This window comes from Cottoperca gobio, chromosome 22, assembly GCF_900634415.1.
Source record: "Cottoperca gobio chromosome 22, fCotGob3.1, whole genome shotgun sequence".
Classification (NCBI taxonomy): Eukaryota; Metazoa; Chordata; class Actinopteri; order Perciformes; family Bovichtidae; genus Cottoperca; species Cottoperca gobio.
Window position 1 is genome coordinate 9,416,643 of NC_041376.1, and position 114,815 is coordinate 9,531,457.

At 40.5% G+C, this 114,815-nt stretch overlaps 7 protein-coding genes across 13 annotated transcripts; 3 read left to right on the plus strand and 4 right to left on the minus strand.

Moving 5' to 3' along the window:
* The first annotated feature begins 10,058 nt into the window (after positions 1–10,058).
* On the plus strand, positions 10,059–62,507 carry asap2a (ArfGAP with SH3 domain, ankyrin repeat and PH domain 2a). Of its 2 annotated transcripts, XR_003834373.1 has the most exons (29): positions 10,059–10,651; positions 28,826–28,898; positions 35,611–35,756; positions 36,611–36,685; positions 42,524–42,573; positions 45,344–45,473; positions 45,805–45,890; positions 46,085–46,160; positions 46,294–46,380; positions 47,561–47,664; positions 48,180–48,249; positions 48,608–48,695; positions 49,243–49,291; positions 49,816–49,982; positions 51,043–51,176; positions 51,779–51,873; positions 52,539–52,728; positions 52,905–52,990; positions 53,238–53,353; positions 54,081–54,148; positions 54,288–54,395; positions 55,267–55,501; positions 56,699–56,851; positions 57,184–57,286; positions 58,359–58,414; positions 58,557–58,636; positions 59,255–59,374; positions 59,443–59,974; positions 60,645–62,507. XR_003834373.1 is itself a non-coding variant. In XM_029460510.1 (28 exons), exons 1-28 carry the CDS (start codon positions 10,526–10,528, stop codon positions 60,717–60,719), a joined length of 2,946 nt encoding a protein of 981 aa, XP_029316370.1. In that variant the 5' UTR covers positions 10,059–10,525; the 3' UTR covers positions 60,720–62,006. The 2 variants fall into 2 exon arrangements, 1 of the variants encoding a protein (XP_029316370.1); XM_029460510.1 differs by lacking the exon at positions 59,443–59,974 and having other exon boundaries at positions 60,645–62,006.
* A 377-nt stretch (positions 62,508–62,884) lies between these two features.
* Positions 62,885–67,548, minus strand: itgb1bp1 (integrin beta 1 binding protein 1). Of its 3 annotated transcripts, none has more exons than XM_029460480.1 (7): positions 67,264–67,548; positions 65,897–66,013; positions 65,701–65,779; positions 64,962–65,092; positions 64,776–64,868; positions 63,883–64,032; positions 62,885–63,792 (listed from the first exon to the last, which is right to left on the minus strand). In XM_029460480.1, exons 2-7 carry the CDS (start codon positions 65,966–65,968, stop codon positions 63,727–63,729), a joined length of 591 nt encoding a protein of 196 aa, XP_029316340.1. In that variant the 5' UTR covers positions 65,969–66,013; positions 67,264–67,548; the 3' UTR covers positions 62,885–63,726. The 3 variants fall into 3 exon arrangements, with proteins under 3 accessions (XP_029316340.1, XP_029316337.1, XP_029316339.1); XM_029460477.1 differs by having other exon boundaries at positions 62,885–63,798; positions 67,264–67,547; XM_029460479.1 differs by lacking the exon at positions 67,264–67,548 and adding an exon at positions 67,100–67,231 and having other exon boundaries at positions 62,885–63,798.
* Positions 67,477–74,568, plus strand: cpsf3 (cleavage and polyadenylation specific factor 3). Its single transcript, XM_029460475.1, has 18 exons — positions 67,477–67,754; positions 67,870–67,933; positions 68,415–68,512; positions 68,683–68,811; positions 68,891–69,068; positions 69,164–69,253; positions 69,346–69,496; positions 69,918–70,093; positions 70,172–70,330; positions 71,055–71,201; positions 71,654–71,806; positions 72,003–72,111; positions 72,387–72,485; positions 72,628–72,722; positions 72,842–72,929; positions 73,441–73,507; positions 73,628–73,724; positions 73,803–74,568. The coding sequence occupies exons 1-18, from the start codon at positions 67,684–67,686 to the stop codon at positions 73,902–73,904; spliced, it is 2,073 nt and encodes a 690-aa protein (XP_029316335.1). The 5' UTR covers positions 67,477–67,683; the 3' UTR covers positions 73,905–74,568.
* Positions 74,569–74,662: 94 nt separating this feature from the next.
* On the minus strand, positions 74,663–76,635 carry LOC115027262 (dnaJ homolog subfamily C member 18-like). The gene has a single exon (XM_029460476.1). It carries the CDS (start codon positions 76,604–76,606, stop codon positions 75,578–75,580), a length of 1,029 nt encoding a protein of 342 aa, XP_029316336.1. The 5' UTR covers positions 76,607–76,635; the 3' UTR covers positions 74,663–75,577.
* Positions 76,636–77,352: 717 nt separating this feature from the next.
* Positions 77,353–81,014, plus strand: iah1 (isoamyl acetate hydrolyzing esterase 1 (putative)). Its single transcript, XM_029461006.1, has 6 exons — positions 77,353–77,482; positions 77,639–77,691; positions 77,895–78,046; positions 79,087–79,248; positions 79,342–79,463; positions 80,615–81,014. Exons 1-6 carry the CDS (start codon positions 77,420–77,422, stop codon positions 80,789–80,791), a joined length of 729 nt encoding a protein of 242 aa, XP_029316866.1. The 5' UTR covers positions 77,353–77,419; the 3' UTR covers positions 80,792–81,014.
* On the minus strand, positions 80,981–96,091 carry adam17a (ADAM metallopeptidase domain 17a). 3 transcript variants are annotated; one of them, XM_029461000.1, is made up of 20 exons: positions 95,883–96,091; positions 95,441–95,573; positions 94,779–94,912; positions 94,361–94,449; positions 93,168–93,351; positions 91,247–91,377; positions 90,639–90,725; positions 89,688–89,810; positions 89,101–89,245; positions 88,651–88,742; positions 88,098–88,250; positions 87,163–87,362; positions 86,917–87,020; positions 86,647–86,781; positions 85,979–86,109; positions 85,700–85,778; positions 85,440–85,528; positions 85,238–85,297; positions 84,219–84,255; positions 80,981–83,254 (listed from the first exon to the last, which is right to left on the minus strand). In XM_029461000.1, the coding sequence occupies exons 1-20, from the start codon at positions 95,986–95,988 to the stop codon at positions 82,854–82,856; spliced, it is 2,613 nt and encodes an 870-aa protein (XP_029316860.1). In that variant the 5' UTR covers positions 95,989–96,091; the 3' UTR covers positions 80,981–82,853. The 3 variants fall into 3 exon arrangements, with proteins under 3 accessions (XP_029316860.1, XP_029316861.1, XP_029316862.1); XM_029461001.1 differs by lacking the exon at positions 84,219–84,255; XM_029461002.1 differs by lacking the exons at positions 80,981–83,254; positions 84,219–84,255 and adding an exon at positions 84,575–84,822.
* A 1,267-nt stretch (positions 96,092–97,358) lies between these two features.
* LOC115027587 (14-3-3 protein beta/alpha-A-like) lies at positions 97,359–105,119 on the minus strand. 2 transcript variants are annotated; one of them, XM_029461004.1, is made up of 6 exons: positions 104,965–105,119; positions 103,941–104,361; positions 100,431–100,554; positions 99,710–99,873; positions 99,525–99,620; positions 97,359–98,430 (listed from the first exon to the last, which is right to left on the minus strand). In XM_029461004.1, exons 2-6 carry the CDS (start codon positions 104,232–104,234, stop codon positions 98,356–98,358), a joined length of 753 nt encoding a protein of 250 aa, XP_029316864.1. In that variant the 5' UTR covers positions 104,235–104,361; positions 104,965–105,119; the 3' UTR covers positions 97,359–98,355. The 2 variants fall into 2 exon arrangements, with proteins under 2 accessions (XP_029316864.1, XP_029316865.1); XM_029461005.1 differs by lacking the exon at positions 104,965–105,119 and adding an exon at positions 104,592–104,880.
* Positions 105,120–114,815: the final 9,696 nt, after the last annotated feature.

Genomic DNA, 114,815 nt, shown 5'->3' on the forward strand with positions numbered 1-114,815 from the left:
GGTTTTCTCAGCCTGCACATCATATTAACTGCAAAAGGATCCGTTTAAAATGTTAAAGAAAAGCTGGCTGAGCTAATTCACACTGTTGGCCAAAGTAACCAATAAGATTACATTAGAGAGCAGAGAACAAACATGCAGTTAGTACAATTACAGATGATCTTTTAACAATAATGAATTGTCAAGTCATACATTTGAGACTGATGTGAAGGGCTTTTATTATTTCAGGTTATTTATTTATGCCTTCTCTCTTCCTCAATGGACTACATCACTACTCTGAAACACTCACCATGCGCCTCATGTACTACAGCTCTTACATAGTCACCATTAATCATTCATAACTACACAAAGAGAGAAAGAGTAGGATATTAAGTCAGCTGTGGACACAGAGCTCCATTGCATTCATGTCACTCCACGCAGTGTTTTTGTTCTTCATCAACAATTTCCAATTAAACCCACGATCACGGAGAGAGACACAGTTCGTTAAGTTGGCATTGCCATGGCAACCCCATCCCCTTCCTCACCGCCTCTCTCACAGACTGATACTCCACCTATAAAGAGGTCGGTTTGAGAGGAGAGCAAAGAGACGATGAGAAAGAACACGGTGAGACAAAAGCCTCCGCTAATCTATTTAAAAGGCTGTAGCAGCATGTGAATGAGTGGATGAGTTACTGAAGGTTCCCACTCATTCATAATGAAGGCCGGGCAGCTCTCCTGTGTGATTACTTTGCATTTCTCCTCCACAAATACTTCCCATGATGGCGTTACTAACATTTGTTTATAAGCTAAGCTGTATGGCTGATCTGTATTGTGGTGACAAAGTCCATAAGCTCCTTATATAGTCAATAGTTCATGTTTTGCACTCAGGCTCGCTCCTCCAGGGACATGCAGTGTTTCTCTTTACAGATCAGACAGGAAGTGTCTTTGTGTTTGGAGGTCAGGCCAGATTCCCCCCCAGTGGACGAGGCTTCTTGAAATAGAGCGTCCATAGAGATGAACAAACGCTGTTTTATTTACCACAACAATCCTCTGTGCATAAAAATCATCTTATGACTCTTGCAGTTTTCTCTCCTCACCCTCTTGTCCTTTCTTAGAAATGCCTGCAGACACAGAAAGCTTACTTGGCAAGCAGACTGTTGACTGTTTTAATGGTTGTGCGATCCCATTGGGATTTCTCCGGGAGCACATTATCATCATCATTCAAACTCCAGCAGTACAACCTGAGGGAGATGTTGCTTAAGACCAGGGAAATCATTTTTAATCAATAAGCAGTGTTACCCAATCAATATGCTCTTTTTCACTGACACATCCCAGCTTTGGGATGCTGAAGATCAGTGTGAACACGTCCTGGATGTTTAAGTTAAAACATCCTGTGAATGAGTGTAGGTTAACATCATCAAAAATCAAGAAATATACTCATATTACTCTACATTAATAATACATGAGGCAGCGAAGGTCCCTTGACATTATTGCTGGCCCCTTTTTTGTTACACCATTGTGCAGCATAGAGAGGAGAATTGCAGGAGAAACACCACCCAAGTTAGTTACTTGCTAGCTAGATTGCTGAGTGCAGAAACACACGCACGCCCGTCCTTTTCTCATGTCAACAATACATTTGGAAAGTGTGGAGTCAAATCCGTAACCACAGTCTATTTCAGAATCATGAGCTCTCTCAGCTTATTCTTTTATTTTCTGCCCACAGTTAGCTGAAGGGCGTGGCATTCATTTCCCCTCACTTACAATTAGACCTTATTTGTCCTATTGCCTTTTTCTTTTCTTCTATTTCAGTTTCTCTGATTTATTCTGTCTTTTGCCACCATTCTCATTTGAATAGAAACAGCATCGTTGCCCCTTTCACGGTGCTTTAAGAAAAAAATATCGTCTAAGATCAAAAAGGTTTGTATTCCCGGACAGGGAGGACAAGCAGATATGGATTCAAAGCTTGATTTCCATGTAAACACTTGCCTTTCATCTGTATATTTGCACAAACAGATGCACAAAATCGATGATTGTTTTTATTCAAAGACAATTTCAGACAATAATTTTCTTCTTTTTCTCAGATCCGGATTAGATGATAGTCACTCCACGGCCAGGGCACCAACGTTTGCCAGCACTGCACAAACCAAAGCAGCATGCAAAGTGGACACACAATGGAGGCTGCAGGGGAGTAAAGTAACGGGAGGGAGCAGAATTTAAGGAGTCTTGTTAAGTTTTACACTTGACACAAATTAATTTAGTGCCACGAGAAACAGTCTACTTATACCATACAGCATTAAGATAAGTGATTTGTTTTCATCTTAAATTAAAGGAACCGTTATGGAGGTTGTGTCCGTGTAATTCCCAAAACTATTTCCCAAAATGTCAAACAATTCCATTAAATCTCTTTGAAAACTGGGGGAAAAAAGAACAGCTCTGGTTTCCATTGTTGCTTTATTCCAATAAGGTTAATGGATTATTAATGGCGGATAAACAGCTTCTGTTCAAGGTGACTTTTAGCTATAAAATCAATAGGCCAATAAGGCAATGACTTATCATAGAGATTCAGCTGATGTCCGTCCGTATATTTTTGTTATGTTAGACGTAAAATATGTATTGATCTGATACAAAAAAAGATAGCAAGCTTCCATTTCCACCTTATATGTATGAAGTACTTTCTGTGTGTTCCCTTGCTGCTGTATCCTGCAGAACTGATTCACCGTGATTATCTGTTCCATTTGGTTACATTTCTATCCATCCAGGAAGATTGATGAAAAAGAAGGATGTGAAGGCACACAATCTGTCTGAACTGCTCACTCTGGGAGGAACAGACACTCTCATTGAGTTACATGGACTGAACTCACTGCCCCTCCATTAGCATTCCCAAGAGGATACTGACAGATTCACTCCCCACACGGTGCTGGTTATTCTTTCCTGTGTCAAACCATACTGTAGCGTCGACTGGTCAGTCTCTTTGAAGTCACCGGACACTTTCAATGATATGAGAACAGGGATACGAGATTGTGAAGTTAATTGTCTAATTGAAGCAAAACAGAGCAGAATCCAAATGCCCTTGAGGTACACTTTCATCCTCTACTATCTCTCACCATGATCCCATCACTCTTGATCTTTAACACAGCTACTTCAAATGCCTGAGAGGCTTTCAACTCTCCTGTCGTGGCATCAGAAGAGATGCAACACAGCCAGGGAACTTGCACCGTGACAGTAGTTTCTCGGGGAGTTCGCAGGACTGTCAATGAGGCTGATTTGGATTCATGGTGCTGCAAATCTGGTTAAATGTTTGCCCCTGGGTTGAATACATTTTCTGTGGATGAGTTGATGAGAAACAGCTCGAGAGCAGAGGTACTGAGTACAGGAATGTATATTTTCTACGTAACCTGACTCAGGAAAGACCAAGAGTGTCACACTATTGTTATCTTCCATTGATCCCTACATACATTGATTCAGAAGAGCCACTATACCTGCACTGTGTTATGTGTGGCTGTTAATCTGACATGAAGATGAGGAATTAATATTTAATTGTGAACATTAAAAAAAAAAAAAGACGATGCTGGGATAAAGGAGATGTTGTGCATGGTCAGCGTACTTTCGAGCCGAGATCCTAGCTAGCAATGTACAGCTTACTGTGCAGTGGATTTCTTTTGCATATTCACTTTTATTTGGCAGGCTCCATTTTTAAATCACATTTAGCTCTTGTTGTTATTGAGTAGGGCTGCAATGATCAGTCGATTCATTGATCGACAGAAAACTGATTTTGATAATCAATAAATTGTTAATATTTCATGCAAATATGCAGATTTCCTGCTTTTTTCTGTTTTGTATCATATTAAACTGAATATACTGGTTTTGGACTGACACAACAAGACATTTAAAGACATCACCTTGGACTTTGAGGAACTGGAATGGACATTGTTCACTATTTTCTGACATTTTTAAAGACTAAACAAATAATCGATTAAACGTAATAAAATAGCAGATTAATCAATAATGAAAACAATCGTTAGTTTCATCCCTATTATTGTGTTTGAATGCACTTATTGTTAGTTGCTTGGGACAAAATCCTCTGCCAAATAAATGTAATATACTTTTAAATCTGAGGTACATAAGGAGTTAACCTGCTTAATGCAATATTTTTGACCAGCTGTATATTTCCAGCACAGGGAATAATTTGCAGAGAAAAACCAAGATCATACACATGTGTGTGTGTGTGTGTGTGTGTGTGTGTGTGTGTGTGTGTGTGTGTGTGTGTGTGTGTGTGTGTGTGTGTGTGTGTGTGTTTGTGTTTTTTTCCTGTGGTTGAACAAATAATATCCTGTGGTTTACATTGCTTAGGGACCAGAGGAGATGGTCAGCAATATACACAGAAGGAGAATTGAAAGCCACTCACCTTTTTATTAGGAGCCAGCGAAAGCTCACTAGAGGTCTCCTTATCCGCATTCTGTCTAGGGGACAGTGAATAAAATGGGATTCTCTGTGACAGTCTGCAATGAAAAAAACATTGGAACTATTTTTGCTGCAGTATTCAAGACAAAATGTACTTTCCTGACATTTTTAAGGGTGTGAAGTGGAATTGAAATGCATGATTACGCATCTGGAGTTATGGTAAAGACGAAACCAAGAGAAGATGGGGCAGGATTATATGCTGCCTGTCAGGGTATAATGAAGTTCGGGGACACTCGACATGCTCTGGCTCAAACTGCCATATTCCTAAGAGGAGCAATAATTACTGTAAAAGCCACTTGCTCTTAATGGTGACAGCTGCAGACCCCCCAGCTCTTTGCAACCATCACTCAGATGGGTGTGTGTGTGTCACGAGGGCTGGAAGAAAATGTCATTATTTCACAGAACGATATTTCTTGGTTGTCCTTCAGGGAGGCAAGGTTCAATGAAAGTCACGAGCCAAAGCATTCCTTTGATTTGCTCAGATTTGGATTTTATTAATGGAAAACATGATGCTTTGTCACATTTACCAGAGCTGGAGGAGGAGTGTAACAACTGTACATCATTGCTGATAGTTTTAACCAGAATGTAATGACCAAATGTCCTTCTTTTGTGTGGTATTCAGTAAAAAATGAAGAGAATCAATTACATATTGCAGTGTACAAGTCGTATATTATAGTCAGCCTCATAGCACAGGAGAATTTTTCATCTCCACCAGCTAATTGATTTCCATTGTTGATTGAATGTTGTGTAATTGCATCTGGCGCTGACCTTTGACCCTATCGACGTTTTCACTGGCTTGAAAATAATGTCTTTGAGTGATTGACTTAAAATGTATCACAACTGCTGAGTTATTACTGTATGTTACTGCATGGGGAAATCTTTTCTTTTTTTGATGCCACACAGTGAAAACTAAAAGGTTTTTTCACTTGCGTCCAGCAGCTCTATAATTCTGTATTCGGTCGGTCACAAAGATTTCCTTGGCCTTTGACGGATACAGTTTGAAAATAAATTTGGCATGGAGGTCAAGTGTTAGTGAGGTTGTGAGTGAATACAATGCATGGATGCATGCGTGTACATGCCTGCAGCTATTGTAAATTCACACTTGTTTTTATGCAACCTGTAATCCTACAACATAATGTGGTGTGAAATGCTGCTGGGTTACCACTGAAAGTAGTATTCAAAGTTTAGTGGAGCCAACGGACAATTTGAAAACTTCTATCTCATCCCAGGAAGTTCAAATGTTACATTTGTCTCGGAAGACCCAGGTCTGGACTTCTTAATATACAGTATATGGTCACACAAATCATACTCCGAAACATATCGGCGATACGTGTCAGAGTTTGTTTTACGTTTCACTTTACTAAGCCATTACAATAAAGGCATGTTAAAGGTTTAAAAAGAGACTGCCTTTGAGTTTTCCATACAGTACATGGTATTCAGTTGTTGTGTATGTGGCAGTACGTACCAGTGCAGTATGAATCGCTCGCTTATATAAGTATCAGTAGTAAATAATTGTTCTTCCCTTTTTGGCCATAAGAACAGTGGTTGGTATATGTCATCATGCAGGAATGAATACTGCAGGGAGACCCATCACTTGGGGATGATAAAATGTCGTCTAACATCTGCAGCTAATCAGATACCACAGTTCAGACAATAGCTTGGTCTTTTTTTCTATTCCAATTGTGTAAACACACAGTGCATTTGCCTGCAGCAACAGAAAATAGCTCCATGCTGTGGTAAACTGAATTATGTATCTTAAGCTGTTACAAGTTTAGCCTTCATCTTATTTTATCTTATACCGAGCATGCATTCAAATAAAGATCCTAACAGTTTTACCTGAACTCCTTATTGAGCTTTCTCTCTGAGAGTTTGTGAGAAAAGACTAAGCTTGTCACAGTTCACTGCTCTCCTCTCCCACCGTTCTTGTTCCTTTGCCTTACTCTTCATCCCTCTCCCATTAGGAGTCCCATACTGTGCAGCGACCGCTCAGGTTCGCCAGGCACTGATTGTTCAGTTCATGCCTATGTGCAGCCACCTCCTTTGTGTAACAAACCTACATCTCTAGGTAGTATTTAGTTAATAATGTGGTCTATGATCTATGAGAAGCTGAGATAAGCTCCCCATGTGAGAATGATTGAGTAGTGGACCTGAACCTGGCCCCAGAATATGCCATTTAATTCGCTTGTGTGTTGGAAAGTTTCAGCTGCAGGATGGTTAGCATTAGTTGCTAATTATTATGAACAACGAAGTCATTCATTCCACTTATTTGAAACATAAGAAGCTGGGTTGTGAGGTTATCCCACCTGTTATACAATCATGATGTCATGGCAGTGCAATTAGGAAAAAGTGACTCCCACTCAAACTCCAGTCCCCTTTATTGCTATGACATGCTGCCTGTTCCTGCTAACATCCATATGCCAAAACTGTATATTGGATGCTTATGCACTGACACACCCTGTGCTCTGTTCTGGGGAAGTTCACAATACAAATTACAAGCATCTTTTCCAAGTGGGTCTCTGTATACAGTATGACATCTGCTTGGGCTATTGTTCTGTCTGCAGCTGCCTGGTTGCATTTTGTTTTCCTTTTTCATTACTACAGCAGCTTTGATTTTTAGTGGAAACAGCACATTGTGCACCAAAGCAGTGAATAAGTGGACATTTTCAGTTTGGTGTTTCACTAAATCACTAATCAGCCTGGACCACATCACATCCAACAACTACTACTCCGACTTGTTAGTCTAGTCTTTAAATTGTTTGCATGCAAACAAAGTCTACATTGAGGAAGGACACTGCTGGTGAATGAGGCTTATGTTCTGTTTAACAAATAAGCTGACGCCTTCTGCCTTTTTTTTTTTTTTTTTTTGGTGGGCTGTTGCGAATACAGCTTAGTTGTCAGATTTAAAAATCTAAACTTTATGAGGCTTTGATGAAGTAGAGTATGGATTATTCATGCGAAGGTTACATATTGCATTTTAACAGTGTTTCCTGGAGCTGCATTTTTATGATCCCTCATTGATATGCCTGGTTGTGCTTTTCCAGGTCCAATAAAATATTAAACAATGTGCTATTCATATTATGTTCCCAACCTGGACCTGATGGATGACCCTATTCACCTTGGTTTCCAGTGATGTTCTTCAGCAACATAAAGTGGAAAATGCAGCACTGATATTTTTAGTCTGGCTTGGTCTTGATTTAAAGGATAAAACCTGAATTTAGAAAGGCAGATGTTACTAAAAAAGTGTAAAGCCATGTCAGTGGTGACGAGGAAGGCTGGTGTTGTTTGATCCTGCTGACCTCACTGACTGAGCCGCTCTGTCTCTGGATAGCAGATGTTCGCCGGGAGTGTGTGTATTCATTTCATAAGGGAGTAGAGGCCTGAGTAGCCAGCCAGGGTCAGCCTGGGTCTCAGGCTCTTCATTTAGCAGCTTGCCAGGAGACGCTGCAGAGCTGAAAGAATGTGTGAACACTGCCCAGTTTGTGATTTAAGGGCTGCCCAGGGTTTTGCCTCGGCCGCTGTGATACTATTTATACCGGTAGCTGTCCTGCCGGGGCTGAATGAGCTAGGAGACATCAGCAGATTTTTCATCCCAAAGCCCAGGAAGCAGAGGCTGCAGTTTTTTGCAAAAATCCAAGCACGGGAGAGAGTCTTCACAAGTTTCAGGCAGTGCCTAATGATTATATGTGTTCTTTCCCCTTTTCCCAACAGAATTTTGGGAGAAACAAATGTCTTTCTTACATCACATTTAATCTTGGCTGTGGTCCGCAAAAACAACTAACATATTCTCACATAATGCAGCAGCTACTTTCATGTATCTGATTCATTGTGATGACACACTTTCGGGGCTCATTACCAGCATCAGTGCTGATCCTGTTGAGGATTAGCACATACTGTAAATCTGGATCCTTTTCATTTTTATCAGAAGTGTAACAAAAATGATCTACAGTCAGCTGTTTAGATAAATGTCTTTTGACACATGTAAAAAAATCAAATAGAAGCTAACAGTATTTACAGTATTGTGCAGCAGTTTATGCATCATAACGAGGCAGTAGTTTGTGTTGTTGTGGTCTCTGTATTGATAGATGTTATTTCCATTTAGTCAATAAAAAATCCATTAAATGCAGAGAATTAACTCTTTGAACAGTTGACTTTGTGGGGTACAGACCAATGTGCCTTTCCCAATTAGCATAACAGAAAAACATTCATTACAGACATTTCCTCGGAAACAAACACTGCATCATTTTCACATAGCACTGTTTCTCATAAATCCACTTTAAGAAATAAACTACTGGTGGTGCTGTAATCAAGATGTTGCATTTAAGTGCCGTTGGAAATATTTCGATTACCTTCAGCCTATACTGTAATGGATTAATAAAGTGCCCACATGAGTGGAAAATAGATTTGAATGAGTATGGACTGATGAAAAATAAATAAACTAAACATCAGTTTCATTTCATCAATTGTCTTTGTCCCAACACTACAGTAGAAAATTAGTCTGTGCTGATTGATTTTGGAATTAGGCTCCTGCAACAATATCAACCCTCAAGTAACCATTAACAGAGGCTCTGTTTCTTTTCAAAAAGTGCTTTGAATACACATAGTAATGGGAACTTTTACACCATTAATGATGTCTACAGACATACATAGTAACCTACTGCTTCCAACAAGCTCAATTAATCAAAACACCTGATGGCCATAACTGCATAACCATAATGAGTCACTAAACACAGACCTAAAAGTGTTTTCCCCACTCTGAATCAGACTTAGAATTATTATCTATTTACATGGACACAAGAAACCAATGAGAAAAGAGGGTAGTTAAGAAAATGTACAAACTTGTTTATATGTACTGCAATGATTTGATATTATAAAACCGCAGTTTACATGCAGTTGGTCAGTACTGTAAAACATAAACACAACCACTTTTAGATTGGGGGTTGACTAAGCCTACACCTAAACTTAAATACTGTAAACACTTAATGAGAAGAGGTACAATTTATTTTATTTTTAAATTAAGAAATGATTTACTGCAATTTTTATAATGAAACAGGGACAGGTATGCTTCTTTATAATTGTTTTATTCTTTATATTGAGTGCCATACTTTTGTTGTCTCCAAATATCCCTCACTAGTAGCAGTGTTTGTAATCTAATAACTTTATATTATGATTTTATTTCTCTCATTTGTTTTTGTATTGTTTTCTTTTGTCTATATTGAACTATGTTTTATGTTATTTTACAAAAAATGCATTGTCAGAAATATGTTTTTCAATAATAATTCAAAAAAAGTACAAGTGTTATTGAGATAATTCAAAGTATTTAGCAGTAGTGTGTTATGTGTTATGTTTTCTAAATTTAGGTCTGCATAACTTTACACATAACAGTTTAAGTCCCTTTTCATAAGATGTATAAATTATTTTCTTATTAATTACTTTTGATTGGTAAGAGAGTTGTGGGTTTAAATGTCAAACATTGCTAAAATGACTTGGTTTACGAGGAGCACTTGAAGGCAGCATGAATCCACGCCTACCATGAATTCTGATTGGCTGCCAATTACCAGCTGGTGTTCCTCATTGGCTGCTGAGCGTCCATTGAATCCCCTCCTCTACGTTTGTGAGTTTCTTGCGCTCCCGTTGAAACGCCTGGTTGTTGTTTCCCCGGGCAAGAAGGAAGAAGTTGTTCACCCCGCGTTTGGGAACACCGAGAGAGAATAACAGCTTCTACCAAAAAAAAACGTAACTTTATTTTGTGACCGGAGGAAGACCCGTGAACCTGAATGGAAAGAGAGTAGTGGGCTGAAAGCCAGCAGGGATATAACCTACCCATCACCTTGTAGCAAAGCGCAGGTGTGTGAGCGGCACGGTGCAACTCCTCGAGCCAGCGTGCAACACCGCTGCACTGGATTGTGTTGGGAGCAAACAAGGGAATGACATAAACATACTCAGAGATGGTTTACTTCCCGCGGGGACCTTCAGAGCCACTACTACTACTACTACAGCTGTGAACTTTTCTGTCCTAAAACCATACAGACGAGAAGGGGGATTACAACAAAAGTGCTTATTTGTATTATTACCAGCAAAGGGATTAATCATGCCGGACCAAATCACAGTTTCAGAGTTTGTGGCAGAGACGAATGAAGATTATAAATCGCCGACTGCCTCTAACTTCACCACCAGGATGTCCCACTGCAGGAATACAGTGGCTGCCCTGGAGGAGGTGAGTGACTTTGGTGGGACTGGGAGTGTATTCCCCATAAACACTAATCTGAGCAACATAAGAACTATTTACCCTCTTAGGTTGTCCTTACATGATAATTACATAATGTTTGGTCAATTTTCATTTAAAAATATATATGTTGTAGCTGACCTTAATGCAATTGGAAGAAGAAATTGTCCTCCACTGCACCTCTACCCATCCCACATGCTCCATATTCATAGTCTCACAAGATCAGCCATTGTGCATCAGGATTTTTATTTCTGTACTGGATCTTTGGTGTGCCATTATACATTAGTTTTCATCATGAAGTTTAGTTATTTCTGTATAAGGTATAGTCAAGTCAAGTCAGTTACATACACAGCTCAGAATCGTACATTTCAAATGTGCCTCAAAGGGCTTTAGAATCTCCCCAACACATACAACCCCATCTATCTGTAGACCCTCACAAGGAAAAACTCACAAAAAATACCCTTTTTAATGGGGGGGAAAGGAAGAGTAACAGAAGAGGGATCCCTCTTCCAGGACAGACAGACATGCAGTACATCTCCTTTGCACAGTGTAGAGAAACAGAATGAAAATATAAGCTGAATAGACTGTACACATAGGATGAGAAAACAGTGTTTTATACTTTATATTTTGTCTACATATTAATTCCCACAGTGATAGAGGAAGAAATGTTACTCCCCAGTTCACAGCAGCCGCATCGCACTGTATGTGCACAGAGAACACTTTGTGTTGCAGGTCATCAGGAGGAAGGACACTTCCGCTTTGTTCCCTGACAGCCCTCCACCGCCTCCCTCCCTCCCTTGTTATAGTTTCCCTACTTTGTGTGCTGTATGGTAGAGCCTCGCCCTGCTGGACGGTAAAAATAGAATTTCCCACATGAGCAGCTCGGTGTTTTATGTGTGTTAGTGTGTCTCTGCGCTGTCGATGTAAGGTGTGAAAATGGAGAGTTTCCTCCTGACAATTGTGTGTTCTACCTTTTTTTTATTGTAAAAACGGACTCCCAAATGAATGATTTGTGCAGAAACGAGGAGTCGTTGGCGTCTTAAGTCAGCTTTACTCCCACTTAATTTTTAACCTGTGTTTGTGGAGGACTGAGTCAGAGACATACACCTGCTCAGGCTGACAGGTGCTTCACTCAGGCATCAGACGCCTTGATACGCACTGTTTTATTCAAACCTCTGCTGGTTTAAAAAAAGGCAATTAATCTGCTTTTGGGAAGGATTTCAGCCCTGCTTAAAGTGGAATGTGCTTGATGTGTTGAAGTAAGCAAATAAGTGTGTGGATTTGACTCTTTTAGAATAGTAGCCCAGCAGTAATTGCCGGGTTGAGCATAAAATCCGGCAACTTTGCGGTCAAAACTGCTGAATTGCTGCAGAGATGTCGGAAGTAGCGTGTTGTTGTTTCACATTGCTCCCCCCCCCCCCCCCCACGTTCAGGCTGAGGGAACAAAAGGCCTTATTGTTGGGACAACATGACCTTGCTCACTTTGGTCTGTCTGACCAATTAAACACTGCAGTGGAAGGGGAACACTTCCACTTATTGTCTGCCGGCCTGCCTGGAATCTCAAACACACACACACGCAAACCAAAAACATTTACATATGTACACATACACAGGCGTCCACAAGTAGCCGGTATTTTAAGAAGTTTAAAATAATCTACTTTTTTACATTTCCTGAACATTTTGACTGACCATCAACAGGATGACTCTTTCACCCTTGAGTAGAAGTTGCATCCATATTCTGTATATTCATGAAGACTAAATGGAAATAAAAGTATCATATTATGCTGTTTTCAGCATTGTGCTGAGTTTCAAACTTTCTGCTGATTCCGACTTTCTCTAGAATAGCTGTTTGTTATACAAGCGCTCACTTCTCAGCTTTTTACCCTTGAACCGACGGTTGAGGACGGCGCCGATTTGAAGCATTCTGTGATGCTCCAGTGGGCTGATGTTTCATTTCAGAAGATGCCTCTTCTTTTTGTGAATTGGCGCCTTTGAGTTTTAATGTTTGTGTTGTTGCTGACTTCAATATTTCTACACACAATCTTCTGATTCCCTATTGTTTTTTTTGGCACACATATTCTGGATATGATAATGCTAGTATGAATTGAGAAAAGTTTTTCTCACGTGCATATATTCACTTTCAAATATGCATCTTCTCTCTTTTTTTATTTTCAACAATGAACAATAATTGTTAATTATTGCATTCTTTAAAGAACTACTCCTACTCTCAGCTTTGTGTCACGATGGACAGTTTAAAATAATCAAAAGCCATGCGGCAGAACCAGACGTATAGTCTTCTTTATTCCTTGCATTCCTCTTCCTTGTTAAAAAAACCTTGTGCCTATATTATCCACAATGCAACTCAACTGCCAACAGTTTGGTCTGAGATATAGGTGTGTTATGCTAGTAGTGGCTAATCTAGCTGCCAGCCTCAAGCAGAGATGAGGAGCAGCCTACAGTTTGGTTGACTCCCTTCTTTCTAGCGCCACACCCCGAATGTTTATTTCAAACTTATTGTCTTCCATACCAAATAGACAAATGTATTAGACCTCACACAGCTTCCTCTGGACCCACAAAAGGCTCTACACAACCTTTTGAGCAGTAAACAGACTCCAATGTGTAAAATCAGAGGAGTTCACATTTAGGCAAAGCCTTGAATGCACCTGTTCTGAAACAAGTTTACTTTGTGTGTTAGTGTAAGTTGTTGTCAAGGGAGACTAATTGGTTAGTAGACTGGTGTGATTAATGTGTAAGTCATCTGTGCCTGTTTCTATTTGGTACAAATTACATACAAATTCTGCTCAATCCTGTTACCAATAAAACATAACAGGAATATAAACCCTTTACATACCTGTGTACTGTACAGAGATCATAAAAACAATAAGAGTATTAAGATATTAACACAATAGTAGACATAAACACAAATCCAAATAAAGCAAGTTTTGTTGATTTAGTCTACAGTGCACTTTTAATCTGTCAATAATTTATGGCACAAATGAACGGTTCTGAACTAGTTGGCCGATATGCAGTGCTTTCTTTGTTGAATCTTACGCTTTTCTTGTTTTCTCTTAAGCAATACTTGTCCCTCCCTGTTTATCAGACCATCTCACGCCAAATGTACGAAATAGATGTGCTCTGTATTTCCAGTTGCACTTGTTTAATATAGCTGATGCACTTACTGCCTCACCTCCTTTTTAAAGACCTTTAAACTGAACACTGGGTCTGGTTGTTTGCTGGGAGCATTTAAACACATTAACAGGAGACTAAAGTGCTCAAAGGTTTTACGTAAACGGGGTGCACAAATGTTGCGTAATTACTTTTATCTAGACCTAATTGCATCTGACACAAGCTTAATTAGGCTAGTAGTTTTAAACTGCTGGCTATTAAGAGGCCATTCAGAAAGCTTGTGTCTGTGTGTGTGTGTCTGTGTGTGTATGTATGTGGTAAAACTAACGCAATAAAAACCTGTTTATCCCGTAAGAGGATGTCGGGCTTTGTGTCATGCCCCCCCCCCCCTCTGTGCTCCTGTGAAACATGGCTCTTCTTCCTCCACACTTGTTTTGACTCTCCTCTGGCAAGTCCAGACTATTCAGAAATAAGAGCTCTAAGATCCGGTTTTCCCCTCCCAAAGTTTCATTCAAAATGATCTGAATGGCAAGTAGTGACTACTTCAGCACACTGGGAATATAACGATCCAATCCTAAATCTCTAAATGTTGACCTGTTGTCATGGTACGTTATTACTTTGTGGAGATTTTCTGATTGCTCTTACTTAATGAATCTTTACATGACATGTATGACACATAAAAAAAATGAGTCATTTTTCAGTGTGACATTGAAATGCAGAAAACACATTGTGGAATTTCAGACTACACAAAATCATTCTCCATATTTGAAATGTTAACGAGGTGAGTGACGTACATTTTTCTTTTCAGTTGTCTAACTTTTGATTTAGGATAAACAAAGCCACTTGTGTACTCGGCTTTCCGTGTTAAAAACCAGACTTCAAGAGGTTCATTTGAAGGAGACATCTCCCCGAGGGCGGAGCTGACCTCCTGTGTTAAGTATTGATTTTGATGAAAATGCCTCCGTGCTTTTGTCTCGCCCAACGAAAACTCATGGGGATGTCTCCAGGATGTCTGTCTGTCTGCCAGAAACTGGCACACATTGTATTCATCTTTGGTCTATTTTTGCATGTGTGACTGTTGTTATGCCCCAGTTACTGAATCCTGCCCCGGCAGAGAGAGACTCCTAAAATGATGCAATCAATAGAGTTGTCTCCTTGAACAAATCTCAAGTGCATTCACTTCTAGCTCACGTATAAATACAAGGACATTTGTGTTGCAACTATGGCTTACTGAGCAGTTGTGGCAGGCGTTAAAAGCTTTGATGATGTATTAATTCTCTGGCAGAGTGGATCACTTAGCCCTCAAACTGAATACAGTGAGTATAATATGGATCTGACTCATACGACTGACTGCAGAAGATTGCTGAGTATTAGTGCTTGTGGCTGCAAAACAACCATCACGACTTGACGTTCAAGACAAGCTTTTGTGTTGGCAGCAGTGTAGCCCTTTGATCAGTCTGTCAGCTGCATATAGTTGTCAGACAGAGACACAATATGTTTCATGACAATACAGCTGCTTTGTTATTTACAGTTGCTTGACAGGCAGAGTGCATGCTTGTAATGCAGCATTGGAAATATGTAATTGATGCATGAATACAAATATCCCCAATTTGTTTCGGACCCTCTTGGCTCCTAATGTAAGCAAAGTTCTTCACTTAATGTCCTCGACATGCTTATCTCTTCAGCCCTGTATATTTACTTAATGGTTATTTTTACAGGGACAAGTACATAATATCAACCAACAGGCTACCACATACCACAACATTCATAAACTTTGCTACACTCACCCCTAGATGGGCCTTTGTAAACATACACACCGCTCAATAGAAAAACATACAAAACTAAACGGTAATGCAATACAAAAACCATTTAAAATATTCATGAACGGCAACTTATCATCCTTTCCTTTGCGAGATCCTTTCAAACGGAGAAGGACATCTCTCCAAAGGGTGTTTTGGAGAGATGACGAGTATTGTAGAAGCAGTAGAAGCAGGATCGTGTGCCTTGCATGAACCCAAATAAGTAGCAACAAAAGTGCACTTATCTTAGAACTGTATCCCTCGAGAGAAAACAGAGCTGTTGCATGGTCTATAGCCTCCCTTATATAGTGCCAGAAACCCACCCATCCAGTGGGCCTCCCTCCGTCCCATGTCCTTTTTCCCAGTTTATTCATTTTTCGTCCATGAATAACGGTTATTTATAGCCCGGTCAGGTTTTCATGGGTCATTACTGGGTGACTCAGTCCTGAAGCATCATTAGTCTTCCATCTGGCTATTATTTCATCCAACAGTGGTCCTTCACACTGGTATGCCAGCTATGCACTCTTATGGCATGCTGCCTTGCTTCTTGATTTTTGTTCAGAGTTTATTAAGGAGTACCTCTGGGAATGGCGGCGGTATTCACAGCATCCACAGGCAACTGTTGGTACTTGCTGTGCAGGCCACACCAGCCCGCAGTTTGGCTCTCACAGACTGTTTCAAACTTTTCTGATGGTAATGGGGCTTGTAAAATAGTAAGCAGATTCTTAATGAACTTGAGTGCCTGCTGTGAGCGTCTTTTAGTCTCATCTCTTTATAGCACCTCTAAGCTTAATCTCAGGACAACGGTTGTTTTGAATACGTCCTTTAACTTGACACAAACACAAATCTTCTGTTAACACAAGATTATATCAATGTCCAGCTGCCTCAGTGGCTCCACTGCTTGTTCTTTGCATAACAGGTTGTAGCAGAACAAAACACATGTTCTATACAACTGCTTTGTGCCAAAACATCTCATTTAAATTCCAACGATTTATGGCTAATGTGTTTTATAAATTGAAGGCAAGTGTGCTCCACCTGAGTCTTCTCCATGTGTCAGTCTGCCAGTTTATGTTGAGTCTGGAGTAGTTCCTGAGCCAAGAGAAGGCCTGGACTTCTCCTGCCCTGATTCATCCCCCAATTTTAGGCAAGAATGGCTGCGGCCTGGTTGGGGACAACAGCTGCCCCCCTGCAACAGGTGGTCCGGAGGAAAGTTTTAACAAGGCTCCAGACAGTAGGATTATCGATGCTGGGACAATCCAGATTTAATAGCTTTAGGGACACACTGATGGATCTACAAGCTCTAACGCACACATGGTCTTAATGTGCAATCTGGCCCAAGTGAGCAGTCCCCCAGCCACTCTGGCCAGTCTTCAGTATACCACCTAAGAAGCTTAATGCTTCCCACAATTGAAATAGGATTTTTGGCAGGATCACTGCAATTTTGTCTCCTCCCTTCCAACACCCTCACTCTACATGTACTCTCTCCTCTGTCCCTTGACTTTGCCTTACTGTAGTTGATGCACCAGAGTAGGCCAAGTACATCGAAGTGAAGCCAACTACACACATTCTTCCAAATCCTGAGCGGGAACTCTTGGTTTTAAGAATTGTCATGAGTTTTCTTGTTTAGCTGTTCCCGACGCATTTGTACTAAAGAATAATAAGGAAGTCAGTGTCATTGTTTGGTCTTGGATAGAGGTGCACCAGGACTTTATAGTCGGGGCCCTGGCACAGTTAGCATATACTTTAATGCTTGTGTTCTAGAGTATATGCTAGCTATATGAGCTGACTGAGCTAACTTGGCTTGCTGGATTTAGTTAACGGGGGGGGGGGGGTGATATGGCCTGAGTGAAGATTATAATTTTATCTTTACATTACCAAATAGTATTCGCTCAAAAAAGATGTGACGGTTAACAACTTGATTTAATTGTGGCTTCTGGTACTTCTGGTTGCCTTTTTATTTATTTATGTTTAGCACATGCTAAGAGGTGAACAATAATTGGGCTAGATTAGATTAATAAGACTGCATTTATTTTGTACAGAGGGACAATTGAACAGGAACGTATTGTGTACTTAACTCCTCTTTTATACCAAACAGTTCACCACAATGCCTCTAATCTGGGATTCTATCTTTCAGAGTCAGTGGTCGATCCCCCTTATTTTGGTTAAAGTAAAGCCCTTTTTCATACTCTGTGGGACCTCAGTGTTTCCAATGGGATCTTTGTTTGAAATGAGAGGTGTCTCTTCAGCCTCCAGGGTAATCAGGGTCTGTGTTATCACCGAAAGGCAGGCCCTGACCTGGCCCTCCATTATGATGCAGCAGCTCTCCCCATGGATCTACCAGGGGCGAAGGTCATGGTCCTGTCCCAATCGATTCAAAGCCATGATCCCTCTTATCCCCTGATGGGCTTTGGCTGTTTTGATGCGATATGATTTTACTCCCTCTTGTACACCATCTATCCACATTCAGTATGGTGAATATCTAACAGATTGGCCCATTGGTCATTGTCAGTCCTGGTAGGTCGGTTTTGTCTGGAGGAGGGTGTAGGGGATGGAGGTGAAAGGCGAGGCTGGCAGCTCTCTGTCCGACACAGAGGTTAGGGGGTTGGACACTAGGGGCATTGGGAGTAAATGGGAACGTAAAGCTCATCTCATCCATCAGAGTGTCCTGGCCCAGATTGTCTGAGACGGCTCCTGTTGAGGGCTATTGTTCCCTGACAGGCCCTGCCTCTTCATTAATGAACTCCTCTATTGATTTGTAGTCCTGGCCACTCGGCTCTGCTTGAGGCCCGGGTGCGGTGGGAGGGGTGAATCCTCACAGTTGTGTTGTCCTGTTGTCACTTTCACTCAGCGAACAGACCCAGACTTCTTCTTCTCTGTTGGGGAAATGTTTTGAACTCCTTGGAGGCTCTCAAGAGATTCGCTTTTGACTTAATGAGTTGTATGTAGGGCTGTACTGAATGTAATGTTTTTTTTATATTTGAAGCTTCTATTGAGTTTTCTTTTCCGAAAGTCTATTTTGTTGGATAAATCATGTTGTGAATTTTGGAGTTGACAATATCCATCTGTTTTCAATATTTTTTTACTTTTGGACTTGCTCGGCAAATATTGGAAATGTTTGGATCAAGTTAGAAACGATCCTACCACCACTGGAATCTAATTCTACAAATAATATAGTCTTAGTGTAGCTTAATCTTTATCTGCAACTGGGTAGAAATACCAGCTTTAAACACAATGAATAGACATGCAAAATATTTTTGTTTTTTATAACTTCTAGCTTCAAGTGAATAAAGAAAAATGCGATCGTAGTTGACTGTAATTTGCTATTTAAACATAGCAGGATGTCTTGTGATGCACTGGTGAGGAGTCTCTCTGGCCAGTGCAGTGTTTTTTTAATATTAGAACCTCAAACGAGGTGGTACTAAAAACAAAAGTACCAGGTACTATCCACAACCTTTCCTAATGGAAAACCAAAAAAGAGCGAGTTGAGTACAGCCGTGCCAACATGTAGTGGAAGCACAGCATCAGATCCCTCAGATTGTCTTGGTTTCACTGAAGGTCTTTGTGAAGGGAAACTCTTTTCACGCTGTAAATTCCCAACGGAGTTCAAAAGCATTTATTTGAAATGAAGTCTTCTTTTTGTGCGACTGAAGTGAGATCTCAAACCCACAATAACCCACACACACATGCTCTCTGTAGTGTTTTACTGCACTGTTATCTAGGTGAAAGCAGGTCAGTTCCCCTCTGTATCTATCAGGCATCATCACACTGAACAGAACTGTGGGGTAACTGTTAGGCCTCTGGTGTTACTGCTTTGACACGTACGTCTATGTGAAAAGAGCCAAAGAGAGACTCCAAAGTGAAGTCAGAGGAGTATTTCCCCCTCAAAGCAGAGCACATTTGGTCCTTATTTCGCAGCCCCTCCTTCCAACTTGGTTTTTATCAGTCTCCTGCTAGTTTACAAACTTCATTAAAGACTCCCCTCAAAGTCGGGCAGACTATTTTAAGAGGTTTTAAACTTTGCGCCATCAGGTCTCCACTGGGACTTTTATCCTTTGTGTTTCAGGGCACATGTGTAACCCTCTATTCTTTCTTTTTTTTTTAAGGATGGTTGAAGAAATGCAGGCAGTGAGAAAATGCTAATCATCAAATGAGAACAGTTACAAATGCTAAATTAAAATGTTAAACTTTGTTAGTAACAGGTTGTGCATCTGACAAGTCATCGTGTTGAGACCGGATACAAAAATAAACCCTGACACCAGCCGAATGAGAAAACTAAACGTAAACACAAGTTCTGCTCTGGTCTATCGCCTTGTAAAACGTCCTGAACAACGCCTCAGCAGTTAACATGAAAGATTGTTTTCTCTAACACTTATAGCACTGCAGTTGATGTTGTCATCCCAGTGTGACTTCTGACAGCTGGCGGTCAAGGCTTTGGTCCAACAGTGCTCTTTGTAGTGCTCACTGAAGAGCTGTAAAGCCCCAAGTATCCCAGTGCTAAAATACCAGAAGGTAGATGAGATGTTTGGATAACTTGAAGCCAGGCAGAAACCAAATCAAATAAGGTGTGTGTGTGTGTGTGTGTGTGTGTGTGTGTGTGTGTGTGTGTGTGTGTGTGTTAATGAGCTCGTGTCAGACAGTTTTATGACATACTGTAGTAAAAAGCACCCCCTCTTCCTTTTTCTCTCTGACTCTCACTGAACTTGCATGCTGGGGTTTTCCATGCCGCCCCCGGGGCAGGCGGACTGCACACATCTCAGCTGTCTGACAGAACAGAGAAACCCTGAAACCATGGCCTGTGAGCGGTCAGCTCGATGGAACCTACTTCTATCCCAATATTGACTTTACTCACTCAGCATGGAGAAAAGTTGTGAATGAAACACTTGAAAGGGTGTTTTTTTTTTTTTCTTCCAGTAGATTTGTAGTTCTTGAACTGATGTCGAGAGTTGGTCTAACAAGACGGTGAGTTTAAAGTTAGACGATTCTAAAAAATGTAGAAGGAAAAGTTGCCGTGAACAGCTTAAGTGTTTTTAACGTATGATATGAGTCACAGCTTTTTCTCTGTGGATGTTCAGAGAGAGAGAGGGTGTCCCTTCCTGTGTTTACCCTTACTGTGCCACATGTGGAGCGCTCTGTCTGGCTTAGAGCTGTCCAGCAGTATAAATACAGCACCAGATGACCACTCTAATGCCACACCTGCCGAAAAGCTGACGTGTCTCATCCTGTAATGTAGTGGACGAGACTGCCTAATGATATGGTGTTTTTGAAACTCTCCATAGATTGCTTTCAGGTGACTTAAATTACTACTGGCAGCCATACAGGAGAACAGAGTTGTGGTGTATTACATCAACATTATGTGTTCTCCACATTAATACCCAACAGTGATGTGCTGCTGCTGTGTTGCAGGAAGGAGGGGGCAGGGGTTAGTGGGAAACTATCTTATCATAATTTAAAATTATATATTTTTTATATAGTATTTATTTAAACCAGTGTTGCAAAGTGCTTAGCAACAAACGCATCGAACGCAACAATAAAATGCACAATGTTTGAATAACCAGACGAGCATGAGGATCAAACGTAAAAAACAATGAATGATTACACTGCACTTTATTCTCATCGTCAAGAACGAAGCAGTGATGATAATAATAGTTAATTGTGGCAATTTAAAAAAAAATTAAAGGAGAATTTATAAGAAAGCTTTTTGATATCGATAGATAGATATATATACACACACTACTGGTGGTCCGACCTCTTAACCTCTTTTACTCAGATGTCATTTGGCTCTTTGAAAATATCTGTAATATTTAGGAGGGGTGATTAATGTCAGGAGAACGGATATTGAAAATGTGCCACCGTCAACGGCACTTATTGATCTGAAAAAGGATTAGAACCGTCTCATTGAGAGATCCAGTTTCACTCCACCACATAGTGTAGGCTGACCTCATCGCTGTGGTGAAATAAATATGATTTAACATGGTGTCAAGTCTTGCCCATGATTTTCTCATCAAAACCAGAGTTTTTTTATTCATGTTCCTACTGGGTGAGTTTGTGTTTGAGTTATACAAGAGCTTGCCCTTTTAACACACTCTCTTAGATGTTTTTAGTAGTTTTCTTTGATGAGTGAAGTTTGTTTGGGTTTGAAGTTTGATCGTTTAACATCTGGCACCTTCATAAAACCACGATTACAATCCATCACAGCCATAACAGATACTCTAACCACACATGCACCAAAAAAGAATAATTGCATCAAAGGCGGCAGCCGTCTTATTCCCTGATTTCCACATTAATGTTGCCTCGCATGACTGTCGCGGGGAGGGCTTAAAGGGTCATTGAAGGTTAGTAGACAAGTTATAAAGAGACACCAGACACAACGTGTGTGCGTGTGTGAGAGCTTTGAAAAAGTGTGTAGTGATGACGATGGTAATACTACAGACGGTGAGGATTGCTTAGATTGTGTTTTGTTGAAATTGAACAGTGTGTGTGTGTGTGTGTGCTGTATGGTGAGGGGGGCCTCTGAAAAGCGGGGCAGCGTCTTGCTGAGCAGACATGCTGTCATCAGCAGATAGTTAGTCTGCAGGAACAATGGGGCTGGCTCTCTGTCTTGTCTGTCAGTCACTCCAGCATGCAATCATCCAGGAATGTCTTTCTTCTTCAGACAGCGGAGTGAGAGGTGGAGAGCACTACGATAAAACAGGCCTGTTGGTTAGCTGGACTCAATTTCTTTGTCGTCAGCGGTGTCTTCCACGTTCCCTCTGTTTACACGTGAAGTCAGCTTTTTATTCACAGAAGCTTGCATATTAATGTTGGGATACTTTTAAAGTGGCCTATTGCCATTAAGGAGACCAGATTGTTATTTTATTTAAGGGATCAATTAAATATAATTCATGCTATGAACATGCTTATCTATCATCTAACACACACCAACCCTGTTTGATTATTTGATTAACTGATTCATTTGAAAAATAATAATCAACCATTTTGTTTGATTAACTAAATATATTTGTGTTTAGAAGTGTTGTTCACACAAAATAAGCATTTTGAGAACTTTTTATGTATATTTTTCATTATTTTCTGATTTTTCCTCGACACAAAAAACATCTAATTAATTTATAAACGAAGGATTCAGCAGATTAATCAATAATGAAAATAATTGTAAGCTGCAGTGCAGTTTTTTTTTATTAGGGAAACCCATCTGAAACAAATGTCCCCACCTTGTTTAGTATCCAGAATTAGCTTTGCATTCTTCTTGACTTGTAGTCGTATAAAGGGACATTCAATGTTTCATGTGAACAACTCGGATAGTGGACAATGGCTGCACTATGTGGAGACTTGGTGACCCTCTATTGCTAATTTCCCCTTCTTGTTTTGGTTCTGAAGTCCTTAGCAAATGCTGGGCCAAGCACATTGAATTAATTCGCTCTGGTTTGGGTCCTGGTAGATGAACTGTGCTTACCCAGCTGAACTTTGCCTTGTGAGTCAAAAAAATGCAATTTATTGCAGAAATGAGTCGCCTATTTTGGGCTCTTGTCTGCTTACACAGTTTCTTTTTATTCCAAAGGTGGTTGTGGTAACTGCGGGGCCAACAGGAGGTGGTTATGAGGCCTGTGAGAGGAAAACCTCTTCAGGATTAACTTCATTTCTTTTTTTGATTCACATTTTTATTCATCTCAGTACTCAAATCATATTCAAAATAGTTGTCCTGTCTAGGGGTATAAGAACATATCTTTACACTTTGTAATACTCAATTCTCAAAGCACTTGTTTACACAATTCTGAATGAATTAAGATTCATTGCAGTGACTCAGATCGCAGAAAACAGTATTTCAATACATCTCATTATATTGAAACGTAACCTCTGTATCATGATATTGTATCGCCTGATTCTTGCCAATACACAGTTCTATTCTCAGGATGGGAAGATCGCCCGCTTGCCTCTGAGCGTAATGTCACACTGTAATGTATCTGAGCATCCTCAACATTGATTAGGTTTACAGTATCTTCTTTCCATCTCTATCTGCACATACACACACATTCTATATTACCTCTCTGTACTGTAACCTTCAGAGAGCAGTAACCTGACACGTGTAACTCTGCTGTTTCGGCAAATGAATGACCATAAGTGAATGGTGACGACCCCAAGACCCAGCAGTGTCGTGATGGCCTCTGTAGATTGGCTGGCAGCAGCTGGCAGCCTGATTGTGATGATGGCGAGGATGATGTAATGCATTGAGATGAGGATTAGTTCAATTCCGTCTGGGGTTCCAGGAAGGGAGGGAAAGAGCCACTCTGGTTAGTTTACTCTAAGCGGCTATCGGGAGAGAAGAAAATGCTGACATCGCAGTAACATCATGTGAAGTGTGCTTGTGAAGCAGCTCCAGGCTCAGAGGCTGCCTCTATTGTGTGAGGATTCAGCTCTGATCCCGCGCTGTTGAAACGCAACACGCTATAGTGGAATTCCCCTCTCGCTGTGGATAGTTTATTTTTTTTGGGGTTAAAAGTGTCTCATTTTAGAGTGCTAGAAACAAGAGGGCCGGTTCATAGGGAGCCTGGTGCTCGGGAGGAGAGTCACTTTGCTCAACCCTGTAGAGCACATCAGAGTGGAAATGTGTGAAAGTGATCGCTGTGTGTGTGCATGTGAGAGTGTGAAATATTTAGAGTGTGTTCGTTGTGTTCAGCTGCGATTAGTTTATTACCTCGCCTGTCTGTCCCCCACTTGTCTCGCCCCTTTCCCCCCCACCCCCACTCTGTGCATATTGAAAGGGTCTGCTGGAGCGTGATACTGGCTGATTATGTGAGTGTGTGTTTTGTGTGAGAGCGAGGAAGACCTTGGGTTGCTGGGAGCTGGGATGTCAATGTGCATGTAAGGCTTCAATGTCAATGTGCGATGCAGTCACTATAACAAAGTGTTGATATCTTCACCATCTTTACACCGGCGGGAAATTACGCAGAACGTGCGCAAACGGATGTCAGTCAAACTGTTACTTTGAAAAGCCTCTGCCAAGTAAACAAAAACAACGCAAAGTATATGATACGGTTTTTATTTTCAAAGATCAGCTGGGAGCACCACCACCTGCTTTTGTGTATTTTACAGCTGTTAGTAGCTCCTCCTATATCCTTTGTGCATTGCATTGTGGGACACCCCAAAATCCAGCAGATGTAGTGCTTAAAAGAGAAAGAAAAGGTCCACGACACCCTTCTGGAATAAAGTTACAAAGCCTTTTAAATCAGATGTTTACAACCCGTGCGCAGGACCAGAAGAAGGCAGTGTGTGCCACTACGCAAGGGTGGTAAAGCAGCTCAATCTTAACATGTACAAACATGTCTATGTATTTAGACTTTCACCATACATTTAGCCATCTGATTAAAGGCTTTTTAACCTTAAGCCAGAAGAGTGCTTTGGACCTTTTCTTCTTCTGTGTTCCCTACCACAAAGAGCACTTTCATTACACTTTACAGTTCATTACACAGATTAGTGCATACTGACTTTTCTGAGTGTACTTCATTTCTGTCCTTTTTTGTGTGAGAACACAACAAACTCCAGACCTGCTTAGAAGTAGCATGTCGAATGGAATTGGGATACAGCAAAGGTTTGACTCTTAAAGTTGCAAAACTTTACATCTTATCCGGTGTTAATGCGATTTTTGTACACGCGTATAGCATTTAGACATGCTCTGTTTTTAACACAAGCCTGCTTCATAATAACAAAGTTCAACACACTCATAACCGGGAGATTTCCCAGAATAACAATTTCGAAACCTGTTAGGGGAAAGTTACACGTTGGGTCACAAGGCAGCTCATGATTATGACATTATGAGGTGATATTGAGGTTATCTGAACGTAAATCAACCAATGAACACGGGTTGAACCGTTGCAGTGTACAGCATGTATCTGACAAAGAACTTCTAATACCAAAGCAGTTGCATGATACTGCCAACTGACTGTTCATGCAGCATATGCACCAAAAGCTTCAGTCAGTGAACAGATTGCTATAAATCTCTCTTCCATTTGGCTCGTTTTCCTCCACATAAACATCAATCCTGCTGCCAGGGAGCCCAGCTGAGTTGGTCAGAGTGCTGAGTTACTGTTTGCCTCTTTTGTCATATGTTTGTCATTTTTTGTACATCGTGAAGAAGTTATTGAACTCAACACTGATGCCATGCTTGACTACAATAATATTTGACTTGCATTCAACCAATATTTAAGCCCAGACGGTTATTAGCAAGACATCACATTACAGTCGATGTATTGGATCAAACATGTCTCGACACAGTTTTGTAGTTCTTTTATGAAATTATGAATGAAACACACACGTTCCAATGTCTATTGATTCTTTGCACCACTCAGCTGGTTGCATGTTTCGACTTCAGGAGCTCACCCTGGTTTGACCTCACATCCTCCTCACCAAACACAATCACACCTTCAAATAAATCAATCAGTTTGAAGTAAGTTTTACGGGCTCATTTTAAAACTTCCTTACTGAAATAAAGGACTGATGCAGTTCTGTGAAAGACATCTTTTAAGATTTACGTATGCATATCGTATGGTCAAACTTAAATTCTGTTTTTTATTTTAAATCCTACTCTCCATGTCTGATGTGATACGCAGATCCACTATCAAGCCTTCTAACATAAGCTCAGCTACCAGCAGAAGTGCTCTCAAGGCGTTCGCTCTGAGTACTGGGTGTAGATTTAACACCGAGAGCAGAGTGTGGTATCAGCTCTGCTATGAAAACACTCTGGCTGTCTCCAGTTACCCTTTAAAAGTCTGCATGTGGTTGGATTGGCTTGGCGGTGTAGACAAAGATAGTTCTCTACAGCTGTATTTTTCTCACTCTTTGTCTCTGCGCCTGTTTAGAACATACCTGTTTAACAGTATGGCTGTGTGGGGTCTGACCTACAGTTGCAGAGTCTGTCTGAGGCAGACAGAGCTAATGGGATAATGGCACATCCAACAGATGAGTCATTTCACAGGAGATGAAGGAACTAAAACCACAGCCTTGTAAGTCTTACTTTGACTCGGAGGAACAAGTGGCTTCTGGTCTGCTTCTTTTAATTTGCACAGATCACATCAGACATTGGATTTTATTTTTAGCATGTGTTACTTTTACTACTCTACTGCTGTCTGGAAGTTTATTTGTGTAAACACATTTGTTGAAAAAAGCTGCCTGCACTGTTTTTTTTGTCATTTGAATTATAGTTTAGTTCTGAGGTGTTTTTTCTTTTTTTGTTTCAGCTTGAGGTCCAGTGTGAATGAGGCTGTCATTTATGTTACTTAATAAACAACTACTCAACTATATTTTGCGATCACTTCCCAGATCCTTGAGCTGTGAAAGCCACATACAGCTGCAAAAACGTAATAGGTACACACAGGTCTGGTGCTCCCATCTCTCTTTTTTTTTTTTGCTCATAGCCCAACATAGATGAGGAGGGCAACTGTTGGCTAAACACATCAAGGTTTTCCCTGAGGAAATGGGTTGTAATCACAGCCACTGATGAACTAACCTGACAAAGGCTCTAAAGCCTTTTTCACAGCGGACATTTTGACAGGAAAAGCCCAGGTGTTAATAATAACATTAACAATGGCTCGGTTGTATTCAAGTGTCCCAGTGAAAGTCGTGACTGTGTGACAGTGGACCGGCATGCAGGACCAGGAAACTGAAGCGACTGAATGGAAATCAGTTGTTATCCATTACACCTGAGGTTTTTCCTTACTGTTACATGTCAAAATGTATTTGTGTAAAATGTGCGTCCAGCAGCCGGTGATTATCAAAGTAGCGTCAGCCTGGTGTGTGACTTGCAGTGCAGCCTTGAGGTTTTTTCTCTCACACATTAGCACCTGCATTTGTGTCCAATGAGGCTGTTTGTCTCTACTTTTCCCAAACTCCACAGACAGACAGATTACACAGTACATGTAGATACTACACGGCTGTTTAAACATTTGCCTCAGCCATTAAATACAAGGCCTTTCGTGGAAGCTTAACAAGCCTTATATTTAATAAAAATGGCGATCCATCTGCAATGTGTCGGAGCAAATTATCAATGTTTTTGTCTTTTCTTTGAGCTTTGTGCTTTTATATTCTGCCCGTCCCTCTACCAGTGGCAATAAATGTGTCTGTCATTTCCCCTTTTAAGTTATGTCTTTCTCTCTCTCTCTCTTTTTTCTTTTGTATGTCTTTGCAAGTGTGTGTGAAATATGACCCCGGGGAAAACTAAGTGCGGAGCAGTTCTTTCAGTTTGCAATAGCAAAGAGCTCACAGCTTGGAAATGATTACAGCACCGATTTATGGTTTTAATACATTTTGTCATCACATGTAGTGGTGTTGCAGGACAGTGTGAGTGTTTACAGTATTTAGTGTGTGAATGGGGGGCCATTATGCGTTTTTGTTTTTAGAGGGTCTGGGATCTGATATGTTTCAGTCAGTTGGGGCGCATGGCAGGGGAAAGTGGCGCCGGCTTTGGCCCGCTTGGGCGGACGTACTTAATAGAGTCCCGAAAAACTAATTTCCCAAAATCCCCCTGATCCCGGGAGACTTCCTCACTCATCACTGGTACAGTACTGCATTGTCTCAGCTGGACTCCAAGTGTTTGTTCTGGTTTGTGTGCGAGTCTGAGCTCAATGCATGTGAAAGGGTGTGTGACTATGTTTATTCATAGGCTGGAGTGTGTGTGCTTGCGTTTACACTTCTCGGGGAAATTGTCCTTAATGTAAGAGGCTGCATATGCTTATAGCTCTTGCCTTAATACGCACACGCACACACACGCACAATAACTGATGTTGGAGCTGATGTCTATTCTTAGCTTTACCTTGAATAATTCATTACTTCCAGCCAGAGTGGAGATGGCATAGAAACACACACACACACACCCCACATGAAGGCATGCATTAGGGGGTGAGTACAAAAAAAGCAGGAGCACCAAACAATATAACTGAGGACAACAACAACACAAACTATCTACAACACTAACCTGTTTCTAAAGGTGGGATTAAAAAGTGGGGACGTCATCCTCATATGTGGCTAGTTAGCTACCTAGCAACGTTCATTAGAAATATTGGCGACGAGCGTTGTTTACATTGAAGTTGTTTTAAAGTCAATTTACAGAAATAACGACTCTAAAATTGACACATTTCTTTAATCCACTTGAAATATGCAAAATACTTTAAAGTCATTCATGAAAGTAATAAATCTACACTAACTTGAGAGGTGACATCTCAACGTCTGCCTCTTTGTGTGTCTGTCTGTGCAGGCTCTGGATGTGGACCGCAGTGTTCTGTACAAGATGAAGAAGTCTGTGAAGGCCATCTACACGTCTGGTCTGGGTGAGTGCTCCTGTCTGGGTTTTCATTTTCTTATCTTATCTCTCACTTTAGCCAGAAACCTTTTTTGTTTTTAAACCAAATCTTAAGAACAGCCCTTTTTTAGTGTTGAAAGGATCAGTCCATCAGTTATTCATCATATATCTTTTATATTTTTAATAATTCATTTTTCTCTTTGATATTAATACATTTAACAATTGTTGCTGCTTGAGCGAACGAGCACATTGAACTGTGTGTGTTTTATTCTCTTTGTGGTTTTTTACTCAGTTTAATTTATTTATTTACAAAAGTGTGCAATAGATTAAAAAATGATTATTAATTCATCTCAAATGTATTTTTTCCACCGCCTTTGAGGCAGACGTACAAAGGACAGTTTTTTTTGTGTTATTACCATGCTCATTGTGGCTGGTTGTGCCAGTGTTGGGTGTTTCCAGTGTCTTTTGTTTGGCGTGCCTGACAGAACCCCACTGAGAGAGGGGAAAAAGAGAGAGATAAAGAGAGGGAGAAAGAAAGAGAGAGGGAGAGAGAGACCTCTGAACAATGTGCTGAGCATGTCTTTTTTAGAACAGTGTGAGGCTCTGTTCAGACCAGAGGGGCAGCTGTCTGATCCAGACCCCCAAAGGAACAGCTGGGGAGGGGCACACGCTGTGTTTGTGTGTGGCCACTGAGGCATGGACACACCTCACTGTGCATTTACATACATTAAGTGCCTTTTTGTGGCTGCTACACTCTCTATTTGTTATCCCATGACATGAAAGGCTGATATTGTGAGTGATTTATGTGTGTGCAGGTGTACAATAGGAAGATGAGCCTCTACAGTTTTCTCACTCTGTTTAGCGGCCAGAATAAATTCCCCCTGTTGTTAATATTAAATTACCTTCATTTGAATGTGTGTGGTTAGAGCAGCAGGGAACATGTTTGACAATTTCAGGTGTTTCCGGCAGATTATCTGCTGTAAAATAAGGGTGATCTAGTGGTACGCCTTCTAAACAAAACACTAGAAGGTCAGGAGTTCAATACCAGGTTGCCACCATTGTACCCTGAGCAAGGTACTTAACCCTGAGCTGCTCCAGGGAGACTGTCCCTGTACTTAGTTCAATGTAAGTCGCTCTGGATAAGAGCGTCTGCTAAATGACCTGTAATGTAATGTAAAAGATAGTGTGAAGCTTGTCCAGATCAGTGTTTACAATGGAAACATGTATCTGTGGAAATGCAACTGGGAATCCTGTCGCATTACCTGAGGTCACCTTTAGTTATCAACAATCAGGAGAAGCTGCCCAGACTCTGATCTGTTTAGAATGCAAACAAGACGACTCTATGAAGCCTTCTGTTTTATTCCTGTGTTTTATTCCACCCTGTATCTCTAGAACATGAGACGGGGATAGAAAAACTATATTGATTATATACTATTGATATACTGTATGTTCCAAATATAGAGTCTGCTGTTTAAGCCCATTTACTACAGATACTGTATACTTACAGCTGCACTAATCAATATTTTTACATTAACAATGGATCAAATAACTGTAATTTGAAAAGGGGTCGCTGTTTCTGATTTCTTACTAAAAATAGTTTTTATCCGACTCTGCGATTCTCCTAAGCTCTACAGAGCGTTTCAGCGTCTTTCAGCGCATTGTTTTTTTTTTTTACTGTTTTAGTTCCCTCCTATAACGTTGTTTCTGGCCGCAGCAGGCAGCTATTTTAATTGTAAAAGCTCCAATAAACCCAATGTCCACTACCTGCTCTTTACCAAACGCCCACCAGATCCAGTTTGTGACTAGCAGGTGAACATAGTGGAACATTTAGCAGCTAAAGAGACACATATTTACCTCGGGTGTTGGTAAAGAATGAGGGTGTATATTGGACTTACATTTGTCAGCTCACCAGACACAAGTTTGCCATCGCAACTTTAAAAGACGATAATATGTCAGTGTAGTCGTTGCAGGTTGTTGCACTTCCTCCAACTTGAATATAAATCAAATAATGCTGAATAATAATAATAATGATGAACGTAACTATCAACTCTTTTACAAACTAATCCAAACAAAACCGATTTTGAAGTATATTCTTTTCTGGGACTACTCTGATTTTGTAAATATACACCAGTGTAGTCTTGAGTGATGTAGTAAGTAACATAATACATATGAGTTTATTCAGTTTTGACTTTTTAAAGCTATCAATAGTGTAACTACATATAAAGAAATAAGATCATCAATGAAAAACAAACACGCAGGTTAGATTTTATACTGACTTGGATTGCAGACAAATACATTAAAACCTACCCTAACAGCAGCCGTGTTACACTATCTAAAGCAAATCTTAGAAAAGAGTGAAAGCACAGAGTCTTTATTAATGTTCTTCAGAGGATGCTGCGATAAATCATGAATAATGAGACGCCTCCATACTCAGAGAATGAACTCTTAGCTGTCGAGCCCAAACCCTAGAAGCTATGACATGAGGAATAGTAATGATGATGAGGAGGAGGTGAGGGGAAGAATGTGGTTTAGTGAAAATGGTTAGAAGCGGAGAGGCTGAGCCAGCAATGTCAACTTGTACCAGAGAGTGAGAAAAATATGGGGAATGAGAGTGAAAGAAAAAAAAAATCCTGTATAGATGAGCGAGAGAGACCCCGTGTTGCTGCAGGGGCCTGTCAGGTTGTAGATTTTGATGAATAAACCAGCGGCAGTATCTCAAACCCCTGAAGAACCTGGAGCTGATCGAGCAGAGCTGCTCGGACAGACGTGCCAAAGCTGCTGAACAGATAACGACTCGAGGCAGACGAGTGAACGGTGTGTTCCAGCTGCTGTACCTATAGCTGGGCAGGATGGAGTTGCTGAATAATGCAGCACTCGACAATGTTGCATCAGGAAAACAGTCAATCTGATGGTGCCTGGGCTGGCCTTGTCCTTTTGGTCACTGCTACACACACACACACACACACACACACACACACACACACACACACACACACACACACACACACTCTCTTACTCTCACTCTCACACGATACACTGACTACTTTTATGTGCCCAAAATATTCCGATTTTTGCTCTTTTGTTTTTCTGAAAAAGACAATATTCCTACTAAGCGGTTTACTTGGCTCATGAAAAATTACATTTTTTCAAAGTTATTCACCATTGGCAGACTTGTTCGACCGTGCAAACACAGCCTCCATCTTTCATTCCTTCAAACACCTTCTGGAAAAGGTCGGCGTTACAATATTTGCCCATATTCAAAAACCTGTTGGTATCCAATGTCCAAAGAACAATCCTAAAACCTGAATGATATCATGTATTAATTGGAACATATTGCATTTGGAAAAAGGCCTGAATGGGAATATATAGTCACTGAAATAAAGGAAGATGTCTCTTTAGTCTTCTGTGGGTAACAGTTAGGCTAACTCTACTCCCGTCTCTGTGGCCATATTGTTGATGGATAAGGGTTTCTTATAGAGTTTGTAGAGAGATATAGATTTGATCTGAGGTAGCCCGACGGAGCGGCAAAAACAAGCCGCGTGTGTGTTCTGTCCGCTTCATGGTCTCTGTCCTCCAGCCAACACAAGGTTATCGTTTCCTGAGGTCAAGCAACAGGAATCCTTTTTTTGTATCTGTCACCCACTACATAGCACTCACTGCCACACACACACACACACACACACACACACCCACACATAGCACTCACTGCCACACACACACACACACACACACACACACACACACACACACACACACACACACACACACACACACACACACACACATAGCACTCACTGCCACACACACACACACAGCACTCACTGCCACACACACACACACACAGCACTCACTGCCACACACACACACACACACACACACACACACACACACACACACATAGCACTCACTGCCACACACACACACAGCACTCACTGCCACACACACACACACACAGCACTCACTGCCACACACACACAGCACTCACTGCCACACTACTCTTATTCAAGCATTTCTCTAAAACCTTTTACTTTATTTTGTTTTTTAATCTGTAAAACCGCACACACACACACAAAGTTCTGTTTCAAGAGAAAATATATAAATGTTTAATGAAAGTAGCCAGATGGTGTATAACCATATGCTACTACAAGTAAAGTTCATTGTTACAAAAGTCAGAAATTACAATTAAGTTCTCTCAGAAGCCCTCGTACGCTAATATATAACTCTTCAGTCATTTCCAGAAAAGACCAAACGAATCAAACCAAAACATTGACTGTGCTCAATTACATTTGTAAAATAAGTAGAATGTTTTATGCTAACGGTGCGTTAGCAGTTCCCAACCTGGGGGTCGGAATCCCAACAAAGGTCCGCAAGATACATTTGAGGGGTCACAAGAAGGTTAACGGGAGGAAAGCAATAATAACATTTCTGCTACACATAGTTATGCTTCTTTTGAAAGACTTTCCTTAATCTAAGGACATGTCTCATGACAAGTAGAAATTGCATTATTTTAAGCGGTCATAAGCTAAAAAGATCTGGAACCACTGATCTAGGTCATTTCAGCATCATAATGCTACAACATTGGATGTTCAGTGTTAATTAATTGCATGTAACATTAACAAAAAGTTACAGAAGAGAGGGAATCTCTTGTAACCATGAAAAGCACATGCTTTAAGAAAGCCCCAGAACACCAGGTTAACGTATTAGAAATGTTTAGGCAACATGTAGAACCGCACTGAACTAGAAAAGGCTTTCTCTGTCCTCTGTCTCGTGTCTTTTGGTTCCCTTCTCTACCATGTAACTTATGAACTTTCTTGGCGCGTGTCATGCAGTCATTTGAGGTTCAAAGCTTCTCTGTAAACTGCGTTTGTGATGTGTTGGGTCATGTTACAACAAATACACATGTACAGGGTGTTTGGGTAGTTTGTCGGATCCCATGTACCGCTTCTAAAAACAGCAGCGGGCCAGCGCCTCGTCGGCCCAGAGCCGCCACAGCCCAACAGCTGGAGCTGATGTGTGTAAACGGGCTGCGTGTGTTGATCTTCGGCGTCTAAATACATGACAAAAGTTTATTGCATTTCTATACGACACATTTCAATTCTCAAAGAAGCAACTTTGTGTACCTTTTCTCCGGTACTCTTATACTGGATTGTACCAGTTGTGCACTGCGTCTCGTAGGAGCTTTATCATCCAGCTCAGCATGGTTTAAATTAGATTTGTCTGATGTGAGGAGGTCAGCAGGTAGTGACTCAGAGGCTTTTAGCTTTCCCCTTTTAATAACATGATGGATATCTCTTCAGCAGAGACATGAGCTTAACCAGCTTCATCTATAAACCTGGCGCACGCGTGTGCGTGATGAAAAGTCATGATGTGGCAGCAGGTGTCTTTTAGTGTACATCTCTTCCCCCCCCTTAAGTACCCTCCGTCATGCCGCCCCACCACCCTCAAATCCCCCTCTGTCTCTTAGTGAGTGTTGTCATAGCAACAGTCCCCAGTGCCCCATCCGTCGCTCCACCGCTGTCCCAATGGCATTAGCTGTTATCAGCTGCCTGCTCTGGCGTGAAGTGAATTAAGTGGAATCATCTAGGCCTAACCCCGTGGAAGATTAGGTAGACTTTAGACACGCTGGGAGACTTCGATCTCGGCTGGTTTTATGGGTTTCCCCCTGACTGGTAACTTACTGGGGGTTTGTTCCTATTGGGGGCCAACTTAGTGGGTTTTTTTCTTATCTTCGTCCCATCCGTCTTCGGCTTAACATTTCCTTTGCCGTCTCTTGATGTCTTTTGTCCAGCCTGTTTTAGCTCTCCGTCGATCTATGAGTGTCGTTTTCATCTGTCTCAGTACGATCGTTAATAAAGCAACAAAGCAAGGATGAAACTATAAATGCAGGTGAGGGGGGAGAAGGTAATGGAAGGAGAGATTTCCAGATCAGAGCAATCACAACTTTGTATATATTGTAAATGTAAAAACTACAACCCCCCCCTCACTTACCTCCTTCACTTCCACATTTCTCTGTTCTTTTCTTTTTTTATTGTCATAAGTAGGGTGACGACTAACTTATTTTCATCAGCAATTATTTATTGTAAATGGTTTAGTTTGTAAAATGGTAACCTCCTTTTGTTCAACTAACAGCCCAAAGGTATTCAATGTGTGATGATGTAAAACAGAAAAGCAGGCATTCTTCATACTGGAGAAGTTATAAGTCAATCATCAAAATTGTTGTCAAATCATTTTCTGTTGGCTCCAAAGCAGAAAGGTGACAGGATCCCTGCCTCTCTCATGAGTTCTCATCTCTAATGATGTTGGCTTTTGTTTTGTTCATCAGTTAGTTTGCACATTGTTGATTTACAGTAAACAATATGCAACGCTGCAGCGTTTCCCACAGTGTTTTAAACTGCGCTTCGTTACGTCTCACAGCAAAGACCATGTATGTAATGAGGTGACCTATTAAACACAATAACTAACAAGATGATCGGTCTGATTCAACTATGTACGCGTTGCACTCGCTTATCAGAGCAACATGTTGGAGGTAAAACGTTGGGGAAGATAAACAGACCGGTGGTCAGCAGGAAAAGCTTGAACTGTAATGGGAAAATCAACCAGCCGGAAAATGTTTGTTCACTGAAAGACTACCATACATTATTAATGCCCAGTGATTGATTTTTGACTTGTAACAATCGGAGAGCGTGAAAGCCCTTTAGGTTGACAACCTGTCTTAGCTGAGCTCTGTGTGTGTTTTGCAGCCCATGTAGAGAACGAGGAGCAGTACACTCAGGCCCTGGAGAAGTTTGGAGAAAACTGTGTGTACAGAGATGATCCTGATCTGGGCTCAGCTTTCCTCAAGTTCTCCGTCTTCACCAAGGAGCTCACTGCGCTCTTCAAAAACCTGGTGAGTCTACACCGTATAGTGTGGTACGTGGTAACGTGTTCCTTTGTGGGTCGGAGGAGTGGGTTACAATGTTCTGGGACAAAGAAAGATTTCCATCCTCTCCCTAATTGTCTCTATCCCCTTGAGTCACTGTGTGTGTTCTCTAACTAACACACTCATCGAGCACATACAGAGTCCAGCTGGAATTGAAATCCCTCGGGGAGGTAGCTCTAGTTTTCCATGGAGACGGCCAAACAGCCACTGCAACACCAAATATCTTCTGGATCTATTACAACCTGATCCGTTAAAGCCAAAGCTTTATTAGACAAACCTGACACCATCATGTGAGGTCCGTCACTTCCCCCTGGACACTGTATCGACTCACACAGAGACCAGGAGCTTGAGATTTTATATTGGTGTTATCTCAACACCTTTATATTAAAGAAATATGAGCTGCCCGCCTGACCTGGATGTGAAGATGTAATCTCTCAAAGCTTTAGCAGCATTTCACACACAGTTACTTGTCTCATAATGGATTTCTTTTCATGATGTGAACATTTCAATTTCTTGGTTGAAATGGTGCTGAGGCAAAGTATAATCAACCAAATGTCCCCCCTAGCTTTAGTCATTTGTATTTCCTAGTAATGTTGTACCTAATTCAGCCTCTTATCATCATTTACTGAATAAAAAGAGAAGAAAACTTGTGAGTGCCTCCCTTTTGTAATTTAGCTCTTTCCTGTTTGACACATAGACTAATTACACTAAAAGGATTACATTTCTGTGGCGTCGGCGCCCCTGACTTTGTCTCCCGCAGGTTTAAATCCTCTGATGTAACCCTTCAACTCTTATCTGTCTCTCTCCTCACCCTCCTCCAGTTCCAAAACATGAACAACATCATCACCTTTCCTCTGGACAGCCTGCTGAAAGGAGACCTGAAGGGAGTCAAAGGGGTAAGGCAACAAAACATCACGGTCTTGTGTTACTCTACTACTGAGCAGGAAGTGTTATAAGAGTAGATGAATAGAGTTTAGCCCTGTGCTGATTTATCAGTGACCACAACCAGTTTAATGGCTCGTTTCTTCATGTGGTGAAGTTTAAGCTGCAGGTTCAAAGTGGTTTGACAATTAGAGCCAACCATGACGTCCTGCGGTTTCACTTACAAGGTTATTAACAACTGCTTTCTTCTACCTCATGCCACTTTCCCCCGTTACATAAAAAAATCTAATTTGAGTACCGACAAGATAGTTGATGAAATAGTTATTTAATACAAACTTCACCCATAATTAACCGACTTGGGTTAAAGTATTAGCGTGACGCAACATGAGGGAAGTTGAGCGAAACTGTCAGCGTGAAGGTCACGATCGCTCCATGAAATGTCTAAAATCAGTCAACATAATGTATGCTTCAGTGCGAGCCTGCGATCACTCAACTGAACACATGGGGAAAAAAATCTGCATCACATCATTTCGCGTGGAGCAACAGGGTGAACAATCTCCCAGTGACACATGGAGGATTTTGGAGTTTATGACCCAATCAATGAATTTGTTGGCCAACAGTCATTTCTGACTCTCAAAACTTGTTTTGTTGGCTCTTGAAAAAGTAAAATAAAAGTCAAACTTATTGTTTGAAGTTGACCAACAGGCCAGTTACCCAATACTAACCCTAACCCATATCTGAATGATCTTAGAAAGACTTGCCCCTCTTGAGTAGATATGAGTGTATATAATATAATGTAATATATACATGCTTTTCTCTAAAATCCATTTATTTTCTTTTAACAAAACAAATCTCAAACTACAAACCAAACCACGTTTATCAAAACACAAGCAGGCGTACAAGAACTTTGCCCTTTGATCAACGCATAAGATATCCCATAACACCTTTTTAGAGAGCTCACAGAAGGGAGATCCCAGGAAACGAGGGAGAAGGGGAATGCATGCTACAGCACTCCTCGCCCAGGTTTGCAGCACATGGTACCTTAAACCCAAAGGCCACCAGGGTGGCCAAACGCTTGTTGACTTGTTGTTCTGATGAGAAAATAAAGTAAATGAAATCTGACCAGACATTTATTGCCTGCTTTTAGTATTTGGTAGTTTTTGATACTTGGTGCTACAAACCAAAAAGGTATTGCGGTTCAATACAAAGCAGTTAGTCAGCCAGTGAGTCATGTGCGTCCACCGGCCGGACTAAACCCAGACAGACTCTCGTTAACAGTCGCTGCTGCTCTGTAATGCAATCAGCACTCGTTACTGTCCGCGGCGTCTGTGACCTTTCATTCTGCAGGCACATGATTGGCTCCAAGTTTTCACCGATGTATGATGCGATTAAGCCAGGTCATTACTGAGGCTGGTTGCCATGGAAACGGCGGTTGTCCCCGTGACCCTATGTCGCTTGGCGCCGTCTCGACCTCTGAACTGTTTGTCCTATTGCTCTTCTGTGCGTATCTAAGGTGCAATGTTTTGTTTTTCGGCCTCTATCTGCTTTCCTCTCTGTCTCTCTCTCAACTCCACTTCTGTTACTCCCCCAATTTCTTCACCCCTCGTCTCCTTCACTACGTCCCGCTGCCCACCTCCTCACTCCAGCTGTGGCAGCCAGTCTCATCTGCAATGCTTACCCACTTATTGCTCATTAGCCCTCTGATTCTCATTACCCCAAATTACATGGGGCTAATGAGCTGCTGGTTATTTCAAACCTCAGGACATGCACACACTTGCTTAAATGTCACCACTGTTGCCGTGTCAATAAACCTCAGGAATTAAGCCTTCAGTGTCAGAGTTTAACAATTAAGAGGCTGTTTAGACGGCAGGGAGGTGTGTGTGTGTGTGTGTGTGTGTGTGTGTTTAATTTAACTCAGGACTTAATGGCTTTTTGGTGGCCGTTGTTCTCTCTGAGCTTGTTAATATTCTGCCGGTGCTGTCTCTGTCAATGACTGCCATGAATTTACCCCGAGGGAGGCAGCCGCTAATGGCTCTGTGATTAGAGGGCTACAACCTAAAAACCCGTCACTGATGTTACTCAGCTAAAAAAAATTCACTATTTTCCACCTCATCTACCTCCATGGCCATTTGACCACACAACGTGTTCTGTAAAAGGCCTCTTTTTGACAGAAATATTTACCTAAAGTAGTTTATACTCAGGATACGGCTCAGTTAGTGCAGCACAAGCGTAAAAGTCTGGGGCGGGGTCCCTGGAAGACCCAGTAGTGTTTTTACTGAAGATAAACGCACACTCCATCAGTGGAAAATGGAAAAGTGCCGAGTCCACGAGATGTTTCTGCTAACAGCGGACTTTCAGAGTGGACGCCGGCATGATGTCATGCCTGCAGCTGACCCGCTGCTCATTGACCAGTCTGTATTTCTAACCCACCATGAGTCATGCCAGCTTATCACTATTCAGTTACAGTGTCTGGATAGTTGCTGCAGAGTCTGCTGTGTTTGTGTAAGTAAGGAGTGTGAGGAGGGGGTTCAGTGGGTCGTGAACACTGAAACACCCACGCATTCTCGATGTTTGAGATTTTATATGAGCGGAGACTACTAACTGAGGCTTTTCCCCATTAGTTTGCACAATCTGCTATCAACTACATCAGCAGCATCAGTAGTTTGTTAAAGTTACTGAACCATGGATTTACCATCAACAGAAGCAGTATATTAAAGGGTCAGTTCAACCAAATTATAACAAAATTTTAAGAGGTCTGTCTCTTAGTTTTCTGCCTCCACTCCTAATACGACTGCAGCTTTGTGGCATGAAAAAGGATATTTAAAAAAATCTTTAAAGGTAATGTGATTTTGCAGAAGCGCTGTAGTGTCTTGGTTGCTTAACGCTGTCTACACAGAAGCTCTCCCTGTGGTCTGTGGGTTATCCAGAGTAATAGCCAGTCAAATAATTGTTGATAGTTTATTGACAGAAAATGTAATATTCAAGAATTTTAATTATTGTTCAACAGAAATTACAACAATTATTTGGTTCCAGCTTATTTTTTGTTTTTTAAGTAAATTGAACTTATTTGGCTTTTGGTCAAGCAATTTAAATGTCAAATTGAAAACCAACTAGCACCTAAACCAGGGGTCTGCAACCTGCGGCTCAGGAGCCACATGCGGCTCTTTGACCCCTCTGAAGTGGCTCCCTGTAGCTTTGACAAAAGAAATGTGTTGCACAGTGGACAATCTTTCAAAGGGAACACCTCTTATCTTGGAGTTCGAGGTGATATTGTGACACTGAAATAAAATATATTCTTTAATATTTCGTCAACTAACAAATGCGTCACATTCTCCTGTGTCTAACGGCGCGGTGCCTTCCCCTGCTGGTGGCTTATCTTGAGTTGCAGACCCCCCGCCTAACTCGGTATGCTAACCATGGATAAAACCAAAAAAAGATAAGTTTCGGAGGAAAGTTGTTTAATTCTGTGCGGACAGATACATTTTCTTTCCCTGACAACAATGCTGGCTGACCTGTGTGCTTGATATGTGGCGAGAAATGAGCAAACAACAGACAATGTGATGTTGAAAGACATTTTGTGGGACATTTGTGAGGCTGGTGTCTGTTTAAAATCCAAAGAAATGATCACCACCTCCATGTGGATGAAAACACACTGAAACGCACATAATTAAATACAAACTGGCCTCTTTAAAAGTTTACTCTTTTTAAGATATTAGGCTGCAGCTGTACGTTTTTTAAAACTTTTTTTATTCATTTAATTTTTTATTGTTTTGTGCATTTTTATATTCTATTCATTTTATTTTATTCAACACATATGGGGAGGACTCAAATAGTCTGCATAGTTCTGTGTTTAATTTATTTCAAAGTAGGCCTGAACATGCCACTGTATTTGTTCCTTCTCTTCAAAAGAGTTTGGTGTTTTCCTTTGTTGAAACAGGTTAAAATAGCAAGTTTCTTTTATTGTCATTCTATAATTTCATAAATGCAACAAATATAGTATAACTATATATTAAATCTATAAGCTGTGTTATCAAATATGTTTTGCGGCTCCAGACAAATCTTATTTGGTGGAAGAGGGGCCGAATGGCTCTTTAGATAGTAAAGGTTGCCGACCCCTGACCTAAACTATCTGAATGACCAGACACCCCCAGAGTTTAGTGAGAGATTTATGCGGTTTTGTGTCATTTCGGTGAACTGACTCTTAAGTTTTTGCATCCAAAAGTGCAAACTAAAATCATTACTGCGGTGGGTAAAGGTGTGAGGAATGTGAAACAGGAACTGCTATTCCTGGACATGTGTGGTCGTAGGTAGGAAGAGGTGAGAATGGAGGCCCTTGTCAAGGGCGTGACATTCCTCCTCCGTCCTTAGGATTCAGCCAGACAGAGAATCAGGGCGCTAAGAGCTCGCTGCTCTCTCGGGGAGTGATTTGCCCCGTGCCGTGGCCTATTCTGTTTAGCCATTCCCAAGGAAATGCCTGATTCTGGTATTTTTAGCCATTGTTACCATTTCTCTCCTCTCTGTCTGGCTCTGACATTTCCTTCCGCTCACCCTCTCTTTTCTTTGTGGCTCTCTCTTGACCTACAGTACATGCTATTAGCGGCTTCCTCTTCTGCTTTAGCTTTTTTCTTTACAGGCTTGTTCTTTCACTTTGGTTTTTGGTTTTATAGTCTTATATGCTCTCTTTCCTCTGGTGGTTTCTGCCCTTGAGCTGGTTGAATGAATGGCTGAGTGCTCCTTGGCTTGGCGCAGTGAACCGGACCGTGATCCTGTGGGCTAACAGGTTGAGCCTGCCACTCCTCTGCTGTTGAAGTGGAGGTCAACAGCGGGATCGCAGTCCTCTCTGGAGCTCTAACAATGCACTAAAGCCATTAGCTTATACCATTCATGGACATAAATGCACAGCAAGCCATATATGAGAGCTGCTTAAGGTTTAGTTGTTGGTCTAAACAGCTCACTTCAATGCCAGGATTCAGCAGGTGCTTACTGTAGTTTCTGCTATTTAATCACAAAGAGAACATTTGAGTTAATTGTGGCAAAATTCCCTTGATTATTTGTTGTTGTTGTTGCACGCTGTGGGGCAGATTTTCCTGGCGTTCTGGCCCTGGTATCAGGCAACAATACATGTCATTGTATTGTATTTTTCACAGCCAATTGCATCCAGTAATGTCTGCTTTTGTTTGTCATAATCGCTGTTTAATCAGCGCCGCAGTGTAATGGGTGTTGTTTAATCAAGCGCGTTGCTCAAGCAGACCCATGACGATGAGAATTCAGTGTCGCCCGCTGTCTGTGTGACCAGAAGGGATGGTGTTACGAATGCCAAAAAACAATTTCACCGCCTTCCCAAAAACCCTCCACAGTCACCTTGCCCGGCTCTCCGCTGAGACAGCTGTGGGCTGCTCTGCATCTGTGAGGAGGATGATTCATCTTACTGATTCACATCGTGATGAAACACACACCTGCAAACACACACACACACACACACACACACAGACCGTCGCTTTGCTCATAAGTGGTTGAGAAGGGAAGGCATTTTTCTTTAATATGTGACAGTTAGTAAGCAGTGACGGTAATGATGGTGACACCTTGGTGATTCCTGGTTGCTGTAATGGTGTTTGTGTGTTTTACTTTCCTGCGTAAAGCCTTATGGCGGACGTATTCTTATAGCACCACAAGGTCCATTTAGTTAGCACGTTGTTCTGTTTGCTGTCCCTATTTCTTAAACTTTAGATGTAAAGTACATAAACGTGGTCAAGAGGATTAAGAATTGGCAACCTGGTCGAGCCCCGACTTTACTCCCGCACGTTATTCCTGACTATTGTTTACAATTGAAACTTTCTGCTTGTTTTCCACAGGATCTGAAAAAGCCATTTGACAAAGCCTGGAAGGACTACGAAACAAAAGTGTAAGAAACCTTATATGTATACTCCACAGCTTTTCATTTATTTTCTATAAATGGAACCAGTTTGTGTGCACCATGCTGATCCAATACTTAAAACCTTGTGATTACACTGCCATCTTTACTTTGAACGTATCAGTTCAGCCGTTCAAACTGGTTTTAACTTGCCGAGTTTAAAGCCACGTGTGTCCGTTAGTTCGCAAAATGAAATGTGCAGTTTGTATCTCGTCTCTGTCTGACTTGTCTGGACTAACCGCTCTCCCCCTCTAACCTCCCCTCTGTGATTACCTGTCAACACAGCCTTGATAATGTGAATAACCGGCCCCCAGCATCCCCTTTCCATCTCCACACCTCAACACCATTGTGATTGTGCATGCCAAGAATAAATGACATTTTATAGCACTTTCATATATTTTACAAGCGGCAAAGGACATTCTTTACTGAAAGGGTAATACATCTTCTCTCCAGACCGTGTCAATCAGACACTGCGGGCTTTGTACTGACGTCGAGAGTTTATCCGGATGCTATGTGACTGTTTCTGACCGTCCTGACTTATTATTATGATTTCACTCTATTGATGGCGAACACAGGCCATCAATAGAGTCCAGTTTTTCTGCCCGAACGTATCTTGCCTCTCTTCTTTATTAATGACCCTCTGGTCTGCTGTGATCTCGCTGCTGTCTGCTGTTTTTGTACTTTTTAGATACATAGAGATCAATTATTTGATCTCAACGCAGCTTTGATTTCTGAGTCCCTAATTTGGTTTGAAAGCTCTTTGCATCCGACACCTTACCGGGTTTGGATTTTATTTTCAGTCTCCAGGTCGGGAGTTGTCTCACTTTGACTGCTGTTGATTCAGGAAGAGTGTTTTGTAATTACTTAAATCAGTCCAACCTTTACTAAATTTGAAAGTATCTTTAAAAACTCCAATGTCTTCTGTCTTTATTTCCCAATTGGTGAATCACTTCCTGAACTGACGGCACTGAAAGTGACTGGGTTCTCAGCCCGATTATCAGTTGACTGGCGGCCAAACAGCCTGGCTAACATAGTTTCTCTATTAGTCGCAGCCTCGACGATGCTGTAACGCGGTCAGGCCTGAAGATTCATGTGCTGACAAAGGCCAGCTGTATGCTCATAATGAAATGAAATTTGGCTTCTTCACACTGGCTACATTTACAACCAAAACTAATGACTTACTTTACTATTTGTGTTTGATTCTCTCCAGTTTTCCAACCATGTCTAAGACAATTACTTTGGTAACCGAAACTGCTTTATTTTTCTGGAATAGCAAAAAAAAGAAAAGACACCGACAACTGTCTCCTCCCACCACGACTCAGTTTGTCAAGTCAGAGTTGTTTATATCACCATATCACACGGCCTTAGTGCAAGTGACACATGACACTAGATGTTGTGCAACAATAATAATACAGAGTTTTGATTTGCACCTTTTTTAAAGGTGGTGCAACAGTGGTGAGTCATGATGTAAAAGGAGCAGTTGAGAAGAGATACTTTGCACTTATCTGCCTTCTGGCTGAAAAGTTAGATGAGGAAATTCTGTAACAAAATCCACCTACCAGCACAGCTAAAGCTAAAGCTGACAATTTATGATTCTCATCCAACTCACGAAAGCAATTGCGTGTATTTCCCAAAACATTTAAAAAACCTTCCTTTTAACACTAATTAGTAGTTTTTAATTCTTACAATATGTATTAATATATGACTTGTGCAGTCCCACCACTTTAAGTTTCACTCTTTAAAGTTGTGGAAGTAAGTTTTTGTATGTATTTGTTTTAGTCCTTTATTGTACTGAGCTTCGCTGCAGGTCAAACTGATAACACAGTTGAACACGAAGGAGTATAGTCTGTCTTGATGCACATGAACGGCTTGCGGACACTGACGCACTTGTCCCGTCTCTCCGAGAGGGAACACACTGCTGCATCCTTTGTAGGGTATATGTTGTCAGAAAAACAGCATATGGAAAAGAATGCCCTGTTGCATGGTCTGGTGCCTCCCCTCCCGTGTGTGTGTGTGTGTGTGTGTGTGTGTGTGTGTGTGTGTGTGTGTTTTCTGGATTGCCTGTAAGAGATAGCCTACTGTATGCAGAGTTTATGGTGTTTGTGAAAAATCAGCCCTGAATGCTGACTGTCAGGTAACCTGGTGTGCAAAAAGGTTTCACCCAAAACAAGAATGCAACAAGAATGCAACAGTCATTCAAATCTTAAGCTACTGTATCCATCTGCTCATGCCCTAAACACTAACCTTAACCTCAGTGCAGCTTAAGTGTAATTAGTCAGATGTGAAATGCAATACTATAAAATAGGTCATCTAAATGACATTTTTAGGGGAGACATTAAATAGGGTAAAACTAATAGATAATTAACTAATATATATCACCATAACACTTCCCCAGTTGATTTCTGACATTAAGACAATTATCTTTTGTATCACAAGTTTTCTGAAATTTAAATATCCAAATGAGGCATTATCTAATGCTAACTTTTGGTGAATTTATGAGAAATCTACAGATGCAAATGGACAAAAATTAAGTAAAATATTCTGAAGGAAGACTAGTGAAAGTAGCCATAACTCTCAAAACTGTACAGTGCATAAAAAAACATTTAATGAGTAGAAGCCGTACACTTCTCAGGCAGCCAGCTCCCCCAACAAGAACAGCAACAGGGCTGATGTTACACAATACGACACTTTCTTTCTCCATGATGCTAACATGCATGTCGTGCTGTGCGCTTTTTGACCCCTGTGATGTCACTTCATGCAGCACCAAGATAGAGAAGGAGAAGAAGGAGCACGCCAGGCAGCACGGGATGATCAGGACGGAAATCAGCGGCGCGGAAATCGCTGAGGAGATGGAGAAGGAGAGGAGATTCTTCCAGCTGCAGATGTGTGAGGTGAGTCTGACTCATGACTCAGAGTTGGGTCCTGCAAAGGTCTGTCAAAGTTAGGGTTAGGGTTGTATATTTCAGAAAGGGTGTATAGCATTTTATAATAGAACATATTGGATTGCACTCAGTATGTTTGTGTGGTCTTAACCTCTGTGATGTTTTACTTTAATGATGCTTTAATAATAATACGTTAGATTTGTATAGCGCTTTTCTAGAAACTCAAATACTTGAAAGACGTTCACTTTGAAGCTTCTGAATATGAGATGAAAGGGATGTATATGTTTTGAAATGGAGCCCGTGTTGCCTCAGCCTGAATCAGTATTCAATATGTTTACAGTATCTCCTCAAAGTCAATGAGATCAAAATCAAGAAGGGAGTGGACCTGCTGCAGAACCTCATCAAGTACTTCCACGCACAGTGCAAGTAAGACAAAATAAATCCTGTAGCGAAATGTGTTCAGGGCAGTGTTGTTACTTTTCATTTGTGATCATCCGATGTTGTTATTGGACCTGAAAAGTGTCACTTTATACAATTAAAGCCATTTGCATGTAAATATAAACCCATTTTGTGGTAGTTCTGTGTTGCTAGTGTGTTGAATTCACGTGCTTCTTGTTCAGTTTCTTTCAGGATGGTTTGAAAGCTGTGGACAACCTGAAGCCTTCCATAGAAAAACTTGCCACAGATCTGCACACGGTGAGAAAACCTCCTACTCTGGCATCTTCTTTCCTTCACTCGACTCTTGAGCTTTTTATTTAATCATATACGCTAAATCCTTCTTTGTTCTTTTCTCTCCTCCTGTTTTCTCGATCTCTTTTCTTTACGACAGATAAAGCAGGTGCAGGATGAGGAGAGGAAACAGCTGACTCAGTTACGAGACGTCCTCAAGACGGCGCTGCAGGTGGAGCAGAAAGAGGTAAAATCACACACACAGCGCCGACGGTCCTTTTTTTAATGTCTGGTCAAATATCTCCTTTTAATCTTCTTAAATCAGATTAGATTTGATATAGACAATCCTCAAACTATTTAACCTTCAGCTCTTTCCACACTGGTGGCCTCTTTGGAAATTCAATTGTATGAAAAGGCGTTTCCCACTTGTTCCAAACATGCATTGCTGTTATCCATTTTCTCCACCACCTGAATGAGTGGACGTGATTTTTAACTGACCCCCGCCCTGTGTTTAGCAAACCGTTTAATATGCTGCAGACTACAGCAGCTCCTGGTCTCACCTGAAGGTTGTTTTCTCCTTTCCTTCGCTGCCTTTCGTCTTTTGTGAAACAAGTCTAGGAGAGTAAGTGGATTTCTTGGAACAAACATTTCTGTGGTTGTTTGCATCCCGTTTTCATTGTGGTGTTGCTTCAGTCGTTGTGCTAGATTAATAGATTATTTTATGTTCATTTACAGCAGCAATCGTTGTTTTTTTCAAATATGTCAGTGCCATGTTTCAGTGCTTTTGATTTTAAATGACTTTTCAAAGAGAAAAGAGAAAAGCTGCATTCCTGCTCCTCTCAGATTATCCTGTTGACTGTGTGTGTGTCTGCTGATAACAGCACACACCAGTAAAGTCATTATAACCCCATCAACGCCTGCCTTCACAAGTCGTCCTCTCTGTTTCCCGTAGTGTTTCCAGACAGGAAATTACATCACTCGTACAAAAATCTGGCCTTTGTTTAGTCCCTTTTTTTTTTTTGTTAGTTGTTGTTGTTACATTGCAGTCAAAGTTGAATATAAAGTTAAATTAAATGTAGTTAAGATTGAATCTGTTTAAACTGCATCCAGGTTTACAATCTAAACGTGATTCATCTTTTGATCCGGGCAGGTTCTGATTCAGAGGTATAAAAGCTCCCTGTGTACAAAACCATTCGGGCTCACGGCAGCAATCTTCTATTGTTGTTCATACTTGCTTAACAAATTCTAAGAGGAGCCGTAAACTCAGAATCAGAGATTAAATCTGAGCCATTTAACACTTCAGCGGCTCCCACTTGACGGCAATTTGAATTTGCAAATCCCACGTGCAGCACCTGCTTTTTCTTTTTCTTTTATTTGATTAAAGGCTCTGATTTCTTGTCTCTATTTGTTTGTGTGTGTTTTCCCAGGATTCACAGGTGCGGCAGAGCACCACCTACAGCCTGCACCAGCCACAGGGGAACAAGGAGCACGGCACAGAGCGCAGCGGCTACCTTTACAAGAAAAGTGACGGGTGAGATTTTGAAATAAGTTCCAAAGATCAGTTGTGGTTAAACTAGTTTACTTTGCATAATAGTTGTAGGAGTAAGTTTTTCTTCTTTATATAATATATTAAAATAAGAATGTTTTCATACATACAAGAAGGTGAAACAAAGATTTTAACCTGCAAAGTCTATAAAATGTCACAAAATGGCAAAAAGCGTTCCTCATAATTTTGTATTAACTGTCCAACCCACCAATTCCAAAAAAATATCAGTTTACAATGATATTAAACATAAAAGTTGGAGACTTCTTGTTGGAGACGCTGGTGTTTTTGATTGGAAACAGCTTACTGTAGCAGATTAATGTTCTGTGGATCAATTAATCATCTAATGTTTCAGCTGTAGAACAAATGGTACACTGCTAATGCATCTGTTCTGTATTATGACATGTGATCACAGTAAATATTTTATCACAATTATCTGCTCCTGTGAGTTTAAAGTTCATGGTGCATGTGACTTACTAACCACTGTCTCCTGTGTGTCACAGGTTGAGGAAAGTGTGGCAGAAGAGAAAGTGCACGGCGAAGAACGGATACCTCACCATCTCGCACGGCACAGTAAGTAACGCACGGACAACACAGGATCCATGCGTTTTGTTCTGATTCATACTAATGCACACATATGTGAACAGACTTCCACTTCCACTATTTATTTAGTTACACACACACACTGCAGTTGCAGTTTCGAGTTCACATTCTTCCCACATCGCTGCACCGGCTTTTTGTTTGTTCCCATATAAAGATTTAGTTCTGGTCAGACTGACGCAGCTCATCTCACACGGAGCAGCTTATCAGATGTTTCATTTGGCTGCAGCAGCAGTCAGATATGGTTAAACACAACACTCTCACTCAGTTATGTTGTTTTCATTACCCTCCCTCCCTCCCTCCCTCCCTGTTCATCATCTCTCTCTCGCAGGCTAACCGGCCGCCAGCTAAACTCAACCTGCTCACCTGTCAGGTGAAACACAACCCTGAAGAGAAGAGAAGCTTCGACCTCATATCCCGTAAGTTCAGCCGTCTCTCTTTGCCTTCTCATTTTATATGTTGCCTTCCTCACCTTTTTGTCTGCGCTCACTGTTTCCCTAATCTGTATACTTTGCACTTAAATGCCTCCATTTTAATTAGCTCCATTCATCCAGATGGCAGCAGTCCAAGACTTGTTGTGCATCCGTTTGGATTTCAATTTTCTTTCTATTTAGCGAGCAGCAACAAGCCAAAGATAAGCTCATTCTTAAAAATAAAGGGGGGATAGGGGATGTCATGCGACAAACATTCCGGTTCTTGTTTCTTTAAAGATTTTGACAGTTTTCTTTCCTGCTTTGCAGAGGTGGAAAAAGAGTTGTCGCTGGTTATTAGTGAGTGATTCCGATCTGAAGACAGAAATAAGAGATAAAATAGTTATTTGTTGTTGTCTGTTCAGCAGGGTACTTTAATGCCCTCTGCAGGGAGTTGCTCCGGGCTTTTGCCTCCATCTCCACTTCTCTTTGATTAATGTTATTCCCTCTCACACGTTTCTCTTCTGCTGTGTCATCCATTTCCTTTTTGTTTCAGACGACAGAACTTATCACTTTCAAGCCGAGGACGACCAGGACTGTCAGATGTAAGTGCCTGTTCCTTGTGTGTGTGTGTGTGTGTGTGTCAGTGTCTCTGTGTGTATCTGTGTGTATCTGTGTCTATGTGTCTATATGTGTCTATCTGTGTGTCTGTGTCTGCTGTGTCTATCTGTGTGTATCTGTGTGTATCTGTGTGTATCTGTGTGTATCTGTGTCTATATGTGTCTATATGTGTCTATATGTGTGTCTGTGTCTGTTTTCAGCCTTGTGCTTAAGTGCATCCTGTTTATCACCTCAGGCCACTTTCTACACACTTCCTACCTCACACCCAGTCAGATGCTCGGCCTCGTCTTTACCTCAAACCTCCTGACTATTAACTGCCCTTTACTTCTGTCTTCTCTCCCCTTTTTAACTCCCTCCTCCTTTTTCTTTCTGCTTTGGCTGCTCCCATCCTAACCTCTCAACCTACTTCCTCCTCCTCTCTACGTCTCTTTCTTCCTCTGTCATTATTCTCATTTTCGTGTGCCTGACTCCCCCCTCCTGTCTCCCCTGCTCTCCTCCCTCCCTCCAGCTGGATCTCGGTGCTACAGAACAGTAAGGAGGAGGCTTTGAATCAGGCCTTCAAAGGGGACCAGCATGTCGGCGAGAACAACATCGTGCAGGAGCTGACCAAAGCAATCCTGGGAGAGGTCAAGAGGATGACGGGGAATGACTTGTGCTGTGACTGCGGAGCGCCCAGTGAGTGGCGAAGAGTGACACATGATTAAAAAGCACAGAATCAAAGCAAATGTTATGATCTTCACAGGATTGTTGATGACTACAAAAAGGATCACACCAGTGTTTTAAACTACAAATCATAAATATTCCTATATTATGTAATACTACTGCATACTTTGCATTAATGCTGAACCTTTTCCAGAGCATACCATAAGCAACATTTGGTTAACATTTGAATTAACTGTCGTCTGAAAATCGACTTGCATTAATCTTTATATTTTATTTTGTTGTATTGTTCTTGTTCTTTAAAATCTTTGTTACGAGACTGTTCAGGAAAACTCGTACGGAAGATGATGCACTTCTCCCAAACCTCATTAAACACTGTCGTGGAACTGTTGTAGCTGTACTCCAACCTTAAGATGCAGTAATTATCATAACAATATATGCACATATATATATGTGGATTATTTGAAGCAGGTTTTCCAACTCTGAAATACATAAACAGAAATGATTTGATTTTGCATTTGGAAATCTGTCTAGAAATGTGTGCTATGCTTTGGTAAAGCGTTAGTCGGGATGTGTATGCATAGTTATGAGTAATAATGGGCTGGAATGGTCTTGGTATGATAAGTCCGTGGCTCAGAACATGCTGAAAGTCCTGCAGACTGGATGCTCATTCTGTCATGACTTTGATATACGGTTTTCCTCAAATACATAAACATTTTTCAAATCCCATGAAATGTCCTCCTCCAGACAGCGATATACTTTTACCTACACATACGGTAATACATCCTACATATACAGCGAGTATCTAGGCCAGACTTAGTTACAGTTCAGCGTGGTCACTTTCCCCTGACATTGTGTGCTGTCGGGTAGTAAAAACCCTTCAGGCAGCTATTAAGTTTCCAGAGCCCAGAGCTTTCCACAAGGACACATCAAAGTTGGCTCGCGTGCTGCAGAAATCGACTTTAGCTTTTTTTTTTAGTGTTTTTTGCCCAAGGACAGCGTGTCAACTAAATTCCTTCGTCCCTCTTTTTCCCCCTCATGGGTCGTTTACCTCTTCTCCGTTTGTCTCCCTCAGACCCGACGTGGCTGTCCACCAACCTGGGCATCCTCACCTGCATTGAATGTTCGGGGATCCACAGGGAGCTCGGAGTCCACTACTCCAGGATCCAGTCCCTCACTCTGGACGTGCTCAGCACCTCAGAGCTCTTGGTAAATCACTGTTGGCGTCTGTCTTCTCCCAGAATCCCCTCACGTCACCTGTTTTTGTCTCAGTTTGAGTCATTCCATCGTATTGATTTTTTTTGGTACGGATCTCTGCAGAGATTTTTTAGGCAGGATAAAACTGGAGGAGGAGGCAAAGGAAATGAGGACAAGAGGGGACAGTAAGTCGAGACAGGAAGGAAGGAGAGTAGAATCACTCGAGGCCTCATTCTCCTCTCCTACAAGACCTCTGGAAGTCTTCACACTCAGAATAGCTGAGATATTTTATGGCTTTCCTAATCACTGTTTGGTGTAGAGATTTACCGCCTGTGGGACGGTCGGGATTAAATGCTTCCAGTCGTGATCGGTGTTTAGACGCCAGTCGTGTTGGCCACAGTGAGACGGGCGTTGTGCAGTTTATAAGGCTCCACACACACACACACACACACACACACACACACACACACACACACACACACACACAGTACTGCATCCTGAGGTGTGAGATGATGACCTTTTTAGATTAATGTATGTGGTGCAGAAAATGTCTAGGATAACTGGTTTGTGTGTGTGTGTTCATGTGTGTGTGTGTGTGTGTATGTGCTCCACAGCTGGCCAAGAATGTGGGGAATGCAGGCTTTAATGAAATCATGGAGGCTTGTTTAAGTGCTGAAAATGTGGTGAAACCCAACCCAGCCAGCGACATGTAAGTCACCCATCCCATCCTCTCTCCCCACCACACACACACACACACACATTACTCTCCCTGGACTATGGTCTGTCTCTCTTCTCACTTGTATCACATTACACTCTGCCACAGCCGATCAACAACTGTCGACACCATCACTGGGACGTATTGGCACATCTTAACCAGCATTGTACTGATTCAGTATGACTCACACATCTGACGGGCATGAATGATGCCATGACAGTACAGATGAATAGAGAAAGTTTCTATTCATCAAAATAATATGAATGGAAATAAAAGTACATGAAAGAGTTACAGTGGTTTGATTCAAGTAAAAAAGAAATCTGATAAATGTTGAAAGAGTGTAAAAAAACAAACATAAATATAATATAGTACATAAATAAAGCAGTGTAATAATAATATGGTATAATATAGCATGGGATATAAAATATAATGTGACATTTAGTAATGTGTAACAATATATAGTACAGTAACATATTCTTTATGACCTTCATGCAATTAAATGCTTATCAGATTACAAAAAAAAATCAAATGTAGCATGTTAATGGACCTGTTATGATCTGTGGCTTTTGATTGGTGCACGGTCCCCAGTTTAAATGCACATAAAGACATTAAACGATACAGCTGTATCTGAGCCGCTGCCTCTTCACATGTTCATCCAGGCAGGCGAGGAAAGACTTCATCACAGCCAAATACACAGAGAAACGCTTCGCTAGGAAGAAATGTCCTGATGCGACGTCGCGACTGCACACTTTGTGTGACGCAGTGAAGGCCCGGGACATCTTCTCCCTCATCCAGGTCTACGCCGAGGGAGTCGACCTCATGGAGCCCATACCTTTAGCCAACGGGCACGTAAGTACTCCAAATATTCACTTCGGTGGTGACTTTGAAACTTTAAGTTTGACTCTTAACAATCTTTGGCGTCCTCCTTGCTCTTGATGTTGATTCTCTACACACACACACACACACCTCACATTCCCAGGGGAATATGAATACAGGGTGTAAATGTTTTACCTTTTTTATTTCAGGAACAAGGGGAGACGGCCCTTCATCTCGCAGTCAGACTGGTGGATAGAACGTCTCTTCACATTGTCGACTTCCTCACTCAGAACAGGTAAACGGGTAGACGGGTTATCATCCACTTATTTCTCTGTTTCCTCTTGTTTAGAAGATATTAATGATGTATATTTCTATATTGTTGTACAGTATTGTTTCACTCTTATAAAGCCGTGTTGTTTTTCTCATTTCTATATTCACAACTGCAAAACCTCTCTCTGGACAAACATTGCTTTACAATTTGCTTCATTTTATTCCTCCTGTGTTGGAATTTAAAAATGATCTCTCTCTTTGTCCCTCTGCAGTTTGAATCTGGATAAGCAGACGGCTAAAGGCAGCACAGCGCTGCACTACTGCTGCCTGACCGACAACAGCGAGTGTCTGAAACTGCTGCTGCGGGGGAAGGCCTCCATAGAGATCTGTAAGGAAACGCGCCAGAAAACAGGACGGCCGTGATGTGTTCACTGTCGGACTCTTTCCCGCTCCTTTTCTCTGTCTTTCTGGATTCGTTTGCACCAAGCAGAAGCACATAGTTAATTATTATGCAGAATTGCATCATCAGACCTCTGATTGGCTAGAACCCCTTGCCTTCGTTGGTTGTGTTGGTCAGGTTTAGGCGTGAGGAGTGAGATGGTTAGATCCGATTTCGTCTTGTCAGATATTCATTTGTAGAACATTTATGCATCGGTGATAAAGGGTATGTTTAACATGTTAAGTACTTTTGGCTATTAATACTGGTGCACTTTTACTTATGTCTCACACAAATGTTCTCTCTCGCTGCCTCATCTTCTCTCTCTCACACGCACACACACACACACACACACACACGCACACACACACCCCTTCATCCAAGTTCTTTTCCGTTTCGGCTCCCAGAGGTGCGGGCTCTGCCAACAGACCATGGTAACTCTTTCTCACCACACTAATCTTTCTACTCCTCCGTGACATCAACAAAACAGCCAGATAAAAGATTCAGTGAGAAGGAGGACCGAGAGCATCCAGAGAGTTGTTCACTGTGGGAAACGGTCTAATTACACATTTCTCATGTCACAGTGAGATGGGAGGAAACAAAATGTGCTGTGTGTTTTGTTCTCAGGCGTCATGTGGATACAGAAGTGATGATATGTTTCTGTTGTTTTCCCTCCCAGCTAATGAGGCCGGGGAGACGCCCCTGGATATCGCCCGGAGGCTCAAACACCTACAGTGTGAAGAGCTGGTGAGCCTACTATGTTTAGACCTGGCTTATGCCTGCAAACGCATCGCTTCCTGACACTGTGTTAAGAGCTGTCAGTCATTTGTGTTTCCATGTGTATGGATTTGTTTGTGTGTGTGTGTGTGTGTGTGTGTGTGTATAGTTGAACCAAGCACTGGCAGGGAAATTCAACGCCCACGTCCATGTTGAATATGAATGGTGCCTGCAGCATGAAGACTTGGATGAAAGTGATGAAGATCTGGATGAGAAGGTGAGAGACACTTTTGTAATCAGGAGAAGAGTTTACAAAGTGCTAGACGGCGAGGCGACACGCAGTGTAAAGAAATGTGTAATGAAAGGGAACATTCAGAGGCTGATGAAACCTTGAAACAACAACCTGAAAAAAATATTTTGTCCTCCAAAAACAGAAAAGCTGAATTCATTCTTCACTTTGTACGTTAAAATCCACGCAGCTGACTTATAAAGCGGTCCCACCACTGTGTTATCGTGAGGACTTCTGCCTGAAAGTGAAAAATTTGAAACTCTGAAAACTATTTATTTCAAAAAATGTAATAATAATAATAATAAGCTTTATTTGTATAGCACCTTTCATACAAGAAATATTTTAAACTATCAGAGCCATATTTTGAAAGCATGAGATCAACAATGGGCCCCTGTGGCCCTTCAACTTTACTCCCTTTGCGACCCGTTCTTGGTAGTCTTCCCGTTTCATAAACAAACCCCAGTTTTTTGGAAAGTACTTTGAGCATTGATCATTCAGTATTTGCAGTAAAGTTTATTTACTTTTATTTGACCTCAGGCGAACAGTATTTGTTCTGGAGTGGAAAGCTTTATGTGGAAAGTGTTGATGGGCTAACGTTTCTCATTTTCATGTTGAAAAACTTCAGAAAGATGCGTGTTGATTAATGAAGAAATGTGCTTAATTGGCGCGGTTTTATGGTTATTTTAAGATAATTACTGTGGTAAAGTAGTAAACTAATTGTTGATTATTCAAAGTCTGTGTGACTGACATGTGATCTGAAGGTGTACACTGCACACAGTAAACTCATTCAGGGAAGAGATGCACATCTGATGAACCACGTCTGACCCGTGGCGTTCTCACATTATGCTTGTTCCTCCAGCCCAGCCCTCATCGCAGAGACGAGCGTCCGGTCAGCTGTTACACCCCGAGCAGTAACTCCCACCTCCAGGCCAGTCTGGGCTCTGCGGGCCGCGACGCCATCGGCCTCGCCAAGGACAAGCAGCGCGCCTACATGCCCAACCTGGTCAACAACGAGACGTACGGCACCATCCTCAACACCAACCCACCTCAGTCTGGCGGCACCTCCGCTCCGCCCCTGCCCCCGAGAAACCTGGGTAAGCTCGGACGCAGCAGCATCAGAACTTGTAGTCGATAGCGTTTGTAGGCAAGATGGAGAATATTTCAGTATCATTCTATAAATACGTTAAAGGTTATATGGATGAATAGATGAAAAAGATTCAGATAATCCTGATAACCTTTCTGACCTGCTGAATCTGACCTCCTTGTCTGCCTCAGGGAGGTGATATTTCTAAAATCTGCCCCAGAGGAACGACCTCATTTAGATCTACAGTGTCTGTGAGAGCCTGGTCTCATTTGGCCCCGTTTCACTGGTTTCCAAAGAACTTATGTTTAATACTATGCAGGTTTAGTGACTTTCTGACCCGATTCAACATCACAGAGGTGAAGATAAAGTCACATTAATTAATACAAAAATATAAGTAAATGAATGAAAGTACAGGGGAGCGTCTGGCACCAGTGAAGAGTCTGACTGCTGCATTTTGAACAAGCTGCATGTGACTGAACAGGAGTTCATTTTTTTTGTGCACAGTGTCATGAAAAAGGTCACTTGATTTAAATAAACACAAACCTTAACTGATGGAAGTCTGTTCATGCGCGGCTAAAAAAACAACAACCTTCATCGTAGCTTTACGGGCTAACCGACCTGTGACACGTCCGCCACGGTCGGCCTTTAATAACATTAGTGGCTGTCGGGAGCGCTGCCAACAGAGCGCAGTAGAAACAACCAGCTGTGTTGCCCACCTCACATTCTGCACATTCCCTCTCCCCATTAAGTGTTGCTCTCAATTACACTCAAATTGAAACGGCTTGACTTTTAAAGTGGACGCCGGTTTTTGGCAAAGTGCCGTGCTCTCTGTCTCCGTCTCTCTTTTTGCCTCCGCGTTGGCAACAGCGTTATGTTCTAGAGTAGTCCGTCCGAACGTCCCGTTCTCATGAAGTGATATCTCTTTGGCAGGAACATTTGTTTGGACTTAAGAATGAACTGATTACATTTTAGTGGGCAAAAGTCAAGGCCACTGTGACTTCACACATATTTTGGCCATAACTCAAGAATTCATACACTAATTATGATAATTTCACACAAATGTCTAATAAGATAAAATTATGAAGGGGTGACATTTTGGACAGACATGAATGTAAACTGCAACTTGACTGGTCGGCGGAGGCATACAGCTGTGAGGCGGTAATTGTAGTTTCATCTTAATAAGGCTTCTCTTTTCCGTCTGTCTCAGTCCAGTTATCCAGCCTGGGGGGCATCAGTCAGCCTTCAGCGTCCAGCAGCTGGAAGCCCGGTTCTTTAGACCTGGCTGGCCGACAGAGGTCGTCCTCAGACCCCCCCAACATGCACCCTCCGGTCCCCCCCCTGAGGCTCACTTCAACCGGAGGTATGTACCCCAACAGACCGATTCCTACTTCTTAAACTCGGACAGTGAATAGTTTAAGAGTCTGTATTTACTAAATACGTGTAAGGAGGCCTTTACATTTTTCAAGGGGCATACGCTTTAAATTAAAGTTTGAGCTTTTTTTATTTGTCACAAATTAATCTTTTTTGATAATTCCATTCAAACCAATTCATCTCTTTGTTGTGATAAAGTGATTAATCATTTAGCATGCTAAAATAATATGCTAAATGCTATGCTATATAAAAAGCCCAATGTTCAATGATGTGTTCAGTAGGAAAGAAAAAGCAATCAAGGTGTGTTACAATGTGTCCCAGGTCTGGGTCCTCCTGTGGCGAAGATGGAGGCCATGACCATACAGTCCAAGTCGAGCCAGGGACCTCTGGGATCGAGGGTGGTGCCACCTAAATCTCCTGCAGGGTAAGAAAAGAATATCATGGTGTCTGCAACTATAAATGTGATGTTTTAGAGTATTTAAGGGAATATTTCATCCACAAAATCATTATTTGTACATCAATTACCCTGGCTTGGGAACCAGAGGGTCGCTGGTTCATGACCCCGAATGGACCAACTATGGAGTGTGGAACTGGTGCTTTAGAGGTACCAGTTCACCTCCTGGGCACTGCAGAGGTGCCCAAGAGTCACTGCATGTGCTGTGTACATGTGTGTGGCCATTAAAAGAGGATTCAAAATCCTCAATTTCCAATATCCAATTTTCGTAACCTCAAACTTTTTTGCTAAAAGCTTATTATTTAAAACTCTTCCGGATGAACAGTCTCACGCTTACGCAGGCGCGCTACTCTTCGTATGAGTCCAAAGTGTATTAAATAGTAAATGTGTGTGTCTGGGAACTGGATAAATGAGACTAGAGTTTGTAAGCGGATGGTATGATATAGTTTTGCTGTTAAACGCAGCCCCCATTTACGTCAATTCAGCAAGACTTTTTTTCAGTTTTTTTATTCTTGGTTCACCATGTAGGCATGCAAGAGTTCTTTTTCTTTTTTTTTACGATTCCACAGTTGAGTAATTGATATACAAATGATCATTTCTGCGGGTGAAGTATTCCTTCAGGTCTGCAGCCAGTGCTCAGAGGCGTTATTTGAAGCTTCATTAGCTACACAGGAAAACAACAGATTCAAATAATTCACTTCACATACTCGGCAGCATCGTGCTTTACCCCAGGGTTGTGTATCTTGTTGTTGAATGCTTGTCTTGTAATGTGGAGTTTGTTCCCCAAGAGGAATGAGGCGACATGGCTGCTGTTTAGCCGCTTCATTAGCTTCCAGACTGAGCTCTGCATCGAGCCAGGAGAGCAATAACTCTCCTCCGCAGTCGCCCTTCTGTCTTTCTGTCTCCCACAGAGCACATAGTGCTGTAATAAATCTGCAACAGAGCTGTTGAGAGGCTTCCAGAGTTGGATAGTTATGTGTTAGATTTGTGTCTTCATATGACAATTTAGTTTGTTGATGAGAGTACGTTCCTGTTTTTACAGCAATGATAAAAGTTTCAACAGACCCCTCAATCGAACAGTATCTATGGAAAGACCGGGTGAGTATACAGAATCTGTGTTTGTCCAGCGTGCAGACAGCTACACTCACATTGTTCTACTATCTGTCAGCTCCGGTTTCTTCTGTGGAAACGTGGAAAGTTTTGTTGTCGTTTGTGATATAATTTCCTCTTCCTGTTCCAGCTAAGGAAGTGCCAGGATGCCCCCAGAACTCCATAGGTCAGTCTCTGCCTGCAGCCTCCGCGCAGAGGAAGGCCTACCCAGTGAGTCGCTCATTCCTCCTCTTAATTATCGTCCAATGATTGTCTATTATAAAGTGCTGATTTATTCATTACGTTGTACAGATTCCCTGGCTGCTGATTTTCCAAGTCATGCGTTATTCCGTTATTCAGTAGCCTTGCAGGTCAACATCTCAAGTGTCTGTGGCTACTCGAGCAGTAACTCCTTCCTGTACTCAGATTTTGTAGAGAAGCTGTTTAGCTTTATTTATTGGGGTCATTTACAGCTCTCTGGCCTGCAACCAAGAATAACAGCGACATTTCTATTATTTTCAGTGTCATTGGAACTTTTTCTTTGTGTTTATTGTATGCCTGTCTGAGACCCTGGTGCTGCAACAATTACACGTCATCACTGGACGAACCAGTGGTATTAAAGATCTTATATCCGCTTCTTCCATTATTCAACCATTAGTCCTTTTCCTTTCGCCAGGAAGAGTAGCTATTGTTGCACTACAGTAGCTAATGGGGATCAAAAGAAACATAAACGCAACATAACCGCCCCACTCCAAATAATTGGAGCAACACGAGACAGAATGCACCATGGCTGCGGTCTCTACCATCTTCTCAACAAGCCCGTCTGTGTGCTTTTGTTCCGTCTCTCAGAAGCAGAGGCCGAAGCGAGTGAAATCCATCTACAACTGTGTAGCTGACAACCCGGACGAGCTGACCTTCTCTGAGGGCGAGGTGATCGTGGTGGATGGAGAGGAGGACCAGGAGTGGTGGGTCAGTATCTCTCGCGCTGCTAATTTGAGTGTTTGTGGGTGTTGTTTTATTTTTCATCTTGTTCTCAGATTAAAGCACAAAGCGCTCCCAGTCCAACTCTGGTCCCATACGTGTGGATGTCAGTGCACTCGGTAACCATGGTGGCTAAAGCAAAAAGCCATGACCTCATCCAGGCTCATATCCCTCCTCCTCCTCTTTTTCCGCCTGCTGCTGCTTCCTCTGTGGAGCCCCTTGTGTGAACATCGACCAGCTGCAACTTGTTTTCCTCTGAGCCACCTCTGCAGATACGACCGTATTTAGGCTCTCTCCTAAAGTCCCCCGACGTCCCCGCCGTGCTTCCTCTCTGTCCTGTACTCCGCAGCGTTATTACTCTTTCATGTGACTTTTCATTTCTGTGTATGAAAATGTTTCATAAGAGAAGTTAAATATATGACGGAAGGTTGTTTTGCTTATAGCAACAACATTTCTTAATATTCTGTATTTATTCTGTGTAAACATTGTTGGAGCAGAAACGTGTACTAGCTTTTTATTTTCAGGTATAGAAGGCCTTTAAATTGACTTAAATGGACTTAATAAGTACTGTCTCCTTTATCAGCCAAGGTAATATAATATGGAAATGCGATGTTTAAATATTATTTAGATGTTACTTGTGTCCTAGCCTCTCATAGTCCACTATGTGTGCTCCACTAGATGGTGTGTAGTTAGATGTTGCCACTGATTCACTAAAGATTTGAATAAGTTTTTAATCGTGAATTATTATCCCATGTTTGGTGATGTTGTAGTAATGTAGACGGGGCTGTATCGAATGTCTTTTTTTTTTTTTTTACATTTGAAGCTTCTGTTGACAGTTTTGAATGAAATCGACTGTCGTTATATTTTATGACGCCATCTCCAAAAAAAAAAGTTGTTTTTTTGTTATTGTGGTTCTAAAAGTGTAACTTATCGTTTTAGACTGCTACCGCCCCGTTAATAAAGGTGCGTGCCTTTCCTTTTCTGCGCGGGAAGCAGGAAAGCAAACTGTTTTTTGATCGCAGCGAAAATATTGAGAAAAAGAAAAGCAATGTTTTGAATGAAGCTTCAAACCATTCGATACAGCCCTTAAAGTGCCCTAAGGGACGTGTATTTGTTGAAAGCAATGAAACAAACTACTGTTTCAGTGAAAGTACACAAATAGATGTAAGACCCAGCGTGGCTACAACTCTGAGCATATTGTGAGTCGTAGCCGCTTCTGATCATCCTCTGACGTCGCCTCTGTCTTCCCTTGTCTCAGCTGGGCCACATCGAAGGCGATCCGATCAGAAGAGGAGCCTTCCCGGTGACATTCGTACACTTCATCGCTGACTGAAAAGTTCCTCTTCGGGTCTCAGGAAGTGTTGCGGGACTCATCGTCCCTCCTTCATCCGTGTCTGCACAGCCAGTCAGCTAAAAACATCCACCATCATCCCAGTGTTTGCTGTCATCATCTTCATCAGCGAGCTTCTTAATGTGTCACTGCGGTTTTGCCACTTCGGCGGCAACAGGCAGAAACTCTGGGTGTCACGCCTCGCGAGGCCTCATGGGACTGTGTGTGATTTTTAATGCTTGCTGTTAATGTTTCTGACAAAGATTCTTTAAAAAAACAACAAAAAAAACCAACAATGATTGTAGTGAATGACCTCTCGCAATAAATGCACTTTGCTTTGTCGTTGTTGCAACATAAGACGACATGTGACATAATGAAGGTTGATATGTACAGTATTTCCATTTTCTGTTCAGCTGCATTGTACAGATAGGACCGAGAAGACAACAGCGATGTATTTTAACTCTCCAACAACTCTAAATGTGATCAACATACTTACATTCCACCTCTGTGCATGAGCGATTCTTTTTTTTTTTTTTTTTTTAAATGCCTTCCTGCTTATAGGTGTGACCTTTCCAATTCTGCAGTAGACCGCCAGTGTGGAGGTTTATCTAATGGTGCTAAATCAACCCCCAAATATGCTCGAAGCTACACCCGAGGGAGCGCCTCCCTGTCCCCGTTTCAAAGACTGCCTGGCATTGAAAGGAGGCAAGAAATAATGTAAAAATAGCCTCTGACTCATCACACCTGGGAGAAGCCTTTTTCTAACCAGTGTGTGATGAAGTAGCTTTTCCACACACACACATTGCCTGTACTGTGTAACCTTAGAGGATAATATTGAACAGCAACACAACCAGTTCTTTCTCTTGTGCTGTTTGAGGTCAAATACTGACACCGACTGGAGCTGCGGCAGCCAGTAATTACCTTTATGCCGAGTCTGACGCCTCAGCTGTCATCGCCTGTCATCTGCCTTATTAGAGGAACAGGAAGTGTTTGTGTGTGCGTGTCTCGTCTGCACAGAATAAGCTGAGAGTGAAAGAATATTGAAGTAAGAGGAAATAAAAGGGAGTGTGGCAATGTGATGAAAAGCGGGGAGTTAGCTGTCTGACTTGTTGCTTCCGCTTGCCTTTGTTCACAAATGACTTGCATTTAGTCTCCATCTTTGACACCATACAGAGAAGGAAATGTCCTTCCTACAGCTTAGGCCTCATATGTACATCTCTGGGGTCCCATATTGTAGAAAGATGAGTTTATCAATAGTGTTGTGAAATAAATATGAAACATTCAATGTAATTAACTTCATTAATGGTTGTAGAACAACTTTCTCTCTGTTCATAATGTTGATATTTTAGGCCTTTAACCTGAAACCAGAGCCTTCTGTGGATTTGTGAATGATGAGACGAGAAGCATGTGAATCGTAGCCGACACGCTCTCTTCTTCATGTTTAATATGAACTCACTGGAAACAGGAAGATTTAATAATCTATTCATGTAAATAGATTTGATTTTGTTGATATTTATATGTTTAAAAAAAACGAGTTAACCTGGACAGTAAATGTCTTTTAATGTGCTGTGGTGATGAGCAGTTACAGATACAACCTCAGCTGGACCTGTGTGTGTGGTGTGTGTGTGTGTGTGTGTGTGTGTGTGCTGAAAACACAGTTACACACTGATTACTGGGAAAATAAACTTCATTCATTCTCATAAACTGTCTGTGGATCACTGCATCGACTCTTAACGCTATTGTGCAAGTAAATGGGAAAATGAAACTGGAATAATAAAATATAAAATAATACAAGGCTTGTTTGTTTCTTATGATCCATTTGTGTAGATAATAATGCCTACTTTTACTAAATTATTGCTCACACCATATCCTGTTCATTTTGGCATCAAAACAACCGTTTAAAGTAATGACCGGCATTTAAAGAACATAAAATCCTTTTACTGTTGTGATTCTTGTCAAACTAAAAGTCAGACGGTGTGTCGAGAGCTCCCTCTGATGGGGAATATTTCCACATGTTTCAGAAATCACTGCAGTGTAAAAACATACAATGTGATGCGTTTGTGGGAAGACATTTATATATTTTTTAGCAATATCACTTGTCACCCAAGCAAAAACTGCAGTAATTCAATATTAACTCAAAAGATGAAACATTTGAAGACACTCAAAAGTAAAGATGTAACGAGAAATAACACTTTTAATGAGTTAAAACAAAAGCCATTCTCTCCTTTATTGTACCAGATCACAGTCCTAAATGTCACATGTTCAACCCAATCTTAACAGGACCATGATGAAAAGGCAGAATTATGTTATTATTATGTACAAGGTGAAGTCAAGTAAGTACCACTACTGTAAACACGCTTTCCTCTAAAACAACCTTTCATATGCTTCAAACAGACGTTTAGGATTTATGTGGTTTCGGCAAGTCTTAATGGACTTAATGCATTTTAATCACGACATAAAAACAAGAATTTATCAAATCAGAAAACACTTTTGGTACCATAAAACTTGCAGTAAAAAGACAATTAAATGAAGATTCAATAAAAGTCAAAACAGTCATTAAAATGAGTAAATACCACAAATCAAAAACAAAGTATGACTCCTCTCACAGTTAAAGCATCTTTGCGTTAAGTACCTTCGAGTCGAAAAAAAGTGATCACTGTTATAATACTGTTTGTCTCAAACACAACAAAACACACAAAAGGAAATCTAAACTTCAAAACGAGATCTGAGTGATTTCCACATGAAGAGAAACTGCATGTCGTCAAATGTGAGCACATTATAGTTTCTCCACTGGTGAATGTCTCCCAGGAATCACCACTATGTACCGTTTTCTAACATAATTTACATTAAATATGATTCATTTATATTGTGCACTTCATTCCAACGCTTTTTTCCCCCCTAAACTAAAAAGGGAAATGTTTGCAATTTGTTTTTTTGCAATCTTCTGATTTACTGGTTTTGCAGTTGTTTCTTTTCTCTTCTGGACTCACAGCATCTTAGCTCCCTTCTTTCAGGACTTGTCTGATGTCAGAGCGCAGTCAAAGGAAGCCGACAGCACCTTGCAGATGGACTGAGCCTGCTCCTGTTCAGACACACGATGGATAACACGCAGGGAAATACTTCAAATCCAGAAAAACGGTTTCATTTTATACTTTGTCACACTCACCGAGCTGCTGCACTGGTACACCCAGATGCTGCACTCCTCTTGCTTTGCATCGGTGGTTTTGAGAGCGAGGAGGTTCTTCCCTGCGCCGAGGCCGTCATCGTAACACAACATGCGCACGATCAGGAACAGAGGGTGGCGGTGCAGCACATCCTGGACCAGAGGGACGATTAAAAGCACTTTTTTTTACTGACTCATTATCAAGCATCATTTGTATTATGTGGTTAAGAAAGATAACCAAATCTGTGTTCAACATGTAATCTTTGTAAGACGTAAGCATGTGTTTAAAATAAGTTTGTCTCAAGTAAGAGAACTATAACAAAAAAAAACAGTTAGAGCCTGAACCGCCCATGTTACAAGACTTTATTGAAATTATGAAGGATATCCATGTAATGGAGGGATGGACCTTAAAGCTGCAAGGGTGAAACTAACAAAGTAAATAAATGATCTACCATTGTCAGTTATCTAAAGGACATCAATGAATGTGATGCTTGCTAATAAATTAATTATTATTTTCTGTTTGTTTGTATGTTTTATTTTGTTCATTTCTTTTTCCAGTATTTTCCCGTTTGCACTTATATAGCTACAAAAATATATAAACGAGTAATGATTAGAAAGGTGGCGTAAAAACAGAATGAAATACTCTCAACAAAAAGCATTAGTGTCTTTGTGTCTTTTTGTGTAGCGCTATAGCAGAGATATACCCAACACATCAGGGCAATTGCTGGAATATTTGAGTGAGCAGGTTTGTGCAGAAGCATCTTCTTAATATAAATTGGAGATGAATTCAAAACCATGCTGTTTGACTGTTTGACTGTTTGACTGTATTGACGACTCAGCAATATGGCACAGTCTGAAGTACAGCAAATCACTTTTCCTGTTGCTTTTCTACTCACACACTGGTCCAGCGAGGCCACCTTCACTCCGTACTTTGACACTCCCAGAATCATCTCTTCGTCTCCAGGCACGAAGGGCAGCTTTCCATCTTGCTGTGAAAAAGCAGCATAATATTTATAGCGTCTTTATAAATGAAAGATGTGATATTGACTGCTGTACTTGAAATGTGGCCTTCAGCTTCTCACCTGAGCCGCATCGATATAGTTGATGAGGTCCAGAGGCTCCTGGAGCGTCTTGCTCATGTCGAACTGTAACTTCTCAACGGCTCCCACATACTTCACCCGGAACTCAGCGCATGTTTCAGATGAGCTGTTACCTACCGAGGGGAAATTATATTTATTTTTACAATTAACACTTGACAAGGTAGTTTGAAATGTAAACCATAAATTGATGTTTTGTTTTTACCTCTTAATTTAAGATTTAATTCAATTTATTTCTTGTTTTTACAAGATCGTTATTTTTTATTGGTGACTTTTGTGTCCTGTTCATTGTTAATTGTGTTCATTAAGAGAATGTTGGAAATCATTTCCTTTTATTACTTTTATTCAACAAGCAATTTGTTGTATTTTAGCAGCAGAAAGGCAGAACTGAGCACAATTTAATATCTGTTTATTTATCGCGATATTCAACAAAGTTATCGTATTTTTTTTCTCATATCTTGACAACAACAACACTGAATGGAAATCCTACTGACTCTTCCAGCCAATAGATAAATCATAAACAGTTACTGATTGGTTTGGGTTACACTCAAACTAATTGCTCCCAAATTAAAACAGAAAATAAATGAAACATTAAGCAAAATAAAATCATATAACTAAAGAAGATCATAAGCATAAAAAAAACATTAAAAATGATCTTTTCATACATCAAATAATCAAAAAAAGGTGCAGAAACCTGTTGACTTCCATGAGTTGGTGGACTGACCTGAGCTCTTGGTGGAGTCTGTATCAAGGCTGGCGACGGTGCTGGATCTGGAGAGCCCTCCCAAACTGGAGTCCACAGACTACATGGAGTCAGAAACATGAGAGGGCGTTGAATAAACAAGGAGAAGGTGGCTCTGCTGTAACATTTGTGTGTGTGTGTGTGTGTGTGTGTGTGTGTGTGTGTGTTGTTTTCTTACTTTGCTTTTGGTGCTGATCTCACTGCTTTGCGAGCTGCTGCTACTGTGGCGCTTTTTGACTTTCCGGAACATCCTTTACCATGACGAACGCATCCAGCCCTCGATCCTCACCAAAACCTGAATCATCACAGACCAAAGAGTTAAACACACCACGGCTCTGCCTTCTCAAGTCTCAATAGACTTGATGAATAATTGAATGAGGTCCAAATTCTGAATAATGGATAAATGAGGATGCATTAGATGCATTAGCTACATTATAACCTTTTAACTATTCTTTGCATGATCCAATTGTTACTGTCACGGCTGTGACATTAGAGGAGTGTTAGTTAGTTGAGATTTATTTATTCAGTCTCATTTAGATCTAAATCTCTTTTGCAAGAGACCTGAGACCAGGACAAAACAACCTCAAATATGATTTAAAATATCAGCCACTTAGTTTGCAAGGCCTTACACAAGTGTGAGTCTACTAGCTTTGATGTCAATATTTCAAAAACAGTACTGTCCTCAACACATATATCCATTGTAGTAACATTGCGTCATGTTTCACTTTCATTTTTATTGCACCATACATCCATTTCGTTAGAGCAGGGTTAACTTTTTAAATGGAGAATGTGTCATTAATGATTCATCCTTTTGAATAGCAATGACCAACTCTGACCTCTCTCCATTCAACAGCTGAAGGCTGTGTTAGATAACATTGAACAATATAACAACCTGCACATTATAACAATACTATGCTCATGCAACACTTTATATTGTAGTGTTTAGAATATTAAGTAAATGTCAGCGATGTTGATTCAAATACTATTACTAATTTTGAGGCTGTAATAATGGCACTGCTGGTAAATTAAATTGTATTTCAATTGCAAACCAGTTTATCTGTTACACCTGCTCCTGTAACAACATCTACTTCCTCCATCATGTCAGAGTAAAATAATACTGCAAGTCTTTGTGATGGAGTCAGAGTATGTAACCAGACCGGTGGGGAGGGGGGGACATACATTTTTTTTTACAACAGAGCCCCCCACGACTCAAATGTCACACCAGACACAAAAATCAACAGGTTACGACGGTTATGACTTGAACGCATCATTTATCTAGCTAACTAACCTACATGCTCAACAGACGATATTGCTCATTAACTATGTTATTGTACAAGCTAAAAGAAAAGCAAATGTGTGGATGAAACTCATCCTACTCCACCTTAAATGTCCCCCACCGCATTTATTTTCACAATGAAGTTGAGAAGTTTTTACAGGTGTTTGGCAAAGACGCAAAATGTTAAATAGAGTTCGCTACACAAGGCATTACTGTTTGTACCGTAACCGTCTCAATGTTAATTTAGTTCAAAGAAGCTTTCTGTTTACCTTCAGTTTGAGTCTTTAGCTTTCCTTTGAGTTTCACAGCCTACACCCAACACCACTTAAAGGGGACGCGACGAAGTACTCAACCAAAAAAGTATATCTAAAGTGGAATTTTAAGCTGAAAGCAATGTAGATGATATATTGTTAAGTGTATAGACCGTTTTGTTTATATATTATATGTATGATAGCCGTGTCCCTTGTAACATTTAATCATTTTATCAATGTGAATTCGTTACGGCAAAAACTGGCCAACGGCTGTCTCGGAACTTTGTGTGTCAACGCGTTTGATTTCTGGTCGGCTGTATTTTGACACACAACCGGAAGTGTGACGTCACCTCCATCTCATTCATAAACACAGTGCAGTACAGTATGGCCGTTTTTATGTATTTTATTTTCAAAATTTCCTGCAATATTTAACACGTTATGGCGACAAAACGCAAAGTAGAGGTGATTGTCCCCGCAGAGGAGAGTGACCAGCTTCTAATTCGTCCACTGTGAGTTATTTTTTTTAATAAATAAAGGTATTGAATGCCTGCTTGTATATGTAACCATTATAACAAGAAAAGTATGTAATGTTAGCTTAATCACTATTTTCTCATGTAACTACAGGGGTGCTGGTCAGGAAGTTGGGAGGTCATGCATCATCCTGGAGTTCAAGGGAAGGAAAATTATGGTAAATATTTTAGTCTTGAATCCAATTAAAGTATTTATTTGTGACTGCATGTTGCTGTGTGACTTCTAACACACTGAATGTAAATGTACATCACATACATTACAAATATTATTATTGTATATGTTGTAACCATTCTATTGTTGTTTTATTGAGTCTTTTGGGTAATTTGGTATACCCAGGTCCCCCTGCAAAGCAGTATTGAGTACATTATCCTGGGTGAAATAAATACAGTAATATCATAGTTACAGTCATTATAGTCATTATAGTCAAACAATTCCAAGTCACACTGCTTTGCTTGAATTAAAAAGCCCAAATGCTTTTTAATGTTTGCGAACCAGTGTGCCTTAGTATTTTTTGTTATGAATTATTGATCACAAAGCTAAGTACAAGTCTAACCTCTCTCTTTTTTAGTCTCACAATATGTCCTTGGATCCGTGGCATTTGTTCACTCAATAGACATGTATGTACATATTCTTTGCAGCTGGACTGTGGTATCCACCCTGGCTTGGAGGGAATGGATGCCCTCCCCTACATAGACTTGATCGACCCGGCTGAGATAGACCTGCTGCTAATCAGCCAGTGAGTCTTGCCAGTTTTATATTTATTTGTTAAACTCTCTATTTTTAATAAGATCCTAATATATCCATATATATAATTTCCTTAATATTGTGCTTGGATTCTTTTTTAATATTCTAAAACATAACTAAGGACATGTCATTCGATGTTGATGTACTGTATCCTCTCACCAGTTTCCACTTGGATCACTGTGGAGCTCTGCCCTGGTTCCTCCAGAAGACCAGCTTTAAAGGCAGGACCTTCATGACCCACGCCACTAAAGCCATCTACCGCTGGCTACTGTCAGACTACGTCAAAGTCAGGTAGGAGCAGGAGCAATCGTCATTATGGGACACTCTTCAAATGAATAATACCTACAATCATTTTGTTGTTTTTTTGCAGCAACATTTCTGCAGATGACATGCTGTACACTGAGACTGACCTGGAGGAGAGCATGGATAAGATTGAGACCATCAACTTCCACGAAGTCAAGGAGGTGGCTGGAATCAAGTTCTGGTGCTACCACGCTGGTCATGTGCTGGGAGCTGCCATGTTCATGATTGAAATAGCTGGAGTCAAGGTGACTCTCATGGTGTTTGTTTCCGAGAGTCCTGTTGATTTATAATAACTAAAATCACTTAACAAGTCAATTGTCTGTGTTATTTTCCTCCTAAGCTGCTGTACACAGGAGACTTCTCCCGACAGGAAGACAGGCATCTGATGGCAGCAGAGATCCCCAGTGTCAAACCGGACATCTTAATCATAGTTTGTCACATAATAATTCACATTGAACACTACTTTTAATAGATCTTTAGGGGATCACAACAACATGGTGAATCCTGTAATTCTTTCTGCAGGAGTCGACCTACGGCACCCACATCCATGAGAAGAGGGAGGAGCGTGAAGCTCGGTTCTGTAACACAGTCCATGACATTGTCAACAGAGAAGGACGCTGTTTAATCCCTGTGTTCGCTTTGGGCCGGGCCCAGGAACTGCTGCTCATCCTGGGTGAGAAGTCAAGTGTGACTCCCTGAGTTGGATTATCAACAACATTGTTAGCCTCTACGCTAAGGCTGCACACTAAGGCTGCACACTAAGGCTGCACACTAAGGCTGCACACTAAGGCTGCACACTAAGGCTGCACAAGATGAAGACAATAACATTGTTGAAAAATCGCGATAATGATATTACTTGCGATAAATAAACAGATTTTAAAGTGTACTCAGTTCTGCCTTTCTGCTGATTTCAGTATCCTACTAAAATACAACAAACTGCTTGTTTAATAAAACATTTAAAAAGGAAAGTATAAAAAATTGAACTGAACACAAAAGGCAGCAATAAATGAAAGCTACATTTTAAAGTGTAGTTTTCTACTCGTACTCTCTTTCAACTACCGGTAACTACATTTGTGTTTCATGCTCTCCTGTAGATGAGTACTGGCAGAACCACCCGGAGCTCCATGACATCCCCATCTACTATGCTTCATCCCTGGCCAAGAAGTGCATGGCCGTGTACCAAACCTACGTCAACGCAATGAACGATAAGATCCGCAAGGCCATCAATATCAACAACCCCTTCGTTTTCAAGCACATCAGCAACCTCAAGGTAGAGAGATGCAGACTGTTCTGTATCTTTATGCTACTGCTGGATATCTATAACCGTGATGTCTCTGTTTTTTTCCAGAGCATGGATCACTTTGATGACATCGGCCCCAGTGTGGTGATGGCGTCTCCGGGTATGATGCAGAGCGGGCTCTCCAGAGAGCTCTTTGAGAGCTGGTGCACTGACAAGAGGAACGGAGTCATCATTGCTGGATACTGTGTAGAGGGCACACTGGCCAAGGTCAGACTACAACAGGATTGTAGACAGTGTTTATCTAATAATAATAATGATAATAATAATTATAATACATTTTATTTGGTCATGAAGGCTGGGTCATGACCGAAAGAACGAGATCGCGGGTGCAAGCGGCCAAAATGGGTTTTCTCAGGCGGGTAGCATCTCCCTTAGAGATAGAGTGAGAAGCTCAGCCATCCGGGAGTTGAAAGGAGCCAGTTGAGGTGGTTCGGGCATCTAGTAAGGATGTCACCTGGGCGCCTCCCTAGGGAGGTGTTCCAGGCACGTCCAGCTGGGAGGAGACCCCGGGGAAGATAGACGATGGATGGATGTATTTGTAGAGCATTTGTCATACAAGAAATGCATCACAAAGAGCTCTACAATAAGAGAAAATAGACATAGAAAGAACATAAATACAGAGATAGAATGCCATAATTAATGGAAAATAAGATGTAAAACAAAACACACATATATAAAAAATAAGATTTATAAGAGAATACATCAAATGCATAAGATGAAATGGAGAATAGAACCCACTAAAATAATAATAAAAAGTTACAAATATTAAAATCAGTACCTGTATTTGCAGCATGCATAATAGATGGATCTAGTTTCTTGGATCATTTGCATCATTTTTTTGGCCAAATGAGCTGAAATCCGAAGCGTCTGTTGAATCAGTGGATGTATAATTACAACAGCTTACTGTGGTGTGTTGTGTTGCTCTCTGCAGCACATCATGTCTGAGCCGGAGGAGATCACCACCATGTCAGGGCAGAAGCTGCAGCTGAAGATGTCAGTGGACTACATCTCTTTCTCCGCACACACTGACTACCAGCAGACCAGCGAGTTCATCAGGGCCCTCAAGCCACCGCATGTGGTAGGAGGAACAAAATAATGTGGGCCTCATTCAATTATTTTCAAAGACCGTAATGCTTTTAAAAATAATTATTGTAATTTAAAATTAAACTATACAACTAAATAAATGTAAATAAAAATTATTATTTATTGTACTACACAACCCCCCTTTTTCATATATGTACATAAGCTATATTGTTTTTGATTTAATTGTATATAGTACTCTTTTTTTTAATATGTTATATATAATATATATATTCTTATTTTTTGACTGCTGTCTCTCAAACACATTTCATTGTACCGTTGACCCTGTGCTACATATGACAAATAAAAGTTGAAACTAGGAATATGTTTCTCCTTGAGAAGAGTTGGTGAATGAGGCCCATTGAATGAAATCCTCAGTTGTCTGTTCACTTCAGTTATATCTGCTGTAAATGAAAGTCCTTGACTCTCCTGTCTGCACGTTATCGTCAGATCCTGGTCCACGGGGAGCAGAATGAAATGGCCCGTCTGAAGGCTGCACTGATCAGGGAGTACGAGGATAATGACCAGGTTCACATCGAAGTCCACAACCCTCGCAACACAGAAGCTGTCACCCTCAACTTCAGGGGAGAGAAACTGGCCAAGGTCAATAAACCTTTCCGTTCTTCTTCTCTCTGAGATCTTTTTTATTAGATTGTTATGGTCTGAAGGTGCTTCTTCTGGCTTAAAAATGTTATGTTGGGATTATTGCATGTGGTGCATGACACTATGCAAGTGTTGTTCTGAATGTTAAATACATAAATCCATGCTGAAACTAGAAAGAAGTAACTCGTCCTCTCAGGTGATGGGCTCTCTGGCTGATGAGAAGTGTGCTCAGGGCCAGAGGGTGTCAGGCATACTGGTGAAAAAGAACTTCAACTACCACATCCTCAATCCCTCCGACCTTTCTAGTAAGTATTTCTTCAGTTCTCCTCCCGCAGGCTGCAGCATCTGTGCGTTGGTAGTCAGCCCCAGTAGATTCAGTTCATCGCCTACAATACATTTGAGAATCTGAGTCTCTTTTCAGCGAGTGACTCTGGAAATCAAAGGCCATAAAAGGAGAAACAGCCTTTTCCTTGCCTGCTGTCTCCTTACTCAGCTGTGCAAACTGCACCCCCCCCCCTTTTTTAAATATCTGACAAAGAAGCGAGGCATCATGAAGTGACCTGATGTGTCTGTTTTGCAGCATACACTGAGCTGGCCATGAGCACAGTGAAACAGACTCAGGCCATCCCATTCACTGGACCTTACTCACTGCTCGTCTGCCATCTGAGGAACCTCACCGGTAAGTCCGCCATATCTGCGTATGTGCAAACTTTTCAAAATGCATTCTTGTTTTTAATCTTTTCGTACAAATTAAAGCCCTTTCACAGATTCTGAGATTGCACCATACTGACTGTGGCCTTTTTTGTTTTCTCTGGTCTCAGGTGACGTGGAAGAGCTGGACGGAACCGAGAAGAACACTTTGAAGGTTTTTAAAAACATCACTCTGATCCACGAGGCTGGCATGGTGCTGCTGGAGGTGAGCAGTCAGGCCACTAGCTGTGGTCCTGCTTAGTCTGATGCAGGATAGCCAAGACTTTGCTCTCTTCAGACCGGCTCATTTACTCAACCACACTTTCTCTCTCTCTCCCGTTTCAGTGGCTGGCAAACCCTCTCAACGACATGTATGCCGACGCTGTCACCACTGTAGTGCTGGAAGTCCAGTCAAACCCAAAGGCTCAGAAAGGTCAGTCTGGCAGTCGCTTTATGGACTGCAGGAAGCATACAATAAATTACTCATGTTTTATGTGAACCCATTTGCCCTATTAAGAAAAATAAATAATGAAAGGGATAGTTTGGATTGTTTGAAGTGGGGGTGTATGAGGTACTTATCCATATTCATTACGTGCAGTAGAGGGCGGTTTGCACAACCCCAGTTTGGAGAAGCAGGCAGGAGTTACTGCACGGGAGCAAAGCAATGTACTGGATGGGGGCTGCAGCAAAGCGTATTTAGCCTAAAAAGGTTATATTTAGAATATTTTAGTCACTTTATTGTGGTAAAAATATTCTAAATATAGTGTACACTTTAACGTGTTTTTTTTTAGGTGGCTAAAATACCCGTGGCGTTCCAACCACCATTTGTAGTTATAATAAACTGGCTCTGGATAAGCACCTCATACTAACCCTTTGATGCATCGTGTCCCGTTATTGTGTTGGACTTTGTTTTCATGAATTCTTATTTGATTCACGATCAACAGCCATGGAGACCCAGAGTGCCGTCATGGACATGGACGTCTTCCAGAACCGACTTGGAGTCATGTTGCAGTGAGTGACACACAATCCATACGAACTTTATTCATAACGTCGTGCACATGGAATCACTGTTTGAAAGGGTTACTGTACTTTACTTTACGATCATAATGCATCTTCTCTCTGCGTCATCAGGGACATGTTTGGAGAGGATTGTGTGGATTTCAGTGATTGTAAAAACGTCTCTGTGACAGTAGATGGGAAGACGGTTCACATCTGCTTGGAAACGAGGGTGAGACGCTTTTAGCCTGTCGCACCAAAACACAGAACAATGTATATCTCTCTCACTGACTTCCTCTCCCCCGATCAGTCGGTGTGCTACGAGGATGAATGCGCAGAGGACGACTCCCTGAGAGAGATGGTGGAGCTGGCAGTGCAGCGGCTCTACGACGCCCTCAACCCGGTCATCTGAGAGTCGGGACGGGACTGCAGACGTGTTAACAACCGAGTCAACTTTAAACTAACGAGGGACAGAGTTTCTTAAGCTAAGTCATCACAGATGTAAACACAAAGAAACTTCTACAAGTGCTGCGCAGATGGTTAACAAGCAGCTTGTATTTGTGGGCTAAAAACTTGACATGTGTTGACAGGAATCACTACCAGGATCTATAGTGTTATAGCTCATTTTATCATTCATACATTTCACAATGCAAATCTATATAATCTATAGATCCAAAACATTACTAGACTACATTGACCTTTTACTAATTAACTGAAAATGAAGGAACGTTTATACCTGTGACCATGGAGCTACCATGTAAAAAAACAAACAAAGGGAATTAACTAAACTGTGTAGGGTTTGTTATTTATAGATTTTAGTGTTGTTTTTGTCATGCAAGCACTTTTAATTAATATATTTAATACGTTTACTGTATTGGTGTAGATGCACTGTAGGTTTAGTTTGACCCGAGTTTGTTACTAATGTGCACTGATATGAAAGCTTTAAACTGTGACGTGTACTGTGAATTCCTAAAAGCACTAAATGTTTGTGTTCATTAAATAATGTTTAAAACTGACTTTAACAAAAACTTTGTGTCTTGAATAATTAATAAGCAATTAGTTTATTTGATCAGTTATTTCAGTTGGTGTCAGAAATGATTTTTAAATGAGGTTTACAGTTAATCTTGTTGGTGACTAACAATGGTGCTAATAAAAGACAAAAGAGCAACATTTGTTTCACTGCGCTTTGACAGGCACTGCTCATAAGTTATTTATTAGTTAATTTGCACAACGTAACCATAGATTTTTACAATAAATATCCCAAGGCACCTTTTTAAATTGCAAAAACATACCGTTCCTATAATGTCCCTGTGTAATGGGCTGATCCACACATACCTTACTTCCTTACATTGCTCCAAATATTTCATGAATAGCAATACAGGTAATCAAAACTTCCTTCACCATTAAAAAATAAAGAAATCTGCAGGACAGATGACTTAATAAAAGCCAAAGGTGAACCGTAGCACTGTCAGGTGGACTACATTTAAAAGACAGCAGTCATGGCAGAGTGGGGATGTAATGACTCGTGGGTAACGCTGGGTGCGGAACCACAATACTCTTCGACTTAAATGTTTCTGTCTCAGTATTGTTTAGTACCAAAAGTTGTCATTTTAGTTTGAGTTGTATGGCTGCTTATGTTAAGACAACATTTAACATTTTAGAAGTTTGGCTTCTTTTGTTAAATGTAACCAAGATTTGTTGATGACAAATGTTTTCTCAAAGTAAACCTGGGAGTGACTAAACTGTGAGTGAGTGACAAAAGGCTGCACCGGGCGAAAACCAGTGAATAGTGTGTTCACAGGATGAAAGTGCACAGTACTGTGCCGTCATGCATACTTGCAGACTGAGGAACTGAAATATATCAACATTAGAGAGTGTCAGGTTGACCCAAAGGATGACGGTAAGTGATCCATACTGCACAACATTTCATTATGTTCAACAGTTCGTGTCTCCAAGCAGAGATGTCAGAGGACAGGGTCAAAACAGAGGGTGTTTAACAGCAGTCATGTGAACAGTTGTTTGTTTTCGTAGTTTGAAAGGTGGTGATGATTCAAGTGAGTCCAACATCCTCAATGTGAATGAACTTCATCCCTGCTTTAAGCTGACCAGTAGACACACGCCTATCACCAGCAGCGCCACAGCTCCGAAGGGCATGTCTATCTTCTTCTCCTCAAACGTCTCCTTATTCTTCCTCAACATCTCCTCTTTGCGGACTTTGAAGTCTCTTTCTTTCTGCAGCTGCTCGCTGTAGTGGTCACTGATAAACTTGTCGAAATCGAATATGTTTCCTCGGCTGTCTGAGCTCAACACAGACCGTCGGCTCTCCGTGTCCGGTTTCGCGGAGCTCCCTGTGTCCTTTGTGGAGGGTCTGGCTGTTGCAACCAGGTCTGACGGACTCAACAGACCCCGGTCGTATTTCTTCCTCAGTGCCTTATTGCCCAGCACGCTGTAGGCCTCGCTTATCTCAGAGAAGCTGACAGTGGCGTGCTCACTGCCGGCGTTTCTGTCCGGGTGGTAGAGGAATGACAATTTGTAGTATGCTGTTTTTATCTGGGCTTGAGTGGCAGTAGGTGACACCTCCAGGAGTTCATAGTAGCCTGTTTTGGTTTTGTAAAGAAGCTCAGATCGGGTCCCTTTGCCGCTGTAAGCTCTGATGAACACAAACTGTCCATGATGTCCCAAACATAAACCGAGGCTCTGTCGATGAGCGGATCTGGAGGTGCAGCAAGTCCTCGGAGAGTTAATCCGGTACCAACGTAGATTTTTATTTTGAAACTGGGATTTATTAGAAAGTAAATTATCTTTGTTGAGTCCAAGATAGCAGTAGTTTTCGGCGACCTTTCCGTTTTCCCTAACATCGGCAACAGTACCAAGCAGTGTTGTTACCCTTGTGTAACTGTCATGTGAAACTCCAACAGTCACTCTGTCACCTCTATTTCCGGCTCCATAAAGTTCTCCACTTTGAATATCACCCAACAGAAACCCCGCCGATAGAGGCGAAGCCTGTATTCCACATTTACTTAGCTTATTCTGACTTAACAGGAGGTGTCGGTTATATATTTTGAATGCTAAATTGTACGCTCCCCTTCCAAAGTGTAGCCTGACCTCCGCCATGTTTGAAGGGGGCAGAAGAAGAAAGCTGATTTCCGGGACGCTGATGAAGACGCGTCTGACCGCAGCGCCCCCCGGTGGTTGTTATTATGAGTTGAAAGATTACATGATAGAAAATAACCAATTTATAGATTTCTGCTGATGTTTTTACCATTTTGTACTGACACTAAAGTTGTATGCCAATATATATTTTGAGAAATTTTGAAAAGTATTATATTTGAGGAACCTTTACCAAAAACAAGGACATTGACATTAGAGACATTGTTTAATTCCAGTTAATTGCTGACGCAGCAAGTCAGCTGAATTAGCAAAAGTGTGAAATTTGTCTGCACGCAAGTATATGTTTCATCATATACTAGGTTGCAAGTTTATTAGGTACAGGGATTAACAAGGCTATAATATTTTGTTTTTGTTTTTTTCAAAAAGTGTTGATTCAACTTTATTATCATTTTGGAGGATATAGTTTGTGCTGCTATTGAACCTGAATTGCCCATACAGCGAGTTGCATCTGTTATTTATCATTTGATGTCAATCCAAATTTCGACCTTCAAAGGGAAAATCATGCAAAAGTAAGTCAATAAGTCATAAATCGTTGTTTTGCATTTTAAAATGGTTGCCATTCCTATTATAATGAAAATATATTGTATACATTTCTTTTGTTAATATTTAATATTTATATTAAAAAATGCATTATTTAGCTAAGTATATAACATCTAAAAAAGTCATAACGTTAAGACTTTTATTTTGAAGTGTGGTTATGCGTCACAACAACCTCCCCTAAAACCGGAAGTTTGGTTTTGTGCAGCCAGTTTCATTATGTCTAATTTTAAAACAGTAATTTGGCCTAAAGTGGTTTTATTTGGGGACTCCATCACACAGGTAAACTCAGGCAAAATGTATTTTAAAGACTGTAATATTTTGAAAGCTAGCAGCTAATGCTTACTTGCTAACTTAGCAACAGTACTTAGTTAACGTTAGCTGTTAGCTTGCTAGCATAAGTTTGGAATAGGCTACAGTGTTGTTGATTTTTTTCAGTTTTCATTTCAAGCCAATGGTTGGGGTGCAGACATTGCCAACAAACTAGCAAGGTACGTAATTCTCATTTATTGGTTCTTGATTAGTTGCCGTACTGGATGTGCTCATCTAATTTCTCATACATTTTTAGTAACTCGTCCACAGTTATGAACAGAAATTACACTGATGTATTTCATTTTTAAATGAAAGTCAGTTAAGCAACCAAACTAATGCGCCTTTGACTAATATCTGAGTGTGACATATATTTTCCCATCAGAAAGTGTGACGTTTTAAATAGAGGACTGTCTGGTTACAACTCCAGATGGGCTAAGATAGTGCTTCCTCGCCTCTTCAACAGCCCAAACTCAGCAGACAACAACATAGCTGCTGTCACTGTCTTCTTTGGAGCCAACGACTGTGCACTGGAAGGTACAAGTACACTGACACACCCTCTAATGACAAATAAAGAAGTTTGGTAGTGATACATATTTTGCTGCAAACTCTCTGTATCTGATTTCAGAAGGACTCTCTGAGACTACACATTTGTAACATACATCACATAACCTGTGTTCCTACTCCATTATACATACTAATTGTATTCAGTATACTATATACCATTTTTATTTGTATGTCATACTATAATTTGACTTTATTATGGCATATTACACTATAGTATAAAGTGTTGTATGGCATTATTATGAAATAAAATATCCAAGGATTATTTAATGACTTTTTTATGACATACTATACTATGACATTTCTTAATGGCATTTCTATGGCATAATATATATTTTGTATGATTTACTATACTATGAAAAAATGTCATATGTATATTTTTAAATATATATTATATATATATATAAAATATATATATATTTTAATATAATATAATTTAATATAATGCTTTGTGCATGTTGTACATGACTCCAACTAAATTTACCACAACGTGCACTGTCAGATGTAACTAGAACTACAATTTTAAAACACCCCTGACAATTAAATTTGATCAATAAAAGCAAAAAATATGTATTTATTTATATATAATGTTTTGCAGCTATGAGAACCACCTACATTTAATTGTGCATTGATTCCACGGTACAATGTCATGCATCAACTACACACTTTTTTGTATACTGCTTAAAACCTGCTTAGAAAGACGTTGGCACGGAGAACGTACAAGACAAGATGCTACAAAATGTAGCATCCAATGTTTTTGGAGCGTGGCCTGTACTTGGGACTAAAAGTCAGGATGTCTCAGCTTCTGCTGCATGAATTCTTTATGGAAGTGCAATACTAAGTTGCTGGAGAACCCCTTTAAATATGTTTAGATGTCATTTCACTGTTTAGGCTTTTGGAATTATCTGAGATGACTCATTGAAAACTCTGTTTGACATAAAAATAATGTCACCAATAATTAATCAGCCTTTTTGTATGATTTTTGCCTCCTTTCGTCCGTTCCTGCCATGCAGATAAAAACCCACAACAGCACGTTCCTCTGCAGGAGTATTCAGAGAACCTGAAGGAGATCACCAAGCTTCTGGCTTCAGCAGGAGTGTCAGCAAACAGAGTTATCTTCATCACCCCTCCACCTCTTCATGAGCCCGCCTGGGAGAAGGAGTGCATTCTGAAAGGTAACGCTCATTCACAATTTTTCCTCTCTTTCTTACTTCGTTACACATCCCATTTATACGCTGAAGGCCTACAAAGATCATGTCTTTTTTCAGGATGTCCACTCAATCGCCACAACTCTGCAGTGGGGCAATATGCCCAGGCGTGTGTCCAGGCTGCCAGTCAGTGTGGTGCTGACGTCCTGGACCTCTGGACACTCATGCAGAAAGATGGACAGGTACCCGTTACTGTTGCATGTTACTGTAACATGAAATACATGAAAATTATTTTAACTAATAATAAATAATATTCAAGGATTTTCATGGAAAGGACTATATACTATATCATTTGGCAAGTTAATATAAGAAAAGTAGTGAATACCTGTAAATGAATTGAAAATGAACTTGTTAATAACTGCTGGTGTAATCTAGAGATTCTTTAAGTTAGTGCACAACAGGTAAGTTGTCTACAGGCAAGCATACAATTCAACATATACAGAGAAAACAATTTCCAATAACAAATGAGTATAAATGAATATTTACTTTGAATTTTAATTGAGCTTTTTATCTCTTATTTTCTACAAATGAAGAAACATCTTCACCAATTTCACAACATGTGCAGCATTTTGAAAAAGCGCAACAAATACAGAAAGGTGCTGAAAGATCAAAACACAACGGAAACCGTTCCCAGGGGAAATTAAAAAGTGATGCACACAGCTGGGACCCGCAACGCTTGTTGTTGCCAACTTCAGTAACTTCATAAACCACAAGCCATAAAGCCACAAGCGTCAGCTGTGTGCCAATCCAGGAGGCTGCGGCCGCTGGATTGGCACACAGCTGTTGAGTGTCCTAGCCGTGTGCATCACTTTTTAAGTGTCCCCTGGAAACGGTCGTGTTGTGAGCTTCTTGCAGTACGCTTCTCTATTAGCAGCACTTTTGGAAATGCTGCGCATGTCTCATCAATCTCGTGAAGACGTTTTTTCATTTGCTTTGCGTCTATTTGCATGTGTTTTGCTTAATTTACAGTACTCTCAGGGCCACCGTCATTTCCCCTGTAATTAGTATCAAATTATAGTTATTTTCAGAAAGGTTCTAAAGAAATGAAGACAACCATGGACCCGTAAAATAAAGCATTGCCGAAACACTCCGACATTTTTAGAAATTTTTATGGGCAGTAAAACTGTAAGTTTGTTTGACATTCACGACTTTAGATAAATGTAGTATATATTCTAAATACTGTGTCCTTAAATGTTTCAAATGGGTCAATGTGAGATTGACTGCAATCACTGACTTCAATGTGACCAGATCTAGTATTGCTATTTTTCACAATGCCTCATTAGCTTCTTCTAAATGAACACAAAGCCTCGTTGTTTTGTGCTCTGCTCCACAGGACTACACAGTCTATCTGTCTGACGGGCTGCATCTGTCACAGAAGGGAAACCAGTTTGTGGCTGAGCATCTGTGGGGGCTGCTGGAGAGCCGTGTGGCCGACCTGCCCTTCATACTGCCTTACTGGGGAGACGTAGACGCCAAGAGCCCCGAGAGCAGCCTCCTCTGTGACCAGTGAAGGAGAAGGGGTTGGATTTGAAGAACATCTTAAAAGATCTGCAGGGCTTGGAAAATCTCTGGAGAACAAACCTCTCAGCGGCACTCCTTTGTTGCACTAGTTGAGAACAGTGGACTGCATTCCTGCTATCAAGCAATGAAGGAGATGTGATTTATTTTGCCAGTAAAATGCAAGACAATGTATCAATGCTTAAAATGAACAATAAAGATTTTTTTTATTTTGGGGAGGTGTGTGTAGATAATGCAAGCAAGACACTTAAACGAGAAGAAAGTCACGGGTAGACTTTTAGAAGCATAGAAACATTAAGAATATACACATCCTTAGAATATGACACAGGACATCTGCTCGTTGTGTAACAGCTCACATCAATCCAGTGAAGTCGATGTTTTTCAGCCTACAGTTAAATACATATTTTAAAACGTGACACAGCAGGCAACAGTGGTGAGACAGCATTAAATAACAGATAAATGCATAACTCATGTTGGCACAATGACAGGAAGCCAAGCGGAACAATAAGATTTGATATTTCTTAAATTAAAATGTAAATCTTGATTGTCCAGATTCATGTTCATCTACTGGAAGTTTTTGCACAGAGATAAGTTGGCTCGGAACAGTTAGGCACACGATCAGAAAAGGCACCATTTAGTTTCAACAGCTGGACAAATAACGTTGCATCCTAAATTCAAAAGGGAAAATATTATACAAGCCAGCTATCTTTTATAAAAGAAACAATTAATGACACACAGCACAGTAAGAACATTTAGAAAACTTATTTAAATTCTCCAGTGATGTAAAATACTTCATGAGTCGTTATGACAGAGATTCAAAACACTTATTTATTTATTTTATAGTCAAGATAGATAAATCAGGATTAATTTATCACACTGAAATGTTTCTTTTTACTGTAAAATAACCATCAATAATATTATGTCACCTGCTAATCTGTTAGTGGAACAAACCGGTGAGGTGGCATTGTTTTGAAGACTACTTTGTGTACAAACATTTAGGGGGGGGCTGTTAAACATTTCTTTGTCCTTATGAATTTGAAAATGCTAACTGATGTGTCCGACCTGCGGTAGATTTATTTCCATAGTCACACTCCGATCTCCCAGGTTTCATCTGACCAGCGACCCTAATGTTCCCTAACTGAGAAAAGGCGCATGCATTATTTCACCACAGGCGAACAGAAACATGAACTCACTCACAAACTATTTTATTGCCACACGGATTTGTGACTCCTCTCGTATTCTTTGTGTGGTGCTTCAATCCAAGTTGAATGTGACAAAATATTAATATCCACATCAAGTGTTGCCTGAAATGTTCATAGTTTTGATTACCACTAATTCTGACCTTCAAAACATGTTTCTGTCTGCGATTGGTGAAGAGAAAAATGCTAGAGTTGAGTCTATTTTGCCGGTCCGGTATACGAGCTTAAACCGGTTTGATTTGATGCAAACCGGCAACTTTCTGGCAAATTAAAAGTAGCAACCTGTGCTCACGTTAATCCAATTTATATTGCATAAGTATTAAGCAATATGACAACTTGACCAACAAAACATTATGTTTGTTTATAAACGGACTAACTGAGCAGCTCGTGTCTGACAGGCCGTGCACAACATGAAGGAGATCACATTTCAGTAGAGGTGGGAGGGGGGGGAAGATTCATGTTTTAACATCAACAGTCTCAAAGAAAACTAAAGCTGCGCCAATATGGCAACATTTTGGATTTGGAGCCGATGGAAGAGGTGAGCCGAAAAACAGGCAACGTGCAAACACAACTGTTGTCAATACACTCTCATTCATTGGCTCTCTCAGTCTCATTATGTCGCTGAGTCTAGTGCGACACCTAGTAGTAACATTTTGTACACTGGTCCGGTTCGGTGTTTGGCTTAATATCAAACAGCTTTGAACATTTCTACACTGGCCCCAGTCCTTTATGATGCTGCATGTATTTGCATGTTCCCTAAAACACATATGATGTTGCATGTGTTACGTGTTGGTGCTTTAAAAAAAAAAAGAAAGAAAAAAAGTACTTTACTCTCAGCACTCTGTCTCTTTTGTGTCAATGCAATCCTGCCTCTTGAGACGCCGCCGGTCCTTGGTTTGCGGGTTCTGCTCTGTCAGATCCTCGTAGGAGGATTTCGTAGCCGACAAGGAGGCTCCTGCGGTTGTGAAATCGTCCGACAGGCCCTCCTCTCCCAGGTGAGAGTCGCTGCTGGTATCCTCCTGGATGGTGGCCATCCGCGGCCCACCTGCGCTGTCCGGGGTGGGGCCGTAGTTCTGGTCGGGGGCCTGGGTACTGGTGCTGGCCAAGGGAGAGGCCCCGACCCCGACCTGGCTCTGCTGCTGAGGCTGCGGGTGCAGGGAGGAGGGCCCGATCCGGCCGGCGGAGAAGAAGGGAGGTTGATGAGGCTTGACGATGCGCACGGACGCCGACTCGACATTGTTCAGCATTTCTTGACTCTGAAGAGCAAGAACAACATGTGAGACCGAAGCACAGCAAAGCTGACCGTCTGACTGAGGAGGGATCCATTCCCTTTTTACTCCATTCTGCTTAAATCTTCATAGTTTATCATCATGAACTGGTTAGTGATCAAAACCCTAAATACCCTCATACTTAAAGAGAAATTTAGTAATAGCTATCTGCTACCTCCATCCCCAATACCCCCCCCCCCCCTGTGAAAGTGGGAATGAGTAAAAATAAACATTTCTCATAGTGGACATTTTGTGTTGTCAAACAGAGGTGTAACTAATATTAATGATGGCTGCAGCCCATACAGGGCCCCGACATTGTGCATGCTGACTCACTTGACTGTCACACCTAAGTGGAATTATGCCATCATTAATGTTATTAGTTGCTCCTGTGCTTTTCCTGCAATTACAAGTCAAAATGTCGGCCATGACAAGGGTCTATAGAGGAATGTGCCCTCAGTCTCAACGTGTTCCCAATCAAACCTAAAAGAACCACAGTGCACACAGCCATTAAAATAAAATAAAATAAAAACAACAACCTAAAAGGACGTTACCCTCCTTTTGTTGTGGCTTTGAACAGCAGCAGACACAAACTTAAAAACGCCGACACACACCACATCCGAATTCACAAAACACAACCGGGGTGCAACCTGTTCAGTCCTCACTATGTTTGAATACTCCTAAAATGCAATCTTGCTTTCTTGAGGTAATTTCTGATCAGAGATATGACTCTGCTGCGTGCACGACATTATAGCTCTCCAGTCACATTAATTAGCTTTAGTCCGAGCCTCTCTCAGTACACAGTACAGTTTGAGGGGCTGGCAAATGTGCGACCAGTTCAGTGATTACATCAAGGAGTAAGTGACTGCAGGAGTATCCCAAACGCAGGCCACTGACCATGCATCATCATGGACTCAATGGCAACGCAACACCAAGCCATTGCACACGCACTCACCTATGGCGGGAGCCCTACTACAAACTTCCACCATCTGCTGCAGTTCCAATGAGAATGAAAAGGGCCAAGGCAAAGAGTGATGGACAGGTCATTCGGAGCTTGAACCCGACAGGGACAGTGAGGCCCTTACTGACGCATTCTGAATCCATTTGTGTTCGGCTCTCAGCCCTACTGTATGTTTTCAAGACCGTATGCACATTTGACACCAGATTTCCCAGAACTGTCTTGGAAAAGGTGTTACAAAAGTGTTTATTTAGATGAATGTTTTGTAGCAGCCCATACTGAATGTCAAAGAGACAATAAATACATAAAGTATTACTGAAAACAAGTGTCTTTTAAATTAAAAAGTACATCAACCAATATCATTTTCTAAGAATGTTCACAAAAGCCAGTTATATAGCTCATAGTAAATATTCTTGAATTCTGTTTCCAAAACATACAAGAGATACATTTAGTATTAAAAATAATTATAATTAATAATTATTACTTATGTTTATATTTATTTTATTTGGTACTTATTTTATCAATTGTAATTATGTACTTTTATTTGACTCATTTACTTACAATAATGTTCATCTGTTAACCATTTTGATCAAGTTCAGGCCTGTAACAAATGTACAATGTTATAATTAATGTGAAAGAATTATAGAATTTCATCATCAAAAAAATGCAAGAAGTAAATTGTTATTTTATTATTGATCATTTAAAATCGTATTTATTTCTCCCCGCCTCCCCCCCGACAGGATTATTGCTGAACGTACATGTTGTTGTTCATGGTTTTCTATTAACTACACAGAGAGTTTAATGACAATAAAGATCATTTGGATTGTTAATGGTGACAGATCTTGCAGAGATCCAAAAATATGTCATCCTGAACACCCTTCATACCGCCCTCTCCCTCCCTTATTAAAGATGTCAGTGTGTTTAAAAAACGCAATGTGGGATTTTAGTTAGGTTAGTGTGGCAGCAAGGCTACTGCGCAGCATCATATACGGCCAGTGGAGAGATGAGAAACTTACAGTTGGAGGGAAGTAGAAGGACTTTGTGTTGTCCTCGTACTGCTGGTCAAGTCGTTTGTCCTGCAGGAAAAAAAAAAGACAGGACTCTCAACATTTGACGAAGTAAAAGTTTTCTGTAAAGAAGAGATCTACCTTCAACCACAGAGATACAGAATAAAAAAAAAGAGCAGTTACACTAAAGACGCTGCTCATGCATTCTCACCACACAGTGAACCAGGATACTGAGAGGAATCCAGAAGATAAGTGAAAACACCACGACGGAGCCCACTATGTTGTCAGCCAGGAACTTTCCTGATGGAGACAACAAAACAGACAGACCAGTGTGAGGAGAAGGACAAGAACCTTGACTCATTGGAAAACCTCAATAGAGGCTTTGAATGTAGACAGTCGGTACACCGCTACATTTCACACACACTCAGACGGTTGATTAGATTTCAAAGTGGCCTGTCGTAACCAACTTACCAAATGTGTTAATGTCCAGCTTGTCGATAAAATCCCACAACCTCTCGATCACGTCCTGCACCTGCTTCATGCACTTTCCCTGTTTTAAACGAGACAAAGTTGACACTCTCCATAGAGCCAAATAAAGCAAAATCAATAATCTCATTGTAACGTTCATACAATTTTGTACGACCTTTGCGGACGGTGATAGAAAGTAAAAACAAAATACTAAAAACATGGTGGGACCAGCTGGAATTTTGTCTGCATAATGGACAGATATAAAAGATCTGGGGACTCACAGGCCTCGTCACAGAAGCCCACAGTGCAGGGTTTTCCTTTGCGAAGGTAAAGGAAACTGTCATCGTTCTGGATGAATGGAGCGCAGGTGCCATCTATCCTCCTGCAGCACACTTTGCAGGAGTCCTGTGTCTCTGCAGACAGAAGACAGGATTATAATAACTATACGCTCCGTTAACAGTGGCATTGCAAACGAATAACTTCATTGTTCAGAACAACTGCCATCTGGAAAAAGCATGTATCAAAATGTAAACTTTCCAGGAAGTAAATAAACAGTTGTGCTTTTGGAGCAGCTAGAATATATTTGAGTTTGTTTAGCAGTTTTTCAAAAAGGTTTTATAAGTGTATGTAGGATCTTCACATCTACGAGATGCCCTTTAAATCTTTCAAGTTTAAGTGGCAAAATTGAAGATTTTGATTTAAAAGAAAAATCTATTAAGTCGCTATCTATCGCCAAATGAGGTAACACAATGCTGATTGAAAGCATTGCAATATTCATAAATATACAGTATTACAAACTGGGTGTCAACAGTAAATTACTGCCAATGCAAACCGAACATTTTCTTACTGCTGCAGCTTCACATTCAAAGCGTTTTACTGGTGAAACACAAGTTGACTTTTATTGTGAAGTGGTCACAGGAAATGTAGTGCGTTTTGTCAGTGAGCTTTACCGTTGCAGGCACAGGACTGAAGGCTTTGCATGGCCTCACAGAAAGGGTTGCACTCTCCATTGAGACACCGACCGTTGTCAACACACAGAGTGTCGTTATCAGCGTTTTCAGGAGGTGGACATTGACTGCTGTTGCCTAACATGTCAAGGAAAGGTAGAAAATGTAGTCTTTCAAGGTATTAATAATTGATGAATTTAAAAAAAAGAAGGTACCCAACACCACAGCAGTGATCACTGCAGTTCTTGTGTTAGACCAGCAGGAGGCGCTCACCTGTGCAGGAGGATATGCCTTTACAGGTAGCACTAATAGGTTCCTGGCATCTTGTTCCTGCAAGCTCAAACATGCAATTCCTGCAGCAAGGGCTGTTTCTGTCACTGTGGAGAGAACAGGGCGTGTGAATATGTGTGTGACTTAAACAAGTACTACAAAGATATCCTTCTATGCCCATGTTTGAGTGTGTTTTTAGACTTGACAAGTGTGTTTTATACAAATGCATCAGTCTTTTGTATCTCATACCTGCACTGTGCAACACTTTTGAATTTGCAGTCGGCTGTGCAGCAGGGGTCATCGTTGAGATGGAGTAGCCCGGGGTCGCACTCCTCCCCATTCTCCACTCTTGAGTTCCCACATACCTTACTGTTCCTCTCCTTGAAGCACACGGGAGCCTTGAAACGTAATGTCTTTCCTACAGAGATCTTGCTGCAGTTGGAGAAGCGCTTAAGGAGGGAAGGAGAAGTAGACTAGGGTTAGATATTAACTAGGAGGGGGAGAAAATCTCATATCATACACAATTGTTTTTGACCAAATGCCTTGATAACGATATTGTTGAGTCGACTATTGGTGCTTTCAAAACCTACAAAAGTCTGTTAAGTTCAGAAAATGACATCACTGTAGTTTCAAGCAGCCTTTAAAACCAGGAAAAAAAACAACACTTATGTCATATTACGATATCCAAAATCTAAGACGATATCTAGTCTCATATCACGATATTGGTATAATATCAATATATTGCGCAGCCCTAACGTAAATCTCTTTTTAATGCAAAATAAATCAATAAAACTAAAATATTTACAAAGTCAGTGAAACAATTTCAATTCTTTTTTTGAGCCACAGCAGATAAACAGCGGCCCCTTTCACCCTAAACTTCAGCATAAAAAGGTCCTATGCATATCAGCTGTTAATCCGGCGGAGGAGGTGCATGTACATTTACTGTCTCTCATTATATTTCACAGGAACAACTGTGACTCACAATATAACCAACACTGTATATTAAGCAACTGAAATTCCCACTTCATATCACATTATGCAGCATGAACTCAGTGTTTACTCAGAACTGTCAGCATAGTTTGTTATATACGAAGAAGTTACTAGATGGCATCGCTTCTGCTGCGTCGTCCTGTATGCTGAAATGGAATTCAACTTTTTAATTGTTTCGCTATTTGAGAAAGTACCTTGTTGTTGACATGGTCTCCGCTCACAGCAATAGGGTACATGACAAACTTCCCGCCGTGGTCGTCGCTCGGGGCACAGTAAGGGATGTTGTCAGGATCGTGCTCCGCTCCAAAATTATGGCCAAGCTCGTGCGTCGTCACTAAATCTGCCTCCTGATGGGACACAGACGCACCAGTTATTGGTAATAAACACTGGACTGACACTTTGTCTTTTTGCACATTCTCCTACTCAGAACATTGATTTCACTGACAAAAAAAACCACGCATATTATCATCGAGGCTAAACACAAAACTTCCTCCAAGCTCATATCAATGTCTTGAAACTTCACTGTAAACTGTGCCGAGGAGCAAGCAAGATACTGAAAACTGAGGTGTCAAAATGCTAGTGTTAACGTCTTTACTCAGAACACCCACACAAAGAGGTGTGTCTGCTCTACTTACAGCCGACACTTGGCAGGATGACATGTTGCATAACATCCTGGCTAAAAAACGCTTGCACCTAGTAATTAGTTTTGTCAAAGATAGAGATTGAAAAAAGGAGGTAAAAACAGACCTTTGTTAGGATGGTTTTGCCATAGTTCTTGGTGCTGGTCAGGCCTGTGTTGAGGTAACTGGGCTTCTTTACAGAGTGAGATGGGTAGTATGCTGCAAAAAAATCAAAATCAATGCATGATGTCAGTTTCTAATTTGCTATGCAAAAGCCCATGACTCCACTAAACCGTTTCCCACACTTCAGTGTCATTTCGGATCTTTCTCTGCTCCATATTCATTAGAGTAAACTGATCCATCAGCAGCTTTACACACTTTACACGTCTGTGTAAGATTTCCATCGATACTGCAACAGAGATGGTCTTTAAAAACAAGACACACAAGCAACACAACATTTTTAAATATTTCCCTGATATACATTCAAGTCAGCCTGCATTAACCCAACGCTGGTAATGTGTAGTGTGATGTCGATATACAGTATACAAAACAAAGCCACGAAGGGATGTGTCCTTACGTTTTGGGCAGAGGCCCCCCAGGGCCTGAGGTTTGGAGGGGGCCACGTAGGCCAGCCCCAGTGTGCCTTCATCAAAATCCTGGTAGGTGAACAGGTGGGCCAGACACACAGTGGAGGCGTTGTCAGCTATGTCCAAGCTGAATTGCTGAAGGACAAAAAGGAGAACTATTATCTACCAACATTTGTATCTGTCAAAGTCACATTTACCCCCAGAAGGAGTCCCAGCACTGTAGAATAATGTTCTCAACATTGACAATGACAATACCATCACTTCTAAAATCACATCTAAACCAGACTTATTAACTTCATTAGAATAAACGGCAGTGTTTTATATCAAGATTTGAACTGAGCGGGACATTTCACATGAACTTAACTTATTTTCCAAGTTACCTCGAACATATCTCTGACACCGGCATTTCTTGTTACTCATCGACTCGATTGTACATTTTACACATTTATGTGAACACATCACCCGTTCTGTGGGCTGATAATTAAATGTAATTTTCCCAAATCACATCCACTCCCACTGTATTTCCAATAACCTCCCCTCCCTTCATGTACATTATCTCTCGGCCTCTCTTTCCTACCTCCAGAAGTTTCTTCACGTCCCAGACCTTCTTTCCTTTCACAGGACTGTCCTGCATGTTATAGTTGAGCCAGCCGGTGCCATTGATGGGGGGAGGCTTCGTCGGCTCCTTGTTGATGATGATCTGAGAACGGTAACCAGAGACACCATTTATGAACAATTCCTCACATTTTATTCAAAGCATTTAAACAACTCTTAGTGTACTGGCTCATAAGTAATGTTATGTGAAACATTTCACAGTCCATATTTCAAGATGCATGCTTGAAAGACGCTTTCGATTCATTTTGCCCCTCAAATCATACATACATTTCAAAATTACTTTACATTGAAGTGCAACATATCTTAACAAATTAACAAAGCTTTAAAGCTTTAGCATCATGTTTTGGGGTTTGCATTTCAAGCCATCAGTTTTTTCTGAAAGAGTATTGGGGTTAAAAGTGGCACATCACAAGTTCTTCTCGACATGTATGGTGAAAACATTTGGAAATGAACTCAATGAAATTAATGCATATCTATTCAATGAGAAAACCCGGGACCCACTATATGACAAACAGAGTCTCTATTCATTCACAAAGCCTGTGGAACAAATTAAATACCCCAGGGGGCACACGCACAAAAGCTTTCAGTTCCTCCTAAAAATGCTGCTTTCAAACACACTGAGGAACAGTGTTTTTCTCAGCTTCACTTCCGGGACTGACTCGATGTAAAACCAAGCTATCGTGCCGCTGGGAGCAGTGATGCGTGATGTTAAGGCGGCACAAAGTGTTCCACAAGTCAGACTTGGAACTATATTACAATGAAGTTCAACACAGCCACACACACAGCCACACACACAGACACACACACAGACACACACACAGACACACACACAGACACACACACAGCCACACACACAGCCACACACACAGCCACACACACAGCCACACACACAGCCACACACACAGCCACACACCTGATGGATCTGGACCCCATAGCCTTTGAATTCATCATCCCAGGTTGTGTTCCTGTAAATGTCATCAACTCGATCAATCAGCTCAATCTGGAGTGAGAGAAGGAAAATATACATATAGGAGGAATTATTAACATACAGAAATATTTAAACAACAGCACAAAAACAATTATTCTGACATGTACAGGTCCACTGCAACTCTGTTATTTTAAATCAAGGCTGATGACTTTTTGGTTTGCCGCTGCCATTTATTAAATAGAATAATTATTCATTTCTTACACTGCAACTTTTATTCTTGTATTTTACATCTGTCTTATTCTGTTTTAATTTGTGTATTCTCTTAGCTCTTTAATTTTATAGTGTCCCTTTGTGGTGTGTTTTTTTGCACTTTGTCTGGATGCTTTTAATGTTTTATGTGAAGCACTTTGAATTGTCTTGTTGCTGAAATATAAATAAACTTGCTTTTCCTTTTGAAACTAAAAACTAAACAGTTGAAATGAAAAGCAAACATTCTCCTCTAGTTCAACGTAATACCCTATGGATGCATGTTAAATCTTTACATGGTGAATTATCTCTGCACTACATTTGTACATAGCATCATAAAGACGGACCAGGTAGTTGAGAGTGACGCTCTCTTGTCCACGGCCCATGTGTTCAAAGAAGCGGTAATCTGCAACCAGCAACAGGGGGCAGGTATTCTTCTTGTGATCGTGCGCCTGTCTCTTCTCTCTGTGGAGGAACCCTACGACAAAGAAGCAACAAGGACAGTGAGAGAGAAAGGAGGGGAAACGAACATAAAGACAGATACATTAGGAAGTTAAACAATGAGGCCATGCTCCAGTATCCCATTGTTAATTGCCCTCATTTTCACATTTAGCAGCACATCTTCTTTTTTGTTTGCCTGTGAACTGATTAAACGCTGCTTCTGGATTTCAAGCCAGAATGAAAGCAGCTGGAGCAGATGTTTTACTCCATGCTTTTGAATTATACACAATCAATTCTGTGTTGAATCTGTTCCCACATAACTTGACTTTTCCAAATAGATCAAATGGTGCTCATGCATGCAATATTTAGCATCTGCAACACAGAGTTTAAAGTGGCAATAGACAACTTATTTGCTTTTATCTTAGCATTATGAGGTAAACGTTTATTGCACAATGTAATGGATGTAGCATAATTGGCGTTTACGTGTGTATATATATATATATATATATATATATATATATATATATATATATATATATATATATATATATATATATATATATATATATATATATATATACACACACACCACACACACTATATATATATATATATATATATATATATATATATATATAGATATATATATATATATATATATATATATATATATATATATACACACACACACACACACACACACACACACACACACACACACACACACACATATATATATATATATACACACACACACATGCATATATATACACATATATATATATATAAATATATGTATGACATGACACTACTGCAATGTTCTGAGTATTGCGATAACATATATTGCAATTTATTACCTTTTTTCAAATGTGAAATTATGCAGATTGTCAACATCTATCTTGACGCATTTCTTATTTCTTTTTCTGATGTCTCCATCTTTGTTTTGACAGACTTCCTGCCAATCTCGCTGACCTCTAGGGCTGCCCCCTCTAAAGATATCTTTTGTCGATTAGACATTTGTTAAGAAGTAAAGATCCGTTTTATCTCACTGCCACCGAAAAACATAGGGGAAATCTGGAGCGATGCCTTGTAATTTCATACAACCCAAAATCTTAAAGCAATGAGTAGTTGAGGCCTAACAGAAACAGGACAAGAGGAAGACATCCCATTTGAGCATTACATCATACACTTGGCTGTACACTGTTCAGAAGTGTGGGTGTGCGCTGCCCTGGCTTCCACAACAAGCAGTGGGAGACCAGTGACGACTCAGAGTCATCTCATTTGGCAGCAGAGCCTACATGAATTGTAATGCCTCCTCCATAAGAACCTTCACCTCAACTCACATCCCCAATGAGTACTTTCAACCAGCAGCCAGTGAGAGGTGTTTTAGATTTATCCTCTGGCACATTATCACTGTTATATGCTTTACATTTCCAAAGCAGCACAAAAGAATCATACGGCATTTGGTTGTTACATAATACCCACTTGTCAGCAGTGTGTATGTGGATAACTTAGGCTACGGTTTTACAGATAAAAAGGCTTTTATTAAAGTGACTGTTACAGAACCTAACACCCACCTCCTTTGTCTCACTACTACAGCCTCCTCCTTCCTTCTCTCCACCCTAAACATTTGTTATCCTCCTACTCTTTTTCATCTACTCTTTACCAAGCACAGACAAGAGCACAGAGCCAAGGCTGTACCAGATGTGTGATCTCCAACCCCTTTATATACTCCATCCTTCTCCTACACATTTACACTACAAATATGACCACACACATTTTCAAGACTCTCCAGCCCTAGAGAGGGAAACAGACAGCAGAGCTCACCATTTTCCTGGTCCACCTTCTCCTGCCCAGCCCAATCCCTCCTGGCAGTCTGTGGCAGCAGGTCCTCTGCGTGGATGTAACCACACACCTTTGGAGAGAGGATCCGGCTCAGATTCCTGATGTCGTCTGAGCGATAAACCAGCAACCTGCCATCAGCTGGGGAATCTGTAAACCTCCAAAGGGGCTGGACGGCCAGAGAAAGACAGATGGCATTTGAGAACAAAAAAAACAGAAGAGGACGAGAAAGTGACAAGGAGGAAAAGAGAAGTTGGGATGTTCTCTGCAATAAGGTGGAAAAATATATGCACGTATATAAACAAGTTGGAAAATATTGGCAGATCGGATATCCATAACAATCCAATGTTGTGCCTCCCTAATCTTGTACTACTTTGGAATAAATTGAAACAACAAATGAAATTGAAGTGCTGACTTTTAGCTGTGTTTTTACATAATGTCCCCCTGCAGTAAAACAATGCAGTAGGACAATGATAGAGCTACAACATGTACACTGTTAAACCAATCTGGATGCAAAACAACATCAAAATGAAGCCCTGTACTTTACCCTCACTGTAATTGTTTCATTTAAGAACCAATTTCCTGGAGGGCAAAGCAAAATGTGCCACTGTCAAATTACTTAAATCCTCATCATGAGATAAACCGGGCTACACAAGGCCTAAAACTGCCTTCCTCTCTTACTATAGCATCTTTAACATCAGCTACTACAGGTGGAGTCAGGACTGATAAATCAATACAGTAACCTTGGATAATATTGTCAGAGACAAAAAGCCTAAGTTACTATAATAATATGACAGAAAGTTACTGGGACATCCAAGAGACAATTACACAGAACAGCACTCGCCTGAGTAGTCTATTTTTTTATGCTGAGAAGCAATATCAAGTTAAAAAAAAAGGCGCTCACATACGGATTTGGAGTACAGAAATGCAGCACTATATTCAATTAATGTTTTTGGGAGCATTTGGCATCAGTTGCCTTTTACTTTATTTCTTTGTGGCTTTGGTTTTGCTGAGAAGGCCATCGCAGCCTTCAACAGTGTGGCCTCTCTAATGTCAAACTTAACTCAAATGCCCTGGAAACATTGTCTGAGGGTGAAGTGAAGTGCTTCACCCTCAAGGTCAATACCCTCATTATTTGGATTCTACACAGACACGATGATTTTACAGCCAGTTCTTACCTCTACGTTGTACTCCGCCTCATCGGTTAGAATGTGAGCAGAAAACTCATCTCCTTCTATGTGTGCCTGCACACGGGAATTCTCCTCTCCTGAAAACACAATACAAATAAAGCTCCTTGTATTAAAAGGTTGACATATGCAGACTAAATCCAGTAATCTATTCGATAAAAAGTGCACTGATAAATTAACATACTATTGTGTCAGCCAGTATCATCTCAACGAAGCAGTTAAGGAACATTATGGGTATTGCTTAAACAATATTGGCAAATAGTTGCAATTATTTTAACATAATTTCTCAGATTAAGGTCTTGTCTGTTACGCTTCACTTGTGTTGCACATGCAAACAAAGATTCCTGGAAAATGCGAATTAGGGTAAAAAGATATTTTACCAAATAAATCCTAGAAGTTATTCACTCACCAACAACATGTCCGGTGAAATAGTTCTGAAGATGAATATCGTAGTTTTCCTCCATCCCATGTTTGTCAACAAACACAGCTTTAAAGTTGTCCGTGAAAAGTTTTGTGTTGGTGGTCAAGTAAAGCTTGAAATTTCTGAGAAAGAGAAAACGAAGTAGGATATGTACATTAACCCAAACATGATCACTGACAACAATACAGTACAAGTAAAGTTTTTAGTTTAGATATTCTCTCTCTCTCTCTCTCTCTCTCTCTCTCTCTCTCTCTCTCTCTCTCTCTCTCTCTCTCTCTCTCTCTCTCTCTCTCTCTCTCTCTCTCTCTCTCTCTCTCTCTCTCTCTCTCTCTCTCTCTCTCTCTCTCTCTCTCTCTCTCTCTCTCTCTCTCTCGTTATTCCCGGGACTACAGATTAAAATTATCCTTTTTCTTTAACTCTGGAATATTTTCAGAAATGTTATTATTGTGTACTGTCCCTGTCCAATAAAGAAAGAAACTAAAACCAAACACTACAGCAACCAATGACTTTCTAAATATGTGCATAGGCGTTTGAGCTTTATTTTATTACAGACTTGATAAGATGTGAATTTATCCTGCATCATTACTCTAAAGATTAAAACAACTGTACTTTGAGGTTGGTTTATGTCAGACATGAGGGTGCTGCTGTACCTGTGCAGGGCTCTGAAGCTCACCAGGCGCTCCAGGTGGGACTGGGTGTGGACGTCTCTCTTCCTTACAGAGTGCAGCTGGAGGCCTGAAAGTGGCAGCACCTCAAAATCTGACAGGATGGAGTTCAGAGCATCTGGAAGACATTAAGAGACGACAATGGTCACACACGACAAAGCAGAAACTGCGTTTGTTCATTTAAAATAACCAAATCGATGCCGTCAAATACTACAATCTGGAGGAAACTGTCCACTTTCTAGCCTGATGAATATGTGGTTTTATTTAGCAACTAACCAGTGCCTAAATATAGGATAGTACTTGATACAAGTAGATAATCACGTAAACACACATAACATAAATAGCATAAAGTTACACTGTTCATAAAACAGTTAGCGTTAACTAACATTCAAGCTAACGTTAGCTTGAGTTAGCTTGCGTTACTCACCAAACTCGGGGTTTTCTTCGCGATTCTCTTCTGTAATATCTCTCGACCTAATAGCACTGTTGACCCAACAAGGAGCCAGAAAGGCAATTAACAGTATGGTTTTCATTTTCAGGCAGCTCAGTCAGCTATGCTAGTGCTGTCATTATTCACAAGTTAGTCGGTTTGTCTGGAATGCTAGCTAGCTGAGCTACCCGGAAGTGCACCGAGTAAAAAACATCCGCTTTTAGCACACTTACTGTCAGGTAGTTCATTTATGACAGTGGTGGAAAAAGTACTCAGATATCGGCACTTCAATAAAAGTTACAATACCACACTGTATTAACTACTCAAGTAAAAGTAGTGCATTCAAAATATTACTTAGGTAAAAGTAGACAAGTATTAGCATATAAATATATTTGGAGTACCAAAAGTAAAAGTGCTCGTTATGCAGAATGGCTCATGTCAGAATAATGTATATTATATTATATGATTGAATAATAATTGTTGATGCATTCATGTGTACATCACTATAATGTTGCATCTGGTAAAGGTGTGGCTAATCTGTATCACTTTATATACTGCTGGGTAGCTTAATCTATAATAAAGCAGCATCATTTATTAGTTGATTTATATTTTTTGTTATCAATCTGTATCAAGAAATAGCAAGTGACTAAATTTATAAAATAAATGCAGTGGAATAAAATTACAATATTTTTCTCCAAAATGTAGTGGAGTAGAAGTATATGGTAGCAAAAACGGAAATACTCAAGTAAAGTACAAGCACTTCAAAATTGTATAGTATTAAAAGTAGCTAAATATGAGTAAAGTGTACTTAAAGTATCATAAGTAAAAGTAATCATTATGCAGGAGAATGTCCCGTCGAGATTATTTATTTCCAATGCATGCAAAGTGTAAAATGTATTTTTGATGTAATTGGTCGAGGTGTAACCAATCGTATCAATATTTTATATTGTTGGGCAGTTTAATCTGTAATAATGCATCATATTGTACAATCTTAATCTGTAAAGTGACCAGTATCTATAGCTGTTAAAACGAGTAGAAATAACAATATTTTCTCTGAAGTGTAGTAGAGTAAAGAGTATTTAAACTAGAAATATTTAAGTAAAGAAGTTCAAAAATACAATAGAAATAGTAGAATAAAGTACTTAGTACATTCCACCACTGCCAAGGGTAATTGAATTGGCCCATTGATTCTTGAGTTGGAGTATGAAAAAAATAGCCACTACAGGTAGTTTAATCTTTTGAAATACATTGTTTTTTATAGTCATCATAACCTAAAATTGTAATAAGTCATTAGCAGTGACACAAAAATTGTTCAATTCTCTTATAATGGAGTTAAATTCCAAAATAAATCTCGCAGTCATTGCCAGAGTTGTCATGTAACAATCAAGTTCGGAATAAAGCAATAATAGATATAGGGAATTTTTAAACAGCCAAGTACATTATGAATCAAATAAAATTAACAGAAAGACCAACCTTTGTTTATAAAATGTTTTATTTATGTTAACATAGCTGATACATAGGGATTCAAACAGTTCCACAAGGCTTTTGGGGACTACAATTGAATGAATAGCAAAACAATAGTGGTCCAAATCTCTAATGACAATCACTGGACAGACTAACAAATCACCCACTTTTAGGATGTGTACAAACCTGCATTGAAAATTACTGAACTTGACACTTGGACTTGTGTGTTACAGCATTGGTTCCCATTCCAGTGTAATATCTCAAGAGACATGCATGACAGAATTGTCTTCTTCCCATTAAAAAGGTCCCTGCATTTGTTCAGATAAGCCCCACCCCCCCCCCCCCCCCCCAAACAACAGGCATGCTTCAGTGAAAGAGTGGCATCATAACCAGGGCAGAAAGTGAGGATTTAACCAATTGGCACTACTTGGCTGTATTATAGTATTTGTTGCCAGCATGTAAAGTGCACTAGCTTTCCCTGCAGTATGAAAATTTCATCCGTTTGAAGTTCAGCTGCTGTAACCGTACCATGTAAATGTGTAGAGACAGACACACTTAAAAAAGGTATGGGGGGAAAACTAGTTTTTAAATCAAACATTTATTTAGGAAATAAATCCAAACTGTCTCAATTGATTTGAATAAGCTTCCAGTTGTTTAACGATGGGACTTAAGTTTTCTTGCCTCTAAATTGAGCTAGGGGGTCTGATACCATGTCAAGCTATTAATCACTTTTCTACAGCTGAAACTGCACAAATGGGAAGGCCAGGACAAACACAAACCAAAGGAATGGAGGGTTTCTCTTTACATCAGTCGTCCAAATCTACATTTTGAAAAGAATGATTTATTTATTATTATTTCCTTACATGACTCTTTTCAGCAATGGGTTTCATTGGTAGAATGTTTGAGTGGAGCAATAAAGGAATGAAGGATGTGTAAAAAGTTTTTTTTTTTTTTTCTTCCTTTTGTGTTTTTTGGAGATGATCTCAACATCGAGGGCTTGCCGTTTCTAGTTCTCATTGTCGCAGCCCTCTCGTCCTTCTCCAGCATCGGCCTCCTCAGTAGCATTGTCCGATGTCCATAACTGAGTAGAGAAACACAGATATGTGTTAAAAATACAGTAGAATACAGCCAAATATCCAGACTCCTTCACCATACTGAATTTTGATGATTTAGTTTATTAAAAATAGACATGCTAAGAAAAAAAATAAATAAATAAATAAATCAGCTCTTATTTACACGTTCTATAAAGCTTTAAGTTGTACTTTGTAGATGCACTCTGTAATTGGCAGCGATTACACATTAGACATGTCTCTGTACACACCTGAAGTGATGAGGTTTTGATTTACACAACCATGTAGACACATTTGAAGTACAAATGCTAAACCTCTCTTTTTATAACAGTATTTGAAACTCCCTTTCCGACAGAATCTGCAGGGAGAAGGGGGCGTATTTCCCCAAACAGGCGATTCAACAATTGTAGTAGTGTAGTAGGATATGAGCTCCTCTTTCTGGCAAGAGTATCGTTCATACACATTTTGGCCAATGGCCTTTCTAAGACTTTAACCTTATTTTAATATCCAAATATTCTGTGAACTGTGAATACATGCAAGTTTGTATAATATTGGGTGAAGGGGTGTCGTAATATACCGGTATTTACAGTAACCGTGATATTTATTTAATAATAATCAAACATTGATGTCCTATTAATACACATAATATTGTGTAAATAATTAAATGCTTCTTAAATTATTTCAGACTATTTCCCTAAAGTCTTCTTTTGACCAAAGGCGAACAGTCGAGGCTTACATGGGATGTTGTTGGTTTTGTGTAGTAGGAGAAGTTGCCCTCGGCCCTCATGCGTTTTGCACCCCAGCCCATTGTCCCCAGGTATATGCACTTGGTATGATGATGCAATTATTTTTAAGGAGGTTTTGCATTTTGCCTAAGAAATCCGCTGCTTTTTGTTTTGGTGATAACTCTCTCAATTCAGTTTGCTTATTGCAATGCTAAAGCTGGACTAGCGTCTTAATTTTTGTATCAGAGCTGGAATTATCATAAGTAGTAGTTTGCTTTTTTCCCCCGACAAGGGGAGAGGTCAGAGGACAATTAATTTGCCAAAAAGTGACAAAACACACAATAAACAATTTTTGTGCCATGTGAGAACAGAACACTCACTGTCAGGTTGTCTCTGAGGAGCTGCATGATAAGAGTGCTGTCTTTGTAGGACTCCTCATTTAGCTTGTCGAGCTCTGCAATGGCATCATCGAATGCCTGTAAGAAAAAAGGAAACTGTTAACATTTGCAACATAGTAAAACTGCAAACATGGGAAAGTGACAGATTTGTTAGAAAGTCTACAGACCTTTTTAGCCAATTCACAGGCTTTCTCTGGAGAGTTAAGGATCTCATAGAAGAAGACAGAGAAGTTAAGCGCCAAGCCCAAGCGGATGGGATGTGTGGGATCCATCTCAGTCTTGCTGATGTCAAACGCATCCTGGTACGCTGTCTGTGAGTCAGTAATGGTCTCTGGAGGAAGAATTGAAACAGAATATAATAGTCTATGCATGTATGTAGATGTGTTATGCAACCTCAAAGCTATTTAAAAAATATTGAATATTGGAATTCAAGGTTGCACAATGACAATTGGACACAGACAGTGGTAATAATTTGATATTCATTCAGATTTCCGGAAGTTGTTAACTTGATTAAAACGTATTTTGGGAACTAGAACATTGTAGACATTAAGAGAGACAAAATAACTCTTGAATAACAGCTCACAGCCAATATTAGTATTAAAAGACATGCCCATGTACAATGTCTGCATCAGCACACCAATTTCCTTAATAGGATCTGAAATACACAATGCTAATAAGAGAACAGTGAGGGCAGGTGTGGACGAATTGCAGTCACTACACATTTTTCTATTTAGGAAAGCTGGAGGCCAATTTGCTGCCACCCACTCCTGCTATACCGTCCTATGAGATGGGGCCCTGTGATCACACGGCTGTGACGCATTGCCCTACTTTACGTCATTTAAACAAACTTTTCTAAATAAAATAAATGAAGTACAACTGTGAACTCACTTTCTTTGGCATCTACCCCGGCAACTTCAGCGAGGTATCTATAGTAGTCCCCCTTCATCTTTAGATAGAAGACTTTGCTCTCGGCATTTGAGGCTTCCTTAATTAAATACTGCTCCAGCAGTGTCTGTGAAGACAAAAATTGTCAGATCAATTTAATTGGTCACTGAGCAAATATTTAACAGTTGAACAGAAAGACTTGGCACACTGAAATTTGACTGACAGATGAAGAGACGATATTTGTCATTCACTGAAACAGCAGACAAGCTATACATTCAGAAAATAGTTACCAACAACGCTGTCAAATTGGGCACAAATTATGGTGAGAACAAACATCCATATTGCATGTTACAACACTAAAATAGGTGGGGCTCACCCATTTTAAATGCCCCCTATAGCCTCCTTCCACCAGAGAGCACTACTCCCTCTGCCCTTCATAGCTGCTCATGATTATTGAGTACAGTTCTGCTCCATCAGGAGTCAAGTGCATTGGCTCACCCTGTGTCATTTAGAAGAAACATTTTTGCTCCGTGTCTGTTTCAGCTAAAGCCTCTCCAAATTGTGTACAACCAGGACAGGTCTCTAGTGTGCCCACAACTGTCTTCTGCCCCAGATTACACACATTTTTCAAGAAGCACTCTCCTCCTGACAGCACTGTAGAGCAACATTTGGTGTCTTATTGCAGATTTTAATAGTCTAGGCTTTCCCATTTCATTCCCTACTGAAAATTACTCACAAAAAAGGAACGGCTGGGGTCAGATACAAGCGCTGCCTGCAGTGCGACATATTCCCAAAAAACATCTTGGAACCGCAAGATTTATATTTAAGAAATATATAGAAAGTAACCATGCATATTCAAAAAACAAAGTCGATTTCAACTGTGCTTAGCATTTTCAGGATTTGCTTCCATCTATATAGTGCAGAAATAAGATAACAGCAAGAAGAAAATGTTTGGTGATTTTACTACTACATGAACCCTTTCTATTAGATCACCTACAAATTTGAACTTAATTACACAATATTTAGCAGCACAGTGGAATTAAACATTAATTTAAACAACCTTTAGATAATTAACAAATGTATTTAATCTGTGCTTTCCCACTGAACATGCATAGTTGCTTAAAACAGCAAAAGGATTTGAACAGTATAGTAGTAAAACATGTGGTAATATAGCTGAAATAAAAAAACAAGTGTTATAAATCACATCCTGCGATTACACTCTAGGACATCTAAATCATCAGTCTTTAAATGGACATGGGAAGATTAGCCGAGCTAATCTGTATCATTGAAACCATGGCTTGTGCTTAATTTAAATGATTTAGAGAATAGATTAACTGATCTCTCAGAATGAAAACCCTGATGACAGTCCTGACTAAGTTGCATTTAGAATAGATTTAAACTATAACTAAAACTAAAAATAAAGTAAATCGAAGAATATAAGAGCTTCCCCTTCCAAACCCTGGGAGAAAGAAACTGCCCTTGTCTGAGCCAAACCCACCCTATGAGCCACTCCCCAGTCATTTACTGACACAAAGATTGGCTCAGCCCAAACATGCGCATGTCTCAAGTGCTAAGCATTCCTCTTTCACTGCATACTCTGCACAATAGACAAGAAAAGGGGTAGCCTCACTCTCAGTGCTTTCACACAAAGCTCTGATTTCAGTGACCAGTACTGACAAGAAAGCACCAACAGTGTTACTGCAGATTAAAGCCAGACTGGTTGTGAGCGAGTACTTTTACATGTCAGAAATTGATATTTTTGTATTTACGTATGACTAATCAGTCATTATCAATTGAATTAGCAGCACGACTAGCTGTGAGGTGTTTTTTATTTTTATTACCTCAGCTAATGTGATAATCGGACACAATGACTGTACAAGAAATGTCCTACCACTAGAATACCAGACAAGCTTGTACTGGAAATTCAGTTAGAATAACCCAATTTACATTTTTGTGGCATTTTATTTGTTCTGAAGCTTCAGATGTCGAGGTACAGTCTACTGTGTCATTTTCTGAGGAAGAGTGTATAGCCTGAATTTACTCAGCTGGCCTCCCGTCTGGTCCACAAGCCCTACATTCACATCCTGTGTGGAAACTGGTGCCCAAACACCCCCAAGCCCATGCTGCCTCCTAAGTGAGACCTGCTTTTAGCTGAGATGCAAGGCCTTCTGGTTTCACAGTCTGCTGTGAAGGAAATCGAGACAGAGGGGCCCACAAGCAGCTTACTTCTCTATTGCGGTCTCTGCGCTTCTGCCTTTGTGGGTGCATAACTAACCTGTCAGGCTTCTGCAGACAAGTTAATGCATGAGGGCTGACACACCCTCCTCCGCTGACAAACACCTCAGTCAACACTCACCAACAGAGATCCTGAACGCTGAGTCACAGCTGTGCAAGTGCATATTATCAGGAGCACATATGGAAAACTGGTTAGAAATGTATGGCATAGGCAGCTTTTCAGTGCATTTGTAAAGACAGCAGCTCATCAAAATTATCTCTATCTTACAGCTAAGCTTCCACCCAGATCTCCTCTAATCCATTATCTAGGCAGGCTAGAAATAATGCAAAGCACCAATCTGTGCTGTAGCATTAGATTAAACAAGAGGTGAAACTATACACCCCCCAGTATTCCAGTAAAGCTAAGCCTTGAAATGTGAGTAATGTCTGAGAATGCATTTAGCTCTACCGTCAAGCACAGCCTCATTGGGTTCGATGAGTGGCTCTGGAGGGTGTCATTTTGATAATCTGTAGAAACTGGGCTTCAGGGAATGTATGAGTTGTTTAGGCATGTCAATTCTTGCACTTGGCTAGCCACAAAAGGCTTCTATCTGCCAGATGGGACTACATAGATACTGAACATAGCACAGTTTTACAGTGCACAGATTATACAGCCCGTCTTTCCTGTGTGTCTTGAGTTCTCTATCCACCCATTCAGACACACCTTGCTGGTGTAGTCACTATGACCTTTTGTCAGATTACACCCTCAAACGGTTTCAAGTCCATTGTTCTAAATCCAGATTCCCAAAAGGCAGGAACAGTGGGAGGACTACATAATACTTCATTGTCCCCCAGCCATATTTATACAACAGAGGAGCTCACAGGAAACCATTTGACACACATTATTGGATTAAAAATAATCATGTGTCACTTTAAATTTCGTGACTACAGATGTGGCATGAAGACAGACAGCTTTGAAATACTCAATGCAGACATTTTAACCTTCAAGTTGACCACATATTTATTTTACAAATTTCTAAGGGTATCCCTAAATATCTAAACTACACCAGAGGTTTCTCTTAATACAATAAAACTCTTCAATCCCTCACCACTTGCCGCAAGAGCTAGAGTACTATTGAAACTACACTGCAGTTGTAGCAATCACTGATGACACTTGGTTCAATTATAATGATGCAGTGGTGAGCTTGCTTTTTCCAGGAAGGGGGTCTCACTCTCACATTCAGGTAATATGGATCTAAGCTGCAGACTTCAAAATAGGGTAGACATTTAATATTTTACCAGAACGTTGCCGCAGATCTCTTGCAGCTCCTTTTCCACCTTCTCCCGATACTCCTTGACCATCTGCCTCTTACTTTCACTCTCCTCGTTCTTCTGTCCAATACTGGACATTACCCTCCATGCGGAACGCCTCGCCCCAACCACGTTTTTGTAGGCGACGGACAGCAGGTTCCTCTCCTCGTTTGACAGCTCCTCTCCCTGCTCTGTAACCTCCTTCATCCAATTTGCCATGTCGTCGTAGCGCTCAGCCTGCTCGGCGAGCTTGGCCTTCTGAATAAGATCCGGCCTCTGCATAGTTTTTATTTCTTTGGGGACTGATGGACTGGAAATCCGGGGGTATGCGACAATCAATTGATTGTTGAGTTGAAGAATGCGTGTGGCAAGGGATCGACGGTGTTATTCCCCACAGTTACGTTACAAGCTGCGAAAAGGAGGAGACACAATTATTAGGTGTCGATAAAACTATAACCATAGGCAACTGGAGTGCAAAATAGCCCGCCCATCACCATGACATGAAAAGAACATGCATCCGCCTGGTTTTATGCTGGAAAGGTAAACCATCTAGGAAACGTTAACAGCAGTCATTTAATTGCTTGTAACGGATAGAAATCGTTTCCAGAAACATTTACTTTTAATTACAAAATTACCAACCTGCTTTCACCACAATAACGTAACGCCCACCATTTATAATTAATTGCAGGGTAAAATAACGAACACATTCTGCCTTTAAAAAAGGTTTCTAAACTGAGGTCAGCTAACGTTACTATCATCGGAAGGAAAGATCTGCTGGCAGAAGCCCGTTTCGCACAGCAACCCGCCACAAAGCTGTCTGCGGCTGCTAGCTAGCAAGTTAGCAAACGCTAGTTGGCGTTAGCTACATCGGCCACTCCTTTCAATAAAAAAAATGTCACGTTAGCGTTACTCATACGAAGCACTAAACGAGCCACAATATGTCAGTTAGGCGATAAACCAGCGAGCATATTCTTAAAGGAGAGGGAAAATAAAAGTACTTATCGTGTCTGACCTGCGGAAGTCCAAAATTGCTCCTGAAATTGATCCGATTTGAGAGGTTGGTCAGAAAGGCAAAGAACGGCAACAGCAGTGAAAATACAACTGAACGTGCTAAAATAGGGCGGTTCATCTGGATGTTGACTCTCCAATCATAAATCGTAATCTTATTTGATTGACATGAAGATTCAGTTGTTTAAACGAATAGTTGTTTAGTGCGGGGGAAAGAGGCGGTCCTTCAGGCATAGTTTGACAGACCGGAACGCTGCAGCGGCTGGGTCCACGGGGTTTCCTCCAATTAGAGCAAGGGATGAAGACGTCATCGTATTGCCATGGCAATGCTCGTCCAATCACTCCCTGCTTTCACACGCTGTAGTTCACTGTAGGCGGGTGTGGCACTCACGAGACATTAATCTTTCTTAAATGTTTATTCAAGGATTTTTTTGTTATTTTTTATATTGTTCATATCCCGACACCAAAACTAACATTAACATCGAATGTGAGCGTCTCACAAGAATGGTCTGCATTGTCCAAACCTGCTTATTTGTCTGTGCCTTAGGCTTAGACCTCCATTGTTGTCCAAAAACTCTTAACTCTCATCCTACCAACATGTAGTAGCCTAACATACAAGGACTACAATAACCTACCATAAGAAACAACAATGAGAGCAACATGTTAACTTTTCTTCTCAAAATATTATTTGTTATGTAATTAATGTCAACTGAAAAAAATAGCATTTCGTGTCTCTTCAAAATGAATGAGTGCCCACAAGCCCCTGATTGTGTGTGATACTTTAAATTATGGCTCATATCAAACATGAACTCAATAAATAGTTGATACTATTAAAACTGCATAGGTGGAATTGGTTGCTTTTGGCTGGGGTCCTCAAGGTCCTTAATACATTGGTATTTTAAAAAAGAGGATACATTAATTTATACTAAAAACAATGCTTTGAAGCCACTAAGAATACATTGATTGACAGTCATGCACATTTGTTGGTGGATTAAGGGTTAAACAAAACATATACACACATTAAGCCTCCCAGTTGCACTGAATGGCATGTTCCTTCATTACTAGGAATATAAGCACTGTAGTTTTTCCCCCCAACTCTATCCCACAAGCTTGCTGAATTCTTTAGTAAGAATGGCCATGGAGAAGTTGAAAAGTATTGAGAGCTGGACTATCAGTGAGTTTGACCTTCAATGAGATTTGTTGACAGTAATTGAAATGTAGAATAACTTGGAAATTGTACATTTGTTCACCATTTATCATTCTCTTTTTAGTCAACATTGTAGTTTAAATGTCTATAACAGCAGGGTGCATATAAGTTACAAAGAGGGGTCTGTGGATTTTCTCCCAGTGTTATGATGAATCCTACCATTTTAAGTAACACTGTCACGTCTGGTTCAACTTAAAGCATTTCATCTGTTGCATATCCTACAGGAACACAAACCTATAGATGAACACACTCAAGGTATCTCAGTGTTGGGCTGTGCTGTCCCACTGTGGGTCTGGATGAAAATGGCCTCTGTACATCCTGAGAAGGATCAGCTTCCACTCAGGAATGTCCCCCCTTGAACAACTGAAATTATACCTGAAACCTTTTGGCAATAGGTAGCAAAAATTGACTCACACATGCTGTGCTAGTAACTTTGCTTTTTAAAGTAATACTTTACCCAGAAAATGACCATGTGTTACCTTGAATTCTTGAAGAAAACGTTGTTTTTATTGCATGCCTCTACGAAGAATTAAAAAAACAGAGAAAAGTCTTGATGAATTCTCAAAAAGAAGTAAATAGTGTATTTGTTGGGGATTATTTTCAGCTGTGGATTTAGTGCCCTGGTGAGTATTTATGGCACCAGAAAGAACATTTCACTACCATGACAACTGGGAAAAGTCATGCAGGATCATGTGATTTAATTAAAAGCTCCAGAACAATCAGAGAAAACCCAAGAAGAAACTCAACTTTAAAGCCAGCATGAACTAAAAAAAAACTAATTAAAATGTTCAGAAAAAAACGGGACTTTTAACATGTACTCATGACAATCTGCTGATGAAGATAATGGTATATCATTGAAAGTGCCAGATCAGCACTAAATGGACCTTGAGATGAGATTGCTATGTTCATTGTAGTAAAGCAATATGTCACCCAGTGCAGTGTGGCTCACTGATTTTTGTTTTTTGGACGATGGAGCTCTGTGGCACAGAGGAAAAAGCTATATCAGACTTCGGCTTCACAGATAATGCTTGTTAGTAAGAGCAATTCAATGTTGGTTTTGATCTTTTCATCGGGAAATACTGAATATCAGACAAGAAGGACACTTTGCACATTTATTTCATGAGACAGGTGCGTAAAGAGGGACACGTCATCAGGCAAATGGTTTGTGACAATGAGAAGTCTGCAACCAATCACACATTACATTTCCCACAATAGGAAGGCATAAATAACAAACCTCAATTAAATCACCAATATCATATATGGAGCTGAAAAAATAAAACGCTCTGTATAGTAACAATCATAAAAGTGCACCAACATGCTTACATAAAATGGGTAAAATTAATGCTGAAAGCCACAAAGGCTAAACTGCATTCTCATTAAGATACATATACAAATATTGCAGATCATATTTGAAGATACACATGTAAGGATACATGGAAATTGAAAAATTAGCATCAATAAATAAATAGAAACCTTCATGATCATTATATATATATATATATATATATATATATATGTTAAATATCAATAATACAATTTGAATACAGACTAGAGCCAAATCGGGCCAGTGGCGTAAAATGGTCGGGCCCCTTCGCCCCCCTTGCTCAGACCACGCCCGTCATTGAACTCGTCCTTCATTTTGATCTCAATTACACATCTGTAAAGTTTCATGACTGTAAATATCACTGGACATAATTTTTCATATGTGTTGCTGCAAATACAACAGATGTACATTATATGTGCATTAAAGGGATACCTGTACATCAATGTGTCAAACAGCTTCTTGTGTATGGCACTTATCTCTAATAACTCTAAAATAATACAGTAGCTCAAACACCATGTAACATCTGTCTCTGCCTGAGAAAATATTCAAACGCAGTTTCTATTCAAATCTCATTCCACCCTCTTCAATGGTCTTTTGTAAGCCAGTTCCTTCTCTTACACAATTCAAACCTTGTCACTCTGACCTTTGTGCTTCCTTTATCCCCACCTTTGCACTACCTCTCAGTCACAGAGGAAGGCGTGACAAACTGCTGAGGTCATGACAAGGCGTGGGCTTACGTAATGTGTACAAACCCCTCTGGGTTTTGGTTTCAGCTGAAACCTTTCTGCCTGACAACAGCTCTTATTCAGTAGCTATCTATTTTTAGGTGTTTAGTTTTATTTTGTATATATTTAGGTTAAAGTATTTCTATATTTTCATTAACCTTCCTTACACAGCTATATATATTTTCTTTATCCATGTACTGTATTTTACATAGTTATACATGTATATGTAGTTATAATTGTCATTGGCTCATGTTGAATGTCTATTGTTGTAGAAATCATTTTATGAAAAATTAAATATAAATCACAAAATACAGCCTCAGTTTTCAAAATAGTACTTAACTAAAAGTACCAAAATATTAATATCTAAATATAAGTAAAAAAAGAAGAAGTTCTTATTCTGCACAATGGCCCATTTCAGAATAATATAGGTCTATGTATTATTGAATTATAATGATTGATGCATTACTTGTTGTTGCTGGTGAAGGAGGAGCATATTTTATTTTGTTATTTATTTTATTTGTACTTAATACTGCTTGTGAATATTACTGAGGGATCAATAAAGTTGTATCTTGAATACTTAGTTACAGACTAGCTCTAGTTAATGGTTGGATTTAATTTCTACATCACTACTCACTCCCAGGCTATTAGTGAATAATAGTGAAGGTCGACTGCAGGCCTGCTCCTGAACTGACTGAAGGTGACGCCAGTTGTCTGGTGACTTGTTGGCAGTGAGGAGTCACAAGTGATTTAAGGAAACATTCAAACTGAATCACAGTGTTATCCGGGTCACTTTCACAATTCATCCTTTAAAGACTATAATACAGATAAGACCCTATCTTCTTAATCATAACTGTGGTTTTCACCAGATGCTATTTATTTTAGCTGGATAATGTTGCAGGTGCATTTTGGCCATATTCTTCTGTCATTGTTGGCACTGTAAGGAGTAACTATTGACACATATGCAAATCATGGACACACACATTTTACAAGGAGTATGAAGTATAAACTTTCATTTCTTTTAAATATTATTTTGAAAGTGTAAAAAGTGTTAAATCCTTATTTTGCATACTTTACTTTTAATTGGTAAAACAAGTTAATAAAAAAGGTTAAAATAAATATTAGTGGTTCAACTCTGCAGAGCATCTAGAATCTTCTCCCAGATCATTAACACTATAAAGTCTGATGTAGCAAATACTATGTATTAACTATATCATTGATTTTACATCATAAATAATTGCTTTCTCATATATGCTGTATGTTATCATGGATCTGTTACCATCATTTTCTTCTCTTTTTCAGCCAACAATGCAGTTCAGGATACGACTCAATACGATACTGAACAGGAAAGAACATTTAGGTTAACATCCTGTATATTGTCACACCTAAACACACAACAAGCATTTTTTTTTGTTGCCTTTATAGTCATGTACTTACCTATGTTTTAGGACTCAACTGTACTCTGTGGACATGAATTCTTTACTATTTAAATATCTTCAGTGAAAAATGCAATTGGACTTTCCTACACAACGCGGTCCTCTCCCTCAACTTTAAAGTCTATATTTGAATTACCACTTACACTCCATAGGCTAAAAACTAAGACATCTATTTCTGTTATTAGACATGGCGCTCTCAGATGAAGAGTCTCTTGTCCACAGTAGGCCAGATGGCTATAAATAGTAATGGTTAATAGGTTGGGAAATCCCATGGCATCAGCTCTAGTTTTGAGCTGCTTGTATGAATATTAGCCAGCAGCATGGCAGCTTCTCTAGCTCAGGTTCACATTTCCCATTGTTTCATCTGATATGTGGAGCAGCAAAAATATCACGTTTAAAAACTCAAATGCTGTAGTGGACAATAATAATTCTCTTTGCACCATGGTATCTATCTGATCAATAATCCCTGGGTGTATTAGGCCTTTTGGGTATTGTAAATCAGTGAGAAGAACCTCTTCATGGCAGTATAGGAGTTGTGTATGCTGCTAGTGCTCTGGAAGAACAGTAAAAGGTTAGGTCCCAATCACAACTAGACACATCGCTATAGGCCGCTTCAAAAAACGCCATGGCAAAGTGATTCGGGCAAAACAGCGCTGTGTGCCTGTACAGAAGGACTGCGCGCACAACTGGGAGGTCAAATGTGATTAATGGGGAAAAACAGGAAATAATCGGGTGACCTTGAATTATATAGTTCATCTTCATTTTATACCGCTTATAGCAACCGTTTGTCTGTATTCACCATTGTTCCCCTGTTCCTACAACAACTTCTGGCATCAAACAGGAAGGAAGTGGTACAGTAATGAAGCTCAACTCTTGCTTGATTCGATTGACATTGACGAGGAATGCGACTACACGCCTTGGGCTGAGAATATTGGGTCTTTTATGTGCATCTAAAACAGGCTAGAAAAGTGTGAAGTGCAAGAGAGGAGCGCAAGCCAGGCGTGCTGTACCCTAGGAAAACTATGATTTTGCTGATGATATAAGGGGGTTTTAGGAATGATAAAATATTATATTAATATATTGATAATATATATTTGAGCTTTATCAGGTCTTGCACATACAGTACTGTACACCTTGCTGTGTTGAGATGTAAAAGAGCATTAATGGCTCGGACAGGTTTGGTGCTTGATTAAAAGGAAGGACATGCGTAGACTTCTTATTTAACAGCAGAGATAAAGAAGCTTTGATTTTAGAGATAGGTCAAATTATATTCTATTACAGACTATCCACCAGAGAATATCGTTAAAATTGCATGTAATGTGTGCACACACACAACCACTGCTGTGCTCACACACACGGAGCACTTTAATAATTTCTCTCATTTGTGCTCTTGCAAATGGACTTTGTAAGTTTCAACAGCATATTCACAGTGTTTGTGTGTGTGTGTGTGTGTGTGTGTGTGTGTGTGTGTGTGTGTGTGTGTGTGTGTGTGTGTGTGTGTGTGTGTGTGTGTGTGCGTGTGTGTGTGGAGCTGCTGATGGAAAGACGTTGAATAATAGATGAAGCTATTTTCTGAACCTCATTAGGTTCTTGTTCTTTGTTTAAGAAATATCAATTTCCTCTTTAATAATATGTTCCTTATTTGCTCATTTCATTCTGTAATGCAGAAACTGATTAGAAGATGTTTGGATGAATTCATTGACAAATGTAGGCGCGATGACTTGTCTTTCTGAGCATTGTGAACCTCGTTGTGTTTACTTAGTGGCTCGTGACTTGACAAATGACTGTAAGAGTAGAAAGTGGTCCGTGCTCCACACCTGGCAATGGTGGCAGGTTGTCGCATGGCAATTAGGCCTCTGCAGTTCACAGCCCATCTCTCAGCTCTAATTAGAGGTAATTAAACACTTTCTTTCACTCTCTTACAATGTCTCACACACAGACACATACATGCACAGATGAAAGCACACACTAGGATTTCAATAAGGTCTAGGCTCTAATTAAATCTTACATAACTGAATTATCAAGTAGGATTTAGACTCTCCTGCTGCATTTCAGTAGAGTCAATGTACTTTTACATCGTAGCTTGTGCAGATTTCGCTGACGTGCTGAGCTTCCTCTCCACTTATCTGTCCTCACACTGAAAATCAGCTTCTGCACATTTGCATCCACTACTCTTTAAACAGAGGTTATGCGCTAAGGCCTGTGTGGAAAAATGCAATGCATAAACTGCTTAGTGTGTGTGTGCGTGTGTGTGTGTACGTGCGTGTGTGTGTGTGTGTGTGTGTGTGTGTGTGTGTGTGTGTGTGTGTGTGTGTGTGCATTAGTTAGCTTGGTATGCAGGTTGCATTCACTCTCTCATTCTTTGACTGCTTATATGAATAATACATCACCTGTGCTCACTAAAGTGCTCAACACTGTAGAGATTCACAGCACCAAAGCTTTATATACATATATACTATATATATATATGTGTGTGGGTGTGTGCCCATATACATGTTGACCTTTCTGTCAAATAGGACATGCTCACTGCAGCCATCACTGTACAGCATGACCTTCATCAAAGTCAGTTGAATTATATTTACTAACCATCTCCTCTCCTCTCATCTTTAAATGAAATATATTTACAATGTATAGTTAGTCTGTGCACTGGAAAGCAAACACAGCTTATATGGTGGCACCCTGAAACAGATGAGTAATCATTCTCCGATGCCCCGGGGTTTGGAGAACCTGTTTCAGTAGTGAATGTTTTTCTTGACACACAAAGATTTGCGCATGTTACATTTAATTTAAGCAACTAAAAGTACAAACGATGAAGGACAGCTTTGTGTCAAACTGATGGGCTCACAGTAGGGTGAATATAACACACTCTTCTACATATTCACTATTCAAGGAATGACAATATTTGTAAAAAGCAAAGAGTAATCCCTTTGGTTTGAAAATATGTCCGTCTTTACATGGAGTTTTGCTGTGTACACTTTCATTGACCTGTGTTGCCATTGATGTGGGTTGCAGTGGTTTGAATTGAGCCCAGATATATTAATCATTTGTTTTGCAACCAATGAAAAAGAAATGCAGCAAGTACGCCTTTCCATAGATCCCTCAGGGATTGCTCCTATACTATAAAACACTGGGTCTAGTGGTAAATGAATGTTCATAAAGGGCAAGTATTTCTGTATGAATCCTTTTCCAGTTTTGGATAATCCCCAAAATGTGCGTGTGAGCTCAAATCTTTTTGCAATCCTTCCAGCACAAAATTGTTTAACTTGTGTCATATTTTAAGACAAATAAAGGAGTTCTAAGATACATTGCTTTTAATTTTAATTTCCAATTCTACATTTAGTGATTTTGAATCCTGAATTGAGGTGAATCGAGGTGCAGTACCCTTCAGCCACTGTCCTCTGTGTTTTTTGTCTCCTTCCCCACCTCCTCTGCTTTTACATAGAGTCTGCTCACTGCCAGTCCTCCCTCCCATCTCTCTCTTCACTCTCTCTGTGTTTCTCTTGACTGACTCAGCCTTTCCGTGGATGCTCGACAGTAAAACATGTTCAGACACACACATATGCGGTGGCTCATCACTGGCAGAAAATCATGCTGCTTGTTCAGAGCTGTGCCCGTTTTCGCTCTCCACGTCCTGTTCTTTTAACAAGCCTGGGTGAAGCACCTAAATTAATATGTCTCTCTCCCCCAGCACTCCCCCCCCACACTCCCCCCCACACACACACACACACACACGTACAACATGCTGCAGCACTTCCATCCTGGAAGCTGCGGCCTCCAAGCTTCGTTCCGCCTCGCTGCAGTGCAGAGTGGAGTGGCAGTTGGCTGCAGAAGAGCCCTGAGCGAGCTACTCTCTGGCAGGATTTTGCGCCTCTCAGTCAGGCTGCTCAGCTCATGTTGTACTAACTGAAGGGGGGTGAGCAGGGGGCTTAAGAGAAAGGGAAAGACAGATCAGAAATGTAGGATGTAATATGATAAAGGTATCATTAAAACAAATGCTTTTGGGTTTCTGCAGCAGTGGATGAAATGTGTATAAATGTGTATATATTACACCACCAAAATCCAGGTTTCCAGGAGGTCAATTTTGAATACAGTAAAGTAACCATAGAGGGCTGCAGGGATGACATACTTTTTTGGCCAATCCAGAAGTTAGCACCGCACAGGTTCCCTTGACAAAAAGCCAATGGGATGTTTGGATTATTGCCGAAAATCAGTTTTTTGGCAAACACAAGTTTATGATACTTACACGTTTTGTTCAACAAGATAACCGTATGGATAACAAATAAACACCACTTTTAGGATTTTTGAAGCTCAATGCAATGCAAAGTAAAAAGCACCACCACTGAGTAGATGAGTTTTCCCGTGTTCGGAGTGAAGCTCTCATTTGTCATTAATCCCACTTGTTAGCAACCGCCTTTTTAAAGACACGTAAAAGCTTCAAAATTCACAAGTGGGGTATTAACTTACGCATTTCATGTTGTAGAAGCATAAAATCTCTTAAGCTTGTGTTAATCACCGACCTTATTCCAGGCATCTAACCAAAAACCCATTAGTTTCACGACGAGGGATCTGGACGTGCAAAAATGCTAACTCACTTCCAGGTTTTAGGACTCATTCCTGCACCACTCTTTAAGATGCTGATGTAGTGGCTGTTTTATCACTGTCTGCATTAATCTTGAAGTTAGACATGCAGGGAAGCCAATCTCCAACTCAGCACTGCGGAGAACTGTCGTCGAGGTCAACGAAGAGCAGATCAGAACAGACTGATCAATGAGGCTCCTAAGGAGGCAGGATTGCTCTATGAAACGTGCAGCAGCTTTATGGAACAACTCAAGAAATCATAAACCTGAAAAAGGAGAAAGAAAGAAAAGAAAACAGGGTTTGAAGACATTGAGTCCATCTCCACCATATTCCAGTTAGCCAAAAAAGTAGGGCCTAAAATGTATTGCGGCACTAAGGGTTTAGCCTTCAGGGCTTTCTGGCAGAAAGGGTCAATTTAACTCATTATCTTTTCCTAACCAAGATGCTTGATGTTTAAACCTAAGGAGTTTTCTGGCAGAAAGCCATGAAGGCTAACTTCTCCCATGTGCTTAAAAGTCGGTTTAACTTTACAGTGCAGATGAGTCATGTGTTTTATAGCTGCACAGCAGGTTTTGTCAAGCACAAAAT

Excerpts from the sequence above, each read along its gene's own strand:
- asap2a (XM_029460510.1), top strand. The coding sequence starts at position 10,526 with ATGCCGGACCAAATCACAGTTTCAGAGTTTGTGGCAGAGACGAATGAA. Across the intron at positions 46,161-46,293 it reads TTGCCACAGATCTGCACACG|ATAAAGCAGGTGCAGGATGA; the intron begins GTGAGAAAACCT and ends TCTTTACGACAG. Across the intron at positions 51,874-52,538 it reads CCCAACCCAGCCAGCGACAT|GCAGGCGAGGAAAGACTTCA; the intron begins GTAAGTCACCCA and ends ATGTTCATCCAG.
- itgb1bp1 (XM_029460477.1), bottom strand. The coding sequence starts at position 65,968 with ATGTTCCGGAAAGTCAAAAAGCGCCACAGTAGCAGCAGCTCGCAAAGC. Across the intron at positions 65,780-65,896 it reads AGATCAGCACCAAAAGCAAA|TCTGTGGACTCCAGTTTGGG; the intron begins GTAAGAAAACAA and ends GACTCCATGTAG. Across the intron at positions 63,799-63,882 it reads TGTACCAGTGCAGCAGCTCG|GAGCAGGCTCAGTCCATCTG; the intron begins GTGAGTGTGACA and ends GTGTCTGAACAG.
- cpsf3 (XM_029460475.1), top strand. The coding sequence starts at position 67,684 with ATGGCGACAAAACGCAAAGTAGAGGTGATTGTCCCCGCAGAGGAGAGT. Across the intron at positions 68,812-68,890 it reads TCAGACTACGTCAAAGTCAG|CAACATTTCTGCAGATGACA; the intron begins GTAGGAGCAGGA and ends GTTTTTTTGCAG. Across the intron at positions 72,112-72,386 it reads CAATCCCTCCGACCTTTCTA|CATACACTGAGCTGGCCATG; the intron begins GTAAGTATTTCT and ends TCTGTTTTGCAG.
- LOC115027262 (XM_029460476.1), bottom strand. The coding sequence starts at position 76,606 with ATGGCGGAGGTCAGGCTACACTTTGGAAGGGGAGCGTACAATTTAGCA.
- iah1 (XM_029461006.1), top strand. The coding sequence starts at position 77,420 with ATGTCTAATTTTAAAACAGTAATTTGGCCTAAAGTGGTTTTATTTGGG. Across the intron at positions 77,692-77,894 it reads ATTGCCAACAAACTAGCAAG|AAAGTGTGACGTTTTAAATA; the intron begins GTACGTAATTCT and ends TTTTCCCATCAG. Across the intron at positions 79,464-80,614 it reads TCATGCAGAAAGATGGACAG|GACTACACAGTCTATCTGTC; the intron begins GTACCCGTTACT and ends TCTGCTCCACAG.
- adam17a (XM_029461000.1), bottom strand. The coding sequence starts at position 95,988 with ATGAAAACCATACTGTTAATTGCCTTTCTGGCTCCTTGTTGGGTCAAC. Across the intron at positions 89,811-90,638 it reads ATGGGGTCCAGATCCATCAG|ATCATCATCAACAAGGAGCC; the intron begins GTGTGTGGCTGT and ends TACCGTTCTCAG. Across the intron at positions 87,021-87,162 it reads AAAAGTGTTGCACAGTGCAG|TGACAGAAACAGCCCTTGCT; the intron begins GTATGAGATACA and ends TTCTCTCCACAG.
- LOC115027587 (XM_029461004.1), bottom strand. The coding sequence starts at position 104,234 with ATGCAGAGGCCGGATCTTATTCAGAAGGCCAAGCTCGCCGAGCAGGCT. Across the intron at positions 99,874-100,430 it reads CGGGGTAGATGCCAAAGAAA|AGACCATTACTGACTCACAG; the intron begins GTGAGTTCACAG and ends TTCTTCCTCCAG. Across the intron at positions 99,621-99,709 it reads CCTGTGAATTGGCTAAAAAG|GCATTCGATGATGCCATTGC; the intron begins GTCTGTAGACTT and ends TTTTTCTTACAG.